Source organism: Camelus dromedarius, chromosome 5 (genome assembly GCF_036321535.1).
Source record: "Camelus dromedarius isolate mCamDro1 chromosome 5, mCamDro1.pat, whole genome shotgun sequence".
Taxonomy (NCBI): Eukaryota; Metazoa; Chordata; class Mammalia; order Artiodactyla; family Camelidae; genus Camelus; species Camelus dromedarius.
The window spans coordinates 40,111,543-40,251,941 of NC_087440.1; the positions used below are offsets into that span (position 1 = coordinate 40,111,543).

At 39.6% G+C, this 140,399-nt stretch overlaps 3 protein-coding genes, 1 long non-coding RNA gene and 8 other non-coding genes across 13 annotated transcripts; 5 read left to right on the plus strand and 7 right to left on the minus strand.

The window, feature by feature from the left end:
- Window positions 1-330: 330 nt before the first annotated feature.
- Window positions 331-13,475, minus strand: EAPP (E2F associated phosphoprotein). 2 transcript variants are annotated; one of them, XM_010986145.3, is made up of 6 exons: window positions 13,288-13,475; window positions 10,837-11,018; window positions 9,672-9,767; window positions 8,537-8,654; window positions 5,590-5,703; window positions 331-903 (listed from the first exon to the last, which is right to left on the minus strand). In XM_010986145.3, exons 1-6 carry the CDS (start codon window positions 13,359-13,361, stop codon window positions 630-632), a joined length of 858 nt encoding a protein of 285 aa, XP_010984447.2. In that variant the 5' UTR covers window positions 13,362-13,475; the 3' UTR covers window positions 331-629. The 2 variants fall into 2 exon arrangements, with proteins under 2 accessions (XP_010984447.2, XP_064341960.1); XM_064485890.1 differs by lacking the exon at window positions 9,672-9,767.
- A 3,824-nt stretch (window positions 13,476-17,299) lies between these two features.
- On the plus strand, window positions 17,300-17,463 carry LOC116153747 (U1 spliceosomal RNA). The gene has a single exon (XR_004137629.2). It is a non-coding gene; the product is annotated as a U1 spliceosomal RNA (small nuclear RNA).
- A 3,623-nt stretch (window positions 17,464-21,086) lies between these two features.
- TRNAY-GUA (transfer RNA tyrosine (anticodon GUA)) lies at window positions 21,087-21,176 on the minus strand. The gene is given in 2 exon segments: window positions 21,087-21,122; window positions 21,140-21,176. It is a non-coding gene; the product is annotated as a tRNA-Tyr (tRNA).
- Window positions 21,177-22,703: 1,527 nt separating this feature from the next.
- Window positions 22,704-22,867, minus strand: LOC116153702 (U1 spliceosomal RNA). The gene has a single exon (XR_004137592.1). It is a non-coding gene; the product is annotated as a U1 spliceosomal RNA (small nuclear RNA).
- Window positions 22,868-26,290: 3,423 nt separating this feature from the next.
- On the plus strand, window positions 26,291-26,380 carry TRNAY-GUA (transfer RNA tyrosine (anticodon GUA)). Its single transcript is given in 2 exon segments — window positions 26,291-26,327; window positions 26,345-26,380. It is a non-coding gene; the product is annotated as a tRNA-Tyr (tRNA).
- Window positions 26,381-30,003: 3,623 nt separating this feature from the next.
- LOC116153724 (U1 spliceosomal RNA) lies at window positions 30,004-30,167 on the minus strand. The gene has a single exon (XR_004137607.2). It is a non-coding gene; the product is annotated as a U1 spliceosomal RNA (small nuclear RNA).
- A 1,195-nt stretch (window positions 30,168-31,362) lies between these two features.
- Window positions 31,363-31,491, plus strand: LOC116153739 (small nucleolar RNA SNORA3/SNORA45 family). The gene has a single exon (XR_004137621.1). It is a non-coding gene; the product is annotated as a small nucleolar RNA SNORA3/SNORA45 family (small nucleolar RNA).
- A 4,417-nt stretch (window positions 31,492-35,908) lies between these two features.
- LOC116153680 (U1 spliceosomal RNA) lies at window positions 35,909-36,072 on the plus strand. Its single transcript, XR_004137573.1, has one exon. It is a non-coding gene; the product is annotated as a U1 spliceosomal RNA (small nuclear RNA).
- Window positions 36,073-37,044: 972 nt separating this feature from the next.
- Window positions 37,045-78,775, minus strand: SNX6 (sorting nexin 6). The gene is made up of 14 exons (XM_031453566.2): window positions 78,697-78,775; window positions 78,492-78,539; window positions 67,379-67,483; window positions 66,671-66,781; window positions 65,592-65,713; window positions 63,565-63,688; window positions 59,280-59,375; window positions 57,210-57,315; window positions 50,320-50,395; window positions 49,533-49,572; window positions 45,874-45,960; window positions 40,976-41,135; window positions 40,809-40,894; window positions 37,045-38,831 (listed from the first exon to the last, which is right to left on the minus strand). The coding sequence occupies exons 1-14, from the start codon at window positions 78,700-78,702 to the stop codon at window positions 38,778-38,780; spliced, it is 1,221 nt and encodes a 406-aa protein (XP_031309426.2). The 5' UTR covers window positions 78,703-78,775; the 3' UTR covers window positions 37,045-38,777.
- Window positions 78,776-80,646: 1,871 nt separating this feature from the next.
- TRNAA-GGC (transfer RNA alanine (anticodon GGC)) lies at window positions 80,647-80,719 on the plus strand. The gene has a single exon. It is a non-coding gene; the product is annotated as a tRNA-Ala (tRNA).
- Window positions 80,720-81,983: 1,264 nt separating this feature from the next.
- On the minus strand, window positions 81,984-111,110 carry LOC105094172 (uncharacterized). Its single transcript, XR_010380934.1, has 4 exons — window positions 110,649-111,110; window positions 107,226-107,345; window positions 98,691-98,740; window positions 81,984-82,630 (listed from the first exon to the last, which is right to left on the minus strand). It is a non-coding gene; the product is annotated as an uncharacterized LOC105094172 (long non-coding RNA).
- A 9,393-nt stretch (window positions 111,111-120,503) lies between these two features.
- Window positions 120,504-123,283, minus strand: CFL2 (cofilin 2). The gene is made up of 4 exons (XM_031453567.2): window positions 123,139-123,283; window positions 121,765-122,072; window positions 121,567-121,643; window positions 120,504-121,482 (listed from the first exon to the last, which is right to left on the minus strand). Exons 1-4 carry the CDS (start codon window positions 123,139-123,141, stop codon window positions 121,370-121,372), a joined length of 501 nt encoding a protein of 166 aa, XP_031309427.1. The 5' UTR covers window positions 123,142-123,283; the 3' UTR covers window positions 120,504-121,369.
- Between the last annotated feature and the right edge of the window lie 17,116 nt (window positions 123,284-140,399).

The following is a 140,399-nucleotide window of genomic DNA, read 5'->3' on the forward strand; positions in this document are numbered from 1 at the left end:
CAACAGAATTTTTAAGTCTAAGGCTAGAGGGTGAGGTTGCTCTTCCTCACCACAAATTTCTATTTTACTATGTTAATTCATTAAGTTTAAGAATACTGGTAAGTACCATCCTTTTAGGGAAAGACCTATGTTACTCAAGGGATCCAATACTAACTCCATGTAATTGTAACAGTTACTGAATACTGTCACTCCATCCTATGGGGTAGAAGGAAAATAAAGATACTTCTTAGCAAACACAATACAAACATAAGTCAGAAAACAGTTTCTAGCTTAAGCACACCAACAGTGTATCAAGAAAAAAAAAAAAAAACAAAAAAACTGAAACAAAGGTTACTTACAACTCCAGGACATTTTAATTCTAAAGAGCTTTAATAAATAAAAAGCCCCAGTTTCCAAATATCTATCAAAAAGGGAATGATCAAAGAGTCCAATCAGAGCTGTGGAAAAAAATTTTTTAAAGGAGGGGAAATAAAGGTTAATAACCATTTTCTTTCAAAAAGATAAAGATAAAACACTGCTTCCTCAAATAACCACTCAGAATGTCACTTGAGATGAATAGGCAGGAGGAATATAACTGTCCATATGTGCACTATATACAGTATTGGGCAACTAAATGCCAGCTTAGCTACTTAGGAATGGCTTGCTAAAACGTTGAAAAAATGAAAGACTTCGTCTTTGTCATAGACTGCCACTTCAGTGGAACATTCAGTGCACATGACTGGATGATAGATTTCTTCCATATCTGTCTCTGCCTGCTCCGCAGCATCTTGGTTAGACTTCATCTTCTTATGGCCTCGCCTTTTCTTCCTGTTCTCTGGGGTTTTGTATCTTAGAATCTCTTCTTTGTTGACAGAACAATTCATCACAAACATTGCTCTATATTGAGTTTTGTATGATTCATGCCTACGAGGAAAATGAAATGGAGAATTTGGATTTATGTTCTATTGTAATAGTTACACATTTAGATAAAACTTGAGAATAATTTACTGAAATACCAACCAAAGACAAGACATGAGAAATGGGATGTTTAGAAGCTTTTAAGAGTTATTTTAGGAATAGGAAGAGACTTATCAATAGATAATAAAAAAATAAATATATCCTCTTTTCTATTGCTCTCAAAGTAATTTTCATCTCAGAAAAAAAATTTTTTTGATTTGCTCTTCAAACTTAGAAAGACAAAGAAGAGTGGGAAATCTGAGAGTCAACGTTTAAGTAATCTTTAATTGTCTTTTCCTGTTGTGACCTGAGAGTCTGCTCTCCTCTCAATACAGGTGGTGTCATTCTAGTCATCATTTTAGTAAAAGCTATAGCTTTAAAAGCTTAAAGAGCATCTGACTTTATGATGTCCACTCTTGACTTACTCCAGCAGTCTAAGGAACAGATAATGCTTCCTTTGTTCTTCTCATATACTTATTATTTTCCTACTTCTTTCTCAACTTATTAAGTTATTTTCCATTTTTCCCCCCTTAAACCTCATGCAAAGAAATATCTGGCTAAAAAGAGTGAACTCAAGTTATTCCTTTATTGGTTCTGAATGCTTCTCCACCACTACCACCATGCTGGTACTTCTCCAGATGACACTATGAAAATTTCGTTTGTAATCCACTGTATTGGGATCCTGTATTAATATGGAACATAATTTTACCAAGGCCAACTTCTACTATTAGATCATGAAGCAACATGGTAACATGGCTTAATTTAAAAGAAAAGCAACTTAAGTACAAAAACATTTTACTTTTTCTTTATTTCATATTCTAGGTGTCAATTTATATAAAAAAGCTTAAGAGTTCAGATGGAGAGTACAAAAACTCATTGTTGTAGATGATCAGAAACCTCAAGCTAGCTAGTAAGAGTAAAGTACATCTGCCTACTCATTAGTTACTAGAACAAATCTACCACCCACAACATCATTTAGTTTCAGTTAACCTGATTCAGAACATGGACTAAACTAAGCATTTATAAGGCTACCAGAGAAAGGAAAAAGAAAAGTAAAAAAAAAAAAAAAAAGGAAAGGAAAAGGGAAAGCGTGTATCTGGATCGATAGAATGAGCGGGAAAAAATGACACAATCATCTCAGTTGATGCAGAAAAAGCACTTGACAAAATTCAACACTCTTTCATGATAAAAACACTCAATAAAATAAGAATAGAAGGAAACCACCTCAATGCAATAAAGGCCATATATAAAAACCCCATAGCTAACATCATACTCAATGATGAAAGACTGAAAACTTTTCCTCTAAGACAAGGAACAAGACAAAAACGCCTGCTTTCACTATTTTTATTCAACAAAGTACTGAAAGTTCTAATCAGAACAATTAAGTAAGAAAAGAAATAAAAGGTATCCAAATTGGAAAGGAAGAAGGAAAATTTTCTTTGTTCACAGATTACGTGACATTATATGTAGAAAACTCTTAATGATTACATTAAAAAACTATTAGACTAATAAATGAATGCAACATAGTTGCAGGGTACAAAATCAACACATAAAAGCTGCTGTGTTTCTATATACTAGCAATGAACAATCCAAAGAGGAAAGGAGAATAGAGATTACCCTAGATGCTGGGGTGGGTAGGAGTGGAGAATGATGAATTACTGTCTAATGGGTACAGAGTTTCTGTCTGGAGTATCGAAAAAGTTCTGGGAATGGATAGTTGTGGTGGCTGTACAATATTGTGACTGTGGTTCGTACAACCAAATTGTACACTTAAAATGGTTAAAATAGGGAACAAGATAAGAGTGCCCATTCTCATCACTCCTATTCAAAATAGTACTGGAAATCCTAGCCAGTCAGGTAAGAAAAAGAAATTAAAGGTACACAAATAGAAAAGGAAGAAGGAAAAATTGTCTGTTTGCAGATGACATGATCTTAAATATACAAAACTCTAAAGACTCCACCCAGAAAATGTTAGAACTAATAAATAAATTCAGTAAAGATTCAAGATATAAAGGCAACAAACAAAAATCTGTTGCATTTTCTCTAACAACAAACTGACAAATTATGAAAATAATCTCATTCACAATAGCATCAAAAATAATAAAATACTTCAGAATAAATTTAACCAAAGAGGTGAAAGATAAACACTGAAAACTGTAAGACACAAATGAAAGAAACTGAAGAAAACACAAATAAATGTAAAGATATCCCATGTTCATAGATTGGAAGAATTACAATGTTCATGCTACCCAAATCCCTTTATAGATTCAATGCAATCCTTATCAAAATTCCAATGGCATTTTTCATAGAAAGAGAAAAAAAATTCTAAAATTTGTATAAAACCACAAAATAGCCAAAGCAATCTCGAGAAAGAAGAACAAAGCTGGAGGCATCACATTTCCTGATTTCTAAGTATACTACAAAGCTACAGTAATAAAAACAGTAAGGGATGTATTAAAAACAAACTCATAGATCAACTAAACAGAATCAAGAGCCCAGAAAAAAACCCATGCATATACCATCAACTTGACAAGAAAGTCAAGAATATTCAATGGGGAAAAGAAAGTTTCTTCAATAAATGGAATTGAGAAAACTGGATATTCACATAAAAAAAAAAAATGAAATTGGAATTACATTCCAAATTGGAATCACAAAAATTAAACTGAAATAGATTAAGACTAATACGTAAGATCTGAAATCATGAAACTCCTAGAAGAAAACATGGGGCAAAAGCTCCCTGACGTTGGTCTTGGCAACGGTTTTTTGGAGATGACACCTAAAACACAGGCAATGAAAGCAAAACTAAACAAATGGGACTACATCAAACTAAAAAGCTTCTGCATAGCAATGAAACAATCAACGAAATAAAAAGGCAATCTATGGAATGGGAAAAATTATTTCAAGTCATTATGAGATATAAGGAATTCATTTAACACAATAGCAAAAAAAAAAAAAAAACCCTGATTAAAAAATGGGCAAAGGACCCGAGCAGACATTTTTCCAAAAAAGACATAAAAATAGCCAACAGGTACACAAAAAGGTACTCAAGATCACAAATCATCAGTGAAATACATACCAAAAGTATGAAGTATCACCTCATACCTATTAGAAATAGCTATGATCAAAAAGACAAGATAACAAAAGTGAACCCTTGTATACTGTTTGTGGGAATATAAACTGGTACAGCCACTAGGGAAACAGTATGGAGGTGCCTCAAAACATTAAAAATAAAACTACCGTATGATCCAGCAATCCCACTTCTGGGAATATATATAAAGGAAATGAAATCACTATCTCAAAGAGATATCTGGGCCCTCACCTCAGACAGGTGATCAAGGTCCACATTAACAATCATAGATCATGTTGATAGTTTGTTCACTTGATATAATGTGATGAAAACGGCACTTTACTTCTATGGTCTTCCTCCCAAAAACCTATCGCAGCATTATTTACAATAGCCAAGACATGGAAACAACCTAAGTGTCCACTGAAAGATGAATGAATAGAGAAAATGTATGTACATACAATAGAATCATAAAAAAAGAAGAAAATCCTGCCATTTTTAACAACATGGATGAAACTTGAGGGCATTATGTTAAGTGAAAAAAGTCAGACAGAGAAAGACAAATAGTGTATGATCTCACTTATAAATGGAATCTTAAAAAAAAAACTGAACTCACAGAAACATAGATTGGTTGTTGGTGGAGGAGGGTAGATGGGTAAAGGTGATCAAAAAGTACAAACTTTCAGTTATAAGATGTACAGCATGGTGACTATAGTTAACAATACTATATTGCATACTTGAAAATTGCTAAGAGTAGGTCTTAAAAGTTCTCAACACACACACACACACACACACACACACACACACACACACACATAACTGTGAGGTGATGGATGGTTAACTAACCTTATTGTGGTAATCATTCTAAAATATATTTGGTGGGGAAGGTATAGCTCAGTGGTAGAGCATGTGTTTAGCATGCAAGAGGTCCTGGGTTCAATCCCCAGTATCTTCATTTTAAAAAAGATGAACCTAATTACCTCCCTCACCAAAAAAGCTTAAAAATAAATAACTAAAAATTTAAAAATAATATAAAATATATTTGAATATCAAATCATCACGTTGTATACCTTAAACTTACACAATGTTATATGTCAATTACATCTCAATAAAGCTGGGAAAATATTTTTTTTAACTTTAAATGGTCTAGTTGACAATAAATTGAATATTCAAATAAAGTACTCTTTTAGAACAAGATTTTTACATGGTTAAAATGATAAATTTTATGTTACATGAATTTTATCACAATAGAAAAAAAAAATAGGTGTATTTAAGAGATTTCGTCATTCTACAACAATATGTGAGGTTTTACTGAACACTTACCAACACTGGCAAGTGCTTTATTAGAAAAACTACTTTGATAACAGACTACGTATAACCAAAATTATTTGTATAAAGATTAGTCATGTAGCACATGTCATACATACACATACGTACATACATAGTCATGTAGCACAAAGGAGAGAACTTTGTCAGAATTCCTAAGTTCCTCAAACATCTATTTCTGATTTAAACAAGGACCACCAAGTGGTATTTTTCTTGTGCACGTGTGTGCATGCACATGTGTGTGGTTACCCTTTATCCATTACCTTTGGCAGTCAAGACACAGTGTGGTCATGCAGGCAGGGCAATTCAAGACAGCATCACTATTTGGAACAGGCTGTTGTTGCTGACGTGGCCTCTGTATTCCAAAACCATGGTAACTAAAACAGAAAAAAAGAAGTGGAGGAGGGAAACAATTAAAGCCAGATCTTGATTTCTAATGCCACTGTCCAATAGAAGAAACCAGTACTCCTTAGAGAAATCATTGAGTCTAGAAATGGGGATTACAACATGAACCTGGGACATCTTGTAGTGCCAAAAAGTAAGGAAATGCTCAAAAAGAAAAAAGAAAAAACCCACAATGAGATAGGTATGTTAAAAGGGCCCAGAGCCAACTGAAAGAGCTCCCAGTGGCCTAAGATGAAAAAATTAGAGCATCAAAATAAAGTAGTATTAAATCACAACCAAAGTATAAATAAATACCCATGAGTCCATGCTGACATAAATGACTTAATAAATAAATGAGGGAGAATAGACAAGTCTCCAATACAAAAGAATTACAAATAATTTATGAAGATACTCTCCCTTCAAGAAGGTGGAGCGTAACTCCCTACTCTTTAAGTCTAGGCTAAACATAGTGACATCCTTCTAAAGAGTACAATACAAAAAGGAGGGAAAGAGTAACTGCATAATAGTGAAACACTACCTCATCAGAGTGATCACGGTAAACATTAACAGTCATACATCATGCTGATAGTACGTGCCCTTGATATAAAGTGATGAAAATAGCACTTCATTTTCATCACTCTGTAGTCTTCCTCCTAAAAAACTCATAATTCCACTCTAATCATGAGAAAAACACTAGATAAATTCCAATAGATATATCTCCCACAATAAACTGTCATAGCCAAGAAAAGCCTAAGGAGACGTGACAACTAAATGCAACATGGTACCCTGGATAGGTTCTTAGAACAGAAAATGGATATTAGGTAAAAACTAAGGAAATCTGAATAAACTATGGACTTTAACTAACAATAATGTATCAATACTGGTTTATTAATTGCAATAAATGTACCATATTAATGCATGATGTTAATGATAGGAGAAACTCTGTGTGTGTGTTGTAAGGGAGTGGGGAGAAATACGAAAATTCTCAATTTTTGGCTCAATTTTTTTGTAAATCTAAAACAATTCTAAAAAAATAAAGTCTATTAATTAAAAAAAAAACCAATAAAGCTATATTTAAAAACAAGAACGTAAGCTCTAAGTGCCTAAGGATTTTATTCTGTCTCATTCCCTGTTGTATTTCAAGAGTCTAGGACAGTGTCTGGCATACAGTAAGTGCTCAATAAATATTTGCTAATTGAAAGACTTAAGCATGAATCTACATATGAAGGCACTAAAATATAAAAGTAAATATTCTTAAAAGGGGCTTATGGTAAACTCTTGAAAATTGAACAGCAAAATGCAAATCATATGGTATTATTCCTAAACTCTTCAAATGTTTGTGTGGAAAACAACTGAGAACATGTGGTATATATTTCATAATTGTTGTTAAATACCTCCAATGTTTAGCAAATTTCAAAACCCAAACCCCAAGAAAATAATCATCCGTTCAACAGACACTGAATGCCCATATAACAATGTAGAAGACGCTTGGGATATAGCATTGAACAAAACGGGCATGATCACTGCCCTTGCGGTGCTTAAAATGTGGTGAATTCATTATTTGAAACTGATTTGGGGGTTCTTAAAAGGCAACTACTGCTTGATGCAGTAATGTGAATAAATCAGTAACATGTTATTTCTTCTCAAGATTATATAACAATGAAACTACATTCCATCTTACTTCACTGACAAATTATGTTACCAGAATCAGGAGCTAGACTGTAAGCTCCTTAATTGTTTCAATATCACTCATAGCACTTAAAATCTTCATTTCACACTTGTAGGTGTGAAAAATATTCATCAAATAACTGCAAAGGGCAGTTCAACGAAGTCCTGCATGGGTGAAAATGGGAGAGGAAAAAAGGACAAAGTGGGGGGATGGAAGCTAAAAAGTGGTGCTCAAAGACCCACACAACATCAAAATCCCTCTGGGCTTGACGAGTACAGATTCCTGGACCCCACCCTAGCTGAATCAAAACCTCCTAGAGAAGACTCAAGGGTTTGCATTTCACTCTCCCCAGCTGATTCTAAAGCACAGGCAGGTGAGGGAAACAGTAGGTAACAGGACTAGGTTGCCTAGCTTTCATTCTTATGGCAAATCAGCCTTTAACAACTCAAATTTGAGAACAAGTATGGAGTTTCTTCTTGGGATGATGAAAATGGTTTGAAATTAAATAGAGGTAGTGGCTGCACAACACTGTGATTACACTAAATGCCACTGAATTGTTCTGTTTAAAATGGTTAATTTTTTATCATGTGAATTTTACCTCATTTTAAAAAATCAAATTTGTAAATAGTTACAAAGAACAATTCAGGAAGAAAATATCCACTCTTCATCCACATAAACTCTTTTTTTAAAATTTGTTGTTGTGGTTGTTCTTAATTTGGGGGAGGGTCAGGGGGAGGTAATTAGGTTTGCTTATTTATTTATTTTTAGAGGCGGTTCTGGGGATTGAACCTGGGACCTCACGTATGCTAAGCACGCACTCTACCACTCGAGCTACACCCTCTCCCCCATCCACATAAACTCTTAATCTCCAAGTAATTTTAAATTGTGTTTATTTGAAAAAAAGTCAGCTTTCTTTCTTGAAAGGAGAGACTGACTAGCTACAGCAGTTCGAATTCAGCAACAGTTGTTAAAAAACCAGTTATCTGATTGAAATTTGCTGGTCTTTCTCAAAATAAAACTATTCAGTTTTATCTCAAACTTTCTTTATGCAGGTCTGTAGAAACATATACACATACACTCAAAATGTGAATATAGTGAAAATCATCTCTTTTAATCATTTTTTCTAAAGAGTCCAAATATTAAATTTAAGTTCTTACCCTCTTCTCTGTGCATCAACCCAGGCCTGATCTCTGTTATCTTTTTCAGGATCATACAGTAATTCATCATTTGTTGGAATTCTGTGTTGTTTCTTCTTTTTTCTCTTGGTCACTTGTGCTAATTTTGAAAATGTTAAGGATATGGCTAAGTATCACGTCTAAAGTTCACACATCTTAAATATAGAATAAAGAATCCCATTTCCTCAGCTACATACTCTTTCTATTTGTATTTTCCTAAAAAAAATTTTTTTAACTATTCCTCCAAATGAAGTTCAGAACTCAGCTCAAATAATGAGAATTCAGTCTCAAAAAGGCCACTCAAAGCAAGCCAAGAATAGAAACTATTTCTGATGTCTTAAATTCTCTCTAAGTTCTCATACATAAAATGCTACTGAAATCAAAACAAAAATGAATGGAAACTTTCAGCAACTGTGAAGCTGGAGAGATCCTGGCTGGACAAGCACGTCAGGTCTAACTGTTCTCCCAGTCCTTTGACCCTCCCCAGAAGCTCCTCAATAAAATGGTTTGATCAAAAAATAAATAAAAACTATGGTCATCCACATACATCAGGCCGACTTCATCAGGTCTATATTTATGTAACAAGTACATAAAAACATAAAATTGCTTCTTTACGATATAAATTTTTTATATGTGTACTCCAGCATAGTTACTGATATAAGTAAGTTAGTTTCAGCTCTTTCATTATGCTCAACTTTGCTCAAATTTTATACAAAATCAATTCCAAAGAACAGAAACGTTGATGAAAAAGCAACAATTTAGGGAAAATTCTGCAAGAGAGTAAAACTATAGAAACTATTTGCAGCTGTAAAAGCAAATGTTGCGGTGCTGAAGATCCTGAAGGAAGAGGGGGCAAAGAGCCCTCCCTCTGAGGAAAGAGGTGCTGAGTCGGTTCCTCCCCCCAGGGATGCCTATGCAACACCAGTCTCAGGCCCACGTCCTCAGATGTGTGTGTTCCCATCTGTTCTTATGAATTAATTCTACCTTTGTTTTCACATCAACTGCCTGCAATTTCTTAAAAGATAAAATTCAGAGAGAAATCCTGGTATCAAATAATTGTTGGGTAAAACTTCTTTCATAAAATATAACCACTACACCTCGTATATTTGTTACCTACTTGCTTTGTCTTCATCCTCAGAATCAGAATCAAAATATATATCATCATAGAATTTTGTTGGAGCCATTCCAATTTTCCCATTTCCTGAGGAAGACCCTATTCAAACCATAAAAGAAGTTTGAAGACTGAACCATACATAACTGACAAGAAAAAAACCTCCATATATTCTTCCATCACTTCAAAGTGATATCAACTCGCTCCCAGTTTCATCTGGGTGGAAAAATACTTTCACGTCAATGACTTATTAGATTTCTGTGCCTTGTGCAATTATAGAAAATTTCATTTCCTTGAATAAGTGTTCCAAATCATGATAAAATTATTCTCTCTCCCTTCCCACCAAGGATTGAAAGCATATTTAATAATGATAAAAGCACATCTAATTAAATAAAATAGCCATATTTTCAAGTTGGCAACATACACATCTCTACCTGTCAGCCATGCAGTATACTGTGGAGAACAGGGAATAAACATCTTGTTTTAAGGGATTTAGAAGAAAGAGGATAAGAGCCCTACAGGAAGTCGGGAGGAATGAGTCAGGACACACTCTTCCTCTCCTCAGTTGTGCCTAGTGCCATGATATTACCTCTACTTAGGTCATCATATGCCTGCATCCCTAATTCTTCCTGCTAATTAACATCTGCTTTTGCTTTTATCATTATCATTTATGCTTTCAATTCTTAACAGTTAATATACAGCATAACAACATGGAAGCCAATGCTGAGTAATCCTACTTTCACAAAGTTTTCAAGTCAGGTATATTTTACAAAGAGATAAAGTATCAAAATGAAGTATGTTTTATTACTTACTAAAATAAGACAGGAATTTGTAGCAACACATCATTCAATCTGCTATATCTGTGCTACAAAACTTTAAAAAAAATTTTATAAGCTAATGTGTCCCTTTTTCCTTTTATCCTGGTGTTAAAATTACACAAGGAAATCATACAAGTAAACAGTACTAAACAGTCTCTTTCCAGCAACACAGGAAACTTCTTCACTGGCAAGCAAAGAAAACTATGCTCAGGTTGCCAAGCACATTTACTCATTCACTCAGTAAATATTTACTGAGCACTGACTGAAAGTGCTGGAGACACAAAAGAGCACAAATAACGTCCCCTGTCATTATGGAGCTTAGGAAAATATAGGAAATCTAATTAAAAGTTTACCTGTTTCCAGAGATGATAACTTATCCTCCATTGTTTTTATGGTGGAATTTAATTCAGCTTCCATTTCTTTTTCAAATTCATCTTCACTAGATGATTCACTTTCTCCAGTAAGGCATTCTCTGATGAGTTTTCGTTTTTGGTCGGGAGTTCCATGTAAAAGCACATCCACTTCATCTTCAGAACTAGAACACATTTCAATCAGAAAGAATGTGAATATTAAAAAATATTAAAGAAAGAATATTGAAACACACATCATCTCACTGCCAAACAATTTTAAGCCCTACAAGGTTGCATTTGATTCATCTGTCATTACATACAGCTATTCTCACTTAATAGATCAACCATTTCTGCATATTTCCAAATATATTTTTAATGTCTGCGTAACATTTCCTCTTGTAGATGCTACACTATACAGTTATTTCTCTTTGCTATTAAACATTACAGTGAACATCTCTGTGTATATAACTTTGTTTCTGTTGAATTCCTTAGGTTAAATGTCTAGAATTAGATACAAACATCCCCCTGACCTCTGGAATTATCACACTACTTTCCAAGAGTATTACACCAATTTATAATTCCATCAGCAATGAAAAGTTTACCTCACAGAACTGGGAGTTTTTTTAAACTCTGGATCCTAAAGTAAAACTTAATATAGGTAACAAATATACAGCTAATATATTCACACAAAATGTTAACAGATAGTAAATGAAACACCTTAGACATTTCTGATGTAATCAATAGTACATAAATAATGTTCAATTATTCATGGTCTTCAACTGATGAAGAGTTACAGACTATTCCTGGGATTTTCTTCTCTATTTTTCTCTTCTAGAACAATGCTTGTGAGCCTTCTGCAGAATGTAAATAAGAAAAATGCAATTCACACCAATCGATTTTGCTAATGAGATAACCTTATCCAGATTATTCTCCCAAGAAAATTCCCCATCTGACATTCCTCATCCTGACCAGCATGCTCCCCTTCTCCATTACCACTATATCCACTCAAGTCCTATTAACTCTGCCTGTACCATCATATCCTAAGGATCTCCAGGCCTCCAAACTCTTCTGTTTCATTCCACCCTTAACCCTGCTGCCAGAATGTTACTCCTAAAGAACTCTCATCACATCACTACCCAACTCCAAAAGAAATCATCTATAACCAACTTCTGAGTACAGCATTCAAAAGAGCCTTCCACAATCTGGTTTCAACTTATTAAACACCTCTCTAACACAATCTTCCTTTTTAAAACAAGCATTGGCTTCAGAGCCTTGAGCAGGCAATACTGTCTAATAACACTGTTTGGTTTTCACAGTATTTATTTTTACAGTTACCTCACCAGTGACAACTGACACAGCAATATAAAGCTTCCTTAAAGAAATTTAACTACAAAAGTGTAAACTGACTTAAAGAAAAATGTTAAATAAATAACAAGATGAATATGGAGATGGTAACGGCAGGATAACTCAAGTTCAGCAAACACTGCTACATTCCAATCAAACTGAATTACTAATTGAGGCTGACATATACCTCCTTTCACAGATTAAACCCATTAACTGAAACTCTTCATAAGAGAATCTTGGAATCCATCCTTAGTCCCCACGACAGAAATCTTCAGAGCAGTCTGATCTCCCATGCCTATAACCTCTCCAGGATAATATGAGAAAACATTGTTATTGAAGTAACGAATTTCACAGAAAGCTTAATCGGACAGACTGTTTCAAGGCTTATGAATAGGATATATTGACAGCTTTAAAAATGGCTAAATTTGCCTGCAAATCTCTTGTCAACATAACCGCAAGTTTCCCTCGGACAGGAAATCCCTCCCTTCTGGAAATTCCCATGGAACTTCATCTGTGACTATCCCAGGTCATCTTTTTCTACAGTGTTCTTCTGAGATACACGTTTATTTTCAAGACATATATCTTCCGGAAATAAAAAATATCTTATTTCTCCTATTCACTGTTAAGCCTGTCGAAGACGAAAATCTTATGACTGACCTCTGTCGCCCAGAGCAAGCACATATAATAGGTGCTCAAAAAAAGTTAAATATTCCCTTATTTCTGTTTATATCAGTTCAGTCTTCATGATGGTCACCTCACAGAAAGTCCCCCACAACATACTTATAATACACTTATTATACTTCCTTTTCATGGATGAGAAACCGAGGATAAGTGACTTGCCTCCAGTCACACTGCTAGTAAGCTGCAGAAGCAGGACTCGATCTCACAGCTTCTGAATCTTACGTGTAATTCCAGAATATGCCCCTTCCCCGCGCCAGGGTCGGCCTCGCCTCCCCCGTGGCTGTGCGACCTCACCAGAACCCGCTCGGCGTCCCGCAGGCGAGAGCTGGGCCGAGGGTCCGCACGGGCCCGGCAAGCACAGCGAGCGGGGGAGGTTAAGGCCTGGTCTTGGCCCGAAGCCTCGGAGGCCGGAGTGGGTCAGGGGCCCACCTGCTCAAAGCCGGCTCCTCGTCGCTAGGCTCTTCAACTGCGTAAGGGTCATAGTCATCTTGAAAGCGGTTCATGGTAGCCTGAACCCTCGGACACCGTCTATGGGCGACCGCACAGCATCTGTTTACTCCGCAAGTCCGTTCCCTAAAACGCTCCGGGAACCACTTCCGCCCTCACTTCCGCGCCCTCCCTGCGCGCCTGCGCGGATCGTCCCGGGGCGAGTGGAGGCGGGGAAAGGGGGGGGGGTAAGGAAGGAGGCGGGGAAAGGGGCGTGTCCCAGCGTCCCGAGGCTTTCCTCCGCAGCTCCTGCTTCCTTGGAAACAGCTGCCTTATTACTGGAAGTAGCATTTGGCACCCTCATAAGCGGCAGTCTCTATGGTGAACACTCTACGTGCAGTGGCTCACGTTGTGACGTGAAAAAGCATCAATCTAGATACTGAGGGAGTTGCAGCCTGAGATCTGGGCCAGTAGGTCTCTGAACACTAGCACCCAACATCCCTCGAACATCCTCGCCTGAAGCCTTTCTGCCTTTTCACGTACGACTGACTCGCCTTCACACTACTCACTTTTCAATCTGACTTCGGCCCCGTCTGTCTACCAAAAAGTTGCTAGGCTGTCACCACTTAAGTCCTAATTACTTTTTCTTAGCCACTTCTTAGTCCTGACCTTTGCTCAGACTTTATCCATTTCCACTTGAATATGTGAGATGAAGCAGATGACAGCCTCTTGATTGTGAGACCGTTTCCTCCCGTTTCTGTACCGGCCTATTCTCAAGTTCTTCCTTCCTTAAAAACAACCTCCCCTTTTCATAATTCCATTCAGATATCTTATTTGATCCTTGCCCTCTCCTCAGATTTCCAATTGCTTGGATATCTCCACCTGCTTCACCACTGGCAATTCAGTCGATGTAGCCCAAATCCAGCTCGACATCTTCCACACCATCACTATACCTCAGCCAATAGCTACTTTTGGCTTAGTTTCTGCTCTCGCAGCTTCCTTCATCCTTACAACTGCTATAGGCTGAAAGTCTTGGAATTGATTGACTTCTTTCTCTGTCCCTCTGTAAGTCCTCAATTCCCAAGTTCTGTAGATCTCTTAGCAGTATCTCTCTCATCCACATCCCATCTCCCCACCCCTCACCTTGACTATTGATATAGACTCCTCCTAACTGACAGCCCTGTTTGCTTTTGTTCCCTCTCCAACCCATGATACTCTCTACTAGCACAGCTTTTGTCTGGACAATTTCTTTCCTAAAAAGTCCTAACATTTCACCTTTACCTGATGATCTGTTGACCTCATCCTGCAGTATTCTTGCCCCACCAAATATGGGTCAACCCCTCATACCAAGCTAATTTCCTATAGATATCCAGCACGATTTGCTGATTTGAGAATATGAGTTATGCCTTCCACCTTTGCTTATGTTATTAGGCTTTTGCTTATGCTAGTCGCAGGAGCACCCTCTCCTACTTTTAATTCCACCATCCAAATCCTACCTGTCCTTCAAGATCCATCTGTAAGCAACCGATGGGTCAGTAACTAGAGAGAACGTTCCTTTAGGATACCTTTTCAGCCAGGAGATGCTGTGGTGACAGTAACTCACACTGTACCATTGCTATGGTGCTTTTGAAGGTTCTCTCTCTATATAGGATCCTTCTGTGCTTTGAAATCCTGTAGTATAAAGTACCACTCACATGCTATGTAACTCCCTGGCTTTCAACTATTGTCCCACCCAACTCTTTTGTGAGATACAATACTCTCCCATGAGTCACGGTGATGTGAAGGAAACACCTGTTGGGGAACCCATTTTTCCTTTTCTGGGAATCGTGGCCCTCCTTGGAGATGTGCTCTTACATCCACATTCATTCTGCTCCACAAAAGTTCAGCTATCACTTTTTTATTCACTCCCATAAACTTAAAATTAAGAGACCTATTCTAAGGAGTTGGCTGTAGTGCTAAGACTTATAATAGAACAACTCAGGACCTGAGCCTGCCATTTTTGGTGGCTGTTTGGGGGTTATATGTGCTAATGATGAACAAGCAAAGAAAAGAAGTATGTAGCAAACAGAGAGAAGCAGGGAGGCTTTCCCCGACCCCCTTGTCAAAAACTATAAGCCCTCAACCCACCCCCATCTCTCCATCCCATCTTCTCTGTCCCTTAATCCACTTTTCTCCCTTCCACTTCATGTTATTTGTTTGCTTATTTCTGTCTCCCTCTTCCATTTCTCTATTGCTGCACAAGAACATCACCCCAAAACTAAAGGGATTCAAAACAAAAACAATTATGTATTTTCATCCAAATATGCAACTTTGGCAGGGATTACTCCACTCCCCAGTGCCTGGGGACTACCCGAGCATCTCTCTTTTCCGTGCATCCTTCTCCACAAAGCCGTGGGCTTCTGTTGAAGGAGATGATCAACAGGCTGTGACCCACTGGTTGACCTTTGAGCTGGACCCAGGCAATTCCTCACCCCTCCCCATCCTTGGAACGGGCACTCTGCCTACTGTTCCCACAGTGGGAGCTGTTCCAAGGATGCAACCTTGAGAGAGTAAGGTGTTATTGAAAGCACCTAGACAGTATACCTGACTGAACCCAGTTAATGCTTCTGTATAAACTTTTAAGACTTGGCAGGCAGGGACAGAGATTACTCCTCTTTCGGGCACCCAAGACAAGTCTAGTAAGTTCCCTTGCTTGTTAAACCTGCTAGCTACCAATTTGAAGTGGCCTGCCTCTTTCTTCACTGTCTCCTTTTGGGGAGGGCTGGAGAGGGGCAGGTGCAGAGAGGTCAATTTGGAAACCAACAGCTTTCTCACAACATGGCAGCCCTGGAGTTGTCAGCCTTCTTACCTGGTAGGTCATCTCCCACACAGGTTTCCCAGAGACCCAGATGGAAGGTGCAAGCCTTCTGCTGACCTAGTCTCAGAATTCCCTGAACATCACCTCGGCTTCGTTCTATTGGTCAAGCTAGTCACTATCTCCAGATTCCAGGAGACGGTAGCCTGTAACTCTAAATAGGCAGAGTAGCTGGGATGTGAAAGTTCTCAGTTTACTGTCTTAAAAGTTGCGTTTGGCTCACCATCTAAAAACAAAATGAGAAATGAACAGATTAAAAGGAATATTTCAGAAATCGTGAATTGACTATAAATCATAAGTCTATTGTTTACAAAGCTCGAGTGTTTTAAAGGTTTCAAGTGTTTTTAAAATATTTTGTTTATATACACCGAACTCAAGCACTGCACAATTTGAGAAGTTGAAGAAATTCGTACTTTGCCCTGGTTTTCTTCTTTCCAGGTTAGAATCATGACTTTTTCTTTTTTCCCGTTCGGTTTCACTAGATTTCCTTGTTGTGTATATTGAAGCAGTTCAGGTCTTGAAGCAGTTTACCAGACGCCTACGCAGGAAGACGCCACGAAAAAAACCGATCCCTTTTTACTGAGGAGACCTTATTACTTAAATGTTTACTGGGGGCAGGGCTGAACGAAAGGTCTTCATAATAACGAAGCCCAGTGACAATGACTTCGGTCGGACTTCAGAAAACAAAACAGGCTGAAACATCCTTTTTGTTGAAAGGAAGATGAGACCTAACCCGACTCCAGACCCAGCCTCTTAACTACCAGGCGACTTGCCCATAGAACTCCCATCTTCGCTGGTTCTCTCCAGGTCCGGAGCCGTCTCCGCGCGCCCACGCCCTCCCGACACAACACCTAGAGTCTCCTGTGGAAATAAGTAGCTTCCCGCAACCAGTACAGGGAAGAACAGGACCCTGGGACAGCCGGACGGGGGCGTGGCATATGTAGACGAGCACGCGCGCAGAGGCTGCTGGGCACGTTCCGCCTGGGCCTCCACGTCCTGCGTGTGGATAACCCGAAGGCTCCCGAGGTTGTTCTCGGGGTGGACGAAGCTGGGGTGAGGGGCGTGCAGGGGGCGAGAGCGCGGAGGCGGCGGGAGGGAAGTGACCGTGGGTGCAGAGCCGGGCGAGCGCGAGGGTGTGGGTGTAGGCGGGCTTAGCAACTCATACTTACCTGGCAGGGGAGATACCATGATCACGAAGGTGGTTTTCCCAGGGTGAGGCTTATCCATTGCACTCCGGATGTGCTGACCCCTGCGATTTCCCCAAATGTGGGAAACTCGACTGCATAATTTGTGGTAGTGGGGGACTGCGTTCGCGCTCTCCCCTGGTATTCCGGCTTGTTCAACGAAAGGCGCGTTAGGTGTTGAGTTTCGTGAGTCTTTCTCTCGTGTGGAACGCTCCGGGGGAAAAGAAAGGTAGACGCGGCTGCGTGGTCTGAAAGATCGGCCGCACTTACTTTCTTTTTGCGAGTTCTACTAAGAGTCAACACTGTAAAAAGGTTCCTGGGCTTATCTCACGCGCGTGGAAAATCGGAGTTTGAGAAACCCTGACCTAGTAGACTGGTTTGTTTACTTTTGGCCCCCGGTAGGTTCTAGCTCTTGAGTTCGGGTAAGATTAATAATACTGTGACCTTCTTCCGGAAATCACACAGCGTGCCCCGTGTAGCTTCACCACCAATGTCTCTGAACATCGTTTGCTTGAGTGTCTGCCTGGGTGAGAGCTTCAAAAAACAGTCCCGAGTCCTGGGAGAGAACCCTAATAGTCAGTCAGTACCATAAGCCTCCAACCGAGTTCCTTCAGCCCCTTCTCATTTTAGGAGAAATATAATCATTTTGACAGACATCAGGAAAATGCAAGTCAACTGTAAGCACCTTATTTCGCTCACATATCTGCCCCTTCTCGCCGTCTATTGCTTCAGCCTGATTCAAGCTGGGGGGGGGGGGGCTTTATTTTTTATCCTCTTAGGGTCTCCGAAAGGGCCTGAGAATTAAATGGACATAAAAAAGGAGAAAAACACCCAGATTGTTACATGTACTTGGGAGCCCCCATAGGAAAATGAAGACCCAAAGAAGCGGCTAGGTGGGTCTCCAAGGAACCCTGGTTCCTTTCCCTGTTCGTGGTTCCTTTTCTTGGAGAATGGTATTTCGAGACCAAAATCTGGTGCTTTGTGTTTATTAATACGGGGATGTCATTGCTATTATAATGGCCCTGTTAACTATTTTACTCAGTGGATTAAACTCCATTATTATCATTTCCTCGATTTGGCAGTGGGAACGCTTTCAGATTGACTCCTGTGTGCTTGACATGTCCCCGAATCACTCCCTGTACATTTCTTTACTTTCTGGCACCGCTACATGTTCCAGGCTTGTATCTTCCCCACCTAAGAGGCTCGGCTCATCTCCCCTGGATGCTGATGTGCCCCTCCCCCCTCCTGCCCACAATGACCTTGGCTCACTTTCTGTTGCAGGGAGGCTTATTGGGGAGCAATGGAGAGCGGGTGTCAGGCTTGGAGGGAAGAGCACATCCAGGGCTCAACAAGACCGAGATACCCAACCTTGGCTCCCCTCCTTCGCCCTGATTCCTTTGGCAGATGCAGCTGCTTCCTGAAATAGGTCAAGGTTCTGCGAACTTCCTGGAGAGGCACTGGAGCCCAGAGGGAGGGGCAGAGAGCACAGGTGTCCAGCCTGGACTCCATGCAAACATTTCTGACCCCACCTGGTGTGTGCCCACCACCCAAGATCGCTAACCTAGCCAGCAAAATTCCCACAGAGGGATAGCAAGACGAGCCGAAGTGGCCTTCCTTCAACTGAGTGTGTCACTTACTCCCTGCCCAGGCATTGGGGCACCTCTGCACATTTGAGGGTGAGGGGCAGTGCCTCAGAGGCCCCCCACTACTCTCTGTGGCACCCAGACAAGAAGAGTTGGCCATACTGAGGCTCACAGTCCCGTGTGCTGGTCACCAAAACCCAAACCCCCCACCCCCCAAGCTAGGATCCTAAGGGTTCCACACCTCCACATCCCATCAGGGGTATATATCCAATGAAGGCCTAAGGTTCTATCTTTGGTCCCGGTGTGCTCATCTCTGCAGATGGTGACAATCAAGGCTGGGGGCTCTCTATAGCTACAGAGCAATAGAATCCTCCTGAAGATCACCTGTCAGGCTGCACGGCCTCCCAGACCCGTGGAGATTCCACAGACTCCAGCTCAGTCCATCTTACTTAGCATTGGGACGGTGACGAAGGCTTAGATGGCAGGGCGGCCACCAAGAGGAGCTTGCCAGGAGAGGAAGACGTGTGGGGAAACACAGTCTCCAGCTTGAGAGGCAGGATCGGAACCAAAAAAGAGCCTGTGGGCTCAGGGGTCAGGGAGGGCAGCTGCCGTGCCCCCAAGGCTTCGGAGAGCCACACTCCCTTTGGGGTTCTGCCTTGAGTCCTCCCCGGGATGGGCTCCACTGTCAGTCGAGCCTCCGTAGTCTTCTTCCCAGGGGAAGAAAGGGTGCGAGGACCACTCCCTGGCATTCTCTGCACCCACACTTCCCACCCCCACCAGGCGCTGTCCCCAAGGCTCCTTCTGGGTGAAAGCCCGGCCCATTCCTCCTGGTGCTCTCTGGTTGGGCCTCGGCATCTTCCTTTTCAGACTCTGCCAACTTCACCTTAAGGGCCCAGCAATAAAGGTAGCCAGCTGGTCAGAACCCACAGGCCAGTGGTCTGTGCAAGAAGGTGAATGTGTGCGCCCCTCCCTGAGGACAGTTCCCACCTGCCTTTCCATCCCACCCGCCACCCCTCTGCTCCCTGCCATCAGCCTCCGATGCCCTGACTCTCTCAGGGCTCTCTGAGCTCCAAGTCTGTGCTTTTCATGTCAATCTGCGTCTCTCTCTCTCTCTCTCTCTCTCCCTCCCCTTGTCACATAGAGCGAGAGCGAGCGAGCGAGCGAGCGAGAGAGAGAGAGAGAGAGGGAGGGAGAGAGAGAGAGAGGGAGAGAGAGAGAGACAGTGAGGGAGATGATAAGTAGGTAGGTAGACCCGTCAGATGTAGCAGAAGAATGGGTGTGGGGCGTTCCCCCACCCTTCTACCGAGCGTGAGCAATCGCGGCTCTTTCAGCAGGAACTCAAACCTCCAGCGGCCACCAGCATAGGTGGGAAGGCATAGGAAAGCTGAGGTTTCCCCGGGGCCACACCAGGGAACTTCAGACTGACCGGAAACCTGGCCTCTGAAGTTCTCATCACGACTGTCACGGCCCACTGGGAGCCCTCCTGTCTGTTGCTCCAGCCAATGTCACCTTCCGTGCAGGCGCACAACTGGCAGGGGCTTGGAAATCTCGGGGAGGCAGCTCCGCCCCACAAATAGATTAAGACGCTTGGGAAGGTTTTCTGTCTCCCCAGGTCTGTGTATTTATAGACCATATGAAAGGCAGGGAAGGAGAGAGACAGATTGGGAGATTGAAAGACTGTAACTGGGAGAGACACAGACAGTGACCGTCCTTTGGGGGTCAGAGCCGGGGACTGAGCCCGAGACTGAGAGAGAGTTTTCAGGAAGGATGCGGTGGTTGTCCCTGACCCGTGTGATGGCCTGTGTGCTTGTCGACCTCCAGGGCTTGAGGTGAGCAGCTCCTGCGTCCCACCTGTTTGGCAGGGATCTGCGTTTGTCCAGCCGAGCGGCGCTGGCCCTCGGAGCCCGGAATAAAAGCCGACAGGGCGGGGGACGTGGTGGGGCGGCAGGGGCTGCGCGCTCGGGGAGGAGCAGAGCGGGCTGCGGGCGGGCGCGGGACTGCGAGCGGCGGGAGCGCGTGGGTGGGTTCCCAGGCCACCGCCCACACCCGGCTGTGCGGGGGTCCCCCAAAGGCTTTCCGGAAGGGAGGGTGCTGCGCCGCTGCAGGGCCTTGGGCGAGACAGAGGCGCGGCTGAACCCAAGGGTGGTGCCCTGCCCGAGGGCGCAAAAGTGACGCTGCACCTCCTTCGAGCCGGAATCGAACCAGCGACCTAAGGATGTCCACATGCGTCCCGCCTACAGTCCTCCGCTCTACCAGCTGAGCTATCGAAGGGTGCACGTCTCCAGGCCTGGGCCCTCACTTTTTATTGAAATGACGGAGCCACGACACTGGGACGTTCGAGGTGGGACCCTCCGTGGGCTGCTTGGGGAGAGCGGTGCACGCGGCCCCGTGCGGGCGGCCGGCGGAGCAAACCCTGCGGCGTGCCTGCGGCCGGGCCTCGGTGGTGGCGGGCATCGGGCGGCGATGTTCACGATGCCTGGGCCCGGGCGCTCACCTGTGGCCTCATTTCCGCCCCCCGCGCCCCTTTCTCCACGTGCGGACCGCAGCAGTCCGCCGCCGGAAAGCGGGCAAGGGGCGGAGGGGCGGCGCGTCGGCACATCGGATGCGACCCTGTGGAAGGGGAGACTCGGCGGAGGAGAGGGGAACCCACGGGAAGGGGCACCGGGTAGGCGGCTGAGAACCGCCGAGCACCTGGTGGTTTTTAAGTGCCTTTTGTTCAAAATACTCCTTTGGCCAAAATGGTCCTTTTTGATGCGCCTATGGCCTATTCTACCACCCTTCAAACCCCTCGTCATCTTGCCTGGATGACACAAGTCTAAAATCTCCTTGCTTTCTCCCTGCCACCCTTACTGCCAGAGTGATTTTCTTTCCTTTTTGAGGGGACCTTGCGGGGCGGGGATCAGTTCAAGCCACTTCTCTTGTCAAAACCTTCTCGTTCACCCAGACTTAAGTCCTACAGAGGGAGAGGGGATAGCCCAGTGGTAGAGTGTGTGCTTAGCACACACGAGGCTCTGGGTTCAATCCCCAGTACCTCCAGCAAAAAGTAAACAGGTAAGTGACCTTAATTACCTTCCCCCTCAAAACAAACTAAATCCTTAACAAGGGTCTACAAATCCCTCAGGATCTTAAGCCCCACCCAGTCACCTCTGCCATGCAATTTTGGTACAACTCTTTAATCATGCCCTGGACACGGGGCCTCCTTCCTATTCTCCAAACACAGTCCTGCCTGAGCCCTGGCTCTAGGGATCTTCGTGCTAGGGATGCTCTCCCCCAGATAGCCCTGAGACCAGTGCCCTCACCTCCTCAAGTCTTCTCACATTGACACACTCACAGCAACCTGCCCCTCGCAGCGACTCCTGACCCTATCTGGGTACAGAGACCAGGGGTTCCGCAATCGGATGAGAGGGTTCCTTCCAGTCTTTCCTGCAAAACCGAGCGCCTGCCCACTGCTGAGAAATCAAATACTCTCGCGCTACGAAACCTCCTGCACAAGTGACTGGCAGCTTTACAGATTCAACCTTCCCAGAGAGTGATTCACCAACAGATCCTTCCAAGCTTCACAGTCAGAACTAGCTTTAGCCAAACCTGAGCCTGGTTTTTCTTATGGGGCAGGAACCCTACTCCGTCCCACGTCCGTTTCAACTTTTGCCAGACAGAACGCCCCAACCAGCCCAGCGCGACGTACACTAAACGGAACACTTGATAACAAATTAACGTTAAATTAAGTGTATAACAACTAAGACTACTAAACTGACAGACTCCAAAAGAGTAACTACTTTTAGTGGAACCGTTAAAGTCCAGGGGAGAGCGCGAACGCAGTTCCCCACTACCACAAATTATGCAGTCGAGTTTCCCACATTTGGGGAAATCGCAGGGGTCAGCACATCCGGAGTGCAATGGATAAGCCTCGCCCTGGGAAAACCGCCTTCGTGATCATGGTACCTCCCCTGCCAGGTAAGTATGAGTTGCTAACCCCGCCTACACCCACACCCTCGCGCTCGCCCGGCTCTGCACCCACGGTCACTTCCCTCCCGCCGCCTCCGCGCTCTCGCCCCCTGCACGCCCCTCACCCCAGCTTCGTCCACCCCGAGAACAACCTCGGGAGCCTTCGGGTTATCCACACGCAGGACGTGGAGGCCCAGGCGGAACGTGCCCAGCAGCCTCTGCGCGCGTGCTCGTCTACATACTCCACGCCCCTGTCCAGACGTCCCAGGGTCCCGTTCTTCCCCGTAGTGGATGCGGGACCTACTGATTCCCACAGGAGACGAGGTGTTGTGTCGGGAGGCCGTGGGCGCGCGGCGACGACTCCGGACCTGGAGGAAACCAGGGAAAATGGAAATTCGACAAGCCCGGCGTCCCACAGTTAAGGATTTGGGTCCGGGCTCGGGTGCTTTGCGTCCTTTCAGCAAAAAGAAAATTACCGCCGATTTTTGCCCTCGCCTGCTCGTACTTGTCTTCTAACAATCGAAAAGTCACGAAAGCCTTTTGGTCGCTTAACGTTAAGTGCTAACGCCGCCTTAATAAGAAAGCGTAGTCATGTTTATTCATGTTCTTCTCAGTATAAGTGACATGAAGCGCTTCAGAAGATGTAGTAGACTAACCTAATAACGCTGGTGCAAAAACCCGTTTCTTTTTTATAAATAGCAAGCCAGGTGAAAGCGCTAAGCGGTCAGTTCCACCGCTAAGCGGTCAGTTCCACCGCTAAGCGGTCAGTTCCACCGCTAAGCGGTCAGTTCCACCGCGGCCAGGAGGGGTCTCCCGGGAGCGCAGTGCTAGGGTCAGGCGCCCTTCGTCCTTGACTCCTCCTGTTACCCCAGCGGCAAGTTTCCTCTGGTTCTTTCTGACTTGGACTCTGTCAAAGATAAACAAAAGAGGTAGTGGTTAAAGTTGTGGAAACTGATTTTATTCAGGAAGTACTGACAGGAGGGGAAAGAGCTGAACTCTGTTCCGAATTGTGCTGAGGGGATTTGGGCGTTTTAAAGGGAGAATGAGAGGAGGGGGCTCCGTGGATTCAGAAGTGAAAAACTACAGAGGGATGGTCCGTGTAAACACCGGCCGGCTGTGTCTGTCAGCTGTCAGTTAGGGAAGTTAGGATGGATCCTCCCACAGAGACTGGGAGAGGTAGGGTCTATCCTGCCTGAATACATTTCAAAGGAATGGCTCCAGTCCTTGAGAGAGCCACTTTGGGATTATAAGAGAACCAGGTTCACAACTGTAAGCCCTTTTGTTTTTAAATTTTTATACAGCTTTTAAAGGTTACTTCGCATTTACAGTTATTACAAAATATTGGCTATATTCCTCATGTTGTACAATACATTCTTAAGCCCATCTTATACCCAATAGTTTGTATAGTCCACTACCTCACCCCACATTGCACCCCTAACTGGTAACCACTAGCTTGTTTTCTATATCTTAGTCGGCTTCTTTTTTTTTTATTATATCCAATAGTTTGTTGTATTTTTTAAGATTCCACCTATAAGTGAGATCATACAGTGTTTCTTTCTCTGTCTGACTTATTTCAATTAGCATAATGACCTCCAAGTCCAGCCATGTTGCTGCAAATGGCAAAATTTCATTCTTTGTTTATGGCAGAGTGTAAGCCCTTTTAAATAAATGCCCCAAGAAGGGAATGCTGGGGGCCTATGTCCCATGTTGAACCTTCTCAGACAAGCTTCTTTAAAAAAAGTTATATTGAAGCATAGTTGATCTACAACGTTGTGTTAGTTTCTGGTGTGCAGCAAAGTGGTAAGTTGCTATACATATTCTTTTCCATTATAGGTTATTGCAAGACATTGACTATAGCCGAACAGTAAGTAGGTCCTTGTAATGGGGGCTGGAGGTCAGTCCCAGCGACAGGACTTTATGCTGCTAGAAGCCATGCTAGGGCCTGGACAAGTCTCTTAGTGCAGGAAATGGTTTGGATGGGTTGTTGTCTGCTGAGAGTTCCTCAGTTCTCAACTTAAGAAATTATCTGTTTTGTGATCAAACAAGGTAACTCTGCACCTCCCGCGGAGTGAACCCTGGCTCCTGGCCCCTTCTTTTATATCCTGATCTCCTCTCTGATGACACCGGGCGCTTGTCCATTCAACTTGTCCATCAGCAACTGTTGACTGCATGACCTGTGCCAGACACTGTTCAGGAATCTGGGGACAAAAAGGCCTCTTGGTGCTCATATTTTAGTAAGAGAAGGGGGTGTGGGGGTGGGAGAAATCGACAATAGACACAATAGATAAATTAATGAGTATGTTAAGTGTTAAGAGCTATGAAACAGGAAAAACTTGAGGAAGGAAAGGGGGTCAGGAGTCGCTGCGAGGGGCAGGTTGCTGTGAGTGTGTCAATGTGAGAAGACTTGAGGAGGTGAGGGCACTGGTCTCAGGGCTATCTGGGGGAGAGCATCCCTAGCACGAAGATCCCTAGAGCCAGGGCTCAGGCAGGACTGTGTTTGGAGAATAGGAAGGAGGCCCCGTGTCCAGGGCATGATTAAAGAGTTGTACCAAAATTGCATGGCAGAGGTGACTGGGTGGGGCTTAAGATCCTGAGGGATTTGTAGACCCTTGTTAAGGATTTAGTTTGTTTTGAGGGGGAAGGTAATTAAGGTCACTTACCTGTTTACTTTTTGCTGGAGGTACTGGGGATTGAACCCAGAGCCTCGTGTGTGCTAAGCACACACTCTACCACTGGGCTATCCCCTCTCCCTCTGTAGGACTTAAGTCTGGGTGAACGAGAAGGTTTTGACAAGAGAAGTGGCTTGAACTGATCCCCGCCCCGCAAGGTCCCCTCAAAAAGGAAAGAAAATCACTCTGGCAGTAAGGGTGGCAGGGAGAAAGCAAGGAGATTTTAGACTTGTGTCATCCAGGCAAGATGACGAGGGGTTTGAAGGGTGGTAGAATAGGCCATAGGCGCATCAAAAAGGACCATTTTGGCCAAAGGAGTATTTTGAACAAAAGGCACTTAAAAACCACCAGGTGCTCGGCGGTTCTCAGCCGCCTACCCGGTGCCCCTTCCCGTGGGTTCCCCTCTCCTCCGCCGAGTCTCCCCTTCCACAGGGTCGCATCCGATGTGCCGACGCGCCGCCCCTCCGCCCCTTGCCCGCTTTCCGGCGGCGGACTGCTGCGGTCCGCACGTGGAGAAAGGGGCGCGGGGGGCGGAAATGAGGCCACAGGTGAGCGCCCGGGCCCAGGCATCGTGAACATCGCCGCCCGATGCCCGCCACCACCGAGGCCCGGCCGCAGGCACGCCGCAGGGTTTGCTCCGCCGGCCGCCCGCACGGGGCCGCGTGCACCGCTCTCCCCAAGCAGCCCACGGAGGGTCCCACCTCGAACGTCCCAGTGTCGTGGCTCCGTCATTTCAATAAAAAGTGAGGGCCCAGGCCTGGAGACGTGCACCCTTCGATAGCTCAGCTGGTAGAGCGGAGGACTGTAGGCGGGACGCATGTGGACATCCTTAGGTCGCTGGTTCGATTCCGGCTCGAAGGAGGTGCAGCGTCACTTTTGCGCCCTCGGGCAGGGCACCACCCTTGGGTTCAGCCGCGCCTCTGTCTCGCCCAAGGCCCTGCAGCGGCGCAGCACCCTCCCTTCCGGAAAGCCTTTGGGGGACCCCCGCACAGCCGGGTGTGGGCGGTGGCCTGGGAACCCACCCACGCGCTCCCGCCGCTCGCAGTCCCGCGCCCGCCCGCAGCCCGCTCTGCTCCTCCCCGAGCGCGCAGCCCCTGCCGCCCCACCACGTCCCCCGCCCTGTCGGCTTTTATTCCGGGCTCCGAGGGCCAGCGCCGCTCGGCTGGACAAACGCAGATCCCTGCCAAACAGGTGGGACGCAGGAGCTGCTCACCTCAAGCCCTGGAGGTCGACAAGCACACAGGCCATCACACGGGTCAGGGACAACCACCGCATCCTTCCTGAAAACTCTCTCTCAGTCTCGGGCTCAGTCCCCGGCTCTGACCCCCAAAGGACGGTCACTGTCTGTGTCTCTCCCAGTTACAGTCTTTCAATCTCCCAATCTGTCTCTCTCCTTCCCTGCCTTTCATATGGTCTATAAATACACAGACCTGGGGAGACAGAAAACCTTCCCAAGCGTCTTAATCTATTTGTGGGGCGGAGCTGCCTCCCCGAGATTTCCAAGCCCCTGCCAGTTGTGCGCCTGCACGGAAGGTGACATTGGCTGGAGCAACAGACAGGAGGGCTCCCAGTGGGCCGTGACAGTCGTGATGAGAACTTCAGAGGCCAGGTTTCCGGTCAGTCTGAAGTTCCCTGGTGTGGCCCCGGGGAAACCTCAGCTTTCCTATGCCTTCCCACCTATGCTGGTGGCCGCTGGAGGTTTGAGTTCCTGCTGAAAGAGCCGCGATTGCTCACGCTCGGTAGAAGGGTGGGGGAACGCCCCACACCCATTCTTCTGCTACATCTGACGGGTCTACCTACCTACTTATCATCTCCCTCACTGTCTCTCTCTCTCTCCCTCTCTCTCTCTCTCCCTCCCTCTCTCTCTCTCTCTCTCGCTCGCTCGCTCGCTCGCTCTCGCTCTATGTGACAAGGGGAGGGAGAGAGAGAGAGAGAGAGAGAGACGCAGATTGACATGAAAAGCACAGACTTGGAGCTCAGAGAGCCCTGAGAGAGTCAGGGCATCGGAGGCTGATGGCAGGGAGCAGAGGGGTGGCGGGTGGGATGGAAAGGCAGGTGGGAACTGTCCTCAGGGAGGGGCGCACACATTCACCTTCTTGCACAGACCACTGGCCTGTGGGTTCTGACCAGCTGGCTACCTTTATTGCTGGGCCCTTAAGGTGAAGTTGGCAGAGTCTGAAAAGGAAGATGCCGAGGCCCAACCAGAGAGCACCAGGAGGAATGGGCCGGGCTTTCACCCAGAAGGAGCCTTGGGGACAGCGCCTGGTGGGGGTGGGAAGTGTGGGTGCAGAGAATGCCAGGGAGTGGTCCTCGCACCCTTTCTTCCCCTGGGAAGAAGACTACGGAGGCTCGACTGACAGTGGAGCCCATCCCGGGGAGGACTCAAGGCAGAACCCCAAAGGGAGTGTGGCTCTCCGAAGCCTTGGGGGCACGGCAGCTGCCCTCCCTGACCCCTGAGCCCACAGGCTCTTTTTTGGTTCCGATCCTGCCTCTCAAGCTGGAGACTGTGTTTCCCCACACGTCTTCCTCTCCTGGCAAGCTCCTCTTGGTGGCCGCCCTGCCATCTAAGCCTTCGTCACCGTCCCAATGCTAAGTAAGATGGACTGAGCTGGAGTCTGTGGAATCTCCACGGGTCTGGGAGGCCGTGCAGCCTGACAGGTGATCTTCAGGAGGATTCTATTGCTCTGTAGCTATAGAGAGCCCCCAGCCTTGATTGTCACCATCTGCAGAGATGAGCACACCGGGACCAAAGATAGAACCTTAGGCCTTCATTGGATATATACCCCTGATGGGATGTGGAGGTGTGGAACCCTTAGGATCCTAGCTTGGGGGGTGGGGGGTTTGGGTTTTGGTGACCAGCACACGGGACTGTGAGCCTCAGTATGGCCAACTCTTCTTGTCTGGGTGCCACAGAGAGTAGTGGGGGGCCTCTGAGGCACTGCCCCTCACCCTCAAATGTGCAGAGGTGCCCCAATGCCTGGGCAGGGAGTAAGTGACACACTCAGTTGAAGGAAGGCCACTTCGGCTCGTCTTGCTATCCCTCTGTGGGAATTTTGCTGGCTAGGTTAGCGATCTTGGGTGGTGGGCACACACCAGGTGGGGTCAGAAATGTTTGCATGGAGTCCAGGCTGGACACCTGTGCTCTCTGCCCCTCCCTCTGGGCTCCAGTGCCTCTCCAGGAAGTTCGCAGAACCTTGACCTATTTCAGGAAGCAGCTGCATCTGCCAAAGGAATCAGGGCGAAGGAGGGGAGCCAAGGTTGGGTATCTCGGTCTTGTTGAGCCCTGGATGTGCTCTTCCCTCCAAGCCTGACACCCGCTCTCCATTGCTCCCCAATAAGCCTCCCTGCAACAGAAAGTGAGCCAAGGTCATTGTGGGCAGGAGGGGGGAGGGGCACATCAGCATCCAGGGGAGATGAGCCGAGCCTCTTAGGTGGGGAAGATACAAGCCTGGAACATGTAGCGGTGCCAGAAAGTAAAGAAATGTACAGGGAGTGATTCGGGGACATGTCAAGCACACAGGAGTCAATCTGAAAGCGTTCCCACTGCCAAATCGAGGAAATGATAATAATGGAGTTTAATCCACTGAGTAAAATAGTTAACAGGGCCATTATAATAGCAATGACATCCCCGTATTAATAAACACAAAGCACCAGATTTTGGTCTCGAAATACCATTCTCCAAGAAAAGGAACCACGAACAGGGAAAGGAACCAGGGTTCCTTGGAGACCCACCTAGCCGCTTCTTTGGGTCTTCATTTTCCTATGGGGGCTCCCAAGTACATGTAACAATCTGGGTGTTTTTCTCCTTTTTTATGTCCATTTAATTCTCAGGCCCTTTCGGAGACCCTAAGAGGATAAAAAATAAAGCCCCCCCCCCCCCAGCTTGAATCAGGCTGAAGCAATAGACGGCGAGAAGGGGCAGATATGTGAGCGAAATAAGGTGCTTACAGTTGACTTGCATTTTCCTGATGTCTGTCAAAATGATTATATTTCTCCTAAAATGAGAAGGGGCTGAAGGAACTCGGTTGGAGGCTTATGGTACTGACTGACTATTAGGGTTCTCTCCCAGGACTCGGGACTGTTTTTTGAAGCTCTCACCCAGGCAGACACTCAAGCAAACGATGTTCAGAGACATTGGTGGTGAAGCTACACGGGGCACGCTGTGTGATTTCCGGAAGAAGGTCACAGTATTATTAATCTTACCCGAACTCAAGAGCTAGAACCTACCGGGGGCCAAAAGTAAACAAACCAGTCTACTAGGTCAGGGTTTCTCAAACTCCGATTTTCCACGCGCGTGAGATAAGCCCAGGAACCTTTTTACAGTGTTGACTCTTAGTAGAACTCGCAAAAAGAAAGTAAGTGCGGCCGATCTTTCAGACCACGCAGCCGCGTCTACCTTTCTTTTCCCCCGGAGCGTTCCACACGAGAGAAAGACTCACGAAACTCAACACCTAACGCGCCTTTCGTTGAACAAGCCGGAATACCAGGGGAGAGCGCGAACGCAGTCCCCCACTACCACAAATTATGCAGTCGAGTTTCCCACATTTGGGGAAATCGCAGGGGTCAGCACATCCGGAGTGCAATGGATAAGCCTCACCCTGGGAAAACCACCTTCGTGATCATGGTATCTCCCCTGCCAGGTAAGTATGAGTTGCTAAGCCCGCCTACACCCACACCCTCGCGCTCGCCCGGCTCTGCACCCACGGTCACTTCCCTCCCGCCGCCTCCGCGCTCTCGCCCCCTGCACGCCCCTCACCCCAGCTTCGTCCACCCCGAGAACAACCTCGGGAGCCTTCGGGTTATCCACACGCAGGACGTGGAGGCCCAGGCGGAACGTGCCCAGCAGCCTCTGCGCGCGTGCTCGTCTACATATGCCACGCCCTAGTCTGGCGAGCCCTGGTAATCTATTTTTTCCTATTCCAGGCGAGGACAGTAGGGGGGACCCAAGCGGATCTGCTTCGATACTATATTTCAAATGAACTTTGGTTTGTTGTTAAAATTAGATTGAAGGGTTTTATTTTCTCACCGTCTTTTTTTTTTTTTTTTTTAAATTCCTTCCCCATTGAGAAATCACTGTTTGGGGTTAATCAGCCCTCTGGCGGGTTTGTAGTTTCTCCCTTGCTGCCTTTTTGGCCTAGAGCAGGTTTGATTTACTTTCACATTTCTCTAGATGTGACACATTTACCATGTTAAATGAAAAAAATAAAGTGCAAAAATATATGTGGTATGCTACCCTTTGTCTAGGAAAATTGTGAAAATGAGAAAATTGTATAGGGTCTGGAAAAAAGAAACATGAGAATGTTAAACCAAAGCTGATGAAATTATCTACACGAGTGAGTACAATGGGGGAGTGATGCTTTTCTGAGTGTACTTTGCTATGTAATTTTGAGTTTGGAATTCTGTTTAAATTTTATGTTACATTTTATGTATTTCTTTTAATTATTTTTTTAGGAGGTACTGGGTATTGAAACCAGGACCTCATGCATGCTAAGCATATACTGTACCACTGAGCTATACCCCACATCCCCTTACACATATTTTTTAAATACAGGGAGAAAATACCCTAAAATTAAACAAACCCATAAATGAACCTACCTGTATCTCAGTTGACTAGTGTAACCAGACTACAGGAGAAAAAATAACCAACTGAGACGATTTTTGAACACAGTACAGTTTACTACCAGCATCTTCAATTCTAAATACAGTAACTGCAAATATGAAGTGTCCCTTAGTGGGTTGGTATTTCATAGCTATGTGTAGCAATTCTGTATTGTAGGACTGGTAAATGGATGTTGGGAGTCAAGGTTCTCATTGCTGAAGAACGGAGATACAAATATAGAATGCCCAAGACTAGAGTCACATACTGACAGCTCTTGTCCTGGTGTGCTAGAGTCTTCGGAGAGAATCTCTTGGTTTTGATTCACGGGCGAGGGCAATCAGTGCCCCCATGAGTGCCCAGATTAGAAATATGCCTTTCCTGGCTCCTAGATGGAGTGGGTTGGCAGGCATCTTTCTTCATACTTATCACAGAGTTGGTGACTGCCATGGTGCATTATAAACCCTTTTCTCTGTTCTTCTAGGGCTACTACAAAGTTCTGGGGAAGGGAAAGCACCCTAAATAGCCTGTCATCGTGAAGGCCAAATTCTTCAGCAGAAGAGCTGAGGAGAATATTAAGGGTGTGTGGGCACCTGTGTCCTGGTAGCTTGAAGCCACTTGGCGGGAGATTCATTAAATGTTATCAAATGCTTTTCAAAACAAACAAACAAACAAATATAGAAGGCAGGAGGGCAAGGAGGAACCACGTGGTGTTAAGTTGGAAGTGAAGACAGCAGTATGGGCTCATTGTTTTTAATAGATATGGGTATGTGTGGGAAATATATTATTTCCTCACTCTATTCACTGAAAGGGCATAGAAGCAAAGACATCAAGTAACAATGAGCAAACCTAGTGTCCTGATCTTGCTTTCTAAATGCCATTCCCTGCTAAAAAGAACTAGGGCTCTTTGGAGAAACAGGTGATTTTCAGGAGTCAGGAAAGGTACAAGATGAACCTGGAACATCTTGTGCCAGAAAATAAGGAAAAGCTCCAAAAATTATATGGACATGTCAAAAGGACACAGTAGCCAACCTGAAGGGGCTTTCATAGGATGGGTCTGAGAACAATTAAACATCAAAATAAATAAAAACAGTTACAGATTATAAACAACTGAAGCACAACCATGAGTTCATATTGAGTCCATAGAGAAGGAGGGAAGGTTCTTCCTTACAATAGAATGCCAACAAATACATGTAGAATGATGGAATTAGAAAATCAGTATTTGGCAAGCATAATGCAAGAGTCATCAGTGTATACTAAAAACTATCATCTTAAAGTTTTATAAAGGATATTTACATAGCCTCAAATTATCTCCACACAAATTACTTAATAATCACAAGGAGCAAACCTGGTGAACACCTCCAGTGGCAGATGGTTACAGTCCTGGCCTCGCTACCACGCGCTACAAGCAGAGGATGGAAAACACTTGCTCACTGGGACTTGCTTTCAACTTGCTGTCCTGACACCGCCATGTGAAGAAGCCTGACTTAGCCTACTTGGGGATGAAATTGCAGGAATGAAGATGAATCATGTCAGCTGAGGGCTCTAAGACTGACCCACACCAACTGTCCCACAAACTGACTGCAGCTGCGTGAATGATCCCCCTTTAGAGCTGCAGAACTGCCCAGCTTAGCCCAGCTGCAACTGTTGACCCAAAAAATGGTAAGCAAATAAAATGGCCCCTATTTTAAATCACTAAGTTTTAGGGTGATTTGTTACACAGAAGTGGATAACTGATACACCACCTTAGCCAACCAACTAATCAATGATAACACCATCAATAACTGAACAAATTGACTCCATTTGTCTCCAAATGTGATGGCAGAGGAGACCACTGGATTCATTTGATAGGTCTGTCATAATAAAGTACTACAATTTGGGTGGCTTAAAACAACGAAAATTTATTCTGTCACAGTTCTGGAAGCTAGAACTCCAAAATCAAGTTGTCAGCAGGGCCATGTACTCTCTGAGACTCTGGGTAGAATCTTTCCATGCCTCTCCTAGCTCCTAGTGGTGACAGTCAATCCTTGGCTTGTGGCTACATCACTCTAGTCTCTGCTTTGTCATTACACAGCATTCTCCCCATGTGTCTCTGTCCTTATATGATACTTTCCTATTATAAGGACAATATTCATATTGGATTAGGGCCCACTCTAGTGACCTCACCTGAACTTGAGTGTATCTGCAAACATTCAATTTCCAAATAAGGTCACATTCATAGGTACCAGGGGTTAGGATTTCAACACATTTTTTTTTGGATGGATGTAAATCAACACATAAACAGACACAATATCATTTATGAAGTCTACATGCCAAAAATGCATACTTGAGCGTAACTATGAGGAAACATAGGACAACCCCCAAACCGAAGGATATTCTACAAAATAATTGACTTGTAGTCTTCAAAAATGCCTGTATAATGAACAGCGAAGTAAACCATAAACAAAATGAAAAGACAACCTATGAACTGGGAAAAAAATCTACAAACGTTGTGACTGACAAGGGCTTAACTTCCAGAATGTACAAAGAGCTCATACAACTCAATAACAAAAAACCACAAAAAAAAAAACCAATAAAAAAATGAGCAGAAGACATAAAAGGACATTTCTCCAAAGAAGACATACAGATGGCCAATAAGCACATGAAAGGATATTCCAATTCACTATTCATCAGAGAAATGCAAATCAAAACTACAATGAAGTATCACCTGACACTACTGAGAATGGACATCATTAAAAAGTCCACAAACGATAAATGCTGAAGAGGCTGTGAAAAAAAGAGAACCCTCCCACAGTGTTGGTGGGAATGCAGTTTGGTGCAGCCATTATGGAAAATAGTATGGAGATTCCTTAAAAAACTAAAAATAGACTTAACATATGATCCAGCAATTCCACTCCTGGGCATACATCCAGAGAAAACTCTAATTCGAAAAGTTACATGCGCCCCAACGTTCATATTGGCAGTATATACAGTAGTCAAGACATGGAAGCAACCTAAATGTCCAGCAACAGATGACTAGATAAAGAACTTGCAACACACACACACACACACACACACACACACACACACACACACACACACACACACACACTGGAATACTACTCAGGCATAAAAAAGAATGACATAGCGCCATTTGCAGCAACATGGATGGACCTAGAGATTATCATACTAATTAAACTAAGTCACACAGAGAAAGACAAATATATGATATCACTTATATGTGGAATCCAAAAAAATGATACAAATGAACTTATTTATAAAACAGAAACAGACTCACAAACATAGAGAACAAATTTATGGTTACCAAAGAAGGGGGGAGGGATAAATTAGGAGTATGGGATTAGCAGATACAAGCTACTATATACAGAGCAGATAAATAACAAGGTACTACTGTATAGCACAACGGACTATATCCCATAGTTTGTAACAACCTATAAAGAAAAAGAATATATATGTGTAACTGAATCATTATGCTGTGCACCAGAAACTAACACAAGATTGTAAATCAACTGTACTGCAATAAAAAGAAAAAGAGAAAAAGTGCCTGCATAATGAAGTACAAAGAAGGACTTGGGAACTGTTTCATTTTAAAGTAGGTTAAAGAGGACACCGAATGCAACACATGATTTTGAATTTTCCTTTGCTATAAAGGACATTACTGGGACAATGGATGGAAATGATCTGTAGAGTAAATAATAATATTGTTATTGATGTTAGTTTCTTGATTTTGATAATTGTACTGCAGTTAAGTAAGAGAATCTTCTATTTTTAGGAAACACATACTAAAAAGGAAACTTCTGAGACAACTAACAATCAGAAAGTGTGCTACAATACGTTTCCCCCCATCTTTGCGCAGTTAGGACCTCAGGGAAACCTTCCCTGACCGTGTAATCTCGTCCTGTTAATCGCCTCGCTTCACTTCTTAGCACCGACCATCCAGGAAGACACGATTGTTCAGTCATTTCGATTACATCGGGGAGGATTCACCTTTAACCTCCACTTGATCTCAAGAAAGAACATTCATGTACGTAAGAGGAAAAGGCAAATCCGGACGGCCTTAAGGAGGTATCCTGATCCCTTAGGACTAAAACGTGACATTTCCGTTCATTTGATTTTGAGATCTTTCACTACCCCTTCCTGGCCCACACGTCTACCCTGTGAACAAACGCTGTGCCCTGATAATCTGTCCATTTTCCTTTCGCTGTTTCCTGCAACATTAGGTTACTACATAATCTGAGAGAAAGCTCATGAATGAAGATTAAGACAATTTCATGCTAAATTGGTGACGAAACTCTGATCTTAGTATTTAAAGTTTAATTAATACTCTGCTGCGTGTCATTTTTGCTGAAAGGAAGGTGAGATCAAACCCGAGCCCCAACCCGCCCCCTCAAATGCCAGGCACCGGGGAACGGGAGCGTCTGTCTTCCCAGGTCCCCCTCCACGTCCCGACTCGTCACCGCGCGGCAACGCCTTCCGGCCCCGACACAGCGCGCAGGCTGGGGAACAGCAGGTCCAGCTTCCTGCACAGGGAGGAACACGACGCCAGGGATGTCCGGCAGGGGCGTGGCGTATGTAGACGAGCACGCGCGCAGAGGCTGCTGGGAACATTCCGCCTGGGCCTCCACGTCCTGCGTGTGGATAACTCGAAGGCTCCCGAGGTTGTTCTCGGGGTGGACGAAGCTGGGGTGAGGGGCGTGCAGGGGGCGAGAGCGCGGAGGCGGCGGGAGGGAAGTGACCGTGGGTGCAGAGCCGGGCGAGCGCGAGGGTGTGGGTGTAGGCGGGGTTAGCAACTCATACTTACCTGGCAGGGGAGATACCATGATCACGAAGGTGGTTTTCCCAGGGCGAGGCTTATCCATTGCACTCCGGATGTGCTGACCCCTGCGATTTCCCCAAATGTGGGAAACTCGACTGCATAATTTGTGGTAGTGGGGGACTGCGTTCGCGCTTTCCCCTGGTTTCGTAGGTTTTAAAATCAGTTTTGTCTTATTTGTAACATTCTTGTTTAAGGCCGTGTATGTAACTCATAGGTTGTTTTAAAAGTGCTTTTTTTTTTTTTTCTATCCGTGTTTTCAGTACTTTTGGCCGAAAAACTATAAAGATTGATAAGTTGATACAAGTTATTCAGCGTGTTTCAGTACTGGCACGGTTGGGGTTTTGATTTTTCATTTATCCGATTTGTTTTTTTGTTAGGTTAACCATTGTCTACTCTCACCAGTTCCCCGCTTAAGAAAACATCGTTTTGAGCTCCACTTTCGTATAGATCAATCTTTCCACCTTGAGCCTCACTGATGTACCAGCAGGTCTAGTTTTTTTTTTTTGCTAACCTTCTCTCGTTACATGAACGCTTCATTCATCTCTCCCCACCGTCGATTCCCTTAGGGCCATCCCTACAACCTGGTTGCTGCTCTTCCTCTCGGAGCATAAAGCATCACCCAAGGAAACCCCAGGTTGTCCATTGCAGGGCTTTGTTTCTGCCGCTGAGCGTCTTCTCATTTCACCTTTGTGTCCCCTAGGCAGGAGATGGTCAGTAAGTTTTATGAATGCCACAACTCAACAACAGTCAATGCAGAGCTAGCTATTTTTATGAGACTAAGTGAACTATGGAATACATGTTTCAACTGTTCTAGACAAAGTAGAATCTTACCAAAGTGCTCGAGGGAGTAACATACATTCTTTCCCTTATTTGTACATTTTGTTAGTGAGAAGACATTTGCATAGTGTGGGCAACTCATTTATGCATGTATGTATTAAACACCCCCACCACACACGCGCACACACAGTAATATGTAACTGCTGCTTCCAGTCTACCCTCACTCCATCAAGTTCAAGCACTCAGAACATGTCAACCAAGGGCTAAGGGAGTACCTTCCACTCTACCCTCTTCCCGGAAAAAGACTACGTCAGTAGAAAGATTAGCTGATGGATGTGTGGAAAATGGTATGGCTTTTTGCCCTGTACTTTTATTTATTTATTTATTTTTTTAGTATTTACACAGCATCTTCACATTTTCAAAGCACTGTATCAACATTTATTAATCCTCACAACACCCCTGTGAGGTAGGTCAATATGTCCTTTATGGTAGAGAAACTGAGGCAGAGAGGTCAATGGAACCTGTCTGAGGTCACAGGGACAGCCAGTGACGGGACTGCACCCAAATCCACAAGCTAGGGCTCTGGTCTCACATTCACGCACTGGTGGGCATCCAGGGCCACATCCTCACCAGTGAAGGTGACATGGAGAACAAAACACACAGATCTCTCAGCCAACACAAACATCAACGGTTCAAACACCACCAAGGAACAACGTCAATTAAAGTGAGAAACATTGCTTGGCACCAGTGAGGCAAGAGAAGAACCCACGGAGCAAGGCTGGAATCACAACAGCTGTGAGACCCAGGACGGTTTGGGAAAACAAAGCAGGAACCCACTGGAGGGGTGACCAACACAAATACCTGTGGTTTCCACACGGGAGACAAGCTAGAGAAAGACAGCGGAAAAATCCAACTGCCCAATCTAATTTTAAACTAGGAACAACACAACGTTCATTCACATTAAAAAGGCCAAGAATATTTGCAATGTAACTACTCACAGTTAGTATCCTTTTTGTACCCTTTTATTCCAAATATTCTCACTCTTTCCCCACTGACAAGTGCTGTTTCCTATATACTTCTCTCTACATACCAGTCTGTACACTGCCATGTGTCTCATGGCTGATTGGCTGAGCTAGGGATGGAATCCTGGAAATCATAACAGACCATACTCTCCGTTCCTGTATTTCAGCAACAGCTGTCCCTATAACTTGCCTCTGCCCAATTCCATCTTATATGAAGTGCTAAACACACAGAGAAGCAGTTCATTCTTTTGTAAAGTGATCGGTGAACATGGTTCAATATGATATTTTAAAAGAAATAAGAAAAAAGAAAAACTAAGACCTGCACTATAGAGCGTTTGTAGGAGTAGATTATAGCTACTCCAGATTTCAGAGTGATACAATGACCACAGAGTTAAAAACTATCACTGTTATCACTGTTTATTTGACAATAGTCGGTTTAGTCTACAAGTTTAAGGCAAACATACTAATGCATTTGCTTTTCTTCAGAAATCATACTTATAAAGATTACATAAAGTCTGTCCCAAACTTCTAAGAAATGTTCATTAATTAAAAATAAGTCTGATTAAGATGCTTTACCAGGATACAAGATTGAACTAAGGTGGTGTGTACAATGCTTTTTAAAAACAAAATTCAAAAAAAGGTAACGGCAATCGTTATCTTGTTTGAACAATGCATTTTAAAGGGTTAAACTTCAGAAATTACTGAAAGGTAAATAAGATTGGCAGCCGTAAGTAATACTATTCATAAAATAAACACAGCTATAGAGGCTACTTAAAAAAAGACTGAACTTTGGGCTTCTGAAGAGGAGGAGGGCTCGGTGATGGGCAACTGCCGGGTGCGCAGGCGCAGGAGCGCAGCCTCCCACCGCGCAGACCGAGGCGCCATGGACTGCACCGCTCTAGTCCCGATCCTCCGAGAGAGAGTAGATGCACTTTGTCAGCTGTTTCTTTTGTTTCCAGTGAGCAGTAAATGCCTAACATCATTAAGAAAAAATAAAATAAAATCTGAAGGAAGGCAGCCCTTTTTAACTGGAAGGTGGAGTGTGGCTTATGTGTCTCCATTTAACACTGCCAGGCAGTTCTGCAACAACTGAAGGTTACCCTGGAAAGGAAGAGAAAATAAACGGTGAGGTTCTAGTAGTTTGAAAGAGTCTTACTGAAAATATACAGTATTAGAAATCACATAACTTTAAATTAGTTAAGATTAATGATGTTAAGACAAATGATTAATACTGAACATTTTCTGATAGGCTATCACATTCTTTTGGCCATTAAAATATACACATTAGCATAGATTTATAGCAGTTTTTATAAAAATAGTAAGATTACCTACAAAAGTATTCTATAAAATTCACACCTAAGTGCCCATTTGCAAAGCATGTTTTATGTAAAGACAAATTTAAGTACATTTAGGTTACATTGATATATAAATGGTGATGAAAGAAAACCCTCTCCTTAAAGTAGAAAGTCAACTATAATGTATAAAGAATGATGGAATTAGAAAATGGCTGTTGGTAATTATCATCATAATAATTGATTCAGACAAAAATCATGAATGGATGCTAAAAACAGTACCAGATTGAAATGCCAGTGCTGTATCCATTAGTATGTGCAACTACATAATTAAAATTTCTCTTAATTAAAGTTAAATAAAAACTCAAGTCCTCAGTTGCACTATCCACATTTCAAGTGTTCATAGCCACATGTGGCTAGCGCCTACCATACTGGACAGTGCTGATTACAGCATATTGCTACTATGCCACAAAGTTCTATTGTCCAGTGTTGGCTGAGTGATGGGGTATTTAACAGTCTCAAGTATCTCCCCACAGAATACTACTAATACTTTTTTTTTAATGGAGGTACTGGGGATTGAACCCAGGACCTTATGCATGCTAAGCATGCACTCTACCACTGAGCTAGTACCCTCCCCACAAAAACTTAATTCCAAAGATCTCAATGTGCTGGGCTAAAAATGAACAAGCTAAAATTTGACATAAATGTGGCCTGCAATTACATTTAAAAAAATAAATTCTCAATAAATGAAAAAGTTCTAGAGATCCATTGTACAACAATGTGAATGTACTTAACACTACTTAACTATACACTTAAAAATGGTTAAGATGCTAAATTTTATCTTATGTGCTTCTTACCATGAAAAAAATTACTAAAAAAAAAAAAATTAAACACACAACTACAAGGTGGGAGGTTTAAGAACTGACTTATAAGAGGGAAGGAAAAAAATGTGATTATAGCCAAATCAAGCAGTATGGCAGTTAAAAAATCTCTTATACCTATAAAACATGCTATAGGAAGAAATGTGTACAATTATCAGTCCATGTATGCAGAAGTGTTTCCATTTTCAGGTATAGTATTTTAAAAAGGTAATGCAGTAGGGCAATAATACAATAAAAAGCTTGTTGAGGTATGTGGGATGAAAAATATTTAGCCCAAGGATGTCTGACATGGAGAAGAGAAGATATAAAAAGAATGTAAAATGTTTAAATACCTAAAGGGTAAACTGTGAGGAGGAATTAAACTTATCTTTCTTATTTTAGGTGACAAAACTTAGACCACCAATATGTCACAGTTACAAAGAAGTCGACTTGTGTTCATTTATAGCATGTCCCAAAAATCTCAGGCAGTTTTAATAATTTTAATAAATTTAGCTTAATAATTTTAGACTTGTAAATGCTATACATGTATCAAAAATAACATTTAACAGTTTTTACAAACTTCCATAATACTTATTTACAGTTTGGAGAATTCTGAATACATTTTGATTTTCAGTCCCTTTGAAGATAGCAAATATTAAATACATTTTTAAGTGATGTTTTTATTAAGGAAGATCAATTTTTTTAACACCTGGTCAAAAACTGATACTGGTTTTCCACATTAGGCACTAGACTCTCGCAGAGCTGACCATTAGAGACATTACAGATATTATTCTTGTTTAAATGAGACGATCTTTAAAATCTCTCTCAATTCTAAGATTCTCTTTTTAAAGTCAGTATAAGGTTTCAAAACTGATTCACTTCTAAATTATGTCACTTAAATTACTAAATCTTTAACATGACACTACCTTTGCATGCTTCAGTTCTAACTCTGCCAGTTCCACTAAATTCTTTCTGAATGCAGCAACTCTTCTTGTCTTAAAATCTATAAGTTCTGTGAACAAAACAAATTAGAATTAACTATGTATATAATAGTCTAAACATACCTTATAAATAAAGGTTAGAATAAAAGTACCTTGCTTTGCAGATTCAGATATTTTTTCAAATTTCTGACAGCATAATTGTTGGGATGTTTCAGCCTGAAGAACATCTTTATTTTTTGCTCTTGCTTTATCCAGTGCTTTATTTGCATTTTCATAATCCACTAGTGACCTAGATCTTCGATAGAGGAGATCCTACAGAACAGAATGCCTCACAATAATATATGCTGCATGTTTCTAGCAGTTACCTTCAACCACCACCGCCTCAATCATCATGAGCTGACACCTGTACAGTGAGTACCACTTGTCAGTTACTCTTCTAAATGGTTTTTTAAATTACAGCTTTATTGAGATATAATTCAATCACCAGACAACTCATTTAAAGTGCACAATGGTTTTTTAGTATGCTCCCAGAGTTGTGTAACCATCATTACAACCAATTTTAGAACATTTTTGTCATCCAAGAAGAAACCCAACATCCACTAGCAGTCACTCTCCATTTCCGCCCACACCCCCCACATCCTGCCATGGACAACCATTAATTTGCTTTCTGTCTCTATAGATTTGTCTATTCTGGACATTTCATTAAAAAAGGGACTCATATAATATGTGGCCTTTTGTGTCTGTTTTTTTAACTTAGTATAAAGTTTCAAGTTCATCCATGTTATAGCATGAATCAATTTTTAATTTATTGCTAAAAATATTTCATTGTATGGATGTAACACATTGATTTATCCATTCATCAGGTGACAGACATTTGTTTCTACTTTTTGGTTATTTCACAATAACGCTGTTATGAACATACATTTTTGTGTGTACATGTTTTCATTTTTCATTTCTCTTTCATATCTCATTACTTAGGACTGGAATTGCTAGATCACCTCATAACTCTACACTGAACCTTTCTGAGAAACTGCCAGACTATTTCCAAAGTGATGGCACCATTTTACATTCCCACCAAAACTATGTGAGGGTTCCAACTTCTTCACATTCTTGTCAACACCGTTATCTGTCTCTTTGATTACAACTGTCCTAGTGCATGGGAACTGCTACCTCCCTGTGGTTTGGACATGCATTTCCATGATGGCTAACGATGTTGACCATCTCTTTATGTACTCACTGGCCATTTGTATATCTTCTTTGGAGAAACATTTATTCAAGTCTTTTGCCCATTTTTTAATTGGGCTCTTTATCTTCTTATTGAGTTATGAGAGTTCTTGACATTATCTGGATACCAGTCACTTACTAGGGAATTGTATGATTTGCAAATATTTTCTCTGGTTCTGTGGGTTTTTTTTCACTTTTCTTGATAGTGTTTTTGATATACAAAATTTTAGACAACCAAGTTTTTGAATTTTAATAAAGTCCAGTTTACTTTTCTTTGGTTGGTGTGCTTCTGGTGTCATATCTAAGAAATCAATGCCTAATTAAGGTACTATTTTATCAAAAAGATTCATGTGTTTTCTTCTAAAAACATTATAGTTTTAGCCCTTATATTCAGATCTTTGATCCACTGAGTAAACTTCTATCCACAGTGTGAGGAAGGTCTTTTTCATGTGACCCTTCAGTTGTCCCAGGACTGTTTGTTGAAAGTCTGTTCTTTTCCTCACTGAATTGTCTTAGCACTCGGTCAACAATCAATTGATTGTATCCTCAGCAAACTAGGAATAGGAGGAATTTTCTGAACTTGATAAAGAACATCTACAAAAAACCTGCAGCTAACATCATACTTAGTGGTGAGAAACTAGAAGCTTTCCCACTAATACCAGGAATAACACAAGGACATCCCATCTCACCACTCTTTCTCAATATCATACTGAAGGTCCTGGCTAATGCAAAAAGAAAAAGAAAAAGCAGGAAATATACAGAACTGGGAGGAAGAAATAAAACTGTCTCTTGTTTATAGATGACAGATGACATGACTGTTTATGTAGAAAAAACTCCTGGAATTAATAAATGAGTGTAATAAAGTTTTAGGAGACAACATTAGTACACAAAAGTAAATTGCTTTCTTGTATACCAGCAATGAATAAGTGGAATTTGAAATTAAAAATACAATACCATTTATATTATTTAGCACCCCAGAAAATAAAATACCTAGGTATTAAGTAGGTAAGATTAATTAGGTAGTAATTGATTTCAACCAAAACCCCAGCAAGTTATTCTATAGATATCGACAAACTGATTCTAAAGGTTGTGTGAAGAGGCAAAACACACAGAATAACTAACACAACAGTGAAGGAGAAGAACAAAGTCAGAGGACGAACACTACCTACTTTAAGCCTTACTGTAAAGGTACAGTAATCTAGGCCGTGTGGTACTGGTGAAAGAACAGACAAATACATCAATAGAACAGAACAGAGAGCCCAGAACCAGACTCACACAAATACAGTCAACTGATCCTTTAATAAAGGAGCAAAGGTAGGGGGGAGGGTATAGCTCAAGTGGTAGAGTGCCTGCCTAGCATGCATGAGGTCCTGGGTTCAATCTCTAGTACCTCCTCCAAGAGTAAATAAATAAATAAACCTAGATACCTACCCCCACCAAAAAATAAAAATATAAAAATAAAGGAGCAAAGGCAATACAATAGAGAAAAGATAATCTTTTCAACAAGTGCTGGGAAATCTGGATATCCACATGCAAACAAATGAATTTATACACAGACCTTATACTCTTTACAAGTATTAACAAAATGGATCACAGACCTAAATGTAAAACACAAAGTACAGGAGAAAACCCGATGACCCTGGGCTTGGTGATGACTTTTTAGATATGACACAAAGGGATGATCTATGAAAGAAATAACTGGTAAGCTGGACTTCATTAAAATTAAAAATTTCTGCTCTGCAAAAGGCACTGTCAAGAGGATGAGAAGACAAGCCACCAGACTGAGAAAAAAATATTTACAAAAGGTATCTGATAAAAGAACTACTACCCAAAATATACAAAGACCTCTTAAAACTTAATAATAGTAAAAGGAACAATCCAAGTAAAAAATGGGCCAAAGATTATTCCCCCCCACCTTTTTTGACAGACACCTTACCAAATAAGATACAAAGATGGCAAATAAGTTTGTGAAAAGATGCTCCACATCAAATGCCATCAGGGAAATGCAAATTCAAAACAACAATGAGATACCACTATACACCTGTTAGAATGGCCAAAATCTACAATTCTGACAACACCAAATACTGATGAGGACGTGAAGCAACAGGAACTCTCATTCACTGCTGGTGGGAATGCAAAATGATACAACCACTCTGGAAGACAGTTTGGTAGAACTAAACATAGTCTTACCATATAATCCAGCAACTGTGCTCCTTGATACTTATTACTCAAAGGTGTTGGAAACACATGTCCACAAAAAAACCCGCACATGGATGTTTATAGCAGCTTTTTTCTTAATTGCCAAAACACGGAAGCAACCAAGATGTCTTTCAGTAGGTCAGTGGATAAATAAACTTGGTGTATCCAGGCAATAGAATATTATTCATTGCTAAAGAGAAATGAGCTATCAAGCCATGAAAAGACAGAAAGGAAACTTAAATGTGTGCTACTAAGTGAAGAAACCAATATGAACAGGCCCAAGTATATGACATTTTGGAAAAGGCAAAACTATGGAGATGATAAAAAAAATCAACAGAGGCTGGGGGAAGACAGATGAACAGATGGAGTACAGAGACTCTTAGGGCAGTGAAACTATTCTATACGATACTTATAATGGTAGACACATGTTATCACACATCTGCCACACCTATAGAATGTACACCACCAAGAGTGAACGCTCCTGTAAACTATGGTCTTTATTGTTTAGTTTCTTTCACTCAGCAAAATTATTTTGAGAGTGATCCATTTTGTTGCATGCTTATGTAGTTTATTCCCTTTTATTGTTGAGTAGCATTCCACTGCACAAATACACCACAATTTGTTTATCCATTCTGCTGCTTGTTGGTGGACATTTGGGTTGTTGCCAGGTTTCAGCTATTACAATAAAGCTGTTGTGAACATTTGTGGGGACATAAGCTTTCTAATACCTAGGACTAGAATGACTGGATCACAGAGTGGATGTATGTTCAATTTTTTAAGAAACTGCAAAACTTTTCCAAAGTATTATAGAATACTCCCACTAATGGTGCGTGAAAGTTCTAGTTACTATAATTTTTGTCAGAGTGGTGCACTTTAACCATTCTAATTAAGGTGTGTAGTGATTCCTCACTGTAGTTTTAGTTCTCACAATTAAATTTCAATTTTTTTCTTGTGGTTACTAAAAAATTTGGATTTACTTTTAGAGTCATCTTCTAAAAAGTTACTCATTGACAATTACATATTATATAATAAAATAATAAATTTAATGTCTTCAAAAATCAACAATTTATTTTATCCCTACTCATCCAGTGTAAATCATTTATAAGACTTAATTTGATCTATAATAATTTGATATGGACAGTATTAGAACTACTGAAATCCTCCAGGTTAAAAAGGTTATTCATAATTTGATAAGGAATGAAAGAAAAATGTTCAAAGCACTACTGATCAGATGGGAATTTTCTGTACAATATCTCAATTAATAAATTAACATTGAATTTGGACTATTTTAGCCACTAGGTCTTCAGTGCTTCTTAGATTTTTTTATTCAACATTTTTTTGATTAGTAAGAGTTTTAGTGTTGCACACAGACAGATTTCCAAAGGGAAAAGTTGAGATGCCTTGTTTTATGGCTCGCTCACTCTCAATCTAAAATAATTTTTTAAATATTTTTTTAAAAATTATAGTATAGTTGATTTACAATGTTGGTTTATATATGGTGTATAGCATAGTGATTCAGTTATATATATACATATATATATTCTTTTTCATTATAGGTTACTACAAGATATCAAATACAGTTCCCTGTTAAAATAGCTCATTTTAAAAAAACAATGAATAAAGTTACCTTAGCAGCTTGAGATTCTCTTAAGTAATATTTTAAAAGATCAGAAAGTTTGAGGTCCTCATCAGCTGACACTCGTGCTTCTATTTTCTGAAAAAGGGGAAAAATTGGGTATTTAATCATTAGTTACATTCTACACTGTGTTTTCTTTCTTAACTACTGTAAAAAAATCAAAGTTATAAGAAATTATGGTACCAATTCCTATTTAATCTAAGTTTCCTTCCCTTCTCCTTTCTTCTAGCCTGTTACTTTCCTTTGTAACTGACAAAATGAACACAAAAAAGATGAGACCAAATGAGATTAGTGAATTTATGGGAGGGCTCTATATTTTTGACTCAAGTTCTGGCTGTAATGAGTTTCAGTATCATATTTCAACTCCATTTGTATTTTCTCTCTATTCATTTCAATGGCAACCAATATATACACATGATTATAAAGTAATAAAGGGTGGCAACAGTAGTAGACTAGGTAATTCAAGCCAATCCTCCTGCTGTGGACAACCAGCAAATAACGTCAAAACATCAACAAAATGTGCTCGAAGGCACCAGAGAGTAATAAACAGATGTGGTTAGTCTGAGTTGGGATCAAGTCAGACTAAAAGGATGAGAACACTTCATTCGGTCTAGAGAGACAGAGGATAAAGAAGGATGTATTACATCAACCAAATACAATATGGGGACCTCGTTTGGATCCTGACTCAAACAAACTCCACCGTAAAAAGCCACTGATGAGACAACTGGGAACATCTGCATACTAGACATCTGATGACACTAAGGGGAGTCACTGGTAATTGTATTGCTGCATTAAAATTAATTCTTACCTTAAAAAAGAGAGAGAGATGTGCACAAAGGGCAGAAAACAATAAATATGGACACTTTTGGAATAAAAGAACTTTAGCTAATGTAGGAAATGTAACATTAAGGAAATCTGGGTGACACATGTATAAAAATTCTTTGTACTATTCTCCCAACTTTTCTGTAAGTTTGAAATCACTGTCAAAATAAAAAGTTAAAAGTTAAAAAACCCTATACATCTACCAGAATGGCTAAAATAATAAAAATACCAAATACTATAACCGTCTGCAGCAGCTCAACGCTCACATTCACTCTGGTGGGAAGGTAAGTTGGTCGAATCACTCTGGGAAATAATGTGGCAGTATCTACAGAAGCTTTTCACAGGGACCTCCTGCGACCTACAGTCAGCAGACATGCATACTCATGTTCAGCTGAAGATATATAAGAATGGTCTTAGCAGTACTCTTTGTAAAGAGCCCCAAACTAGAAATTATCCAAGTGCCTACCAGTGGTAGAACAGATAAATAGTTAGGTATATTCTTGCAATGGAGAATTACACAGCAGTAAGAATGAAGGAACTATATACCTCTACGCAACAACTCTGATGAATCTCACATATGTAATGTTGAGTAAAAGACACCAGACATAAAAGAACATATACTGCATCATGCATTTATATAAAATATGAAAATAAAACTGATTTCTGCTGTTAGAAGCTAGACTAGTGGTTAGCCTCACAGGAGGTGGTGACTCATAAAGCAGCTGAAGTGGGGCAGGGCATCTGGGTTGCTGGTAAAGTTCCATTTCTTGATCTGGGTGCTCATTATATGGGTGTGTTAAATTTGAAACATTTCAGTGAGCTGTACACTTGTGCTATGTGCTCTTTCCTACATGTATAATATACTTCAATAAAAAGGAAAAACTTGAAGTTTCTTAAAAAATAAGTACTTTATGGAAAAATAAACTTATGGAACTTCTTAACCTAAAAGACAAGAGCACAGACACAAAGTATCTTCAAAATTGATTTAGATAAATCTAGGTAACATGCCAGATGATGCTGAGTGCTTTTAAGTATGGCTCCTCTCAGTCCATTAAGAAGTAGGGTATACGTCCTCTCCCCTGAATCTGGGCTCTAAGACAGCTTGACCAATCCATGAGTCCTGCTGTGCCAGTTTCCAGGTCCAGGCCTTACAACACCAGCAGCTTCCACTTCTGGGATGCTCACTTTTGGAACCTCTTTACCAAGCTGTGAAGCAGCAGCTCCATGGAAAAGTCACATGTAGGTGTTAACAGCCAACAGCCAGAGAAGTTCTTGCTGAAGGCCAGTATCAAGTCCCAGACAGAGGGGGTGAAAGAGTCTTAAGATGATTCCAGTGCCTGGCCTTCACATCTTCCCTGATGAGGCCCCAGAGGTCACGGAACAGAGGCAAGCCAGCTCTGCTGTGCCCTGTCTGAATTCCTGAACCCGAGTTCATTTGCATCATAAAATGGTTGCTGTTTTAAGCTACTGATTTTAGGATGGCTGTTACACAGCAGTGATAACCAGAACAACATTCAAAGGCTAAAGGAAATAAGAATCGTGGGGCTATGGAAATGTGCCACCCAGATTTCCTTCGAGAGCAATGCTTGCTGCAAGGAGCATAGCTGACTAAGAGCCCCAAATGCAGGTCTCTCTGGATCTAGAACCATGTTTACACCAAGGTTATTTTCCATCCTCCTGTCCTGGCCTCAGCTATGCACCAATTGACAGAGCACAGGTAGCAGTGTCAGCCCATTCTTGTCTGATGCACAGCTCCTCCGATGGGCAACTCTGGCTCAGGGACTCTCCTCTGACCTGGACAAAGCTTTCTCAGAACTGTGCTACAGCCTGAAACTGTTCCAACTCAGTCCTTCCTCTCCCTCTGCAGGTGCAGACCTGCACTGTGATCTGAAGGCTCCTCCTGTCTACCCCTGCTCCTCTCCCTTTGTTCTTCATAACAAACCTCTTATACATCTAATCCCATCTTGCTGTCTGCTTCTGAAAGAACTGACACATAAGGCTATTTTGTGATAGATTCCCATTCTTTCCCCCTTCCCCCAAACTCACCCTCTCACCCTACCCATTGTTTTGAATGTAAATGCACACACACACACAATTACATCTTCCTAGAAAATGTTCACTGGTACAGATAACAAAGGCAGGAAAGAGGCTGTATGGACCCAACTGTGACACTGACATAGATAAGAACTTTTCCCATGTGAGAGAATGTCTCCTCTTGTCTCTACTACACACAATTGAACTGACAAGGTCATGCTGAAGTCAGATTTCTACAATGGACTAGCCACCACCACTCTCAGCTAAGGACCATTAAACATCTAATGAACATTTTCACTATTCTATCAACTGATAAAAACGTTAAATATTATTTAATGATCACAATGTTCACAAGTATGACCCTTAAAAACCAAGACTATATCAGTATTAAATTATTACTACTATGAATGAAAGCTTTCTGCAGTTGTATACTTGTTTTATATTGATACAACTCACCTTTAAACCAGTGTGGCACGGGGAATCAAAAGCAATATCATCTTGGTAAAGTAACGAACCCAAGATTTTCTTCTAGCTTACAAAGCCCCAGGAAAGGATCATTCTTCATAAAAATAAACTCAGTCACCATAATTAACATGTTTTCTGATCAAGACTATGAACTTTTACATATACACCAAAAATTAAAATTCCTGAAAAACTCTCATTTTCAAATCTAAATCTGCCTCATCTTTCTGAAGTATAATTCATCTTTCTCAATTAAACACAGCCCAGCAAGTTAAACACTACTGTACTCAGAGATTTATACTCCCAAAGAAAGGTTAATTAATAGTACTTACTCTTGTTTTGTCAAATAGTTCTGAAACTTTAAGAAAAAACCTAGAAGGGAAAAATATTTCATCATAAGCTACCTTTGAAATAATTTTCTATTTCAAATGTTCAGAGAATGTGTCACAAACCATATTAATAATGAGCATTCTTATTTCATTACAGTATTTAACAGTCCTGCTCACTGTAGACTTAATTTAGTTGAAAAAGTCTCTCTGTATCTCCACCCATATAACAGACTCTCTTAATCTTGTTACAGAAAATCTTTCAACAGTCTAAGCCATACACTAAAAATTTAAAAATACTAAAGTCTATACCTTCAAATTATTACAGAAGTACAGAACAATCACATCCAAAGAGACAAAAAGCTAATTTAAAAGGAAAATACTAGAGTTGGAATATTTTCAAATAGAGCTGCTTTGTTTTGGACAATAACAGAAATGAATAACCCATTTCTACCTCAGATTCACTTTCATTTTTAACTAAAAAGTCTCTCTCTCAAATGCTGACACCAACTAAAATATAACCCAATGCCAAACTATTAAAGGGTATTCTGTAAAGTATGTAATTATAGGTGACATTATAATTGGATTAGGGCAAATACTTTTGAAAGCTAAAATACTAATTTTATGAACTTTGCTTTACTATAAAGAACTTGCTTTGACAGGTCTGTGTCAGATAAAACATGGGAAGGTTAACTTTCTCCCTGCCTGCTGGGTCAGAAGTATTCTGTGTGCTCAGGCTGCCAACAAAAATTTTGTTTTATTTAGAGGTAATGTTTTAAATCAGAATCCTTACTTGCATATATCTGTAGAATCCTGAGTTCCTAAAGCATATAATGAAGAACCAATTCTATTGTAATCATCTGCAGCACCTATGGAAAAAATTAAGAACTTAAATATATTTATTCATTGATTTAAAAATAGTTACTGAATATCTATCTGCCCAAAATTGTGTATATAATATGAGATACACAAAGGCTAGTGAAAGAATGACAAAAACTCTAATACAATATGATGAATATTACATTAGAAGTACATACAAACTGCTTTGGGAGCAGGGGAAACAGATGATTCCACCTGAGTGAGTCAGGAAAGTATTTACAGACAAGACAGAAGGAGTTGGAGCTTGTAGGATGGGCAGATCTTTTCCAGGCAAAGTGGAGGAGAGGGCATTCTGGATAAACAGGAGAGCATGGAGAAAGGCCAGGGAGACATAAAAGAGCAAAGTATATTCAGAGAGCACTGCGGGGTACACAGGGGAGTGGAAAGAGGTGAAGATGGGAAATAAATTGGAAGCAACTTGGGGGAAAAAAGGTTTTGTAAGCCATGACAGAGTTTGGATTTGAGCTCTTGGGAATGGATGTTATTAAACATTTTAAAATCCTAGTAGTAGTGAAATCAACCAGATAAAGATTTTAGATTAAAAAAATTCTGCTGCCTGGAATAAAGACCAAGAGTGGAGAGACAAAAAAGGCAGACTGACCAACCAGGAAGCTGCTGTGTCAGATGCTGAGGGTCAGGATTAAGGGAGTGAGAACAGTAAGAGCAGAGAGGAACCAACAAAGCTCAAAGATACTTAGTAAATGTCATAGGTAGGATTTACAAACAGCACACCTGAGGTAGGAGCTTGGGAAGCTGGATGAATAGTGGCACCATTACCCCTGGGTGCTAGGAAGCAAAGTACTCAACTTCTACACAGTACTCTTCCTAGGGCTTGCCCCACAGGACAACACAGGACAATGCACTTGTCGAGAAAAGATTATAATGGAGCCTCTATTAATTTCAGAAAAAGAACAATATAGTGCAATGGTTAAGAGCATGGACCTGGAACCAAACTGTCCAATCCCAGCTTGCCAATTTCCTAGCTGTACAACCTTGGGCATATCACTTAACCTGTCTGTGCCTCAGTTTCCTCATCTGGAAATAGAGAAAATAATAGTGCCCACATCACATAATTATTTGGAGGATTAAATGAGTTAATAAATGTTACTATGTAGCTGGCACACAGTATGTACAGTACTACACAAATATTTGCTATTATTAATGAAATCCATGACATGAATACTTACATGGAAATTCTCCCTTATACTAGCAGTATTTTTATAAGGCTTTTAAAAAAATGTATTTATTCCCTAATAAAACAGTAATCTTTATACTTTTTTAATTTGCACAAAATTACATTCAACTGATAAGGCTGAAATTTGGTGACTACTTATTGTTACTCAAAACAACTATTCTGGCATCTTTTATAAAGAAACTTTGAGTACAAACTTTAGACTCTCAACAGTAACTTCTAAAATATGAGGCTTTTCATCATTATCTTACCCTAAAAGGTTAAGTTAAAAAATAAATAAGTAATACTTAAAAATCACTTAAAGGTTGGTTTATTGAGAGGCAGGAATCAAAAATGGTTTTTGTGACTGGGGAAATCCAAATAAAGACTACAGTGTAGTTAAGAGTATTATACCAGTATTAATGTATTAGTTTTGACAACTGTACCATAGTAGTATACGATGTTAACATCAGAATAAGCTGGTGAAGGCTATACAGGAACACTCTGTACTACCTTTGAATCTGTTCTTTAAGTCTAAAATTATTATTTAAAAATAAAGATATTTAAAAACTCAAAAAAAGGTTTTTGTGCTTAATATTGAATATATTAATATTTCATATTTAAGCTGACCTTGAAATTATTTTTTAGAGCAAGAAATTCCTGTATTCTAATATCTGGCTCTGAGAACACTACCCTCCCTCCTTAGCTATTACAGCATTATGTGATCATGAAAAATAGGCAAACTGTCTTAATTTTATACATCACAGTGAGTTGAAAAGTTTAAATTTTCATAACCCAGGATAAGCTCATTAATTACAAAATTTTTTTTTTCAATTTTGTAAAATTTTATTAAAGCTGACCCTTGAACAACGTAGGGGCTAGGGGGCTGACCCTCCCCGCAGTGGAGAATCCTTATTTAACTGTACAGTTGCCCCTGTATCCACGGTTCAGGATCTGCAGATTTACCCAGTCTTGGATAGTGTAGTGCTATGGTACATATTCACTGAAAATAATCTGCGTAAGAGAGGACCCACATAGTTCAAACCTGTGTTGCTCAAGGGTCCACTGTATATGTAATGTAATTAATTATATGTAATAATTGTATTTTTGTAAAATAGGTTCACTATCATCCTCTTAAAGCACCATTCCATTTGGCCAAATAAATAGAATTAATAAGAATCACTAATATTTTCTGCCATTTTTTCAACAGATGACCCTTGTCATTCTTTTTTTTTTAAACATTTTTTATTGATTCATAATCATTTTACAATGTTGTATCAAATTCCAGTGTAGAGCACAATTTTTCAGTTATACATGAACATATATATATTCACTGTCACTTTTTTTTCTCTGTGAGCTACCATAAGATCTTGTATATATTTCCCTGTGCTATACAGTATAATCTTGTTTATCTATTCTACAATTTTAAAATCCCAGTCTATCCCTTCCCACCCTCCACCCCCTTGACCCTTGTCATTCTTTGTTTCCATAGCACTAATATATATCTTTATGATAGGACTGATTATAATATGTTATAATTTTTTGCTTTTAGTGTTTATCTCACCTGTAAAATTATTAACTCCTTAATGGTAAAGACAGTTATTTTCTTCATGTTGAAATCAATGCCAAACACGATGGCTGGCACATATCAGACATGCCAATGTTTACGAACTAAATAATTTTAAAGAAATTTTAAAAGTATATATAGTAGGCACCCATTTTAAATCATCAAATCTAAACTGAAGGGTACTTCTAATTATTACAGTCAACACTAGTATGTACCACTTGGTATTTACAAAGTTTTTCTTCTTTGGGGGAAGGGGAGTGCCGCAGGCTGGTGCCAGGGCCTAGTTTGGGTGGGTGGAATGTGGGGTTTCCCAGTAAGGCAAACAGGGTGCAGCTGGAGCCCTCAGAGTGAGCTATGTGACTCTGGGTGTGCGTGGGGAGCAGGAGTAAATCTGGGTCCTGATGGAGGAGCAGGGAGAGGATGGGGTGGGAAAAAGCTTTTCTTAACAGAGGAGTAAAAGTATGAGACATTTTTCCTTAATATCATTTTATAACCAAGGAAACCCACACAGACCAATTATGTGACTCGCCCAAGGCTCTAAAGCAAATCAGTAATGAATCTAGGAAGGAATTCCAGTTTCCCACACTTATACTATATAGCTGAATAGGCAACTATGAATTATTACTTCATTAGAAAAAATCTGCACATCACAAAGAAAATAAGAAAATAAAATACAAAAATAACTCTTAATCCCCTCAAAAGAAAGACACAAGAATAGAAGTTAACAAGCCAGAGACTTACTTTACTTCCTCCTTTTTATCAGGGCATATAACAATACTCCAAAATGGAGGGTCGCACTTCTAGGTATCTACTGACCTGTCTTATATCAGAGGTTCTCAAACTTTTTGATTTTAGGACTCCTTTACATTCTTAGAAATTACTGAGGGTCCTAAAGAGCTTTTGTTATGTGGGTTATATCGATCAATATGTACTGTATTAAAAAAATTTTTTTAACTATTTTAAAATAACAGTATTAAAATCATTAGAGGGAGGGTATAGCAGTGGTAGAGTATGTGCCTAGTATGCAAGAGGTCCTGAGTTCATCCCCAGTGCCTCCACTAAATAAATAAATAAACCTAATTACCCCTCCACCTCCAAAAACAAAAACAAAAAACCCCCTTATGTTATAATAACTTTTCAAATGAAAAATAACTATACATATATATTTTAAAATTAGTGAGTACAGTGATATTGTTAGATTTATGTGAATCTCTTTTGTGTCTGGACTAACAGAAGATAGCTCGATTCTCTTATCTGCTTCTGCGTTCACTCTACTGTGATACATTGTTTTCGTTCAAATATGTGGAGAAAAATCTAGCCTCAAACAGAAAAGGAAGAGGCATTTTATTAATATTTACAGATTATTATGGATATTCTACTCAGAAAGTAGTCGTCTTTAAGGGTTAGTTGCAGTGGGAAATCTAAAATCTTATCAATGAACTCTGTGTACTCTATTACAATAAACTCCAATGATGAAAGTGATACTTATCCCAAGAATATAAGGTTGGTTTAATATCTGAAACTCAATCGGTGCAATTAACCAATTACTAGACTAAAAAAGAAAATCCATATGGTTATCTCAATCATTGCAAAAACAGAATTAGACAAAACCCAACATTCATTTCTGACTAAAAAAAAAAAATTCCCTCTCAGAAAAACCAGGACTTTAAGACAACTGTCTCAAACTGATAAAAGGCATCTAGGAAAAACCTACACCTAACATCATAGTTAATGGCTTAAGACTGATGCTTTCCCCATAAGGTAAGGAAAAAGGTGAAGCTGCTTGCCCTCACCACTTCCATCAGCACTGCACTGGAGGGTACAGCCACAGCACAATGGGGCAGGGAAAAGAAAGAAACAGTATTCAAGTTGGAAAGGAAGAAGTGTAACTTTTTATTAGAGTATGATCATCTATGTAGAAAATCCTAAGGAATTTACAAAACAGTTACTAAAACCAGTGAGCTGATTTTTAGTAAGGTTGCAAGGTCTAAGATCAATATTGAAAATACAATGTATTCTCATACACTGGCAAAAAACAACTGGAAATTGAAATGTAAAAAAACACATCATTTACAATACCATCAAAAAATAATTAGGGATCTAAAGATGTGTAAGATCTGTACAAAGGAAACTATAGAACATTGCTGAGAGAATTTAAAGACCCAACTAAATGGAGAGATATACCATGTTCATATATCAGAAGAACTAGTATCGTCGAGTTGTCAATCCTTCCCAAATAGATCTATAGATTCTACACAATCCCAATCAAAATCCCAGCAGGAATTTTTGAAGAAACTGACAAGCTGATTCTAAATAAAATCCAGATGAAAACGTAAAGAACCTAGTGGGGTCAAAACAACTTTGATAAAGAAGAATGTAGTTGGAGGACTTACACAAGAAAAGATGTTCAACATCATCAGTTACTAGGGAAATGGAAATTAAAACCACACTGAGACACTACCACTGACCTACCAGAATGGATAAAATTTAAAAGACCGATTATCCTTGTTGGCAAGGATGTGGGGCAATTGGAACTTTCATGCACAGCTGGCAGGAATGTAAAATTGTACAATAATTTTGGAAAAAAGTTTGGCAGTGTTAAAGTTAATTATACACTTACATATAACTCAGCCATTCTACTTCTAGGTGTTACCCGGGAGAAACAAAAGCATATGTCCATATAAGACTTATATATAGATGACTCCTGTCTGCTTTATTTTGAAATAGCCAAAAGCTAGCACAACCCAAACGTCCAACAACAGCTGGAAGGAGAAACAACTATGGTATATCTGTACAATGGAATACCACTCAGCAATAAAAAAGAACAAACTACTGATACACACAACAACATGGATGAATCTTAAAATAATTCTGTTGAATTTCAAAGCCAGACAATAAAGAGCATTTATTCATGATTCCATTCATATAGAATTCTAGAAAATGCAAACTAGTCTATAGAGACAGAAAGCAGATCAGTGGAGGCCTGGGGACAGGGGCAGGAGGGAGGAATTACAAAGAGCCACAAGGAAACTTTTGGTGGTGATGGATATGTTCCTTACACTGATTCTAGTGATGATTTCGCACATATGCCAAAACTTGCCCAACTGTATACTTTGAACACTGCAGCTTATTGGTATCAATTATACCTCAGTGAAGCTGTTAAAAACCCCATTAGTCTATCTTGCACTTTAAATGGATCTTTTACATACATGATTTTGATCATTTAGAAAATACTGGTTTAATGAATCATGCAGATCTTTCAAATGTCGACACACTTTAGTATACAATTATCAACAATACCGCATTCACTAACATTATCATCAATCTCCTTAGACAAGTCTTTAATTTCTGGGAAGCAAGCTCATGGTGATTGATACAAGTTTTTCCAAACTTCTAATTATTGCTGGAAAGCTTGAGTTTTATCATTATCAACGAACACTGTCAGTTGTTTTCCTTGAAGTGTCAGGCCCATTTAGTTAATTTTTAAGAAAATGTCTACCAAATATTCAAGTCTAAATAATCATAGTTTGTCATTTGTTCTCTCAAGTAAATACGGTGTCTAATGAAAAAAGCAGCTAGTTCAGTTGCAGCTCAGTCGCTAAAATGCTTCACTAGAGAGAACGTTCACACTTCAGTATGCAAAGTGCTTTATGCATACCTCGCATTTCACTTAGAATATAAAAAAGTACTAGGGAAGAGATTTACTACAAGTAATACATTTCACCGTTTCATCAAGGACATTCTTAATTGAATTTTAACTGCAAATGCACTGTGGGAAGGAATATAGTGACTATTAGCACAGTTTGGTGCCACTGCCTTGATTTGTGCTAAGGCACCAGCAGTTTATCCACCACAACTTTTGCATCATCAGTGTACATATCAACATGGTGAAAAAAGACAGAAAACATCATAGCATTATTCTGAAAATAGTTTTCACCTCACAGATTTGCTAAAAAGTTTGAGAATCACTGCTCTTTACCAAGACTTTTACAAACCATAAATAACATAGTAACTTTATAATTATTCCAATAACAATGTAAGCTTTAGCCACAGAGAAAAACCTTACTTTTGTGGGATCTTGTCATCCTATCAGATTTAGCAGATGCATCCTTAACTCGGTTATGATACTCTAAAAGGAATGTTCGTTCATGCTCAAAGAAATCATCTACATCCTATGGGATCAAAAGAAAATACGAGCTTTTTTCACTCATTTGCTTTAGTTTAACATGTAAGTCACTTTGTTATCCTTACAATCATAAAAGATCATCAGTAAAACAGCAAAACTATCGTCTAATAATCAGACATTACATTCATTTCACCAAGTTCAGATTTTAAAAACGTGTTCTGTCTATCAAGTAAGAAATGTACGGTTTTGCAGCTGAAGGCTCAGAGCTCCCCACACGGCTCATGCTCACATGTTGTGCTCTGAAACGTGTTCCTGCTTGTGTTCTGCCTCTACAATCCTGCTTCTCCAACAAATATATTTCTCACAGTGGGAGTGATCAACTGCTTTTGAGAAAAAAAGGAAAGAAAGTCTGACAGACAAGTGAAAATCTATTTCTCTTGGTCTATTAATGCATTCTACAGGCCATTCCTGAATGCTGCCAGGCCTCAGTCATTAGTGCCCTCTGGCTGCTTTGGGGAACCTGGCCAAACTAGCTATTTGGGAGCAATTTTCATATTAAACACTATTTTCAATCTTCTTTGGAACAAAGCTAGAAATACATTAAAAATAAAAACTATTAACTGTACTTTCCTCCCTTCTAAAACAGCAACTGTTTATTGAAAAAGCACCAGCCGAAACGATGTAATATGAGACCCACCTCAACAACTCAGAAGCAAAAGTTAGTACTGACAAAATGTCATTTAAAATCTGTAATTCACACGTACCAGTTTTCTAAACAGTAGAAATGGAGATAAAACTAACTTGCAGAGTTGCAGTGAAGATTAAGAAAATGTGGGCTACCAAACACCACGTTGTAAATGTTCAAAAGTGTTTATTACTTTAATAAAATTATAGAAATGATAATACAGTGGTGTCTAGGTAATGGTAAGAAAAAAGTTCTACATTAACGCATAAGCAGCATCAAAATAAAAGCTGAGTCTATCAGAAAGCACATGCCCTGTCCACCTATCAACTGACCTGCCTCTGCAAAATCAAAGTATAAATCAAATAGTACTTTACATGTAAGTTTTATTGTAGATGTATTTGTAAAAACAGGCAATGATGACAAAGTAGCATTATTTTTCTTTCTTATAGTATTTCTTGATAATACAATATAACCATTTTCTCTTATATTTTAATGGTAAGAGTTTTCAGATAAATCAATTATTGTACCATTTTTAGAACATCATCAAGAAAAATTTCAGTGTTATTCAGGGAAATAATTAACTTTGTAAGTATTTTCACACTACTATCTTATTCAATCCTTTCAAAATCCTGTGAGCTAGGTGGGAAAATGGGAAAACTGAGATTCAGAGAAAGAAACTGACTTTTCCCAAGGTCATGTGGCTACTACAAGACTAAACCAAAACCTCAACTGGGCTCTTCTAACTTCAAATCTGAACCCAGGTCTGTCCCACACATTTCTACAGCCAAGGGTAAGTGTACACACGGAGGCAGCCCCTGTGTCCCACCCTGTGACTCTCTAAGGCACCTAGAGGAGACTCATGTGCACGTGGCTGGACATTCATTCCATCCTGCACACTGATCTTCTGCCCTGTGCCTTCCCTCCACCCCGTGACTGCCCGTGGAGTACACACCAGCGGCCCAGTCTACACACTGGCAGATGAACTCAAGAAGCAGCCCATGCAGGATGCGAAAGAAGGCATGGGATTTGGGTAAGGAAATGTGGGGTTCTAGATACCTGAAGAATGGTCTGGTCTGGGGGAAAGGGGCGTGGACTCCACGTGGGCAAATCCCCTTGGACCTGCAGACCTTTCACCGCTTAGAGATGGGACCTCTCTAACGAGTGGAACCCTGGGAGGGAGCCCAGTTTCCCAGGCCTAAGGATTCCATTGTCCAGACTTCTCTTTTACTCCAATATAATCTGCACATCTGAAATCTCAATCTGTCCCCCTTTTAAAAGAAGTGAATCCTTAAATCAATACCTCTGTTAATCAAATAAAATCTTACCTTTACTCCAGAAACAATTACTCCATCTGCTGATTTAACCATGTTTTTAAAGAAATCTTCAAGTTTCTCTTTTTTATTTTTCCCTCGCACACTCAACTGAAAGAAACGTAAATATAAGTTAGCATTTCTTTTAAGATTACAAATGGGAAGTGATGCCTCCTTTATTCTCTGACACTAAAACGGCAATCTCATAAGGATCCCAGCTTTTAAATTTAATACAGTGGCAATTTCATCATGTACATCAGTGATTTTCAAATTCTGAGATGTTAAAGAGGAGTCTGGCCTCACTCCCAAAGATTCAGGTTCAGCTGATCTCAGTAAGGCCTAGCTATCTCAAATTTTGTAAGTATATTTGATAATTCTGGTGTAAGTAGCCCTCTCATCATACTTTGTCAAACACTACTATATCATATAAAGTCAAATAAAAATTTAACTCAGGAGTTCCTTTGAACATGTAAAATTTATTGGAGTACAATATACCTTCATATGATTCTCTAAAAGCTCTGAAAATACATTCTGCAAATTCTTCACTCTGAACTCATCCAAATATTATCTCTTGTCCTATTTTGGCATCAGTAACTCACAGTACAAAGGACACAAAAAATGACTTTGAACGGCATGAATGGTTTATCTAAAGGCAAAACCGCGAAGCAGCTAACTCTTTTGACTTGACCACTTGCTGCATTAAGGGGCCCCAAGAAGGAACATCCTATCTAATTTCCTTACCTACTGCCATGGCTTCAATGCTCACCTTTCTGTAAGTGACTCATAAATCTCTATCATTACACCTAAGCTCTTTTCTGAACCTTAGATCTTATTTCCAGTTGCCTACATCATATCCTTACATGGAGATTCTGCTAACCCCAATTAGAAAAGCCTAAAAGAGTACTTACTATAATCTAATCTCCAAATTTTCCCTCTCCCTGGTTCCCTAATCATGGCTCCTCCATTCAACCAGTCTCTCAGATTCCCACATGTTCCCTAAAACCCCATACTTTTCATTAAAAATCTTGAAATGATCTATAACTTCTTTCCCTTCCTTCCCCCCTCCTTCCTTCTCTCTCCCTCTCTCTTTCTTTTCTCTCACAGCTCAAATTCTACCAGCAAATGTCTGAAATCTAGTAAAGTAAAACAGACAGAATTTGGTGACTCCTCATAGAAACAGGGAGTAGGAGTCCTGAGTAATTTTCACGTTTTAAGGAACCGTGAGGTGGTGATACCTTCTTTGAGAATATAAAAGGAGGCACAGATTTACAGAAGAGTTCAGCTGAGGGTAAAAGGCCCAGGGGATATCTAAACGGAGCTTTACAGGAGGCTAGTTAATAAGTAAGGCTGGGACTCGGGAGCAACATATATTTATAAGTTAACAGGGTATTGCAGTAGATGAAGCCACAGGGGTAGATGATTATCGCTTAGGGAGAATTTACAGAACTAGAAGTCTAGAAGAACTTCTAGAGAACTTAGTGAGGAACCCTGGACAAATCAGATTTAAATGAATGGGTTAGTGGAGGAAAAAGCCCATGAAGGAGACTGAGAAGTAACCACAGAGCTAAGAGGAAAACACATCAAGAAAGATCCCACAGACCACAAGTACACGGGACCCAGCACAGCTAGACAGTATCTTAGTCAAAACGGAAAGGCACCAGGTATCACACCATACTAACAGAATCCAGAACAAAACCCACACGATCATCTCAAAAGGTGTACTTTTTCATAAGAACACTCAATAAACTAGGAATACTTCTTTAAGCTGACAAAGGGCATCTATGAAAAAACCCAAAAGTAGCATCAAACAGGGAATGCCCTAAGATCAGGGACGATCTTGTCACTTCCATCTGACATTGTACTGGAGGTTCTAGCCAGGGTAGTTAAGCAAGAAAAAGAGGAAAAGGCATCCAGATTGAAAAGGAGGAAGTAAAAAAGACAAAAGGAAAGCTATTAAATGAGTGAGACTGCCAAGGTGGCTGAAGGCTGTGGCGGATACAGGAGGTTCAGGAATGTGATTTCTGATTGGTGCCCACTCCTGGTGAACAAGGTCATTATCTGATCAAGAAGAATGACTGAAATCAGCTTTTATGGAAAATGGGAGAGGCCTGCCTAAAGTTATAACCTTGTTATAAACGATGGAGCAGGTACTCTAGGCAAGATGAGAAAGAAGTAAAGACAAATAAAAGGGCTGTTGACAGGGTCAAAATGCAGGAGAGGTCGAGTCCAGATGTAGCAGTGAGTCACAGAACAGCTACAATGGGAACAGGGGAAAAGGGAGCTGTGAGGACAGAAGGCTTTGTTTGGAGCCTATAAAACTAGGGTTTAAGAAGTCAGAGGTGAGGCAAGGTCCTGGTTGTAGCCACTGATGGGGCAGCAAAAAATCAATGAAGACTAGGTTATTAAACAAGTAAAATATTTAATCTACTGTTAAGCAGACTAAGGCGTGTACACCTGCTGGAAACAGAGGTACACAGCTACAAAAGGAAAGCAATGCTGGAGGCAATCATTCCCTACAGCAGTGACCATTTCTCCAAAGACTAGATACTGGAACAAGCTTTTCTAGGTCTTCCAGATGGCCCAGTCTTTTTAGACTTCAGGGCACCCTCACTCTACTTCAACAGCTCATCGGTCCCGTGACTCTCAGAAGCTCAGGTAACAGAATGGCACAGATTTCTTTTCCAGCACCACTGAACTGAGTAAAGATCTGAGAAATTGCATGACAGACAAGGTTGAGAAAAACCTTTTAACTTTGGGTCTATGATCTTCTACAACCTGTTAACATACTTGCTGTTTAATTAGTTAAAGAATATTTGCAAAGCACTTTCCAGTCCCTCTTTCTAGGCTTTCTCCAAAACATCATTTGCTGATACAAAATGGGTTATTAAAATGCATCATCATCATCTCTATTAAGCACATATTAATTTATAAGGAAGAAAAATAAATCTACCTTGGTGGGAAAAAACTTATGAAATCCTAAGATTTCTGAAAACTATTTATAAAACTGAATTAAACACCTAATAATCTTCCATTTATTATTTTAACAAATGTTTACTTTACATGTTAATTGCCAGGCACTGTTCTATAACAGTGAAGATACAGTGGTGAAAACTGAAAGTTTTACTCTCAGAGAGCTTAAATTTTAGTAGAGGGAGAGAGATAATGGATACATAAATAAATTTTTAAAATACAGAGATACAATTTCACATAGTACTAAGGGCTGTGGCAAGAGGATGGAGTACTTGGAGCGTGAGGACTCCAGATCAGTGCCTGAGCTCTGATACCACCATGCCTCACTTCATATCTACGCTGCTCTTCCAAATTATTATTAAGGTTTTAGCCCAGGCCATAGTAAGGGCCAGCATAAACAAAATCATACAGATAGAAAAGTGATGATAGCATTCTATCATGTGTTCTGTAGCAACCCTACTCATGAGCCATTTTTAGCTTCCTATAATTCATGATATGGCCAGCAGTCTTTACTAGTTATAAGTGACAACAGGCAAGCACCACATTTATTCTTGTGAAAGTACCTATGGTAAAGTGCTACATTTCTGCGATTTCGAGTTACACTTCATACCCTTTTAAAGAAAGGGTTTTCTCTACTGCTAGACTTAGGATACTTTGTCATATTCACTAACACCAAACCAAAAGGGAAAATTTACCTAAACAAAATTCTTTGATCCTAATGTTGACCTGTAAGCAAACAAGCACTATGTTTACATTTGTTTTCTTCTAAAATTGAGTCATCCAAATATAGATCCCAAGATTTGTATCACCCATCCACTAAAAATATTTTTCCAGCATCATGAATGAAGAAATCTTTACAGCTCAACCACCCCAATCTCTCTTTGTGCACTATAACAGTTTTCAGGCAGGGAGGAAGGAAAATTAGAAGCCATCAGCACTCAAGGTCAGTTAAACAGATCAAGAGTAAATGATTAACCCAAAAGTAATCTTGAATTTCTCAGCTCTCTGGAATTCTCCATAAGGCTTCAGAAGAATCCAACTCAAATTTAAGAAACATTAGTCAATTTAATAACCCTATTTCTTAAGAGGTTCACAATTCAGAATAAAAATCAATATCCCATGTAGTAACATGATCTACCATTGATTCTTCAATTAATCTACGCAAGTTCTACTGAAATACTGCATTACTGCTGAAAAAGTCATTTTAAACTGCCATGAAAAATGACATTATTAAAAAAAAAAAAGGTCTGATGTCTTTTCTAACAACTCCCTGCCCTTTTCATTGACTCTTTAAAAATAAACCTTCATCACTACTTTGATCAATACTCACATCTTGATTATACTCCAAGAAGACATGGAAATTTAAGTCTTTTCTCAAAATGGGATGTGCTGCCACACGACATAGGAACACTTCATGCATTGCCACAGTCTTCTTGAATATCGCCAAATACTCACTAGAAACAATACACAAAATTAAAGGTAAAACACTGCATCAACTGGAAAATCATCTGCAACAATTTTCAGCAAATATTCTTTGAATTATTCTGAATGCAAAATTAGAGATACAGAGATATAATCCATGTAAACAAAGCTTTTAGTTGAACTGTTAAGGAAATATATAAAACCCAGCTCTGAAAAGACTTCATGCTAGTTAATAGTATTTATTATATTTAAATGTTAATATTTTTAGGTTTTATGAACCCTTCTTCCTATGCAAGTTGGTGTTAAAGGTAACTAACTATAAGGGTGTTTGTTTTCAGCTCCAGAGAAAGTATACTACAAATTATACTGTAAAATCTTAATGATTCAATTTCTAGATAATTACTGCTTTTAAACACCTTCATACAAAAAAAAAAATCAAAAACTAAACCTCAGTAAACATATTTTCAACATTAATAATTATTTTCATCTAATAACCCAAGCACACAAGGAAGGAACATACCATGGAGAGACTAATTTTTGCCATTACATTGAAGAATTGTTTAAAATACTTTAATATCATCAGTGAATCACAGCGATCATATACTAATATGTGTCAGTTTGAGGGGGAAAAAACACTCAGGGAAAAGGCCCGATATTCTTGCTTCAACTACGTGCAAGGAGAGTAAGTTTTACATACCAGTAAACCGGCAGGACCAATGTTGGGAGAAGTTTGATCTCTGTGAGGGTAGTCATTCAGTGAAGACAAAAAAGAAGGATGCAGAGGATGGAGGTAGCAGTAGAATAAACCCCAGGTTCTCTGTTATCCAACCCCTAACCAGACCACAAAAGAATCATGATCAGGGCCACTGGAAAACCACAGATTCTTCAATAGTAATGTGTTCTGCTAATTTCCAGTTTTCGGTCTTATGAACTATAGACGAATATGTCTGTCTGCTATCAGACTACTGCTTGCACTCAGTATTGACAGAATTCTTAAAATGTCTGTCACCTCACACTTAAACAAAAAAGATCCACTTCATTAATTTATTTTGTCAAGAGTTTAGCATTCTGAAGAGGAGTCTAGTAGCAGTGTGAATATATGCTTAAAAACTGAAATTCAGTGGAACAGGAGAAAAGGAAATGTACAAAGGGGAGAAATGACCAGAAAAAGACTGATGGAGGTGATGATAATACAAGGAAAGTTATTTCCTTGTATAACTCTCAAAATACAGAAAAACAACATGCAACAAATCCAAAATTATTTCAAATGTTTAACAAAAGGGGAAAGACTGTATTTTCAGTAAATATACTAAAAATGAAAAAGAAATTATCTCAATTTTTTTCCAAGGATTTAATACGTGTCTAGTATATATGAAACTAAAAATTATTTAATAAAAAGCATTTAAAAACTATTCTCTCATCACTTTGCTCCTATTTTTTCCCCTTCAGCCAGAAGCCACAGGCAGAGAAGAGGGGGAAAATCACACACACAAACACACTTTTTAAAAAAAAAGAAAGCAGAATACATTCAGAGTCGCTCAGTGCACACTTCTATGAGAAATGTAAGTTTTGGTAGTATGTACTTGTCGAAAAAAGAGACCTTGTAAATAAATTAAAAAAAAAAAAAAAAAAGAATTTACATTCTACTTTAAAAAGCCATTGTTTCCCCTTCTATTATTTTGTATAAACTTTTGGATTCTCTGTTTTCAATTTCCAGAGTCAATTTAAACATTAATTTAAAGAATTTTACAGTGCAGACAATTATTCTGTAATTTTCCTGTAGGCTCTGATCATGATCATTAACATTGGTTGTATGGCTTAAACCTGCATCTTCCAGAAAGGGTCACTGTGATGAAATTTAATTAAAAGGATGGGATATAAGAGAGAAAAAAAAAAGGAATTAAAACAAGCACAATTAACAGAAAAACCACATACGCTTCCAGCTCCTGTTTCATCTTTGTGAATTCTTCCTTTGTCATGGACCCTTCTCCTTCTCCAAGCTTCTGTAGTTTTTCCCTTGAAGCATCAAAATCAGGTCTTGGTGGTGCTGGAGGGATCTGTAACAGAACGAAACCACTAGAGTTTTAAAGACTATTTTATTTCTTGACGCAGCTGTACTACTGCTACCATAAAAGACTGTTGTCTGGGCGAGCTAAAGACATCCTGAATGAACTGGCTATCAGGAATACCCCAATTAAAGTTAGAAAATTTGACCTTAATTTCTAGAAATTAAGATCCCTGAGATCCCTTACACCAAAGAAGAAATAGAGCAGAGCATTATTTTCTGGTATTAGAACAGTAGTTCCCAAACTTTAGTCTGCAGATTCCTATGTGGCATCCTAGAGTCCTCAAATGTGTATGTAAGCTCTGATTACACACTAAATGAATATGCATAGCAAACACCTCATCCTAGGCATCTCTTCCATTTGGCTGTTCCCAAGTTGTATCCTTTAAAGAAGCTGGTAATTAAAAACAACAACAACAACAACAAAAAAGCACTGCCAATTGTCGACCAAACTCTTGAGTTGTAAAAAGTAAAAGAAGCAAATGACTGAGAAGGAGGGGCCACAAGGATGAAGATGGGATCTGGTCAGAAAGATTTCAAGGAAATCAAATGAAACTAAATTTCAGAAATCTGAGCGTGGTCAACAGCTGAGTTACAACATCTGGTGCACATTTACATTCGATAACCTCTCAAGGGGCCCTCCAACTCTAAATATGTTTACCTGAGGGTTCAGGACCAGTATGGCTTGCAATATCTCCTTAACTAACCCTAAGGACAAGCCCATTTCAATTCTAATAAACAGTAGAACTTAAGTTTAAATAAGGGAGCATAACATATCCATACCCTACACTCCCAAACAGGATAAAGGGTGGTAGCCGATCATGGTTTGTAACTGGCAATTTAAAAAATTACATCAGTTCACTAAAACTGCTAAATAACATTTCAACACATAATAAAGTATCTAAACACTTCCTAGAAAATGGAATTAAAACGGAACCTCAACACTTACAATGTAACCTGCATAGTCTTCATTTTCAACGAAGGAATCGTGAAGCCAGATAAATTCCTCATGTTGTCGAACAACAGAAAACTCATTTTGTTTAAAATTTGGCAATGAACTCTGTGAGGATAAGAGATTTTCTCAAGTAAAAATCAAAGTTACACTAAAAAGCTTTTAATAAACATTTTACATCCTATTTTTTAAATTAGTCTTAAATGAAAGATTATGAAAACCCTGAGACACGGAGACAAAAAATTACCTTGGAATCTTTGAGAAAATAAGCTGACAGCCTCTTACACTGTACTTCTACCATTATTTAAGAGTTACCCTATTAATGCATCAAACTCAACTATTAAAACAAAGGAGAACAGATCACAATATGAAAATGTGCCTGAGAACTGAAATCTAAAAAGGAATTTGTAAGACAGTAATCTGATTGAAGGAATGCAACAAAACTGAAAACAACAAGAATACAAGATACCACTAAAAGTCTGGAGAAAATTAAATTTACATTATGTCTAAGTTCTATGATTCTCAAATGTTAATCTTTAAAAGTACACTTCCCTAAAACTTTTTTGTTAAAATAGCAGTAATGAATTAAAAACTAAAATACAATTTCTAATTATGTTCAAAACCAAAATTCTAGTTAACATATTATGTATGTAACATCAGCACAATAGATAGCCAAAAATAATACAAGTACAAAACCCCATTTACCTTTGTGTGCACAGTGAATTTTACTTTATCTCTCTCACTAAGAGCATCAGAAATGTCCACCTGCAGAGCAGCATCACTCTGAAGATCTACATTTATTGCTTTAAGCTAGAAAAAAAAAAATAATACCTCAATGAAAATTCTACAGGCGTTTATATAATTTCATTCTTCTCCCATACAATAAGACAATACAAAAACAGAACAAAACTAAAATAACAAAAGATTCTTAAATCTAATAAAGTACTCAAGTTCATTTAATCTACACACATATATATATATATATTTTTTTTTTGGGGGGGTGCTTTGGGTATGTTATTATCTTAACTAATTTTCATTCTGCACCATTCAACTATGCTTTGTATGAGTCAATGTGCTAAGTCACAATTCATTACGGTTTCACCCCCCCCCCCCCAAAAAAACTATTTTCCAAGAAGACAGTCCTTAAAAAGTTCAAATATTCTAAAATTAAAGAGTATATCATATGGATATTCATGTATGACTGAAAAATTGTGCTGTACACCAGAAATTCACACATTGTAAACTGACTATAACTCAATTAAAAAGAAAGAAAGAAAGAAAGAAAGAAAGAAAGAAAGAAAGAAAGAAAGAAAGAAAGAAAGAAAGAAAGAAAGAAAGAAAGACAGACAAAGAATGTATCTACCTTTAAGAACAAGAAAAATAATAAAAAGAATATTGGCCAATCTTTTTAACTCCATTGCTTACTTTAATTCAGGACTATACAATGAAACTATTAATCATAGTTAAACATATTACACATATGTATTATATATATGTAAAGTGCTAAGAAAAATGCTAACATATAATAAATACTCGGTAACTAACTCCTGTGATATAAATTAGATTTTACTCTATAAGCTTTAATACATTAGAAGAATTGGGTATATTCTCTAATTAGTGCTTCTACTTAACTCATCTATGAGAAGACTTTTCCACTTATGATCATAATTCTACTTATAACTCTCAAATTTCATCCACTTTTCTTCCTCTTTAAACAAACATTCTAACATCTTTGGGTAATTTGGAGACTAACAAAAGAAGCAAATACACTAAAAAACAAAATAAAGTCTTAGCTAGCTGCAAAGATATGAAATATTTAAAATCTAACTAGTCTGCCTCAAACAGTCTAGTTGTAAAACCCAGGACTGATTTTGGAATCTCACTTACTCATTAGCATTTCAAATTTCAATTACAATGTAAACGGGGAAAATGCTGGAAGCAAAACTGTTTATAGTCTATGATCTCAATTATATTCTTTAAAAAAAATGCATACATAAAAGGCTTACGGAAATACAACAAAATGTGAATAGCAGTGGATTTTCTTCTTTATATATTTCTTTATTCTCCGAACTTTCCACAATATGTATTACCTTTATAAACAAGAAAAAAGTAAGCCTTCTTTAAACAGAAATCCTGTGATTAAAAGATGAATTTTGTGAAGTTTTTCATTAAATAGGCTTGTTTATTAGTAATGACAGTAGTATACTATCTCATATTTGCGCTATTGGTTCTGTATCAAATAGACATGCTTTTAAAAAATAAATACCATTACATACAATCTAACTTAAGAGTCACAGAAGAAATAAAACACTGTTAAACTGCATGATACCATCTATGATTGGCTGTAACAAAAACTTTATTGATAACTTTAATAAGTTTATATTAAGTTAAATTTCAATTAGTAATCATATTTCAAAAAATTAATACTATAAACTTACACAAAAACATTTTTAAATGTTTTAAAAATTGCTATTGTACTCAATGTAGCCCACTGTCCAATAAAAGAAATGAGATTAAAGGTTGTCTTGAATTACAAAGAAGTTTTCTTTTTCATTTTCTAATTATCTTTATTGCTTCTGTTATACTGGAAACATTACAGAAGACTGTTCTTTGGTTTTCTTGCTTTTATTTAGTCTTATCAGGTCTTCAAACTGTCCTTCCTACCTCTTCTCTAACCTCTTACTTTAATTCTAGCCTAGGAAATGTTTCCTTAAAAAAAAAAAAAAAGAAAAAAGCAATCAATCTGTTTCCTTATTTCTCTTTACTAACAGTCAGACCACTTTTAAGATATTTATTGTGGCAGGCTGAATTATAGCTCCCCAAAAGACATCCACATCCAAATCTCTGGAACCTGTAACTTATATGGTGAAAAAAAAAAAAAAAAAGGTTTTTGCAGGCTTAAGTAAGGATCATGAGGTTGGGGAGATTACCCTATATTATCCAGGTGGGCCCTAAATGCAATTACAAGTATCCTTATAAAGGGAGGGAGAAGGAGGTCTGATACAGACAGAAGAGAAGGCAACTTAACTACAGAGGCAGAGATCAGAGTGATAAAGCCACAAGCCAAGGACTGCAGGCAGCCACCAGAGCTGGAAGAGGCAAGTAATTAATTCTTCGCTAGAACCTCAGGGAGCATGGCCCTGCCAACACCCTGATTTCAGCTCAGTGATACTGATTTCGGACTTTGGGCCTGCAGAATTGTGAGAGAATAAAATTCTGTTGTATTAACCATTAAGTTCGTGGTAATTTGTTACGGCAGCCACAAGTTTTAAAGTAATATATTTACCATATGGTTTTTGGAATAATAACTTCGGCAGCTTTAATTTCTTACATTTTCGCTGCCTAGTCTAGCATTTCTCAAATACAACTGATGAGGTTCAACCTAAAAGCTTTTAAAAAACACAGACTCTCAGGCCCTACCACAAACATATCATAACAGAATCTTCAGAATGAGCCTTTTTAAAACTCTATTTGGGAACACTAGCCTAGATTTTCCAGGTTGTCTCTGCCTTTACATTCTGTCAAAACTTCATCTCAACTGCTAGTATTTTCTTTTTAATGATTATGTAAAATATTTTTGCCAGTTTTCATATCTCTAAGTATATTTTAGTTTTCATATTTATTTATTTTTTAACCATTGCAGTCAATTTGGAAACACACCTTTCAGGATTTTGACATATGAATTAGCTATTATTCTTCCAATTAAAGATTATTTCAAATTACTAAAATATTTCTCTCTCCTCTACTTCCTTATCCTTGTACACACCAAACAACAGTTTCCCTCTTTTTGTTTTATTTTGTCTGATGAAACTACACTTGGCTTTTTAAAATTGTAACTCATCAATAAAAAATACTTTACATTATGTATTTCCCACTTCGGGTATTATATTCTACTTTTTTTTTAGGTATGGTTTACATTCAGTGAAATGAGATTTTAAGTGTCTAGTTTGAAGAGTTTTAACAAATGTATAGATTACATCCCTAAAATCACCACCATAATCAAGATATGGAACACTTCCATCAGCCCCAGAAGTTCCCTTCTTTGCTTTTATTCCTCTGCTTCCTTACTTTCTAACTCTTCTGTAAATTCTCTCTTGCACACCATATTAAAGCCTCAATTCATATATTGCCTTAACAGCTATTAATTCAATACCATTTGTCTTTTTCACTCTTTTAACAACTGAGTTCTAGCACTGATCTCAGGAAAATGACATAAGTCACAGATGTAGTTATAGCAAAAGGCTAATGGTAAGATTCTAACTCCTTTAATTTCTATTTCATAGTAAGTTCAGCTAAGCATTCTTTTTTTTTTAACTTTTTTTTATTGCATTATAGTCATTTTACAATGTGTCAAATTCCAATGTAGAGCACAATTTTTCAGTTATACATGAACATATACATATTCATTGTCACTTTTTTTCACTGTGAGTAAAGCATTCATTTTGATACTGCATCTTCCTGTGGTCAGTTCCTATATACACTTCATACCTCAAATAATTTTTCTCCATTTGCTGAGCAGATGGAGAAAGATTATTTTGTTTGACAATAACCTTTGTTTCACACACATCAGGGCTGGCCAGCCAATAAAATCACTGCCCATGCCAACACAAAACTTTCACTGAAAGCTAATCTGCTATCATATTTCACCATTCCAGATGCATATTTTCCACATTTTAATGTATCTGAAATAGGGATGCCTTGCAATTGATGACAAACTGCAGTTTAACTAGCAATATTTTTTCTTTCTTCTTGGTACATAAAAAGAAAATATATCTTCCAATCAATTGCACCTTAGATTTAATAAAATATATTGTAAATTTAATGTTAATTACATAAAAGGCACACAGATTTTCTTCTTTCTTTAGAGAAAAGTTAATAATTCTAGACAGTTTGTACTAAGGGTAAGAGTCAAAGCAAATAACTTGTGATTTGTCAACATTTAATTAACTTTCTGCAACTAGTGAAGTCAGTTTGTCTGAGAAAATTCTAATTAGACTACATTCACTGGTTTAATCCTTATCTGGGCCAATGAACTGTACTTTCTTTTGTCAGAGACTGACTAGGTTAAACCTTTGTGTCATGGCCAAGAGAAAGACCAGGAAGAGAAAAATGGATGAAGCAACAGAAATACAATAATAGCCTTAGGAAAAAAATGTAAAGACACTGCCCTACTACTGATAGAGTAATTCTTCACATATAATCATTTAGTAAAGAAGACACTCACGACTAGTTTACTACACTGATGTGTTTACACATCAAAATATTTACCTACGACACTCCTAAAATAATTAGTTGTTTATCTTTTGCCAGAAAAGTACATGTACAGAGATGGATGGATGGAAGAAGGAAAATAAATGATTACTGCAACAGCCTCCCAACTGGTTTCTTGCTTCTGCCCTACAAAACCATCAGCACGATCCCATTAAACTAGAAATCATTCCTCTGCTCAAAACCTAAGGGGTTCCCACTTGGAGACAAGCCAAAGTCCTTAGAGCGGCCCCCCGGCCCTGTTCTTCTGGCCCACTGCAGCCCTGCCACACGTCTCCTTGGCACTCCTGGAACTCACAGGAATGCCGCCGCCTCAGGAGGTCTTGCACCCCCCCCCCCCCCCCCGTTCCCTCTGCCCGCAACACTTCTAACACCCCAGGTGCCTAACTGTAGGCTCACTCCCTCAATTCCCTCAGGTCCCCACTGAGATGTCACCTCAGGAAGGCCTTTCCCGGCCACCCGATCTAAAACTGTGGCTCAACACCCCCACCTCCAAACAATCCCTATTCTCTCCCTCTTTTTTTCCATAGGACTTGTACACCATCTACTACATTTTATTTACTAACAGTCTTCCCTGACTAGAATGTCAGTTCTATGAGGACACAGGTTTGTGCTTGTTTTTGCTCACTGCTACATTCTCAGTGGTGGCCCTCAACAAATACCTGTTGAATGGAAAGGAGGGAAGAGTAGAAAGAAAGGTGGGAACCATATCTGGGCTAAAAAATTATTTTTAGGTAATTACAGTGCAATCAGTGAAAAAACCCCAGAGAAGTAAATTCTGTTAAGTTCACTAATTCAGGCCAAAATTTAAATCTATTTAACTCTTAGCCCAGTCATGATTTTGAAGTCCTGTAAAACATTATTTCCATTATTACTGTAAACCCTGTATACCCAGCAGTCAAATCAATGGTTGATTATACATAAACTTTCTGAGAACTAGCATTTGCAACCAGGCTGCCTTTCATCTACCATTCCAGAAACAACAAAACATTACTGGTCACATGCTGTCACTCCAATGCCTTTCTCACCGGTCTTGTCAAATCCCACTGCTCTTCTGCCATACCTGGCGTGCAATTCCCACACGCAGGATCAATTCAACCATCAGCTTCTTTTGCTTTGAGCTGAGTGTGGGTAGAGGAAAGTCACAACCACTTGTACTTGTCTACTACAAATTACTAGTCTCTAAACTATATTAGGCTCTTAAAACCACTCAGCAGTCCTGAGCCAATCTGCTCAGCTCCCCTTCTGATTCCCGTAGCAACTACTCCAAACCTTTACCACCATCACTCAACCCTCTACCACCATTCCCACCCCAGATGCTCAACAAGTGGACTTGCCACCCACACCCTCAAGAAACACCAGCAGCTGTTTTTCCCTTGGACTCTTCAATAAGACTTCCTACAAACAGATCTGGACTCACCATCTTCTCTGCATTCTCAGAAGTGGTGTCCAGTGAAGAGCTGAGCTTCCTGGCTATGTGAGTGTGGAATCTTCCCGTCTGCTCTAGGACCTGCTCATACACTGTTCTTCTAGTCACATGAACTCACAAAGCCTCCACAGAGTAAGCCCTACTTCCCAAATCTAATACTTCTCAGTCTTCTCGACCTCTCTTCAGTATTTTGCCTTTCCTTAAAATTCTCTCAACTTCTGGGGACTCCTCTCATTCTCTGCCTACGCATCTCAGCCCCATCAGTTAGCCCATTTCCCCCATTTGGCCTCTGAATGTTGTTTCCCCTGGGTACTATCTGGCCTTGGTAATCTCAGACCTTCTTGACTAATAACTCCTACATTTATATCTTCAACTCACACCTCCTTTTCTTAAGTTCTCAATCATAATTTCAAGTTACCAACTAGACGTATCCACCTGTATGTATTTACTTATTAAACAATGGAGTGCCTTTAACGGCCAACCACTGTCTGAGGTGCCAGGGAGAGAGCAATGAAAAGACAGTCCTCACCCTTTCAGACCTTACATCCTAGCTTGGCAGGGAAGGGATTAGATACTCCATAAGCACTTCAAATCCAACATACCTGAAAACCAGACTTACTATCTACCCTCTAACTCCGCTCTTCTCTCCTGTACTCCTCATCTTCTCCTCTGCCGAGCCCACGTATTTATTCAGTCACTATGCCCCGTTCACTCTATCTCCTAAACATCTCTTTGTTATGTACTCTCCTTCAACCCCTCTTCCAACTGCCTTAGTTCTGCTTTCAACATTTCTCATGTGGACTGCTGCAACAGCCTGTTAACTGATTTCTCTGCTTTCTGAAAGGAAGAATCAATCCACCTTCCACACCATCTACAATGCTGTTTTCATCTGGGTAAAAGTCCTTCCCAGCTTAAGACCCCTCAGGACTTCCCACTGCCTGGAGTCTTCATCAGTACGCACTTTATACTCTATCTGTGCCACCCACAACCACTCCTGCTTCCAAGAAGAACAAATGCTCCAGGTGGAACCAAATGACCTACACTTGCTATCCTCTCTGCTGGCAAGCTGTCCCCTTCCTTGGGAGCCTACAAAACCCCTGATCAACATTTAAGGCTTAGCTCCTTTAGCTGATAGCACAGTGGTTAACAGCCCAGGACCTAAAGCTAGTCTCCATGAGTCTGAATCCAGCTCATACTGGCTGTATGAATTTGGGCAAAGTTATTTAATTTCTCCAAACCTCACTTTTCCTTTCCAAAGTAGGAGTAATGGTAGCAGCTACTTCACAGGGGGTTGAGAATTGAATAAATATACGGAAGTTCCTGGCATGCAGCAAAAGCTTCATCAGTGTGCAGCTCTCACTGTCTTCTCCACCACTCTTCCCCCATAGTTGAACACTCTCCTTTGTACACCCACAGCACTTTACCGTAAGTCCCTCATCACACTGCGGTGGGTCCAGGGCAGGAACTTTCTCCTCCTCCTCTGAAAACATTCATCTTATCCTCTGCCACTAAAATCTATGTCACATTTTTATCTGAAATAACTACCAATAAATGTGGAATGTGTTCGAGCTAAATGCTGTGTAGGTACAAAAGAAAATGCAAACATCTGGGCCAAGACTTAAAAGATAAGTCAAATATCACAAAAAAAAAAAGTGAGGGGGGAAACACTCCACCACACTGAAAAGTATGCATAAAGCAGCCATTAAAGTGCAGAGGTGCTTGGGCAATGACTAGTAGACTAGAATATGCCTACAGTGTGTGTGTAGGGGGTGGGGCATCTTGAGAAATGAAGCCAGGCAGAAAGAGTTATTAACAGTGTTCAACACTAGCCTAGAGTTGGCACCTGACTGTGAAAAGAGCTAGGTCCAAGTAAGTCCTTGTGCCTAGTGAAGCCATATGATCTAATCATTTAGTCAAGCCGCTAGAAGGGATATGAAGTCTGGATTGGAAAGCAAAGAGACTGGAGACAGAGAGCAATGACAGGTACTGCGGCAACCCAGGCAAGAAACAACAGGGACCTTAACTGGGGCCACGTGAACGAAAGATGGGCTAAACAACGTTTCTGAGGTGAAATTTTCTGACCTCCGTGACTGTTCTGGTGTGGGGATGAAGGGTATGATGCAGAGGTTTCTTGCTGGCACGCCTGGAAAATGATGACTTTAATGAAGATGCGGAATACAGGGGGAGGAGCTAAGCTAGGAGTCCAGCAGAGCTGGTTACTCCACCTGAAGTAATTCTGAAAACAATAAACATATTTAGAATTCAAATCAAATGCTAAGAGATTTATGCCATCACGCTGGGACCTACTGCTCTTATTTAACAAGCATGTCAGAGCAAAATGTGTCCAGTTCAAAGGGCTCATTTGTTTACTAAATAATATGTTACTGTCCTTCATTTGGGAAAGAAAAAAATACCCTATTATGTGACCGGAGATCAAAAAGTGACCAATAATTTTCAATACTGTGTATTCTTAAAGTCTGCTTTTTAAGTTTCTCACAAAATAGCATTTTCTTAAGGCCTTAAGAGTCTTTTCTGTTGTGAATACCATAATGAAAATTTAATGCTGCTTAAAAATGTATTTTAAAATACTGACTTTAATTTTGCTTAATTGCTGCTTTGAATGAAATGTTTACAATTTTTGAATCTGTGATGTCCCCTCTGCAATTCATATCAAATATGTACTTCATGCCTTTTCTCTATCAAGACTTTCTTAAAAGGATGAACAAGACAATCTAACTAAAAGTGCAATGCCTAAAAGTTCTCATCTATTTATGGCAATCTATTTCTATCAGGACAAACACAATATAAAGAAATTTAAACAGGCCTGAAATTTCTGTCCCTGAAATGAGGGAATAGCAGGATAACCTCGTGCAGCCATAATCAAACTTCGGTGTACAACAGAACCTTCTTGCTTGTTAAAAAAGTAGCTGTCTGTCCTCCCAACCTCAAGAGACTGATTCACTAGGGCGCGGACCCAGAAACTTTTGACTTTTGTTCTTCAAACACCCCAGGTGACCCTGATGCAAGTGTTTTAAGGCGACTCTGAGAAATATGTGCACTGGCTTGGATGTCAGCAACACGGCTTAAAGTCCACCTCTCCCACTCATTGGCTATGTGACTTCAGACTATTTACTTGGTTTCTCTGAGGTTCAGCTTTCTCATCTGTAAAAGGGGGATACTAGAAGCTTCACAAGGACTTTTTTCTGTAATTCTTTTTTAATGCAGGTACTGAGAATTGAATCTAGGACCTTGTGCATGATAAGCATGCACTCTGCCACTGAGTTATATACCCCATCAACCTTCACAAGGATGATGAGAGGATATAATGAAACAATGCTTATACAGTGTTTAACACAGTGCCCAGCTATAATTATTACTATGATTCACCCAGTTCCAGGACAAAAATAAGGAAGAACTGGACATGTAAATATATTCATCATGACATTCTAAACACTTTAAAATTCATGGCAATGTTTTTTCCATTTTCATATTAAAAATTTCACCTACAAGATTCTAATAAGAACCTGGTCAGGCATGCTCTTTGTCTCCCTCTTCCTTTAATTTTGTAATAAATAAAAAAAGTTTTTGGGCACATTACTTCAGTGGTTACAGCTCCATTAAGAAAATCTCACCAAAGGCCTAAAGCCTGGAATACAAACATTCACCAGAAAATACTCTATTTTTCACACCAACACTAATACTCAAAAAAATCAATACTTCCACTGAAAATTAGTCAGATTTTACAAGAAAGCAAATCCTATTTGCCTTTCCTGGTAGACCGCAAATATAAGACACAAAGTTGTTATCTAAATAAAGAAAGCCATAAGCTTTATATTTAGAAAAATGAGTTTGTGCTATAATCAGTTCTTCTCATTTCACTAAAGAACTCTGCTGGTTACCCCTATCTTAAAATCCAAAATATAACTTACAAGTGGTCATCTAACTCCACTACCTTATCCCAGAAGATACATATACACCTTCATACACACACACTTTGTGTTAAGTCACTAGAAGCTAAAATTCTTAGAAATAACCAGAAGTCCTATATATGCTTTTGCTCTACCTAGAAATTTTTAATGATGCTTTGGTGTAAACTGAGAAATTAACTCATCATTTATAAAAGTATGCAGCAACCTCTGCATCTTTCTTACCATTTTAAAGCTTTATAAAGGTCATCAGGTAATACTAACTACCTTATCTCTTATTTAAAAAAATAGTATTAACATTCTATAACAGTATTTTATCACCTGCCAAAAATCGACTAACAGATGTGTCTCTAACGCTAGCTAAGATAAATACGTAAACGCAAAACGGAAAACTAAAGTGCAGGCTGATAAATGTGAAGGAACCACCGAACCTTGCTGAGCTGCAAACATCATTTATCAATATTTTTCAAGCGCTCACTTGTACAAGTTACTATACAGATTACCAGCCTTCGGCCAAGGTAAATACGGGGAGAGAGTGGGAGGGAAGAATAGGAGCCCTGAAGGCCCTTTCTTAAGTGAAATGCAATTTGCTTCAAATTACCAAGGGAACTCTGCAAAACATTATTTTTTGGATATTCAGAAAAGTAAAGGTATTGCGAGCTGCCAGCACTTTGCAAAATCTGGTAGGATATTTGAGAAAGGTTAAAGATTCGGGGACTGTAAAAATCCTTCGCAAAAGGGTAATTTAGAACAAGTCGGTACTACTATGTTTTAGAGGGAGACAAGAGTAGGCGGGAGCGGGTTCGAAAGGTTCCCAAGGGGAAACTGAGGGTTCAGACAGGAAGGTCTGACAATGGGTTTTCATAGCACCCAGCGTGGCGGGGGTGGGGGGTGGTTCAGTTCCAGCCACCACCTTCACTTCCCCACCTGCACCCGGACCTGGGCGGGAGAGTAGGTCCACCCGAGGGGCCGAGCCCGGGCGGGAGCCGAGCGGCCGCGGGTTCCCGGGAAATCAGAACCGAACGGCCCAGAGAGAGGAAGGGCTGCAAGAGGGCGGGGCACGGTGCGGCGAGGAAATCGAAAGGAGGCTGGCGGGGAGGGGGTACCGCGCGGCCGGGGACCCCCTCCCGTCCCACACCCCAGGACCAAAGCGGGGAAGGGAGGGTCCCGCGAACGAGAAGGAAGCAGAACTTACTCCGCGGTCCTCCTCCGAGAGGAAGTCGGGGCCGTCGTCCAGGCCTTCCTGCGAGGTCGGCGGGGCCCGGCGCGCCGGGGGAGAGGGTGGAGTGGGGGAGACACAAAAGGAGACATTAGTGCCAGTCCGGCGCGGCCCCCGCGCCCGCCCCGCGCCCGCCGCCCCCACCGCGCGCCCGGGGCTCGGCGCCGCGGAGAACACCCACCATCATGGCTGCTCCAAGGCGAGGGCCAGCGCAGGCGCGCACCGCACCGCGGGGCCGGAGGGAGCCGGCGGCAGCAAGCGGGGCGGGACCGGCGGCGGGGCCTCAGAGCAGCCCGGCCCCGCCCCGCCCCGCCCCGCGCCGGCGCTGGGCTGGGGTTCGAGAGGGCGGAAGAAGGAAAGCGGGGCTCCCGCCCAAGGTCGAAGCACCTGCGACCGAGAGGGACGGGGTGGCCCAGACTCACATGACTGGGGACAGCTCGCGGCTGGTCGGCTCTGACCCGGGAAGGGCTGAAGGCCACCGGGGAGCTGTCCACTTCCTTCCCTGAGGCAAGCCGTGTAAAACCAAGCAAAAGCCCTCCTGAAGCCACAGAAAATCATCTAGTCTTTGTATGGTGCCACACGATAATTAATCACAATTAACATTTTGCCAGTAGAAGCTGTGGGAACCAAGGCCCTTCATACAGTCATCAGCCAGGGGCTGTAATCAAGCTTTTACTGCTGGTGAGGTAATAACTATTTCAGGGTTTGGGGCGCTAATGGTTGAGCACTATAAAAACGAGCTGTTCACATTACAAGAGTATTCCTTTCCTTTACACCAAGGAATGTCTCCAGACCTACTCTAACTGTCCAGCTGTATAGCACCACAAGGGTGTCTACAGGAAACTGAGATATGACAGAATCATTCCTTAACCCCTGCCCCACTTCTCCTGTTACACACACGTGCCCACAAGCAATGTTGGCTTCCATTCAGTTAATGGCATTAGCATCTTCAGATATTCAGGCCTGAAACCTCAAAGTCCCATTCAAATCCTTCCTTCCTCTCCCTCACTCGTCACACCATTTAGTAACCAAATCTTATTGTCTCTGTAATTGATTATCTGGCCTTACCTCTTAAACTGGTCTCATTCCTCCTCCCAATCCCTTTCCACAGCAATTACCCTCAGCATCTCTTGTCTGACTCTTTACAATACTCTCAGACTATTTCTATCTCTCTCTTACCATTCTATACACTGCTGCCAGTTTTCCTCCTAAGACACAGATATTCATGATTATGCTATTACCCTGTTAATAATCTTCAGAAGTCTCCATTAAATGAAGGTCCAACTCCTCAGCCTATGATTCCAGGCTCTCCACATTTGATTCCCTCCCGTCCTATCTTATTGAATCGAAGCTCTCAAAACAATAATGTTAAACTTCCAGATATTTTCACGAGAACTTGTAGCTTTCATTTTGTATGTCAGGAGAACTGAGGCATAGAGAGGTTAAATTATTGCTCCAAGAAGGGTTATTCTCCAACATGACAGGGATGACTTTATTTTTTGTCTTTTGTTTTTTGTTTCCTAGGGGGATGTTTTTCACTAGGAGTCATGAGGCATCATGTGGTGTCAGTGTAGTGCGATGAAGTGTCAGGAGGAATGTTCCAGTAACTTGCTGCTGATAAAAAGTGCCAATATTTCCTAATACTTTGTTTTTGGTTTGAAGGTAATGCCTACAATGTGCCACTTCTTAGGTGGAGAGAGAAGAGTGGAGCTACAATTAATGCCTGGGATTTATACACAACCAGTAGGAAGGTCAGGTGTGTCCTTGCGACAAAGGTCAAGAAGTGTCACATAGGTTGACTTCAAATGCTTCTGATCATGAACCAAGGATTTTAAATTTCAATGTTTAAGCCAAGTCCAGGAACACTGCACAGAAACATGCTCAAATGCCAACATTTAAAATCATTAGTTCTGGAAAAAAAAAACACAGGATTTAAGATATGAGCAACCAACTAAAATTATCAACAAAGACACACAGTAATTATGTAGTTAAAATCAAAAGCTGAAAAAAACACATAAGTAGAGAACCCAACCTTGAAATAATAAAGTTGTTCATTAATATCTGAGCCTTCCTTTCTGGGCAAAGTTCTCAAGATATATTTTATGATTGATAACAAGGAACTATCATGGGTGGAGGGTATAGCTCAGTGGTAGAGTGCATGCCTGGCATGCACAAGGTCCTGGGTTCAATCCCCAGTACCTCCATCAAATAAAAACAATAACAATAATAAATAAATAAATGAACCAAATTACCTCATCCCAAAGCAAAGTAAAATTTTAAAAAGATCATACTTTGTAATGTCATATTGTTAAATATATTTATTTCTATTCTTCAGCATAAATTTTAATAACTGCATAGTATGCATTCAGCAAGATGTACATTTAACCAATCACCATTGTTTGAAATTGACATTGTTTATGCTTTGGTTTGCTATTAAAAAAAAAAAAGTAAAGCGCATCCTAGTAGTTAAATTTTTTAAAATATCCCTGATTATTTTTTAGATGTGTGATTGTTATGTCAAAAGTTTTAAATACACATTCCCAAAATACTCTCTAAAAATGATGTAGTAATTTACATTCCCACCATAACTGTATGAAGTGTCCATTTTTCCTTATACTGCTTTCCTACATGGGCATTCTGTACCTACCACAGTGCCTGCCACATAGCGGACATGAAAGAAAACATTCATTGAACAATTTATTTACAAGATAAAAATGAAATCTCATTTTTTTTAGTGTATTTCTTTTTTTAAATCATTTCACTTTATTTTTGTCTGTTTTTTGGAGGGTAACTTAGATTTATTTATTTGTCTGTTTGTTTGTTTAATGGAGGTACTGGGGATTGAACCCAGGACCTTGTTGCATGCTAAGCTCAGGGCCTCAAGCATGCTAAGCACGCACTCAATCACAGAGCTATACCCTCCCCCCGTTTTAACATGTGTTGCTTGAAAGACCAGTGACTTTGAACTTTTGTTTGTTCATTAATTTGAAAATTGTATTTCTTCCTTTCTGAATTATCTATTTCTGTTCTTAGCCTATATTTTTACTATTGCTTTTGAAAACTCTTTATACATTAAGACTAAAAGCCCTTTTTGGGATGATAAAGATATATTTTAAGTTAACTTTGCCTTTTAATTTTAGGTTATAATGTTGTTGACATGCAAAAGTTTTTAAATTTAGTGTACTTAGATCCATCATTAGGCTTCTATTTTAGTAATAATACCAAGAAAGACTCTACCTCTTCCAAGGTTACATAAATAACTGCAAATATTTTTTTCCATTAAGTTTCTAGATTAAAAGTTATTGACTTCAGTTAATGGACCAAATCAGATGAACAAAATAAATTTGTCAATCTCATTACTCGATCCTTTCCTGTAATTTAGGAGTTAAAAAAAGCAAACCACATCTTATTTAAATAAATTAATAAGCAAGCAAGCAAGCAACACAGACACCATATCTAGAAGGTCAAGAAAATAAAAGTCATGTCACAGCAGGTTGAAGGTGGAAAGGCTAACGTTTCAGAGATGAAAATTACTCTTAGAGAAACAATCAACTCCCAATTCCCCAGGATTCAGACCTGGGAATCAGCACCAATAGTGAACCAGCTGATCTTGGACCATGGTGTCTGAGGACCAAGAGAAGAAGTGACATGATAATCTACAGAACCCAGACCCCATAGCACATGTAGATTAACTGATTCATATCAGTACCTCTAATTCTATTTAGAAGAATTCTGGGTGGAGAGGGGTATAGCTTAGTGGTGGAGTGCATGCTTAGCATGCATGAGGTCCTGAGTTCAATTCCCAGTAACTCCATTGTAAACAAACAAACAAACAAACAAACCTAATTACCACCACCACCACCCTCAAAAATTAGAGAATTCTGTTTGGAAGCCAAAGATTGTTGAACTAAAGCTTAGCACACTTCCTTTTACCCATATTTAACATGAGTTCCTAGAGGGAGGGATGCAGAGATCAGTTTGATTTTGCTCCATGCCCAGAACAATAGCAGCACATATATTACATTAAATTATTTCTATGTTACATTTCAATATTGATGACTTGATGACTTCATTTCTCCATCACAGAGCTGCAGTGGAGTCACAAGATATAAAACCTGGAGGAAATATGAAAAAGTACCTGAAATATGACACTCATAAGTGGTCAGAAAATATACTATATATAACATAGTATAATATAATTAATATAATGTAACAGCTCAAATTTAAGATTCCCCAACTCCCTAAGCCCAGATATAAAATGTTTAGAAGGGAAACTAAGCCCTGTTTAAATATACTTTCTCTTGTCTTTTGTCATATTCCATGATTTCACTTGAGGATTTGGGCCCTACAGAAAAACAGCGATAAGAGTGCAAATCTTTCAAACAATTACTTGAAATAAAATTGTGGTATAATGATTTAATTTGCATTCTAGGTACAGTGGGGCAGGCTAAGAATCCTGCTGTCTACTACCTGTCAGAAGAATTCTACCCACAGATCATTCTGATTTTACTTTATTTCGGGGGGGGGGGGGTTAGGTTTATTTATTTATCTTTTATTTACTTATTTTAATGGAGGTACTGGAGATTGAACCCAGGACCTTATGCATGCTAAGCATGCACTCTACCACCGAGCTATATCCTCCCCATCGTTTCATTTTAAAGTCAGAAAACTTTCAGATATTTAAAGTATTTAATTTCAAAAAATTACATTTTTACTCAGATTTTCAAGAACACAACTTTTGTGCAACCTATGATGAAGCTGTGTTTTTTAGATCACAGAGAAAAGGATTCTAAAAGATTTTACACAATTATTGGACTATATGCAGCATGTAACCTATTGTTGCTCTGGTTAATAATTTCTGCCTTCACAGTAGAAAATTCTGTTTCCCAAATAAGACCTTCTACTACTTCTCTAAGGTCTTCCCCTACTTTTCATTCATGCATGTGTGAAGCTTTTTCACTTCTACTTTTCTCTGTATTTTGGAATCTGGAATATTTTTTAAAGTCCTTGTCTGCAAAGAATGTTGATGACTCAAGATATCTCCAGGAAAAGTGCTCAATCCAAAAAACAAAAACTTAACAACTTCAAATCATTTTTTGATATTCTGTCTACTCGCAGTGCACTGTCATCAATAGTATGTGTTCATCTTTTGAAGACTGAATCAGGAGTTGAGAAATCCCTTGTCTTCTCTATATCATATCACATTATTTTTTTTAGAGCTGTCACTTTATTCTGTTGATCAACTAACAGATAGTTAACGTTAACGTTGACAGTTAGGTTCACTATACTGACAAATATGGCTTTTATAATTTTTCAATTCCAGATGAGTTCTCCTGGATGAAATTTCAGTTCGGTAGTTGGATTGTACAACCTTATGTGCAACGGTGAGTGAGGCACTGCAGCTTTAATAAAAAGTTCTGTGGGACTATTAACAGGTTTCTGGAAATATGCTTTCTGAAGTAATTGTTCCAGCAAAGACTAATGAGGTTAAGCCCCAGGAATCTTATGAACAGGCCTCAACCTTTGTCATAGGAGTCCCAAGAAAGGAAACTTTCAGGGATCAGGAAACCCTCCCAGCTCCTAGAGCGAAGGGCCTAGAAATCCCCCACAGAGGCTCAGCCACAGGCCCTGGCCCCCTCTTCTGTTTCTCTCTTTGGTATTGTTGGTCAGGCCCAGCCAGGCCCAAGAGTGTCCAGATAAAGGAGTTCGTCAGTTCAGCAGTGGGTTTGAAGCAGTGTTTGGACACTGTATTCAGTAGGGAATAATACGGCAGGTCTAGGAAACCCTTTGATTTGTGATGCTAAACTTTCCCTCTCACTGTAGCGAAAAAAATCAGAGTATGGTCTGGCCCAGGAAGGGGAGCTACCCAGATTCCGGTATGTACAGGTAGTGTCAGGCTGTCTCTGTTCTCAGTGCCTGAACTGACTTCCCTTCTCATATTGGCCTCTCCCAACCCTATCCATCCTTCAAGACGGGTCCAGGAGTTGCCTCCACTACCACCTCTCCTTTACCTGTAATAGATAGGAAAGGATGTGGGCGCTGGGGACAGTCTCCTGTTGTTCAGATCTTGGCCCTGTATCCTGTAACTGTGGGCAAGCCAAGCTGTCTTTCTGAGCCTGTTTCCTCATCTGTAATACGGCAACAGTGATGTAGGCTCTGGAATTAGATGGCCTGAGTATAAATCTCAGCTTTGCCATTTAATTATCATAAAGCCTTGAACATTTTTCTGAGCTTTTTTGTTCTTTGGTTTCTTCTTTGTTAAAATGGGAATAATAGCATATATTTATCTCAGAGGGTTTGAGGAAATTTATAACAATCCACATAAAGCACACAGAAGAGTATCTGGCTTAAGCAAAAGCTCAGATATTTGTTTCAATGCTATTGTTATTATTTGTTTAGAACAACTGTCTGACTCAAGAGATAGTGGAACCCCAAAGCCATGTTTCAATCATGGTCCCCTGGTTAAGGGTGACTGGACAAGAAAAGGACATCGGACTCAAACTGCCTGCGCCAATCAGATTCCTCTGCTGAAGAATCTTAGCAGACACGTGCAGCCACTGAGTTGGAAGCTGAGTTGTGTTAATGTGTTATCATAAGAGGCAAGCACCCCAGAATGCTGCTGCTGCGGTTCCTGGAGCTGCTCTGACCCCAGCCCTTTGAGAAGACTGATGGTTTAACTTCTCTTTGTATCCAGTGAGATATCTCAGCTTTCTTCTAGTAACATCTCTTTCTTTAAGCTTTTTGTTACTCATAAGAAAAAGAAATTTCATTTAATACAAATATATGTGCTTTTGTATTGTTAGTCATTACATGCATGTATATAAAATTTAGAGGTTAAGAGCCATGTTAGTTGAGATAACTGCTTTAATAGACATACCTAAAACCTACAGGGGGCTAGGTATAGCCCAGTGGTAGGGTGAATGCTTAGCATGCAAGAGGTCCTGGGTTCAAGCCCCAGTACCTACATTAAAAAATAAATGAATAAACATTAAAAAAAAAAAAACCCCAAACCTAAAACCTCAATGGTATAACCTCATATGACTTCTTACTTAGGCAAAATGTGTTTGGCAATGGGGGACAGTTTGGAAGAGGAGTCCCTGCTGTATGCAGATATTCAGGAACTCAGGTCTCCCATCTCATGGTTTTCTGCCATCCCTTTCAGGACGCAGTCACGGAGGCCACAGAATTCAGAGAATCTGTAAACTTGGATGGAAAAAATTTATATCTCTATTTTCTCCAGCCTTTACTATCGGCAAAAAAATCACAGTAGTATTAGTGGTACCCAGGACTGCCTCCAAGACAACTCACAGATATTTTCATGTTATATTACAGTTGTTACAGAATCTCAAAATAATGTTTATGCTCACCACTGTTTTAAAGTTAAGGTAGTTACTAGATCCAGTTATTTAATGTGTTAATTTAAAAAAGCACATATACTATTATATCACAATTTAAAAAAATTCCAATACCTACATTTCAATGTGACTTGTTTTCTTTATATTCCCATTACATGCATTTAAAATATTATTCTGGAATTCCACAAAATAACTGACCAGTACTCACTCCTCAAAAGGACCTGTCAAAGACATGAAAAAAAGGAAAGACTGAGACACTGCCACAGACCAAAGGAGACTGAGGGGACACAGCAACTACGGACAATGTGATATCCTGGATTACCGTCCTGGGACAGAAAAGGGTCATTAATGGAAAAACTGGGGATATCTGAATAAAGCCTGGAATTTACTTAGTAATACTGTACCAGTGTTGGTTTTGGCAAATATGCCACAGTAACGTAAGATGATAATGGTAGAGGAAACTAAAACTGTGTGGGGAGTATATGGAAATCCTACTATTGCAATGGACTGAATGTAGTATGCCCCCCCACATTCATATGTTGAAATCCTAACCCCAAGGTGATGGTATTAGGAGGTGGGTTCTTTGGGAGGTGATTAGTGCATCCCATGAGTGACAAAAGAGGCCCCTGAGAGCTCCCTCACCCCTCCTGCCATGTGAGTTACAGTAAGAAGATGCTCTCTGTGAGGAAGTGGGCCCTCACCAGACACCGAGTCTACTGATGCCTTGATCTTGGACTTCCCAGCCTCCAGAAATGTGAGGAATAAATTTCTGCTGTTCATAAACCACCCAGTTTATGATATTTTGTTATGGCAGCCCAAATGGACTAAGACACTATCTTTACAACTTCACTGTAAATCTAAAATTATTCCTAAGTAAAAAGTTTATTTAAAAAAAAAGATTATGAGAAGGAATTCAGGCCTCCTTCGCAAAAAATGATTAGGAATGTCTGCCCAGGAGGCTCAGGTGCTGTTGAACAGGGCAGAGAAAGCACCAGGATCAGGTGGGAAGCTCTGGTGGGTCAGGCCTGGTGGCAGGAACATCTCTGCTCAAGTTCAGTCATGTGAACTGTCCTGACACAAGGGGTCAGGGAAATGACAGTAACCCCTGGGCTGGGCGGCAACAACGCCACACTTGGGATGGGCGCGTGACTCAGCTAGCCATCTGCCCCGTAAATTCAAGCAGTGGAGTCACATACTTCCTGTCTGTCTATCAGTCAGGATTCTAACAGGAAACAGATGTCACACTCAAGAGATTCAAGGAGGGTTCATCTACAAAGCAAAAAAGTTCAAGGTTGAGAGTGGGACTAAAAGGACTAGAGCCAGCAGAACCCAGGCCAGCAGAACCCCAAAAGATTTAAATCTTGAAGGCAGGAATAAGTCCATCATAACTCCTTAATGGAACCGCAAAGAATAATTTTAACTAGATTGCAACAAAATGGAATTTAAAAGCTAGAAGATATGTTACAAAGCAAGGCTGACTTTGAGCAAAAAAAAAAAAGTTAAAGGATGACTTCATGTGCAAAGACTTGAGTCAGACAGAACTGCATTTGAGTACTCGGTTTGTCACTTAGTGAAACAGGACTTATTTTTGTAAACATTAAAATACTGAGTATAAATATATCCTGAAATTGTGTTCCCTAGCTTTCAATTGCTGTCCTGAGTCGAGAGGTTTACTGCCCTAGAGCAAGAAAGAGCTGTCCCTTGCTCTCATTTGCAAGATACTCAGCTGGTGGAATTAGTTATAACATAGCGTTCTGTGACCGTGGAAACAAGATACTCTTGCCTGCCCCTAAGACCTTGCCATGGGGCTGGAAGTGGAGAGTGAGACAGAAGTGCAAGCCCCTTTTAGCCCTGATGGGGAGAAGGGGAAGCAACGGAAGAGGAAGGGGTGGACAGTCACATGGGTCTTTATTTCCTCTCTTCATACTTTAGGGCTGGAGAGAATGGGGCATCAGATGCACTGAGGCCCATGTTCATGGTAGGGAGATGTACTTGCTCGTGCTCAGTTTTAGGACTCAGAGGGCTACACCCTTCTAACCAGCAGTTCAGCCCCACCAGGCAGAGAGAAGTCTTGAGGTTTAGTTTTCCTTGGGGTATGACTGAGGTTCAGAGTTTTCCGATGCCTCAGATTCAGAAGACAGCTGAGTTGGGTGCCAGCAGGTCTTCCATGTGTAAGGCACCCAGCAGACACTACACTGAGTATCAGCCATGAGGACTCAGACAAAACTGAAAAGATCTATACAACTTCCTCCATGCTTAAAGATTTTGGAACAGATCAGAGGATACCGTTCTGTCTCTACCACTCTCCATCTCCTCCCAACCCCTACCCATGACCCATCTGGGATGATTTCCATCTGGGTCTTCTACAAGCAGAGTTGGACCAAATGACCTCTTGAGGTTTCCTTCTGTTTGTTAATTTAGAAAAGGTACTGAATTATTTATTCTTTTATATTCTACAACCACATTTCTAGTCACATCTCTGACCTCCCCATTTACACAATTTCCTTTGCCTTGCAGTTTCTAAAGAGGAAAGTCAGAACATGTGTATTCTCATTTTAAAGGCATCTTGGCAGCATACACTACATTCTAAATCATTAAAGGTATTTCTTTTGCTCTCTTGTACTTAACTGAATGGGGATCTTGTATAAACTTGGTATGGGAGGGTCTCAGAAACTCAGGTGAAATCACCATCACCCACCACAGGATTCAATGTAAGACTGAGACCACAGTCATTGTAATGGGGCAGGAGCCTGGTGCTCTTGAGGCATTAACAGATGCTCAGTTTGACTGGTGGGATCCATGGTTTGGAAGTTTCCATAAAGGGCTATGGAGGAGACTGGCCAGATATTCACCAAATCCTCTTTCTTTTTTTTTAATTCCTGACATTTGGAGAGATTACGTTCCCCAGACCCCAGAGAGATGGGAGTGGCTGTGTGACTAAGTTCAATGGGATGTGAGTGAAAATGATGTGCACATGTTTGCCCCTGAAAAGCCTCTTATGTAATTTTCTTGGATTCCTATTACTTCTGTAATAAATTACTACAAACTTGGCCACTTAAAGTTAATACAATTTATTCTCTTATTTCCAAAGGCCATTAGTCCCAAATCAGTTTTACTTGCTAAAGTCAGGGTGTTAGCAGGACTGGTGTCATGGCTACAGTCTGGTCATCATGTAGTTAACAATATGGTGGGGGTTTCAGTATCTTCAAAATAGCTCAGAGCGGGAGGGTGTAGCTCAAGTGGTAGAGCGCATGCTTAGCATACACAAGGTCCTGAGTTCAATCCCCAGTACCTCCTCTACGAATAAATAAGTAAACCTAACTACCTCCTCCTCCAAACAACAACAACAAAACCACAGAAAACAAACAAACAAAAAACAGCTCAAAGGATATGGCTCAGAATATCATCTATAGCCTTTGAGTGAGAACTAAAGGTCCTTGACTTTGCTTAATGACTAAACTATTATTATTTTGTTCTGTTTGACTGCTTTTCCTTTATTTCTGCATTTTCTCATTTCTCTGATTAAATGTATTGTTTGACTAAAATTTTTCTACAGACTAAAGGCAGGTGGAGGACATGGGCATGGGGGAGTCTGTCCTGGGAAGGCTCCAAAGGGTCCTGCTCCATTTCAAATGGACAAAGATACCTCATTATAAAACAGTTCTCACTAGGGACAGAAGGTAGATCTCCAGAAATAAAATACATATATTAAACATTAAAAAATAATGTCAAGATTGCTTCTGCATGATGATTGGATAGGAAAAATAGAAGGGATTTGAGGAAGTGTAATAAATTAGCATTTAAGGAGTAAATTTATTTCACTCAATGGAAATGTAAATTAAGAATCCACATGTTATAATTTCTTTCTGATTTCTTCTTTGATCCGTGATTTACTTAGAAGTGTTGTTTGGTTTCCAAATATTTGGGCATTTTCCAAGTAGCTTTCTGACTCTGACTTCTAATTCATTTTATTTGGTCATAGAACATACCTTGTATTATTGAATCTTTTTGAATGTATTTGAATATATTGAGAATATATTGTTTTATGGTCCAGAATATGGTCTATTTGGATAAATGTTCTGTGTGTCCTTAAGAAAGGATGTGTAATGTGCTTTGGCTGGGTAGAGTGTTCTGTAAGTGTTAATTAGACTACATTTGTTGATAGTGTTGTTCAAGTCTTCCATAGCCTTCCTGATTTTTCATCTACTTGTTTTATCACGCATTGAAATCTCCGACTATAATTGTGAATTTGACTATTTCTCATTGCAATTCTATCCTGTATTTTGCTTCCTGTATTTTGAAACTCTGTTACTAAATGCATAAACAGTTAAGATTGTCCTTTGAGGGGTTGAGCTCTTTTCCATTATGAAATGAAACTCTTTATCCTTGTTAATATTTTTTGCTTTGCAATTCACTTTGTCTGATATTGATGTAACCCCTGCAGCTTTCTTTTGACTAGTGTTAGCTTGGCATATCTTTTTCCATCATTTTAACCTATATGTGTCTTTATATTTGAAGTGGATTTTTTGTAGGCAGCATATAGTAGGGTCTTGCTTTTGTACCCAATCTCTTCCTTTTAATGAAGGTGTTTAGGCCATTTATATACAATGTGACTTATGATATGGGATATGGTTGTATTTAAATCAGCCATCTTCATGGATGGACCTGGATATTGTCATTCTAAGTGAAGAAGCCAGAAAGAGAAAGAAAAATACCATATGATATCACTTACATGTGGAATCTAAAACAATGACACAGATGAACTCATTTACAAAACAGAAACAAACTCACAGACATAGAAGACAAACTTATGGTTACCAGGGGGAGAGAGAGGGTGGAGGGATAAATTGAGAGTTCGGGATTTGCAGATACTAACTACTATATATAAAACAGATAAACAACAAAGACCTAACTGTGTAACACTGGGAACTATATTCAATACCTTACATAGCCTATAATGAAAAAGAATATGAAAAGGAATATATAATATATATATAACTGAACCATTATGCTGTAAACCAGAAACGAACACATCGTACTTCAATTATACTTCAATAAAAAGAAAAAGGAAAAAAAAAAGAAATCAACCATCTTGCTATTTTTCTATTTGTCCTATCTGTTATCTTTTTCCTTTTCCCTCTTTTTCTGCCTTCTTTTAGATCAACTCACTATTTTATGGTTCCATCTTATCTCCTTTATTGACTTACTGGCTATTAGCTTTCGGTTTTTGTTAGGACTGCTTTAGAGTTCATATAGTATATACCTTTAACTTATCAGTGTGACTTGAAGCCATATTATACCATTTCATATTTAGGGTAAGGACCTTACAGCCATACATCTTCAATTTCCCTCCTATCCTTTGTTGTTATACATTTTATTTCTACATTTGTTGTAGAAATAAATAATTGTTTTGTTTACAAGAAAAATAATAAACATTGCTAATTTAAAATGAGTGATTTTTACATTTTTCCACATATTTACTATTTTCAGTTCTCTTAATTTCCTTGTGTGGGTACAGATATTCATCTGATATAATTTTTCTTCTCTCTGAAGAACTTCTTACAACAATTCTGGTAATCCTGGTTTTCAGATAAATTATTTCAGCTTTTGTATATATGAAAAATTCTTTATTTAACCTTTATTTTTGAAAGATATTTTTGCTGATTATAGAATTTTATGTTGGAATACGTTGGGGCAAACATGGAGTTCATTTCTTTTGTTTCCTTTCATCACTGTCCTGTGCTGCCTGTTGTCTAATGTCTGAATTTGAAACTGTTGTTTCAAATATTTTGTCCAAAAGTTTTTTAGCTTTTTAAGGCAGGTAGAAAATCTCTTCTCCCTGAAGCATCACTCATCCATACTATATGCAAGCAGATATTCTCAAAGAGAGAGTCATGGCGGAGATGATAGTCCAGGACAGAATGACCTAAACTGGATATTAACATTTCTGAACTGGGTCCTGATCCACTCTTATGGAGAAATCACCCTGTATCAGTTCCATCCACTGTAGTCTCTTGGCATTGTGCTGGGTCCCTCTTGGGGTCACTGCTGGCCCATATGACACCTTTGTGCATGTTTATAAAAAGGCAGCCCTTCTTCAGAAGGCCTTGCAATACTCAGCTTGACATCAGAAAGTGGGCCAGATTTCAGCCTTCATTCCCCCTCCATCTTGCTTTAGCCCACATGCTTCCCTAACTTACTGGTCCTCAATCCCCCAAATTCTCATTCATTTCTTATAAAGCAGTTTAGCTCTTTCTTTACTGGCTTCAGGCCATCCAAGTTATTCCCAAAAGTCTCATCTTCATAATTAATTTTCAAATGTGCTCTTCAACTTTAGCAATTTTAACTCTGGAAGGAACACTGCAGTGTTGAATTTTTCCCCCACCACATGATGATGATGGTGATAGTGATGGTGATGATGAAGATAATGACAACAGCCCTTAATTAATATGCTTAAGTTATTATATGAGGGGAAAAATGGTCTTTTCCAAGAAAATCAATGGTCCTTTCTTTGACATGTAAGAGACTGAATATTATACCCCTGTTTACTACAGAAGAGAAACAGAAGAGAAACCAGTTTCTAAAGTGCTTTAACCTCTCAAAATTAAAAATGCTGAACTCTGCAGATGCATTTGGTAAATGTATAAGTATGGCAGAAAGCCAGCAAGTTTCTGGAAGACAACAGGATGTCAGCCCAGCTTTATGAAGCATATATATTGTCATAGTCATCACATTCTTTAACAGACCATGGGGAAGCAGAGATGTGGGCCATGTCTTTGACATAATGTACTTCTGTGCTCTAAGCACCAACAGAATTTGAGGGGGAAGAAAAAAGCAGCGTATTAAATGTTCACACCAACCATAAGCTATGTATCCTGATTTCAAAACTTTAAAATGAGAACAATAAGGCTGTATCTTAGAAGTGAGGAGTACCATACTTTCTGTTTTGGTCTTCTCTAGCACATTTCTCTATAGTCTGAAGGAAAAGTTATTTCTATAATGTTGTTGCTAAATATGTGCACAACCATCTTTCAAATAGAAACCATAGAATCAGTATATTCATAACTAGGTATAAGGATAATTGAAGAGTCTTTTTCTGGACTGAAACTATGGAATATAAAGAACTTGGAGAGGAGAGGATATGAATAGTAGGGAATCACCTCTCTTAAGCCTCAGTTCTCTCATTTATAAAATAGGTAAAATAAAGTTCCACTGTCATTAAGATTGGTATAAAGATTAAATGAAATAATACATGTAAAATGCTTGGAATGCAATACTGTCAACTGTGCTGCAGAAATTGAGAAAGAACTGCAAAGAGAGGGCTGGGGGATTATTTACTCCTGGTATTACTCGGTCCAATCCAACGATTATTTCATGACCATCTACTTTACGCTAAGAATTGGGCTGGGAGGCACTACAGGAAGAAATAAAGAAGAGTACTGTGCTTATCTTGTCTTCAGAAGAGAGAGCAGATGAGAAATATTGGGTACATATAATTTTATTAACTGAACTTTGTGCTTAATATTAAGTATACGATACCTAAGTTATCAAATACATTAAACTTTAGGTGTTAATTTTATGTTGCTCTAAATATACATACTTAATGTATATTGTTTTACATACATGGCTTAGATATCATGTTGTATTTGTCAGTAATGCTAACAAAAGAATATTTTATTTTTAAGTGGTACTAATCCTTGTTTCCCCAAGAAAATTGAAATAAATGAGCCAATTGGAATAGAGCCCTCACCTCTAATTACTGGGTGTTAGGAGTAAATGAATGAAAAACTATCCCTTAACTTCTGAAATAGCAAACTTGGAGATGTACTAGGACATGGCAAATCCTTATTCCTGATGACAAGGGTGAATGACCTTGTAGGACACTTTAAGATTAGACGTTATCCTAGGTATGTGTACTAAGCTGTTTCCAAGATGGCCCCCAGTGATCGTTGCCTCTGGTAACAGCAACCCCAGCCAAAATCTGACCGCATCCTCATGAAAGACCTCAAGCAAGGACTTGGCTGGCCAAGCCCTTTCCAAATTCCTGACCCATACGTGATTACTGTTGTTTTAAGCCACTACATTTTAGGATAATTTTTCTTGCCTGGTTTTTTAAAATTTTGGTGGGGGTGGAGGTAATTAGGTTTATTTATTTTTAATGGAGGTACTGGGGATTGAACCCAAGACCTCATGCATGCTATGCATGTGCTCTTCCACTGAGCTGTACCCTCCCCTCCATTTTAGGATAATTTGTCACTGATACAGAATGTATTGTGATGAGGTAAAGTCACTGAAAGGTTTTAAGCAGAGAAGTGAATGGTCAGACTTGCATCTTAAAAATAATTCTCCCTGCCGGGTGGAAGATGGATGAATGGCGTGGAAGTTGGGAAAATAAGGCAGGATACTAGTTAGGAAGCTATCACACCACCCAGGTATGATTGAGAGGGACTAAAGCGGAGTGACAATCAAGCTGGAGGTTAGAGAAATGGGCTGTTAACCAAAACTTCAGAAATGGAGAACTGATTGAAATAAGAAGGTGTTTACTTGGGTTTGTTAGGACTGTAGCTGAGGAGACACAGATTCAAGAAGCACTTGAATCATTGGACTACAAAATGGAGGGAGCTTATAAAGGCAAAAACTACAAGGTTACATTTAGTTACATGAGTTGTTTATCAAGAATAATAATTGGAGTTGGCAAGAAGTAAGGGCACTTGGTAAGTAAGGATTGGTTGAGTCCGAAATGGCTGCACAGTGACAAGGGGAGACCTTCAGACAATAAGGTTGCAGCTGGCAAGTGTTGTTCTCTATATGGCTCATGGTGTCTTTGGGTCTAGTACAGTTCAAAGAAAGTTCAAGTTCTCGGGCATGCAGGTACATGTATGAAACCAGATCCTCAATGGCCACCTGCCATTTTGTATGTCTGAACTGCAATTACTCCATTTTCATTTCTGTTTGTCGTCATAATTGAGAAGTGTTTATAAAAGATAGAGACAGCCTCTATGAGGTGACTGGCTGTGGCAGGAAAGGTAGAGACTAAATTGATTCTTGTGTTCTTTTCTTTCTTCTAGAATCTTACTGTATGTATAGACTCCCTAGCTTTGACTACTTGTTGAAAAAAGATTCAGTCCAAGTCCCATCCTTCTTCTCCATCACTGTTCAGATATCTCCCTTTGAAGGTCTCACTCTTATCAAAGATAAATGCATTTACTTAGTTGGACTTTGGGGATTTATAATGAGTACTAGCTATAACTATCTTGCCATAAATTAGGGATATGTGGGTGCTTTCCTTAAACTAAGTCTTCTTTAAAATATTTTGTGCTTCAAGATTTTTCTCCCATCAGCCTTTTTCTATTAATTTATTTGAAGAAACACTAAAAATGTAGTTTGCATTTCAAGTGTTCTTTTAAACTACACAAACAATATTTTTAAGACATCAGTAATATAATCTGGTTTTTAAGAGTCAGTTGACTTACCTTATCATTTTTTTAAGTATTGAGTTAAAATTTATTTTAATAGGTAAAGGTTTATATATCCTTTTAAAAAATAAAAATTCAGAACTCTTAGAGTTAAGCAATGAGTCTTTCACATTATAACGCTATTTATAACAGTAATTAAAGTAGACGATAACCCTTTATTTTACCCTTATAAAAATGTCACAGAATTCAAAGCACAACTTGGATCCTCAATGATTCAAGTATCTTATCTTACACAGTCAGGGTTTGGTCAGTTTTAAGATAAAATTCCTCCAGATATGATGTCCCAATTGACTTACTTTAAATCAAAACTTAAACATATGCTCATTAAGAAATTAGCCAAAGAAAAACAGTAACATTAATCTCCTAAGGTTTTGTTCTTTTTAAAAAAAGTTTCTCTTTTTAAATTTGGAGAAATTTCCTGGGAATGACTAGTTTTTTCTATGAAGAAACCTTTAGCAGAAGTTCGGCAATTCCTTCCATTTTACCGCAGGCTCTCCCCTGGGGACCAGTGCACGCCTGGACCCGGTTTTGGCTTCACTCTAAGCAAGGCTCTCCTCTTTGCTCAGACAGTACTTGGGGGGACTTCCCAGCCACCTGTGTGGACCTAAGAGACTACACCCTTCCATTTAAAAATCCCTTTGTGTGACTCATATCAAAGAAATATACAGCACAGGTCACGGTAAGAGTCACTCCAGGACAGGCTGTGTGGTATGACTTGAGGGCACTGGGAAAGCTCCCTTCCAGAGACTGCTTTCCCTTTGTTTTTCCACAGAACCTTTTTAGGAGCTCTGTGTTAGAAACAGGGCCTAAGACTAAGTATGTATTTCTTATTATAAATCACAATATCACAATGAGTCATCATCAGATGACTCCAAAAGCCCGTTACTAAATTCTATGTGAACTTTGTTGACAAAAAACTAATCAATAGTTGATCTGAGAAGGAAATACATAATTTTATTTGAGCCAACATGATATTTATCAGGAGGCAGTCTTTTGGGAAGCTCAAGATTAAGAAGGAAGGTTAGCTCCTAAGCAGTTGTGACCCTTTAAGAGACTGAGAAAGAATGTTATCTCCTAAAGAGGTCTGGGTAGAGCAGATGCGCAACACACACTAAAAGGGAGGGAGGAGGCTCAAACAGGCAAAGAAAATTGTTACGTTTAAATTTTTCTTATCTTCCCATAAAATATGAATTTTACTTCATCACCTTGTAGAAAAGGTATTTTCCATTGCCCTCTAGGTCCACTCTCTACCCTTCTTCACCCTGCTGACCTGTACAGACTAGTTCAATGTCACTGATTTCCAGTTGGGTTCACCCAATGGAGATTCCCAGGAGAGATCAGAGGAAGAGAGGACAGTGAGGGTGGTGTTACAACTGCGCAACTGAAAAGTCACCTTGGGCTGCTTGGGTCCCTTGACCAAAGGTCAAAGCTCCTCTTCTAACAAACTCCATGTCTCTCTAGAGTCTGCTTCCTCTCTTCATCCTTCTGAAACAGAGCAGGACCCTGTGGGGTCCTCCCTGGTACAAATCTTTTCTGTGTCCCCCATTTCTTGTTTGTAGGAAATAGACTTCGTTCAGCCTCCTTGACCTTCCCTGAGTTTCAAAGGGCAGATTCAAAGGGTTGCTAATCAGGAGAGGGAGAGAATGCAGAAAGAAAGGAGGAGCAGTCAAGAAACAATGTGCAGCCTTGAGACAGGGTCCTGGTTCCTCCTCAAGGAATATATATATATAACCATATCTCTAAGTTCTTCTGCAGGAACTAAGGCCTCCACCCAGGTGAAGGTGGTAACTTCAGGCTGAGTATAAGATTCCTGGAACACTGTCCTGTTAACTCATCACCAACCAATTAGAAGAAACACACACACCCTGCAGCTCTCACCCCAAATTTTGCCTTTAAAAGTTCTCCCTGAGAACTTTCAGGGGGTTTGGGTTTTGGGGGCACAAGCCACTCATTCTCTTTGCTTGGCCCTGCAATAAACCTTTCTCTGCTCCAAACTCCCAACATTTTGGGTAACACTTCCAGGACTAGGGGTAGGAATAGTCTTGTGGTCTCTCCCTACACACAACACACACTTGTATAAATAGTACCATTATTAAACCCACCTTGAATTATCCTAATTTGACTGTGCCATCTGTTTCCTCCTGGGACTTTAACAGATACTCTTTGATAGAAGCAACTTATCAAGCTATTATTGGCCATAAACATCCAATTATGAATTTGTCTGTGAGACTGTTTTTCAAGGTATAACTACCTAAGGCTGGGCTCAAAGGGAATGGGACCTAGGGCAAATAAATCTTCCAAGTTACAAGAGAAACAACACAAAGCAACAGAAGAAGCAAAGGGTTTGAAACTAGGAGATCCTGGTTTCAGTTCCAGATAAGCAGTTTTCAACACCTCTGGGTCTCATTTTTCTTACCTATAAAGTAAGAGGTTTTAAATAGATCATTGACTTTCAGCTTGTATTTCCCCAAATCCCACAGTTCCACAGAGGCACCTTAATGTCCACCAACCTGGGAAGGGAGAGATGCAACGGAAAGACAGGAGGAAAGAGACAGAGCCCCATCCCTACTACGTGGAACGAGGTAACCAAGGATGTGACCTGGATGAGGAGTCCAGATGAAGAACAGGACTTTGTTCTGGAGATTTCTGAGGTCATGGATGCAAGACTGGGTATTCCTGCTGCCAGTCCTCTAGGGAAAGGTGGGCTTTGGTGAGTGTGTGTGTGTGTGTGTGTGTGTGTTTAAAGAGCAGTTTGGGATTTCTGGCCTCTATGTGCAGTAACACTGGGTGGGTAAGAACATCCTCCCACCCTCTTCTAGGACCCATTGCCAGTATCTGTGGTGGAGCACCATCCAGGCAATGCTGGGGGCAATGAAAACTAGTCCATATCTCTGAGTCCCCACACTCCCAGCAAAGACCAGTAGGCAAGCCAAGTGGAGGACTGGGTCCTAGCCTGAGTCAGCCTTCTCGAATTCACAGATTTATTACAGAGAAAAATTCTGGGGAGGAGAAAAAAAAGATTTTCCTGGGATTGGTGTGTGTGTGTGTGTGTGTGTGTTAGTTTTAATGTTAAAAGGAATGTGGTTAAATTTTAGACCCTTATGTGGTAGAAGCGACACATATTCATGACATATAGACAGCATGTAGCACAGAATAGGTGCTCAATAACCGTGGAATAAATGAACGCATGGGTGAATGAAAAGCAGATGAATTCTGGGTTAGAAGACAAGGATTCTTCTGCATTAGAAGATAAGGATTCTGCTTTTAAACACACATATGAAAGCAGCAAGCTAGTTCACAGTAAAAGTCTGGTTAGCTCTGATGGCCAACAAGCATGGGCTTACCTCTTCTTGCTAGATCCTTGCAGGTTCCTCAAGGGCTATCAGGAAGAGCTCTGGGCCACCAGCAAGAGGCGAGCAGGAAAAGAAAAAGAATAGAGAAATCCAATTTCAAATGATGCACTTATTTTTATCTTTGTCTTGGGTATTTTCTTTCCATTACAGTTCAATAAGCTCAAAGAAAGATTTAAGTGATTTAAAGCTGCCAAATAAAGTCACTAGATTTTTTCCCAATTTTTTATTTTGAAATAATGATAGATTTACAGGAAATTGAGAAACTAGTACAGAAAGAGTAGTGTATACTAGAAACTGTGTACCCTACAACAAAATGTATTTTTTAAATGTAAAATCCAGTTAAATATTTTAGGGCCACTTTATTCCATTTTATTATTCTTCTGAAATTCTGATTACCTTAAAATTTAGGATCCAAGAGATGTAACTGATCACATTTAAGATGGTATCTCAGACACACTTCTGATTAAGGAATCAAGTTTAAACCAAAAAAAAAGAGTCATTGCTCTCTTTCAGACGATTAGCCTTTAAAAAAGGGTCACTCTACAGTAAAGTTACAGAGATAAAGGGTTGTATTTATGGTGTTTCAAAAAATTTGAGTCCTCTCTGGCTGCCTGGCTTTCTGGAAGGCAACCAGTAGAGGGCACTCTATGCTTCAAAGACTGCAGAAAACGCTTGAGGATCCCTTCAGAAGCCTTAAATTTTTTACCTTCTGCAAGATACTTTCATCTTATTACATTTGAGCTTGCCTGTTGGATTGCAGAGTAGGGTTTTTTCTTTTTCTTTTTGGTTGGTTTTTTGTTTGCTTGTTTTTTTTGGTGATGAAAATCAAAATCACAGGTTATGAACTCCCAAATAGCCATGTTAACATTACACAAATACTTTTTTTAAGAATCCAATGTTCTTAAATCAGTGTTCTCCAATTACTCAACTTGGTCTTTGAATCAGTCACTTAATGATACAGGATTCCAGGAAATAACCTACCCACAATTATCAGGATTTCATAACCCTCAATATTCTTGCTTGAATTCACATCTACTGCCTGAACCTAAGTACAATGCAGATCTATTTATCTGCCAGCCTTTAATTAGCCTATAAAACACTGATGTGCTGCGAGCAGTTTGGCAGGAGAGCAAAGCACGCTCCCTTTTCACCTTTTATAAACAGTGTAGAAAACAGGATAGTAATTTCCCTGTGAGCACGCAGATAAAACTAGAACCTCACCAGCAATAAATCAATGTGTGCTTGAGAGGCATCAAAGTTCCTCCAGAAGTGGGAGGAAGACTAGTATTTGCCAAAGACCTAGCACATGGCAGGTACTTGCTTGGTGTTTTCCCTACACCATCCCACTTTAGGATTCTATAGTCGTGCCTACCTCACAGTTGGGGACACAAAGGTGCTCACAGGCGTCCAGCTAGCAAGTGGCAGGGGGAGGAGCAAACCAGACGTTTCTGGTTTCAGGAGAGCTGCCCTGCCCTGTGTTTAGTCACTCTGCCACGATTTTCCCTGGACTGTACTTTCAGTGATTCCTGATTGTCTATATTTTGGAATTCGTCTATTGCTTAAATACGTCATCTGTTAGTATGAAACTGCCCCAAACCACAGTAATAGAGATTAAAAAAAGAAAGAACTTTTTTTGCAGGGGCTGAATGTTGGGAGGGGGGGTTGGGCAAGGGCAGTGAAGGGAGGCTTTTGTTTTTCACTCTGTTATTTCCATCATGTTTGAATATTTTATGATTTGAACATATTCATGCAGTACTTTTTTTTTAAAGAGAAGGGAAAAAAGAAACTTCCCAGGAAAACATGAAAAAAAAATGTAGAAAGAGCCACAATGCAGTATATATTCTATTTTTATGACATATTTATAGTAATTTGAAGATAAAGACCTCTTTTGAGAGAGGGGAAAAGAGGACCAAAGTTTCATTATATGGCTCTTCTCTTCGTCCCTCACACCCTACATACAGAAACACAAACAAAAGCCTCTTATTGTTTCCCCTGAAGGAACAACGATGACTAAGTGAATAAATCATCCAGTCACCAAAACTTCACTCCCAGTCACTTGACACCATTTAGGGAATACTATGTGGGAAATGTTCAGCTGTTCGCGTCCCCCCAGCACCATCCCCTCAGATGAGAGGATGTGAGGAATGGGAAAGAAGTTGTCAATACTACAGTTTCTAAAGGAACCCTGCATGTTTCATTCAAACAGTTCTACCCTTAATTTGAAGGTTGAAAGGGTGACCAATATGTTTCCCCCTTTCTTCTTGTTAACTCCAGCACAGACGATTTTCATTATAAATTGAAGGAAATAAGCTTACATATTTTAGGGTTAAGTTTACACATCAGAGCCCGTTAAATTCATTCAATGGTCCTGTAAACAACTCTAAATAAGGTCCTGAAAACAACTCTAAAACAACTCCAGGAAACTGAAGCACCATGGGGTTAATTCTGAAATATGAAAAGGGTTTAATAATCTCCCTCTGATGATTCAGTATCTGCTGAGAAGCGTTTACCGCACAGAAACTCAGCAGTGGGAACAGGGTCACGACACTTCCCCCTCCTGTTACTTTATCCTGCTTTGAAACCTTGTTAAAACTGATGCATTGTCAAAGTCATATTTATTCCAGTTATTCTGGTAAAAATTCCCTTGTTAGGTAGCAAGAGCACCTCAAACCTCTCTGCAACCCTCAGCAGTCAGTATCCTACTCTCCCTTGCTCTCACCACCTGAATAATCTGGAATGCTTACACATTCAGCAGTGCCTCCTGTGTGGGGCAAATTTTGTACATGTATGCATATATTGTGTTATATACACATGCATACATACATGTGTATGTGTATTGTGTGCACACACCTATGTGTATGTGCATCCACATTACACATACACGTATACACGTGTGTGCATATTCACGTCTTAAGGAACTGAGGGCCTATAGAGCAGATTTTCCTTTTGCCTGCCTTTCTGGTTTTCTCCCTGATACCTTTAAAATCACTGATTTACTGACTGATAAGCTTGTTCCTCACAAAATTTTCAAGGCAATTACATGTGTAAGATCTAGTTAACAAGCTGAGTGGATTTGCTGCAGTCATTGTGACTATGTTCACTTACTTGATATTTTCACTTCTTTCTCTTTGTTCTTAAGACTTCTGGGCAAATATGATTTTCAGAGGGTTTCTAAATTCATCCACTTAGGAGGCCTCTTGTTTTTCAGTAAGACAAAATTTTACTATTTTGGACAAGAGGCCAGAGGTGGGGCAGTTTTGGAGTTGGTTAACTCAGTGGCTCGATGTGGTCAAGGACACAAATTCTTTCCACTTGTTCCCTGGCCACCCCAACTGAATTGGCTTTTGTCCTCCAGCTTGTCCCTCCATGGTCTCCTCGGCAACTTCTCTTCCTGATGATTATTCTGGATTCTTTCCTCCTTTCCTCACCTAAAGGATTTTTGTCTCAGGAGAGCTGAGGTCTGGGGTTTTGCACCTCTAGCCTGCCCTCCACCCTGCGTCTCCAGAAGGTTACCTGATCTGACTCCAGCTGGCACACCTCTGAGGCCCAGGGCCCCTCTCCTGTTCCGGTCCTGAGAATTAATTCACACCTTGAATTAAAAACCATACACAGTTCAGGGTGGGATTCATTGTTTCTTCCTCATTACTTGGGCTCCCCACTCCCGTGACTCTTCTGCTGTCTTCAGGGCGGCCTGCTGCTTCTCTGGGCTGGATGCCTTCCAAGGTTCAGACTGGCCCTCCTCACAGAGCAGTCTCTCCCCTGGGAGAGTCACCCACTCTGTGGTCTCCCTTCTCACTCCTCTGGAAGTGACTTTCGGCACCTTACCTAGGGAGAGGATCAAGTTCTCATTGCCGACCACGGCCTGTTGGTCTTGTCACCTGGATGCGCTGTCATCACTTTGACTTGAACGTGCCCCAAGTTGAACGCACTGTTCCTTCCCCGCCCAGACCTGTTATTGTGCGGCTGCTGTTAGCATTTATTATTCTATTTAAATATGGTTTAAAGCTAAGTAGAAGCTACCTTTTTTTCCAAGTACATGAATCAACAATGAAGATGAAAAATTGTTGCCTTTAGTTATGAGGCCCATTGATGTAAGTAAAAATTAAAAGGAAAACAGTAGCTCCAGCTCCACAGGGGGAAGGCCTGAATTTCAGAATAACTGGATGAGACATGACAGTTAAATGTAATGTGTGATTTTTTTTTTATTCTTTTTTCTTTCTGAAGGGTAGATTAAAGGGGAAAAAAACCTATAAAGGAGATCGTTGGGACAACTGGGAATATTTGAATATGCACTGTATGTTAGATAATGCTAGCACATTAATGTTAAACTTCCTGAGTGAGATTCTTATTCTATGGTTATGTAGGAGGAATGTCCTTGTTCTTAGGAAATACATGCTGAAGTATTTTGGGATGAAGTGTCACTGCATCTATAATTAACTCTTAAATGGTTCAGCAGAAAATAAAGAATTAAAAAGCAGAAAGAGAGAAAGCAAATACCATGAAATTCAATTGATGAATGTAAATGAGCAGCTTACGGTGTTCACTGTGCTACTTGTAACTTTCCTATTTGCAATTTGTTTGAAATTTTTCAAAATAAAAAGTTGGGGAAAAACTGTGACTGGTGGTGAAAATCACTCTTCTGATTTAAGGACTCTGTGTATATGTGTGTAGGAGGTATTACAGTTTAAGTTTATATTTAGAAATTTTGGAGGTATAATCATTCAAGAAAGTAGATGTGATCTTTGTCTACTTAAAACTAACAACAGTTTGAAGTGTTCTAATGGGTGGAAGGGCTGCTTAGGAATGCTGCTTCCTGAAGACAGGGGTTGTGTCAGTCTGCTCTCTGAAGGCCTCTACCACTTGGCAGACAGCCCTGTACACTGGACATATGTCCCATGAATCAGGAATTGGGCTGCGTGTCTCACTGCCGTGCCCAGATATAAGCATGGCCGCCTGGTTCTGTCCCACAGACTGGGTCGCCATGGGAGGTGGGAAGTACGGCATTGATCCTGCCAGTTATCAGATTAGGTTCTAGACTTTCATATGCATCATCTCTATCTGCGCAGACTCCTGCTGTGTTAGGAATGATCCTTCCCAGCTACAAATAAGAAAACGAAGCTCACACGTGATTTAAGTTTTAGCCCAAAGTCATAAAACTGGGTAAGTGGTAGAGCTGAGATTAAAACCAGGGCTTTCCACTAGAGAAAACCTAACAACTGCTACTAAGTTGGTCTCCCTGACTACACACTGTCCCGACTAGAATACGTCGCACAAATTTTCTACAGCTTACAAATGATCAGCCTGCTTGTGGAGCCAATTTTGTCAACTTGCTAGGGAGAAGTCCAGGTGGTGCACGTCTGCCCATCAGATACAGGGTTATCCAGATTACAAAGCTGGCCACTGCTGACACAAGTCAAGTCGGACAGTTCGGCTACATTAATCCCTGCTCTGGGGGGCGCTGCTGCAGCTGCTGCATTTCAGTAGAGGAGGTCAGTCAAGGCTTGTTTTCTCGCCTCTTTAGGGGGGCAACGTTAGGGTTTTGTTTTTGCTTTTTAGAAAGTGACTCAGGAATTAATTTCCTGAATTTCAATGGTCTTTCTTCCTATAGCTGGTCCTCCAGGTCCAAGAGACCTTTACTTTTTCAAGGTTCCAAGTATGACTTTAAACTCATTTTTTTCTTTTTGAAAATATAACTAAAACTAGACACGGGTTTTTTTTTTCTTTCCCAAGGAAAGTGTTTTTTTTTTTTTTTAATTTTAAAGTAACATTTTTATCAGATAACAACTGATAACAAGAGCTGTTATTTATTGATATGGCATAAAGTATTCTAAGTGATTTACATGTATTATTTTATTTGCTTCTTGCAACAACCTTGTGGGTAGGTGTTCTTCTCAGGGGAGGTTAAGTAACTCGCTCAGGTACTTCAGCTACTAGGTGGCAGAGGTAGAGCTGGAATTGGAACTTAGATGTAGCTAACAGCAAAGTCCATGTTAAATTATTAATTATAGCAGCCTCCTAATAATAAAACCATACGTGTTTACTGTAAAAATATTTGGAAAATACAGAAAGTCTGACGAAGAAATAAATTTCCCTGAAGCCCCCATATAAATAACTAGTAACACTGTCTTCAACCTTTTTCTCTGCATATTTATCTTCTGCATATATATAATATTTATTTGCATAAATATTAAGTGTAACGCAAGAAAGAAAACTACACGAAAAATTCCACTTTTCAAAATATGTGGAAATGATAAATAAATAGGACTCTAACTCCACATTCATTTTTTAGTCTAACATTATATAGTGACTACTTCCCAATATCATTAAATATTACCCAGAAATATGATTTTTTAATGGCTATATATTTCATTGTGTAAGTTTCCTGTAATTTAGCCTTTATGTTGATTCTGTTTTTTTTTCTATCATAAAATTGTGGTAAACATCTATATTAAGTTTTTGTTTGAATATTATGCTCTGATTCTTTTGTTGTTGTTGTTAGTGGGGAAGTTATTGGGTTTATTTATTTTCTTAATGGAGGTACTGGGGATTGAACCCAGAACCTCATGCATGCTAGGCATGCATTCTATCACTGAGCTACACCCTCCCCTGTTCTATTCTTATGAATGATCAAATATATGTGCTAGCTACCATGCTAGGCTCAAGACAATGGTGAGCAAAGAGGCACAGTTGCATCCCTCAGGTGGTTCGCCATCTAGTGGGGGAGATTTAATCCACTGATCACATACAAAACTAAATACAGACTGTGATAAAAAGGGAAGGCACGTGTTGCTGAACAGCACTCATCACCAGAGAGACCTGCCCTAGTCTAGGGGATCATGAAAGGTCTCTCCAAGGAAATAATACTGGGCTTGAGATCTGAGTGAAAGGTAGGAGCTAGCTGAGGAAGAAAGCTGGACAAGAGCATTCCAGGCAGTGGGAACAGTGGATACAAAGTTCTTGTGACAGGCAGCAGCACAGGGCATTTGAGGAGCAGTTAGTTAGCTTAGCAAGTTTGGGGGAGAGGATACAATCATGAAGCTGGGTTAGGATCTTTTTCTTTTTTTTTGGTAAAGAACCAATTTTTTACAATCTTGCTTTAACTGAAAATTAAAAATTTAGGAGTTAACTTCCACATATTTGTGCATTTCCTAAATTTCTTTCCATTATTAATTTCCAATTCCACTCCACTGTGATCAGAGAACATAGTTTCAATCCAGTGATTCAAACTAGAAAAGCAAATTATTTGTTTCCCTTTAATCTTCCAGGACTTGGCATGGCACATGGTGGCAGTAAATAGAAGGACCAAACTATCAACCCACAGATTCTCTTACTGGTCATAGGGAAAAACACAGCTTTGCAATGAGAGGGATCAGACTGTGACTATCTGCCTGCACTGATCCATCTTGGCCTCAGTATTGGTGAGGCAGCCAGATACCATATGCACCTGACATGATGTAGTATGAAGGACACAGCATCACCTACGAAATGTTCTTATCAAAAATGCTTCACCTGAAGCTAACTACCAGCCTACAGGGACTAGAGGAACAAGTGAAATGACATGCCAAGGAAATCATCAGACAAAGTGAGAAGGCAGGACATACTGAGTTTCTTCAACAAGTCAATGGCATTAAAAATAAAAATAGTGCTGGACATTATTCTAGATTACAAGAGACTTATGAATAAAACCAAATGCAATATGTAGACTTTGTTGGACCGTGGTTTGAACACACCAGCTGTAAATGACATACTGGGGAAAACTGGGGAAGTTTTAATATAGATCAGGTATTAGATTGTATTAAGAAACTGCTGATTTTGTTAGGCATGATAATGATCTCTCTCTGATGCACAGCCAGGGCTCAGAATCTCAGGTCTGGGCTGAGTGAGACTCAGGCAGGAGACCTGGGTTTTCCACAAGACCAAGAGTAGTCAATCTCCCTGGGTTAATCTCGGCAGTGAGGGAAAATAACTGCTACAGGAATATCTCTGGGTAAAAAGCAGTGGCTACTGAGGGTCTGATGTCTGAAAAGTACGGATGGCAGGTCTGGAAAAGTGCCAGTAAGTCCAATAGCTTCTTGGAAACATGTGGGCTTCACTGGAGTGAAAATTGTTCTGGAGCCCCCAAGGATCCTAATGTTAGGACTGATTCTTCAAAATAAATCAGTAATAAATCAGGTTGTATGCTGCCTTCTTTTCACCTGTACTATGTCACTGACCCTGTTGGAGTCTTTGGTAAACCTTCAGCTTTGGTCAGTTCTCTCTCACAGCTCCTTCCTCATGTCCACACATGAAATGTGGGGATGTGGAAAATGCCTGCATTAGTAAATAGGATTTCTTATTTTGCTTCAGAATAGGCTTGTTTGTGTACCATATGAGCTAAAGTTCCTGCTACCTTAGGGGAAAAAGTTGTAATGGTTTAAATTGTCTGTTTTGTTTTCTGCTAATTTAACTATTCATAGAATCTATAACCCTAATACAATCAACCACAAATTGGATAGCTGGATCATGACAGTCTGGATGGCCACCTACCTAGTTCCACTGCCTTTGGTCCAAGAATACTGCAGAAAGTAAGGTCCATGAATCTTTACTTAGATCCCACTTGTCTTATCTTGATGGGAAGCTTGCAGCCTCAGATACTACTTAACATTTCTAAGTATTGGGGAAAAGAAGAAAAGAGGAAATTTACATTTATTGAGTAGCTATTATTGGCCAGGCATTATACTAACTACTTCATCTATTTTCACCCATTTAATTGGGGATGAATATAAAGCAGTAGTTTTAGAGTAGTTAACTCTAAAAAAATGAAATCAGAGAGAGAGAAGGAGGGAGGGGAGAAGCAAGGATGTAAAACTGGCAAAATATTAACAATTACTGAATCCAAATGGAGGGTATACAGGTACTCATTTTATTCTTTCAACTTTAAAAATTTTTCATTATTAAAAAAAAGAATGTCCTTAAATAGTTAAATGTAGTTATCATGTGACCTAGCATATGAATGCTAGATCTATAACTAAGAGAAATGAAAGCCTACATCAGCACCCCAAAAAAGCTTGTACACAAATGTTCATAGCCCCATTATTTACAATAGCCAAAAAGCGGAAACAACTCAAAGTTGATGAATGGATAAACAAAAGTGGTATATCCATACAATGGAATATTATTTGGCCATAAAAAGGAATGAAGTTCTAATCTATACAAAAACATGGATAAATTTTGAAAACATTATGCTAAGTAGAAGAAATCAGTCATAAAACCCACATATTTTATGATTCCATTTACATAAAATAGGCAATTTTATAGAAACATGAAGCAGATTAGTAGATGTCTAGGGCTGGGGGTAGGGAATTAGAGATGGAGTGACTGTTAATGGGTATGAGGTTTCTTTTGAGGGGATGATGTTTTAAAATTAGATTGTGGTGATGGTTGCATAGTTGTGAATATACTAAAAACCACTGAATTCTACGCTTTAAGTGGATGAATTTTATGCTTTAAAGTATGACATGTGGACTACATCTCAAAAAGGCTGTTTAAAAAAAAGACAAGTCTGGAGTCAAGACTGCCTGGGTTTGGATCCTGTCTCTATCACTTTCTCTGTCATGTCAACTTGGGTCAGTTATTTAACCTCTAGGCTATAGTTTCTAATCTGTAAATAGAGTAGTAGCACCACTACTAGCCTTGTTTGGGGGGATAACCTATGTGAAGTAGCCAAAGTAAGTGCTCAGTAAATACTAGCTATTATCAATATTATCGATTATTGAACAACCCTAGAAGTTGAGACTATTCTCACTTTTCAGAAGAGGACTCCGAGGCCCAAAAAAGTTACTACTTTGCCTATGGTCATGAACCTAGAAGAAAGTTAAGAGAGGGCATTCTGATGACACAATACTGCAAAAGCCAGGCTTTTTTTCACCATGTAATTTTGCCTACAAGAGTAGATTATCTTCTGTGGCATAATATGCATTTATAGAAGGTGCTTTAAGAATTATGAAAATCATGTGAGAAATCAATACGCTAAAAAAAAAAACACTTCTAATTTTAACATAGCCTTTTATGCTAAAGTGGTATTATTTAACATTCCCCAAGCTTCTCAGTTTGATCATCTGACATAAAGAGGATCAATTTAGTGAAGACAGTCTATGTTTAAAATCCTTAACTGCCCCAAAGGCGCTTGGCTGAGAACAGAAGTATGTTTTTGAATGAATGAATGAATGAATGAACACATGCAAGCCACACCCTTCAGTAGTCACTGGCTCTAATGTGGCAATAGATTTTCCTACTGATTGTGCACTTCAAATAAAGAATAAGATTTATAACTGAAGGGTCAAGGTCCTCCTCATCCCAGAAATGGGCAAAAAGCCAAAATAACTCCTACTGATTAAGTTATAAATTCAACTACCACTTATTTCCAAAAAGTACTCTAAGTTCCCATTTAATCATCTCTCTCTACCCCACTCCCAAAACCACACAAACACACACAGCTGGGATTTTCCTGCTCCTTCCTTAAACCTGTTAAACAATGTCTGATTAACAATCTAGTATGGGATGTACTTGAGTGGCGTAAGTGGTCTGCACTGTGGAAAGCCTTCCAGCTACCACAGGAAAGAAGTCTGGGTGAATACTTAAATACAGAAGTCTAGCCTGCTGCACCAATTAGACCTGAGCCTTGCACTCTCCAGAGGGAAATTACACACCTGGCACATGTGTGTCTGGCATAACTGAGCATTCAGTAAATGTCTGCTGCCTGAATGACAGAAATTGTCCGCATTTCTTTGGTTCCTATTCATATTGCCCACATTTTTTTTTTTAATTAGAATTCTCATTTTTCCAGGTAAAATTTGAGTTCCACTGTATGGGCTAGGGGCAATGCTATAGATGAGAAAATAAGGGGAGATTTGAAAATCAGTCCCATTAGAGAAAGAGGAAAGTGAAGAGATTTAGGGCAAATCAGAGTCCTTTATGCTAAATTATTCTCTTGGGTTTGAGCCTTGTGCCAGTCAATTCAGTTCTCTTTATTCTGTGGTCATGGTATGGTCCCAAACCTGTCTAGTCTTTTGTTAATGCATGCCCTTGAAGAGGGGAGAGGAGGCAAAGAGAGAGGTGAAGCCACTCCCAATTTTTAAAAAACAAACAAGCAAGCAAACAAAAATCTTCAAAGCACAAGTCCTACTAATTAAAAGTCAGTGATGTCATCTTTGAAAACAGAGGGTAATGATTCAATGTACTTCAAAGACTATGAAGATTATGGGCCTTTCTGGTAATTCCCTGACTACAGATAAAATAAATACCCAGAGATTAAATGAAGCAGGACAGTCTACTGTAAAATCTGGAAGCACAGGGCCACTTAGACCCTCCACAGTCCACATGAAAGTTCATTCATTCATTCAACAACCTTTTAAGAGCTTGCTACATACCAGGGAACTATTTTAGGTGTTGGAGATCCAAATTAGGGGCTGAAAAGAAAGTGAAGCATGGAAGATCATTAGGAGATATTCAGAGGAGAGTTACAAAAAATAGTATTGGTAGAAACCTTCTCTCAAACCTCTAAGGCCCATAGAGTACTGACTATTCTCTCTTCCTTGACAGGTAAGCTTCTGGAAAGAATAGTTTGTACCTATACTACTGTACAGAATTAAGAAAAAGCATTTAGAAACTGGGATAGCAAGTGACATGGCCATGACCTCTAAGCCTGTCATCTGTGCACTAGCCCTATTGAATAGTCTAGACCAGTTTGGCTGTTATCCAACTCTTAGGGTACCTTGTACCTGGTGCAAGTATCACGCTGGTCACTTGTAGCAGGATGGCTGTTAGTCAATGACAGGTGGGAAATGACAGATACTGTGCTTGACCAGAGGTGTCTGAAAAGCACGGGTCTATATCACACTGAGATATAGATTTCAATCTGGCTTCTGCCCTCCTCACCCTGATGAAAATGCCATAGGAAAGGTCACTCACCTCCTTACGGCCGAGTTCGGTGGATTCTTTTATGTCATTGGATGTGACATCTCTGCAGCACTGACACCTTTTGCTTCTTTAACATTACAGAAGTTGTGTAATGTTACCTCCTACCTCTCTGACAACTCCTTCTGTCTTCTTTCCATTCTTCTCTTCTGCCTACTCCTTGGCCTGCTCCTCGTCTCGGGCTACCCTCACACAGATTATTGCTGAGCAATCTTATTGATGTTTCATGCCTTCCATCATATCCTGTTGACTTCTAAATCTCTATTTTCCAGGTTAGAAACTTGATGGTACACTAATGTGCTGAGAATGTTTACAAAAGAAATAAGTTTTAAGTTAAAAAAGCAAGATAAGGAATCCATTTTTTTCATTTACAATTGTTTTCAAAATTACACATTTAGCCCCAGAAGCCATTTTTATTCCAAGCGAAATCTTATATGAAATATATAAAACAATATAAAAGGAGTTTCTCTGAAGTGGAGATGAGCCCTATTCATTGACTCTTACTTCCTGGGGCTTCTCAGGAATTGCTAACCTACAGTGTTTTTTAATCAGGGGTCTTTGGACCCCCAAGGGATTCAAGGAAAGAATTCAGAGGACCCATAAAAAAAATTACGCTTTCATTTTAACTAACCACTACATGAAATCTACTAGTTCCTTCAACTATGAATATAGGCCATAACACAGTAGTATCAGCAGCAGTGATGGGTTCATCACCAATAGAAATCAGACACACACAAGTCATGTTATGTTGTTGCAAATATCTCAAAGTATCATTTACATTTATCACTACATATTATGGTAGTTATTATTGCCCTAGATATTGTTATATAATGTGTTAAAAAAGCATACACGTGAAGGTATCACAACCTTTGATTGATACATAATAGATATGTCATTAACTTTAAAACATTATTCTGAAAAGGGATTCACAGGCTTTACCAAACTGCCAAAGGGATTATTAACAGCACAATAAAAGGTTAAGAAGCCATGTGGAAACTCAGGACTCCATGAAAATTTACCCACATGGAACACAGAGCTCCCAAAGTAAGGTCTCTACTTTGTCCCTAGTCCTTCTCCAAAATGATTTAATGGAAGTGGTGATAAAAAGGCCCTTTTTGTTCTTGATGTTAAGGAGACATTCTCAGTGAAGAATCTGTTGGAACCTCACTTCAAATAACTGTATATTTGAAATAAAATACCTTGATTTTTAAAAGACATTTTCTGTAAGTGCTATTTAAAACTCACTTCTAGGAAATCTTTTCTCTTTTGATCCTTTCTTTTCCCTGCATTCCCTCAATGTTTATTCAATTGTTTACCACTAAATACCTATTAGTTCACAGGTCTATTTTGTCTCTCCAACTGGATTATAAACGTGCCCTTGAGAAGTTTATTTCCCAGGATGGCCAGAATAGTGTTCTACAAATAGACACTCAATAAATGCTTCCTGATGAGTATAAGGCTTTTCAGAAAAGTGAACTTGTTTACCATAAAAGCAACATTAAAAACCAATATGGTTGAGTTATTTTATTAAAAGGTGGTGAAAAAAGAGGAATCTTTGATTCTGGAAAATACTTGTGAAAGGAATTAAGACACTATGTTTATAAATAACTTTTATTTACTAGTAAGGATTAAAAATCTTCTTTAATAGAAAGTGATCCCTCAGATGACCTGAAAATTCCATTTTCTATCACCAGCAGAGTGGGTTAGGCTTTCTCTAGTGAGCAGATTACATGATGAACACTGCTAAATTCTTTCTAAAATCTTTGATCCAGGAATTCAGCCATGGTTTATATGTTGACAGACAAGAGTTTTACAACAAAAGCTCAAGCATAGAATAATAGAAAATACAACTGTGATTTTTAAAACTATAGGATATTCCATGTCAAAGGTGCTATAGCTAGCGTTTTAACATTGTTATATGAAAATTACTGCAAATCAGGCCTGTAAATCTAAATTCAAATTGCAGACCTATGACATTTCAGTCAATGATTTCTTTCATGCTTTCAAAATGTTACCTTCATTAAAAATGTAATTAATATTTTTTTCTTGCCACATTCACAAATTTCCCGATGTCTTTTCTGAGCCAATCTGATGTTTAAATGAGCTTAAATGTCAACAATACTAAAAATATAGTTAACGCTTTTCTAAATAATGATTAAGGCCTTGTACCCTTTCATTTAATTATGAAATTAATCAAGTCCTGTCAATTCTCCTACATACCTCTCAAATATACCCACCCCAAATGCATTTGCCACTGCCTCAGTTCAGGCCTCCTAACTGCCTCCAGTTTCTCCACTCTCCCAAACATCCTCCACATGGTCACAAAATGATCAGACTTGGAGTTCAGAAAGATCACACCACCCTGCTTAAAACCCTGTCCTGGCTCCTCAACCTGCACAGGTTTCATGTTCGGTAGCATGGTACCCATGGCCCTGAGCAGTCTGGCCAATACCTACCTCTCCTGCACTTCTCTCGTCACAGTGCGTCACACTAGAGTCATCAGCTGTGGTGAACTATCTACAGGGCACAGCTTTCCCTTCTCTGGGACACCCTTTCATACTGAGTACTGAACTCAAATACTCTTCATAAACTAGTTCAAACATTACTTCTTCTATTAGGACTTCTTGAAGCCTGTCCAACTCTAAAGTTAATCACCTCCTCTTCTAAATCTTGTAACGTATCATTGTACTTATCACACTGCACTATAATTGTTCATATGCTTGCTTCTTCTACATCACTGTAAACTTTTTCAGACCATGAAAGGTGTTTCCTGTCTATTAAACCAAACTGAATTTGATCTAGTGATCTCAGTAATCAGGAAGCAGAGATGGGATGTTTCCAGAGTGACTCATAGCAGCCAGGATGATCACGTTTCTCCATGGCAAACGTAAATCTCATGGTTCCTTAATCACAGGGATTACCAAAACCTCTCAGAATAGCACACAAAACACAAACTCTTAAATGTAAATTGATTATTTCTGGCTTAATATGTAACGTTGTGTTTTCAATTGTGTTTTCAATCTTTTGGCAGGGGACAGAGTAGATTAGAGGACGGTGCTTACAGCGCGCACTAGGAACGAGCATCTGTTAAACTCTATCACACACGTACCAGGAGAAAAGTGAGTCCCAGGAGACTGGAAACTATCTTGTAAAACAATTCCTTTGGGGAACAGTAAAAATTAAGCAAGGGTGACTATTATCAAATATGGAACAAAAGTAGGTGGCATGAGAGATTCACAGAAATTTTGTGGCTTCAACTATTTACAGTGGACGACCCCAAGTCATACAGCAAGCATTCACATAGGTGCAGTGCCTAATATTCAAGATCTAAATCTGCTCCTCTGTGTCTAGAGCTACAACAAATTTATTTCTGGGATGAAAAAACACTAACAAATGTGCACAAGTAATACTTAAGGATAAAATCTCCCCTCTTAGAATATACTAATAACTTTGGTTTTAATACAGGAATCTCATTACTCATAATTTAACACAAGAAGTTTGCCTGAAGTATTTAAAATTAGCTCACAATTTAACTTTGCTTGTTCTTTTCCATATTTTGCAGGGGTTCTACACTCAACACGTTAGTTTTGAAACAAAAATACAAAAAGAATACAAATGAACTTAAATATAAAACAGAAACAGACACAAGACATAGAATACAAACTTGTGGTTGCCGGGGGAGGGGGGTAGGTAGGGACAGACTGGGAATTCGAGATTTATAGATACTGACAGGTATATATAGAATAGATACACTAGTTTATACTGTATAGCACAGAGAAACATATTCAAGATCTTGTAGTAGCTCATGTTGAAAAAGAATAGGAAAACAAATATATGTATAGTCATGTATGACTAAAAAACTGTGCTGTACACCAGAAATTCACACATTATAAACTGATTATAACTCAATTAAAAAATACAATTAGTTTAAAGAGTTACCCATAAGAATCTCAAACATATTAGTTTAGACCAATTTCTAGGGTTTTCTTATGAGAATGTCATTAAATTTTCTGTTTCATCTAAGGCTCATCTTCAAGAATTCTTTTCATTTGTTTTACATATTGCCAAGAGAAAATCTGAGTGAAATAAAATAACCAGCTCAGAGAAGGGAACTTTTTGTTACAATGACAATGACACTTCAACTAATCCCCAAACTTTCTCCTATACCTAGGACACAAGATAACTAATTCAGTCACCTAGCATTTCTTAAGAACTGCTATGCTACGGTAACTATAAAGCATTTCTCTTTAGCAGGTAGTTAAAAACAAAACTATAGTAAGGAGGGAAGTCCTGCTAAATCAGCTTCATAACAAATATAATTCTAGTGCAGCAGTTATTCAAAGTGTACATATTACTCAATATGTAATAGTATCAAAAATTATAAATCAACAATTTTCTCTTTACTTTCAAAAAATCAGTCAAGCCTTAAGAAAAAAACCACCCAGATACATTCTAAAATCTGAAATATATTTCAAATTAGGAAAATAGCTAACATCAATTTCACTAGCTTTTCATCCCCCTTTTCCCTCATGTAAGATTTTTTGAAGTGGAAACTATATAAAATTTCTGTATATTCCTTCGTAACACAGTTATCAATAAGCAGTAATGAGTAAAGGGATCATCACTCTTTTCCTATCTTTGACCCATGGCTATTTTACACATAAAACGTTTAAACATTAATCTTTAAATAAAATTCTTTTCTACTTATTTCATAAAGTCTACACCTTTCATATCTTATTTCTTATGTGGTATAGCAGTTTTATGATTTCTAGAACAAAAGAGTCTGCTGTTATTTTTACATTTTATAAAACTGTCTAATTATGCCAATCTGAGAACTGCCTTTCTTTTTAGCTGGTGATTTAGTTGCAGCTAAAAAAAAAAAAAAGGCCTTGTCAGCTCACAGGAACACATGGAAGGCTTTGGGCCATGTGCCCAGGAATTTTGTGATTCACTCAGTAACTATCATCTTCCCAAAGTAAATATTTGAAATTCCACTATTAAGAACACATAAAACAAGAAAAAAAGTGTTACTAGAAAATGGTATACCATTAGCGTAAGTGCTTTTTCATTTCTGTGAGAAAATTATACACTTGAAAAAAAACCTGCTTCAAATATCTCCACCAAATAAACTAGTAAAATGTTGTATATGCATAATCCAATTAGCTGTCAGAAGTCAAGAGAAAATGAAAAGTATTTACACTTCCAGATGAAGAGTAATCAAAACTAATTCTAAGTGAACATGTCTAATGTACATGTAAGAAAAATTTAATAAACCAAAAAAAGTCAACTGGCATTTCATATTTTTAAAGATTTATGATGCTTGTTCTCAGATCCTATTATTGTTTCAACAACCTAAAAAGGCTGTATCAAGAATAAACCTTCTTTCTCTTAATAATGGGAACAAATTCCTTCATGTGCCTTTAATGACAGTCGTAATCAAAAGCAAATACGGTACATTAGAAATTGACACAACATTGTAAACTGACTATACTTCAATTAAAAAAAAGAAAAAAGAAAATATGACTTCTTAAAATATTAATGATATTTTAGACACCTCACTGGGATTCAGTAATATTTCCTTTACCCACAGCTCAGCTATCTTACAAACCTTACTTACAAAAAACAAACACACGAAAAACCAACCCAGACAATACACCAAACTTCTTTGAACAAAGGAATGTTAGAAGGCTCATATGCTCAGGCATTTTGTTCTCAAGCCTTCACTCTGAGTCTATTTCACTTCCTTCTACACAATTCCAACAAAAAATTTGACTTTCCAAGTCTATATGAGATAAAAGCAACAATAAGAGAAGTTGCTATAGGCAAAGCATACTGACAACAGCAAAATGCAGTATCTGAGAGTCTACAAGTATGAAAATCAAGAGGAAATCAATAAAAAACAAAAACAAAAAAATGCATAAAAAGCCATAACTGACCCTTCTGAGGTTATTTAAGAGCAATCATATACTTCAGGAGCTTCTCAAGTCAGCCTGTTAGCACATTACATAATTGAAGTGAACAATGACCTTGAGTCTTCAATACAGTTCTTTCTATTTTAAGTATCACATGTTGCTATTAGCCTACATCTTGACAGGGTGACCGCATCTGGTTTGCTTGGGATTGTACCAGCCCAGGCCTGTTGTCCAGGCATAATTATTATTAGCTCTCCCTTTCACTCTCAGAAAGAATGGCTTGGAAATGTAAATTCTAGGGTTATCCTACTGAATGCTTACTATGTGCCAGGAACTATTCCAAGGGTTTTCATTTATCCTCACAGTCTTATGAAATGGGGTATAATTATTATCCCCTTTTTCAGATGAACTAAGGCTCTAAGAGGTTAAGTGATTTTCCTAAGATTGTCCAATTAATAAGTATTAATCACCTGTATGTGAACAAACCAGATAGTCTTATACCAAAATAGTATTCAACCACAATACACTGTACTACTTCTCCTTAGGAAGATCGGTAGAGGAACAGCAGAAGAGAGAGATCCAAGTTTTTAGAAAAGGGTTGAGAAGTATCAGCTTTCTGGAAAGTGTGTCTATACACTCCTTATGGCTTCCATGGTCCCATACACTTAACAATACTGAAACATCTAAGAAAATCTTTGAAGTGTAAAAATACTCCAGTTTTTATGAGCATGGGCTTTCTTAGAAAACAAAAATTCCAATAATATTTTTCAAATATTCTTGAGACGCAACTTTAGAAACATACTATAAAAAAAAAAAAGAAATTTAAAAGAAACAATTAAAAAAAAACCACACTAAATTAGTTATGTCCTGTTCAAAACATCCAATTATCCCATTAAAAAAAGAAAATTAGTAACTCACTGTATGTTACAATACAAAGGCAGAGTGAAAAGTATACTGGACTGGAATCTGCTTTGCTACTCAGTAGCTGGGATGTCCCTTAACTTCTCCAAACTTGTTTCTTCATGTGCAGCAGAGAAATATGGTTTAGCTCGTTAAGACGACCTAAGGAGATCAAACGGATTTCAAGTGTCTTGAGAACTATAAAGGACTACCTATATTTAGGGTATTAATTGATTAATTGTCACAGATTTTCAACAACCTCAATCATAAACTTATGCCAACTGTTCCAAAACAATCATATTTATTTCCTCTTATTTTTTACTTCAAAATTTAAGGGAAAAAACTATTCTGATTGGTCACATGTGAAAAAGAAAATCACACTAAAAAGATAAAAGAGCAATCATGAACAACTCAGGGCCTACACTTTATACTTCATTCTGAAAAACATGCTACTTATCAGCTAATTAGTCCTTAAACAACCTGTGAGATTAAGTAAAATAGTAACAATAAAGAGGTTCAAAGACTTACAATAAATCTTACTTTTTACATAGTTCTCTATCTACTTAAGTACAACTTACTTAGAGTGATGTTTAAACAAATTATTACATTTACATAGTGTTTTCCTGTTTTCCAAAAAGCATTTCCATATTTGATCCTTAGGAATCAGGTATGGTAGACATATATCATCATTCGTATATATTGAAGAAACTGAGGTTCAGAGAGACTAATTTGCACAGCGGCTTTTTGACAGGAAATTGAAGTGGAAGGATGACTCCTAATCCACATGGAAAGAAAGCAATTATTTGGATGTTTCAGAGCAAAAGAAAAGTCTCAGACTTCTTCACTGGCTGAGACGAGACACAGAACATCTATAAACTCATGCTGTCTGAAAAGCAATATTCACTGGAGCCTGACTGCACATCTCCAGTGGCTTTAATATTCACCCAAAAATAAATATTCATGTTTGGGATCTCAAACTACTAGTACATTTTCAAGCAAAAATAGGACTTACGAAGAACAGAACCAGACTATTTTTTCAGAGTGGCAACCTAATAAAAGGGGTTCCAACCCCTCTACAGTTTACCACTGCTGAGATTATTCCTTAATAAGAACACTTAATCTTCTCCCAAAGCTTATTTGCTAGATTCTATAAAGTAACTGTTACAAAGAATCTGCATCAGAGAAATTCAAACCTAATAGGAGGCTTTTCTTCCAACCTACTAAAAGGCACAATAAATACATAATGTTGGCCCCATTATTGTAGATAATGATGGAAAACAACAGCTGATAGCCAGTTTGGGACAAATGCCAACTGTTCCCATTTGTCACAAAATGTCAAAATTAACTGCTACAACACTCAGTTTTCAAAAAATATTGGTATCTCTAAACAAGAAAGTGTATCAGCTGAAATCCTAAAAAAACTGACTAAAGATAATGGTGTCTTACCTGCAATATTAGTTTAAAAGATTCTAGTGTTCCAGAGTATAAGTAAACACATCTCAACAGCTTTATATATTTTCATATATTTTATTTTTTAAACACTTATTATTTTGCAAGCTAGCAGTAAAATATTGTCCTCAATATTTTACTAAGTAGCACCGTATACCTTTTAAAGCTAACTGGAACAGTGTTTCATTGTAAATGATTGTAAAGTAAAATGATCATTTCAGATGCCAAATTAGTCTCAAGTAACATATGAACAATTAATTACCATTATTTTTGGCTTTATGCACAAAGATGAACTAATATTAGTAATACTCCTGTCAATCTAACAAATCAAAGTACCACAGTTTAAAGCAGTATTTAATCTCTGAAATTATATAAGAGGCATATAAGAAAGTTGAAAAATCAGCTATAAAACCAGAAGATACCTCATAACCTATTTAGAGTCCCTTACTTTTCAGAAGAATGAGGAAACTAATAAAATTTCATGGTACAAGTATCAGTTACACATATGCTTTAGTATATGTCAGTATTCTCATGCTTTCCTTATGAGTTTGGCCTGATCAAAAAGCCATCAAAATGTCCAGGATAATTCACAGGGACAGCTGGAAGCCTGAAATAAAATTGCTCAGTACAAAAGATCCTAAGACATTCATATAATTTTAAAGGGAAACCTAGACATTTAACTCCTATTTTTGATTTCATCTAAAAAATCTTTTGAATATTTGGAAAAATATTTAATTAAACTCAAATTACTTCCACACATTAAAAAAAGGGGGGATTTTTCATTTCCTGTTTTCTAATAAGAGCATTTGTCAGCACTATGGGGTTAAGTTCTAAGCTACAATCCACTGCTTACTAGCATGCCTGTTTTGCATACCAGTAGAATCAAGTCCAGTTTTGCCATTTGTGGATAACTATGACAAGATACAAAAGCATGTGTTTGCCATAAATAGCTCTGGCTAACAGCAAACTGCTCACACTGAACAGATCAAATTCTCTATAAGGAGAGCTGTCTGGATCACAGCCAAACCCCACTAATAATGTTTAAGACTGCTATATCAATTCTTTTTTTTTCAATTTGTAATATATATTAAGAAATAGTAGCTGAAATCAAAGTTCCTAAACATGGGAACTGTAATTAAACTTTTGAAGGACAACATTTTACAAGTTATTTTCATTATGACCAAATACACAATAAGAGCTTCCTGCTTCTTCTACTACTGAACTATTTAGAAATGTAAACGTGAATTAAAAAAATAACTACCCTAATTTATCCAGAGAACAAATCAGATATTGGAGAGTATTTATGTCAAAGTGCAAAAAAATAATTCCTGATCATCATTTTAACACATAAGGAAATAAACTAAAGCTTGTAAAAGAACCCCTCTATAACAATAATATTTTATATTAGTTGGTTTTAGGATAGAATATTTTTTAAACCAAATAAACCCAACAAACTGGAAAATATCATGCATGAAATACTGTACAAAAAAGTTCTTAAATGACCAGTGCAGAGATTAATAATAGCTGTTTACCCGTGGAGTTGCTTCACATGGTATTTTGCAAAATGTCCAAGGAAAACAAGGCAACGTTCTGTAATATGCCACAATTTTTATTGCAACGTGGCCATTTTTGTGAGGGTGGGGAGTTTGATCTCAAAAACAATGTTCCATTTAAGGCTCTTTTATACAGAAATTGCCATCATGACTGATACTCAAAATACCTTTAGTGTTGCAAGACTTACATGGTAAACAAAACTCCTACACTTATTCAGTAGTGTACACTCAATGGAAAACAAAAAGGCATTAATAATAACAGCTATTTCTTTTAAGAAGATACCCAGGTAACAGGAATGAACACTGAGGTACTAGGATAAGTTGATGACACAGTTAACACAACTTAATTGGCATTCCTTTTGGGATGGGGTTTTAAACTCATTACAAAAAAAGTGCTTTCAATGCATAGTGTTATATCCGTGCTGCCATGTCACAAAAAATAGTCTTGCCAAGGCAGGTGAGGTGTATGAATGCTTGAGCCTCACAGAACTGCAATCAAGTGCAACTATAAATAATACTGAATAAAGTTTACCATCTCACCAGTGGATAATACTTTCAAGGCATTCAATTAGCTTAACCCTTTGCAGTATTCTAAACTATTCACATTGACAATCACATTCATTGTAGTGCTTGCTCCAAGGGAGGCATATAACCAGTTGTTTTGGCTAAAATATGATGGGAAGGCATTCCTTGGGTTCTACATAAAAGTAACAGTATTAAAACAGTCTAATGGCAATGACTGATAGGCTGCTTACATGAATGATATTTCCTTCATTCATTGTGTTGGAAGGACCCAGTGGGAAGAGGAAGAGAAGAAAAAAAAAATCCTAATAACTATTACAATTGACTGAGCTGGAGAAATGGAAGCTCCTTAAGATCCAGATGGCACTTGACTGTCATTTTATAAGGGTTTTCCTTCAAGTGAAACTACTACATTGCCTCCCAATTTCTCTCCAAGTGTCGAACGGTCCTTTATATCATCCAAGCCATTTACTTGCCACTCATGTTTAATACCTTTAAAACAAAACAAAACAAAACATCATTTTATTACAGTTAAGAAAGAGTAATTCCTCTGAACAAAATATTCAATGTTTGTACCTGTAAATTTCTTTTTAATGGCATCTTTAGAGCTAGCATAAATCATCTTGCTTTTTAAAGGTGCACTTTCAGGAGCCCTATGGAAAAAAAGACAAACAATTGTTAAATCCCACTTAAGAGAAAAACAAAGGTAAAACTGACTATGTTAATAACAATCCTTGCATTTTAAAAGTACTTTTTTCTTTTGTTTTTACACACCAGAATATAAATACTAGGTCTTCTTTCTTAGACTCTTTTGTTTCGTATGTGGCATCGTACAAAGCATATCGGCAATCATTCAGAGGTAGCAACTTCACAAAAGATGTGTAGGGGTCCTCTACAGTATCACCAATGTCACCCACCAAGATCTGCTTTGCTTCCTCTACAATTATTTGTCTTTTGTCATCGCTTAAACAGAAGAGAACTGCTTTCTTTCTTTTTTTGATCTCCTCTTGTGTAGAAGATTTCCTTACTTTCATATCATTAAAAACTTTGATGACTTCATCATTCACTGTAACTCCAGAAGCCTGAAAAGTAAAGAAGGAACAGTAATTCAGAACAAGTATTTTGGTTTTAACCAAAATTACTGTTTGCCCAGAAAGGATTCACTTTAGTCTGGACATCAAAAATTGCATCATACCATGCAAGGAGTCCAATCAGCTTTGCCACATTTTCAGTAGCAGTATATGATGCATCTAACGATTCTAACTCATCCTGCCCCATTCATCCTTTTTAAAAATGGGATTTGGAGGCTGAAGTAAATGGAAGGTAGAGGGAAAGGGACAAACACAGGCTGTCCCATCCCTGAAATGTTTCCTATTTCACTGGGTGATGTCAGAGATTCAGGAGCAGCAGCAAAAATACCTTCTGTATTGTGTCAACCCGGCAGGCCTTAAAAAAACACTTTTGGATTTCAGTTAATGCTTCTACTATTTTTTTTTCTTTAAAGCCATCCTAGCCAGTGTCGTTTCCTCATAAGGAAAGAGAATCAAGTGTGAACACCAACCCGCCCACGGCTACAGCATAATTGCCTCACAGCTCAAATGCAGACACTTCAAAACTAACGGATCTCGTGTAAAACCTTTTTACGGCGAGAAAGCATTTTTTAACAGTTTTCCCACCTCCTTCATCTCCCTCTAAGGGTTCTACTACAGACCCTCAAGACCCTCACCGAAAGCCTTCAGCAAGGGCTGTACAGCACGTACTAATCTGAGAGCGCGCGTGCGGAGGAAAATTAGGTACCGGAGGGCAAAGGCGACGGACGGGGGGAGAGCTCGGGGACCCTCCGGCGCCCACGGCCGCCTCCCGCCCCCCGCCCCGCTCAAGCCCCGACCCCCGGCCCGCGCCCGCCTCCCCGCACCCCGGCCCTCCCCGCCCCCAGGAATCCGAAGCGCGGTCGGGCGGGCCTGACGGCTGGAGGGCAGGCCGGCCAGCTGGAAGACAGCAGCGGGGCCGCAGCGCAGGAGCGCCCACCTTGGAGGCCAAAATCAGGTTAAAATGGCGGCCTCAGGCGCAGAGCCCCGCGGGGCCGCGCTGGGGGCTGTGCTCACAGCGCCCCGGCCCCCTGGCCCCCGGCCGGCGCGCCCGCCTTACCATAGTGCCCGCGGCTGAGGCTGCGGCGGCGGCTCGGGCTCCGGCTGTGTGGCTGTGCGAGGAGAAGGAGGGGCGTGCGGGCGGCGGCGAGTGCGGGGCACGCCGGGAGTGCGGCCCGAGAGGCGGCGGCGGCGGCTCGGGGGGCTGCGGCGCGGGCGGGGCGGTCACGTGGGCACGCCCCGGGCCGGCCCTTCCGCCCGCCGCCCCGCCCGCGTCCTCCGCCTGACCCCGCGCACGTCCGGCAGGCCCCGCGGGCCGCGCGCTGGCGGGCCGCGCCCCGGGCCCTGGCGGGGCGGCGTCTAGCCTCCGGCCCTGACTCGTCCACCTGCCCGGGCAGGTGCTCGGCTCCCAAGGGCGCGTTTCCACACTGCTTTCCGATGGGCAAGGGCGCTGCTCCCGGGGTTGAGCGCGTGTGCGCGGAACGGCGCGCCAAGGTGTCCTTTTATTCGCATGTGGTTTCCGCCACGGAAAGGGGCTGGATTCCTACGTTGTTGGTCATTTTGGAAAGCCCCCGTAAGACGTAGCGTGAATTACTTAGATCTCCTTCTTCCAATTCAGTGAGAAAAAACACCATCACCAGTGAGGTTACCCCACCCTTGATTGAATTACTCAGCAAAAACAAGGTGGAAAATCACATCCCAAAAGTCTGTGGTTGGTCACGGACATAGAAAACAAACTGTGGTTACTAAAGGGGAAAGAGGGAGGGAGGGATAAATTAGGAGTGCGGGATTAACACATACACATTACTATATAGAAAACAGATAAACAAGGACCTACTGTGTATATACACACAGGGAATATTTAGTGTATATGCTGTGTGTATAGCACAGGGAACTACAGTCAACTTCGTGTAATAAGCTATAATGGAAAAAAATCTGAAAATATGTATATATAAGTGAATCGCTTTGCTGTACCCCTGAAACTAACATTGTGAATCAGCTACACTTAAATTAAAAAAAAAAAAAGTCTGTGATTGAGATAAAAATAAAAAGAGAGAGGAAATTGGGTAGTAACATCCCTTGGTAATATCCTTTTATATATTAGACTTCGTAGGAAATGGATTGTACTCTCTACGAGTAGTCTTTTCTTCATAGCCCCAGCTATGACAGCTGGCATCAAGTAAGTGGACCCAAGCGTAGAGATTCCTCCTCTTCTTGGCAACCACAACTTCTTCTAGCAAAGCCCGTATAACTAAGTCAAGCCTCTTCTCTAACTAAACCTTTTTGATACTTTTTTACAAGTATCCATCAAATTTATCGTAGAAAAATTTGTCACTATATGCTTTGAGGAAATTTTTCAGAAAGATTCAACACTTTATGAGTTTATAATGCAAATGTTTTAAATAAAATACTTTATGTGCTTATATATAATAAAAGGAAGATTTAATAAGTGTTGCATTACTTTGGGCTGATTTATGCTACCTTTTTTTCTTGAACATTTTTCATTTCTACCTTACTTTTTTCATTTGTAAAATTGGAAAAATGTATTTAAAATCTGATTAATAGTCGAATTTATTTTGTGAAAAAGACTTGCACTAAAAAGGTAGAATTGTTATTGCCTAAAACTTTTGGGAGCAAAATAGTAAGTCAGTCCAGATAAACCTTAAGGTGAACTAACCCAAAAGTGCAGAGTAAGGGCAAGAACTCTGGGCTGGAGTTGGGAGACTTGAGTATTAATCTTGGCACTGCCCCTGTCTCTGTAACTTCAAAGGGCTTTCAACCCTTGCAGACCTCAGGTGCTTTATCTGTGTAACAAGCTCTAATTATCTTTAAAGTCTTCCACCTTTAAAATTCAGTTTCCTAGTATGCCAGTGTTTCTCAGGAAATGCTGTGTATATATTCTCAGGATTCAGTAAATTTAGGAATGGAAAATCATGAGAAGAGGTTACGCCTTAGTGTTGCCTGAGAATAGGTTCTTGCCTCGTGCAGGAAAGAATTCAAGAGCGAGGCACAGTAAAGTGAAAGCAAGTTTATTCAGAGAGATACACACTCCATAGACAGAGTGCAGGCTGTCTCAAAATGGGGAGAGGAAGAGAGACCAAGAGGTGTGGAGATGTTTAGTTTAAAGTAAAAGCAGATACACACTTCATAGAGAGAGTGCAGTCTGTCTCAAAAGGCAAGAGAGCGCGCGATCACTATGTCCTGGGTTGTTAGTTTTTATGGGCTTGGTAATTTCATATGCTAATAAGTAGGAGGATTATTCCAACTGTTTAGGGGAAGGGGCAGGGATTTCCAGGAATTGGGCCCCCCACCCACTTTTGTGCCTTTTATGGGTAGCCTAGGAACTGTCATGGCCCTGTGGATGTGCCATGAGGCTCAAGGTCTACTGGAAGTCAAATCTTCTGCCATCTTGGTTGTAATCAGTTTGTCCTCTCCTCAAAGGCTGTCTCCTTCGATGGTTGTACCCTGCCTCCTTCCTGTCTCACTAGTTTGTATGATAAATTCTTATATCCAAAAGTTAATATATTTTAAGAGGAGCATGCTAAGTATTGCCCAGGAAACAGACCTAGTTTCTATGTCCATAGTTTGTGCTTATTATCCTGATGGGAAGATTGACTTAGTATAGAAATGAAAATTGAAACGAAATTTCCCAGTGTCTAAGCAAATGCCAAGCAAGTAGATAATAATACTTTACATTAGGTGGTGTGTTAGAGTTTATGAAACCATTTACTTTCTTGATCTCTCTTGAGGTTCCTAGGGAATCATGGAGAATGAATCTCTAGGGCTCCAAACGTTTGCTCTGTGTGGGTACCTGCAAGTTTCCTTACTGAATTCTTCCTCTCAGGGCCCCCTTCCCTTCTCAGCCTTGACATTTGCAGCAAAGAGATTCCAGAAGGGCCATAGCACTGGCAGAGACCAAGTCTGGGGACATGGGGACCTAGATAAGGTGTTAGAACCTCTCCTACCAAAGCTGGGGATTCCGAAGATGTTAGTCTCTCCTCCCAGCAGACATCAACCCCTCTCCAAGCCTCCCTGTTCCTCTCCCCTTCCCCAGACAGAGTTCACACTTCCCATGTACTAGGATTCTTTTCCTGAAGAGATTTTTCATCTTTGCACATATTTTATTGCATTGTAATCACTTGTTCATGTGTTCTGCCACCCTGCCAGACTGGAAATTCGTTTAGGATCTGAGTCCTACTCATCTTTGAATTTCTGGAATCTGGTACACAGTAGGTCCTCAACAGCAAAAAGTAATAATTTTAAGTTGCTTTAGTGCTATAAAGAGAACAAAAAAGAAGCTCCTGAAGATTGTGAGGACTTTCCACATGCTCTTGTGAGGCTGGCTCTTACGACATCAGGGCCAGTAACAACTCTTCACACCTGTTATTTATAACCGGAACCTACCACCACTCGATAGAGAAAGGGACAGAATTACCAAGCATTGCTGCACGGTTTTGTAATCTGAGTGTCAGACATCATGTGTATCAGTTTCCTGTGGCTGCTGTAACAAACCACAATGAATTTAGTGGTTCAAAACAACACAAATTTATTGTCTGACAGTTCTGGACATGAAAGTCAGAAATGACTCTTGTGGGGCTAAAGTCAAGCTGTTGGCAGCCCTTCATTGCTTTCAGAAGCTGTAGGAGAAAAGTCTGTTTCCTTGCCTTTTCCAGCTTCCAGATGCCACCCACATTCCTTATTGTAACCCCCGGGTAGCAATTGCATCCCTCACACCTCTGCGTCAGCTGTCACATCTCTGCCCCTCTCTTCCCTCCCTCTTTCACTTCTAAGGACTGTTGTGACGACTTTGGACCCACTGGATAATTTAGGATAATCTCCCATCTCAAAATCATTTCCTTAATCACACCTGCAAAATTCCTTTTGCTATGTAAGGTCACATATTCCCAGGTTCTGGGGCTTGGACAGGGACATCTTTGGGGGCCATTATTCTGCCTACCGCACCACATCTATTCCCTTTAGCAATTTCAAGTCCAAGGAAATGATTATCAGGTGGACCAGAAGGACCCTAAACAATCCAGTACTAGAACACACACACACATGTCTAAACTCTAATTTTCCATTGGATGCACCACACACACGAATAGCAGCAACAAACAACCATTAGGAACTAAGTGACAGTAATCTCAGTTCTGACACAGCAGCGGTGCAACCTCAGGCCATTTACTTAACTGCTCTACAGCTGTTTCCTCATGTGTAAAATGGGGATTATATTTCCTCCTCCCTCTTCGGTTACGGTGAGGATCAAGTGAGAGAATGGATTTAAAGCTCCTTCCAGCACAGGAAAAGGAACCCTGGGGCTGTTACCACCAGTGCAGAGTGAAGGGGAGAGCGTGATCTGACCCATTCACAGGCAACAGTCACGAAGCAATCCCAAGCCTCACTGGTATTGATTTGTGAGGCTCAGCTAAAGTCTGTGTGCTTAAGATTCCTTAGAAAACTGGAAAAGTGAACACCCCTAATGCACCTTCTCCCACGAAGCAAACTAGATGGAGTTTCTGTGGCGTGTAAAAGTTTAGAATCATTTTTCAAGTCCTAGCTAAAACAATGAATCTGGAAGATTATGTAGAAAAATTCTGTTTGCGCCCCACTCCCTGTCAAGACACATCATACTCAGCTCCCACAGCCACTTCCTGACAAAGACAAACGTAAGCGTAAAGCTGCTCACTGCTTCCAAATGCACCTTTCTACCCACGTGCCTGCTTCAGCTGACATCTCTTCCTAACCCACGCCTGAGCTGAAAGACAGGTAAGGAGGCAAGTCATGCATTTTTCTAAATCCAACTTTGAACTTAGAACTAGAAAATAAACATAGTGGGAGATGTGTATTGGAGTCTGATCTCTGTGACTCACTCTCTGATCCGCACAACTCACTTTGGGTCTTTAGTTCTTTCTAATTTAGAAACATGACCTCACAGTAAAGGAACTTAGCAATCTGTGTCAAGGAAGAGGTGATGGGGTAAAGGGTAGCGGCAGTGAAAGGCAGTAAGTAGAGAAATGTAGTTCAAGTTGGTCTCAAACTCTATTTATAAATGTTAGTTTCAACTCACTTACTCACAGATACATTGATCAGAACCTGCCTATCAGTTGTCTTGGTGTTAATTGAATCGATGATAAGTAGTAACCAGTTAATTATACAAACCATACAAAAACAGCATCTGAGAAAAGAAACTTGCTAGTAATTTATTTAAGGTGGAGAGCCTTTGTTTAGCTTACTTTATTACAAAAGCTATAGATATTTATATCCTAGAAAATCATACAGGCATGAAAAATGTAACATACTGAAACTGTATCTTAACAGACATGAATAAGAATAGGCAAGAGATGAAAAACCAAATCAAGAATGAGACGAGTTTATTGATTCCATTCATTCATTCATTCCTTTTTTCATTTATTGAGCACCTCTGCTGGGGGCTGGGAATGCAAAAATAAAAATAACACAGCCCCTGCCTTGAAGAAAGTCAGTTCTGTGAGAAAACATCAAGGAAGCCAGTGTCTATGGGACAATCCCATGCGTGTGTACAGGATGCCTTGGGAGCACAGAGAAGGGCCACCAGCTCGGGCTGGAGTGAGCTGGGTCTTAAGGGACAAATGGGAGTTAACAAGGCAGCTAGGGAAAGGGCATTCAAAGCAAAGGGATGCGATGTACAAAGCCAAAGCAGCACCAGTAAAGCACAGGAACCCCCAAGTGGTTAGCTATGACTGGAGCCTGTGCGCTTGGTAGGTGATGAAGATGGAGTGGTAGGAGGTACCAGTTCTTATGAGCCTGTATACAATCCTACAGTCAGAATTTTATTCTGCAGGGGATAAGGGAAACAAAAAATTTTTTCAAAGGTGTTTTTTTTTTTTTAATAACAGCTATGTTGAGATATTATTGACATACCATGAAATTCACCCTTTTAAAGTGCACCATTTAGTGTTTTGGGGTATATTCACAGTTGTACATCCATCACCACTACCTAATTTTAGGAAGTTTTAATCACACCCCCCCTCCCCTCCAAAAGAAAACCCATATCCATCTGCTGTCACTCCACATTCCTTCCTCCCCTCAGCCCCCAGCAACCACTAACTTACTGTTCTTGTAGACTGTCCTGCTGTCGGCATTTCACATGAGTGGACTCATATAATACACAGCCTTTTGTGACTGGCTTTTTTTTTTTATTTTGCTTAGCGTAACGTTTTCAAGCTTCATCCATGCTGTAGTATATGTCAGTAATTCATTCTTTTTTTATGGTCAAATATTATTCTGTTGCATAGGTATACCACATGTCCTTTATCCATTCATCAGTTGATGGGCATTTCAGTTGGTTTTGGCTATTGTAAATATTGCTACCATGAATATTTGTGTACAAATTTTTGTGTGAACATATATTTTCATTTCTTTGGGGTATATACCTAGGAGTGGAATTACTGGGTCATATGGTATCTTCATGTTTAACCATCTGTCAGACTTTTCCAAAATGGCAACACCACTTTACAATCTCACCCACAATGTACAAGGATCCCAATTTCTCTACATCCTTACCAACAGTTGTTATTGTTAATCTTTTTTATTTTAGCTATCCCTGTAAGCATGAAGCGGTATCTTACTGTCATTTTGATTTGCAGTACCCTAATGGCTAACGATGCTGAGCATTTTTCCATGTGCTTATTGGCCATTTGTATATCTTTTTTGGAGAAATGTCTATTAATATCCTTAGTCCACTTTTTTCATTGGTTATTGGTCTTTTTATTGAGTTGTAAGAGTTCTTCATGTATCCTGGATATAGGTCCCTTATTAGACATATGATTTGCAGAAAAATTCTCCCATTCTGTAGGTGTGGGCTGTCTTTTCATTTTCTTAATGGTGTCCTTTTAAAAAAATTGAAGTATAATTGATGTACAATATGGCATTTCTTAATGGTGTTCTTTGAAGCAGAAAATTCTGAAATTTTGATGAAGTCTAGTTTATCTAGTTTTTCTTCTGTTGCTTGTACTTTTGGTGCTGTAAGAAACTATTGCCTAACCTACATTTATAAAGTTTATGCCCTTGTTTGTTTGGTTTTTTCCTATGCATTTTATAGTTCCAGCTTCATGAATAGGTCTATAATCTATTTTGAGTTATGTTTTTTTTTTAGTATGTCGAGGTAAGGGTCCAACTTCAGTCTTTTGCACGTGGATATCCATTTGTCTCAGAACCATTTGTTGAAAAGATGATTCTTTCCCTCAAACTTGTTTTTTAAATGCTGTAATAGGTATGCTAGCAGTCACATTCTAAAATGCTATAAATTTTTAGATTTATAATTGCTTGCTAATCGACTGACAACAAGAAAGAAATTTCTCTTCTATTTCACAACTAGATTACTTGTGTCTGAAAATTAATTATTTTTTAATAAGCATGCCAACAGGACTGTCGTTTTGTTTTTTTAAGTAATGAGTTCCTCCTATGTGCCGGGAGCTGTGCTAGGCGCTGGGTGTAAGACGAACAAAAGAGACACGGTCCCTGCCTTCATGGAGTGTGTAGTCTAGTGAGAAAATAACAGGAGGCCCTGATATTAATTGTGGAAATTGAGGAAGTGTTCTCTGGTTGAAGATTTCCCCAAAGAAAAGAAACAGCATGAAAAAAAGACTGAGCAGGGTAAGAGATTCACCTTTTGGGGAAAATGAAAGTCCAGTGGAGGTACAGTGTAGGGGACAAGGAGAGAAGTACAAAATGAGGCTGAAGAACTGGTCAGGGGCCAGTGAATGCAGGACCTATAAACCATGTCCCACATCGTGGGTTTAGGCTCCCTAGGTGCCCCAGCAAACTCTCAGAGGCGCCCGGATGCTTTAAAATTTAAGGGAAACATAGCGCCATCTGTCGGGCAGAAAGGGAACTACTAAGTGGAGCTGGTTTCCTCTTTCATTTTAGATCATCCCTCTAGGTTCCTTAGCGGGGGGTGGGGGGGGGGTGTCTCTGCTGTTGGTGTGATGAAAAACAAGTCCCCTGGGAAAATCAGTGTGGAGCTGGAAATGAGGACGATTGTGTCCAATCGGATTCCAGGGATTGAGAATTTATGCAGTGCCCAGCCGCGCTAAGGCTGTTAGGACATAAACATTAAGTCGTTTGGACCTAATTGCTTAATAAACAGACCTGTTAGGTATTTCTTCTGGCCTAAGAAAAAATTTTGCCTTGAAAAAATTACAGAGATATTAAGGGCACCAAGAACGGATTAAAATTGGGAGCCTATACTGTTAAGGATTTGGGGGTATTATTCCAAGTGTTACAGGAAACTATTAAAAAATTTGAAACAGGGAGAGCGACATGAAGGCTTTAAAATTTTATAGTAAAATGGTATTTTAGAAGTCTAGACGTTTTACCAAAGTGGTTTTGCTTTTAATTACTTGTTCAATTATTACAATGTCTTAGGTTTAAATTCTAATTAAGGACGCCAGTATTTCCCTCCTTAACAGACAATTTTGCCCCAGGGTTAAAGACCAATCAAGAACCCAAGCAGAGGCTGGCTTCTTTCACTGGCTTTTAAAGTGTTTCTCCCTCTACAAACTGTCTATACACATATGGGGCGGGCCGGGACCCACTACTCTGATGGCTCTTGGCTCACTTAATGTTGGAAAGGATGAAACAGAAAGCTGCCACCTTTTAAAGTTGATTGAAATGTGTATCCTCTCAAGTGGGGTTGACCATCATAGCAGAGATTGCTGGTGCTGGCAGGGTCCAGTCTCCCCTTCTACTTTAGTAAAAGAATATCCATTTTATTTGGAGTTATGCCCCCAGCTAACAGCCTGACTCTTCCAACCTCTTTGACCAGGAGATGTGACCAGTTCATCTGATATGTGGCCTTCCCAGAGGCTGCTTAAAAGGTGCTGAGCCGGCTGGAAGGTGTGTTCTCTTTGCCCTTCTGCTCTTCCTTCTTTTGGCTTGTGGCACAGACTTGATGGTTATGGTACCACCATATGGTACCTGCACCAGGAGATGACCTTGAGAATGAAAGCCAGATGCTGGGATGATGGAGCAGAGATTGGGGGAGCCAGGATCTCTGTGGACTGTGGAGCCACCACACTAGTCCTGGACAGCCTTCCTTTGGTATGTTTACTGAAATCAAATAGATATTTCTCCAGCAAAGATGGGGTTATTTATGATCAGCAAAGAATTGCAATTCAGGGTCTGCAACCATGGCAAGCCATGCGCAGTTCTTCACAAGGCAAAGGGAAGAGAATGGTTTCCACGTGGAGGAAAGGGAAGTTGGTTGGGCTATCACAGTGGAAGAGTCTATGGCTTTTCATTGGCTGAGACCTTGCCAGAAAAGACAAGGCTTTCTTCTTCCTGTTTGGCTCTGCTATCCTCCCAGGGCATGAGAGCTCTGCTTTCTGGTCTTCCAGCTTTATTTAATTGAGGTTTCTGTTTATTAACTTTTTACATATATGACAGAGAAATTTGTCTTATTCAAGCTGCTGTTACTTGCCTGGACCATTTTTTGTTTTATGCAACCAAATCTATCCCAATAGTCCTGATACATGATTACTAGAAGTAAGGTTCCAGCTACTGAACTCTTTTCCCAAGGTGGGATTGCCACTTTCACAGATGGTTTTATTTAGTATTACTGGGGATTTTTTCCTGGCTATTTCAACCTCAAATTTATTCTCAACATTTTTAGCCAGTGCCCTTCTTTGTCATTATTTAGGCAATTTACAGAGTAAACTGTTCTCTCTCTCTCCATATGTACACACACACACATACGCACACACACACGCGCGCACGTGTATTCCAACAATGCAAGTAATTTCTCAATTTATAGATTTTATAAACAAGCCATAATCAACAATAATTGTACAGCAATCCTGAACCAGAAATGTAATTATCATAAATTATGTGGATAGGTAGAATGTCTCTGATGGGCTGAGCAATTTCCCCAACATCCCTCCCAACCACACCTAAGGTGCCTGGCACAGTCACCAATTTAGGTTCATTTCCCAGCTCACAATGATTCTTTTTCTCTGAGAAAGGCCCTAATGCCAACTCTGTGGTACATGGCATGGGAATACAGCCCTAATGGCCTGGTCTGTGACACACTGAGATGCCACCAACAACCAAACCACCCCGCCTTCCTTTCTTGAGTAATATCTAATTGATTCAGGAATGGTCATCTAACCAAAACTAGCAATACATAGGGAAAAATGATTAAGAAGTTGCACCATTCTAAAGGAATTTCTCAAGTAAGGCTGCCAGGTAAAATAAAAGATGCCTGGTTAAATTTGAATTCCAGATAAATAGCTAATAATTTTTTAGTATAAGTATATCCCATGGAATATTTGGGAAATACCTCTTTGCTAGAAATATATTGTTTATCTGAAATTCAAATTTAACTGGGTGGCCTGTATTTTCATCTGCTAAATCAGGCAATCCTAGATAAAAGCATCTCTACAAGGATTCTTCACATCATCTTGCCTTGAAGTGAGTCCTTATCCAAATCCCACAAGTATTTATCTAGGATCTACTCTTTGATAATCATAGTAACATTGTGAACCACAGGGAAAACTGAATATAATCTCAATAGGAATAGTTATATAAATTATGACATCAATTCCTTGGAACGTAATGAACCAATTAAAATAATTATGGAATAATTCTGGGAAAATATCTATAATGTAATTTTATATAAAGAGGTGCTCACTATGAAACTGTGTCTTTGATATGATTACAAAAGTAAAAATATGCGTGTATTTGGGACAAAGTCAGGATTAGAAGCAATTCATTAGGCTAATGGGACTAGAGAGAAGGAGAGGAAATCCTTTCCAATGTTGACATAAAAATGTCTTCCTAGGCAGGAGAGTATAGCTCAGTGCTAGTGCTTAGCATACACAAGGTCCTGGGTTCGATTCCCAGTACCTCTATTAAAAATAAATAAATAAACAAACGAATTACCCCCACCCCCCAAATTTTCCTATATATTCTTCAAATAATTTTAAAGTTTTGTTTTTTGCATTTAGGCCTCTAATCCCTTGGTGACTCTGAAGGAACACCACAGAAGAGAAAAGGTTTTTATTGGGCTGTCCAAGCATGGTCAAGAAGGAATGCTGGTGTGGTTGGCTGGGTCCTATGACAGACAACCTTTATCCTTGAAAGCCCTTTCCAAACCAATGAGGACAGTTTGCCACGGCTGTGTAGAAACATACTTTTTGATCCCAATTTTTAAATTCATATGAAATAGGAATAACCAAAGGATATATTTGAATTATTAAAAGATTTTTAAACTGTTGTCTCTTTTTGACCATTTATCCTTTTTTGGCCATAGGTCAGAATTTTTTTTTAAATGTAATGATTGCATTATTTATCTAAGTAAGATAATTTTGCTAGAGCCTTCATCTCAAAAAGTTAGTTCCTCAAGATTCTGCCCTTGGCATTCCTACCTTAAAAGTAACATGCACATTTAGAGAGACAAGGAGTTCCTTCTGCATTTGTGTAGGGAGAGTGGCAGACGTTTTTTGGATCTACTAGGAAAGAGTTCAAGTTCAGTCTTTGATCTGCTGGGATTTCTAACACATGTGAACTCTCCACACACTTTCTCTAATTCTACCAGATGTAGCCAAATTGTTCATGACGAGTCTATCATTCATAAGTTGCTTTAGTTACAGATCTCTTACTTTGTACTATGCAGGATGGATTTCCAGATGTTCTTTTGATTTGTAGTTTGCCCCTTTCCCTCCAAGAAATTGTCAAGAAATGGTCGGGACTGGTGAACCTTTCATCTTTGTTTGTCCTAAGAGATGACATTGTTAGGGCACGCGACAAGTTAAACAAATTATTACAATCTGAGTTGAACTGAGGAAGAGTATTAGGAAAGAAGCATATGGCTTGAAAAAAATTTTTTTCTTCCTCTGCAATAAGCCGAGACTGTCCAGCCTCACTGAGATCTGGGAGATCTCAGGATGAAGTTAAATATGCTGTTATAACACGACCCAGCACATCTCTCTTGGCTTTCTCCCCTGCAAGCTTAACAGCCCTGCTATTTTACTGAGTATCCACTATGTCCTGGAACTCTATTGGCCCAACACTTTCTACAGAAAGGCTTAACCAACCCACTACTAACTCTAATGGTAAACTAAGCAGAGAATTCAGTGATAGTTCTCGAAGCAGATATAAAAGAGTTCAAAGAAGTACACTGTGGTTGTCTCTGCTTATCTATCCTTTCAATTAAGAATAGATACTTGAGACTTGGGGGATATTCTCATCTCTACCATCCTCAACTTTTAATAATAAAAAATAAGCACCATTTGTGCAGCTCCTATGGAGAACAGTATGGAGGGTCCTTAAAAAACTAAAAATAGAGTTACCATGTGACCCAGCAATCCCACTCCTGGGAATAAATATATCTAGAGAAAACTCTAATTTGAAAAGAGACATGCACCTCAATGTTCATAGCAACACTATTTACAATAACCAAGGCATGGAAACAACCTAAATGTCCATCAACAGATGATTGGATAAAGAAGATGTGGTATGTGTGTGTGTGTGAATATATATGTGTGTATATATATATATATTCACACACACACAATGGATTATTACTCAGCCATAAAAAGGAATCAAATAATGTCATTTGCAGCAACATGAATGGACCTAAAGATTATCATACTAAGTAAACTAAATCAGACAGAGAAAGACAAATATCATATATCACTTATATGTGGAATCTAAAAAAATGACATAAATGAACTTATTTACAATACATAAAAAGGCTTGTAGCCATAGAAAAAAACTTACGGTTACCAGGGGGGAAAATGGGGAGGGAGGTATAAACTGGGAGTTTGGGATTGGCAGATAGAAACTACTATGCACAGAATAGGTAAACAACAAGGTCCTACTGTATATAGCACAGGGAACTATATTCAATGGCTTGTAGTAACCTGTAATGAAAAAGAAGATATATATATGTATATCTGAATCACTATCTTGTACACCAGATACTAATACAACATTGTAAATCAACTATACTTCGATTAAAAAAAAAAGCACCATTAGAAAATGGGATACAGAACATCAAATAATCAACTGTCTTTGCAATTTCCGTTTTGCCCTGAGGAAGGCAAAACTCATCATTGATGAGTTTAAGTCGCCTTTAGTACCACTGGCATATTTCTCATCATTTGATCCATAGCCTAGCGTCAGCATCCAAGAACTTTGAAAGTGTTAGTCTTTTGCTACGATACTGTTGCAGACTGAATCATTCTGTGTCATATTGCTTTTTTTAACCCCTCAAATGGAAACTTGCAATCTTGGGATGAACATAGAAGAATAACAGACATGGGATAGCTGGATAAAGTTGAGGCAGGGTACAGTCTGAAGCAATGAGAAAATGACTCTAAGGGTAGTTCCATCCATTTGTTTGTTTACAGTGGAAACTACCCCCCAGCGATTAAAAAAAAAAAGGGTTTAAAGTTGCTTAAAAGACACAGGGTTGAGATACTGCATTTTGCTATCAGTATATTATACCTCAATTTAAAAAAGGGCACAAGGATGATAAAACAATACAGTTTAGCTGTAAGTTTTCTGGTGGTCAAAGCAAAAGGGGAAGTCCTTGAGTTACATAGCTCTAAGTAGCTACTAAAAAGAAGCAGAAAAGTGAAAAAAAGAAAAAAGAGAAGCAACAGCAGCAGCAGCAGCAGCATAAAGTCTACAAGGAGAAATAGTTTTCTTTCCTGGGACTAAAATTCTAAGAGAAATTCATTTAGATTAAAAAATGAAAAGTTGAATAATATATGCAAGGAGTTTTTGCATGTTTTTTTCCTCATTTAATCCTCACAAAGGTACTCTGAAGCATATTGTGTCATCTTTGTCTTATGAGGAAACTGAGGATCAGAGCAATTATGTTGACTAGACACAGCCAGGTATGGAATCCTGATCCATCTGAACTGAAAGCCTACACTGTGGCCGGCACACCACACTGCCTCTCAGTGGACACTCGTGTATACTGATTGCGTAGTTTTGGACTCTGGGTTCATTTTCAGTGGGGCTTTATCTGTGGCAGTATTCTGCAGCTTGGACTGAGACATAGTCCACTCAGAATAGTTTTGCATTTTTTTCCTTTTAGGCACTTCAGGTATGACTAGCCCCCAGGAGCTTCTTTTTCTAGGGTCTTGAGGTGGGAGCTTATTCATTTAAGACTTTTCCTCTTTTCCAAGAGATGCATTTTAGTGTTACAAATTTCTTAGTTCTGCATTAGCTGTGTGTCCCACAGACCTTGATGTGTCGCTGTTCTTTTTTTTTCATTTTCATTCTGTTCAATGTGAGGTGGTTTTTTTTTTTTTTCCACTTCTCTTGATACTTCCTTTTTGACCTATGGATTATTCAGAAGTATGTTGTTTACTTTCCATGTGTCTCGAGGTTTTCTTGTTGTTTCCATTGTTGACTTCTAGTTTGATTCCATTGTGGTCACAGAATACACTTTATATGATTTCAGTTCTTTTAAATTCGTTGAGGTTTGTTTTATGGTCCAAGATATGGTCTATCTTGATGTATGTCCTGTGGGTACATGAAAAGAATGTGTATTCCACTGTTGTTGGGTGGAGTGCTATATGAGTGTTGATTAGATCCTGCTGGTTGATGATGCTGTTTCATTCTGTATCCTTACTGACTTTCTGCTTAGTTCTTCTCCTGTTGAGAGAGAGGTGTTGAAGTCTCTACCTATGACTGGATTTGTCTATTTCTCTTTTCAGTTCTATTAGTTTTTGTTCCTCATGTTTTGCAGCCCTAAATGCATATGCGTTTAGAATTACCATTCTTGGTGAACTGATCCTATTATCATATAATGTCCCTCTCTGCCTTTGGTAATCTTCATTGCTCTTAAGTCCACTTCAAGTGATATTAATATTAAAGCCAATCCTGGTTGTCTTTTATCAATGTTTGCATGCTATGTATTTTTCCATTCTTTTAACTTTCAAGCTTTAGTTAAATTTTAAGTGAGTTTCTTGTAGACAGCATATGGTTAGGTCATGTTTCTTAATCCATTTTGCCAATCTCTTTTTTTAAAAAAATATTAGGCTATTTGAGCACTTTTAGGTTTACAGAAAAATAGAGTGGAAAGTACTGAGTCCTCATATAGCTCCTAACCTTTCCCCACCCCACAGCTGCCCGCAGTTTCCCCTATTCCACCAGTGTGGTACATTTATTACAACTGATAAGTCAACGCTGACAGACTATTATTAACTAAAACTCAGATTTAAGTTTACATTAGGATTCACTCTTTGTGCTATACATTGTATGGGTTTTAACAAATCTATGATGAAATGTAGCCATCATTACAGTATCATACAGATCAATTTCATGGCCCTAAAAATCCCCTGTGCTCCATTTATTCAACCCTTGCTCCCTCTCTCTGAGTCCTTGGCCGATTTCTATTCTTTAGTTGATGAATTTAGACCATTTACATTGCATGTAACTACTGATATGTTAGGGCTTATGTATGCCATTTTATTTCATTTTTTCTTTTTGTTCTGTTTTTCTTTCTTTTTCTTGCCTTCCTATGGGCTAAATATTTTTTTAGAATTCCATTTTGATGTATCTATACTGTTTTTGAGTGTATCCATTTTTAAAAAAATAGACTTTATTTTTCAGAGCAGTTTTAGGTTCACAGCAAAATTGAGCAGGAGATACAGAGCCTCCCAAATTATCAACATATCCCACCAGAGTTGTGCATTTGTTACCACTGATGAACCTACATTGACAGATTATTATCACCCAAAGTCCACAGTTTATGCTAGGGTTCACTCTCGTACATTCTGACTTTAGACAAATGTATAATGACATACCCACCATTACAGTATCATACAGAGTAGTTTCACTGTCCTCCACATCCCATGTTCCACCTACTCATCATACCCTCATCCCTAACCTCTAGAAACCACTGTTCTTTTTACTATCTCAATAGGTTTTTCTTTTCTAGAATGCCATTTGTTGGATTTATATAATACACAGACTTTCAGATTAGCTTCCTTCTCTTAGTAATATACATTTAATGTTCCTCCATGTCTTTCATGGCTTAATAGCTTATTTATTTTTAGTGCTGAATAATAGTCCATTGCCCACTGAAACTTTCTATTTTTTCATCTGTTACAAGTGTGTTTATAATTGCTCATAAATTTCGGAGTTTGAGATTTGCAAACGTTAGCCACTACATATAAAAATAGATTAAAAAACAAATTTCTTCTATATAGCACAAGGAACTATATTCGATATCTTATAATAACCTTTAACGAAAAAGAATATGAAAATGAAAAAAAATTGCTCATAAAGCATGTTTGTTATGGCTGCTTTAAAATCTTTGTCAAATAATTATAAAATGTTTGGTATCTTTTTTTTTTTTTCCCAATTTCAGTTTGAGTTCTTCCTGACTCTTGGTATAAATAATTTTTGATTGAATTGTGGACACTTCTGTATTATGAGACTCTAGATCTTATTTAAACCTTCTGTTTTAGCTGGCCTTCTCTAACCCCACTGACAGAGAAACGGGCTGTACCTTGTGACTGCCAGATGCAGGCAGAAGTCCAAGTTTTCCAGTCAGGCTGTGCTGACACCAGAAGGGGGGTGCTCCTCATTACTGTGGGGCAGTGGTGAGTCCTAACCCCTCATTTGGTGTTTACTGACGCTGCGCAAGGAGAGGGGGATACATCAGGACCGGCTGGTGGGGATGAAAGTCCAGAATCTCTACTTGGTCTTCTGTGACACCACTCCAGTGGTAGTGTTAGGCACTTCGTCTTATGCTTATGAGGACAGAAATCCAGACTCCCCACTTTGTCTTTGCTGGTGTGGGTACGGGTAAGGCTAGTTTTGTCTGTGGTGTTTGGCTGAAATACAGCGGTTACAGTCTGAACGTTTTGTCTCGGTAGGCTGCTCTTTCCTGGTTCTTTGTACAGAGAAAGATTTTGTTGTGGCTGGCTTTTTTGTTTGTGTCATTTGAAATTTCCAGTTTCTTGCTTCTTCAGCACCATCTGGATTACATGTATGAGTCAAAAGGAAAACACAGGAAACGCATCACTGTGTTTTTCCTCAAATCCCAAGGTCTTTAGTCAGTCTGCCTACTCTCCACCTTTCCCTCTTAAGTTTACTTTATATATAATGCCCAGAGTTTTCAGTTATACTGAAGGGGAGGACTGGAGAAAAGGATGCCTACTTAATCATTCCAGAAGTGGAAGTCTGCCTAAAGATCACTTTTTAAAGTTGGCTTTTCTCATTGTAGGTTTTTGGACCACATATTGGCAGGCTTTTGCATCCTAGAAAGGAACAGCTACTTTTCCAAAACCAAGGCTTCTATATGTTTTCCACACCTAA

Bases quoted from the DNA above. Each gene is read 5' to 3' on its own strand.
- EAPP (XM_010986145.3), bottom strand. From the start codon at position 13,361: ATGAACCGCTTTCAAGATGACTATGACCCTTACGCAGTTGAAGAGCCT. The intron at 9,768-10,836 runs GTAAACTTTTAA...TGGTTTGAATAG, and splicing joins GTTATCATCTCTGGAAACAG to GGTCTTCCTCAGGAAATGGG. The intron at 5,704-8,536 runs GTAAGAACTTAA...TTTCTGTTTTAG, and splicing joins GTTGATGCACAGAGAAGAGG to TTACCATGGTTTTGGAATAC.
- SNX6 (XM_031453566.2), bottom strand. The intron at 50,396-57,209 runs GTAAGGTTTTTC...TTTTTTCCATAG, and splicing joins GATGACAAGATCCCACAAAA to GTGCTGCAGATGATTACAAT. The intron at 40,895-40,975 runs GTACTTTTATTC...TTTTGTTCACAG, and splicing joins ATCTGAATCTGCAAAGCAAG to AACTTATAGATTTTAAGACA.
- CFL2 (XM_031453567.2), bottom strand. The intron at 121,644-121,764 runs GTGTGTAAAAAC...TTTTTTCCATAG, and splicing joins GACCTAGTATTTATATTCTG to GGCTCCTGAAAGTGCACCTT. The intron at 121,483-121,566 runs GTACAAACATTG...TTTGTTTTAAAG, and splicing joins CATTAAAAAGAAATTTACAG to GTATTAAACATGAGTGGCAA.